Raw genomic sequence first — 144,179 nt, forward strand, 5'->3', positions numbered from 1 at the left:
CTATTTTGGACCTATCATCTTTGGTTATAAGGCAGCCCACAAAACAAGCAGCCCAAGTTTATTGAGAGATTATCAGTCATTTCAACATCCTTCCCCTGAGGAAGACAAAATCGCCTTTAAAGTCAACAACAAAATCTCGCATCCCAAATTCTTGATAAGAAAGCTAAATAGCAAGTACTTCCCCGCCACAGGGCAGCTATGTATGCAGAGCAGATCTTCATTGCAAACAGCTTGCAGCTCACCCTGATTTACTCACCAGAAGTACTGGTGATGTAGCCACAGTAACCACCATAGGTGGATCAGTGTACCACAAATGCTGCCATTTGCTTCAATTTTCCTTCCCCCTCCCACCAGGAATAGTAGGGACAAAAATCTTATTGCTGCTGAAGTCCCACACCAAGCTTACCTTCTACCAGCAGGGCAGTGCCGATGGCAAACACCTCTAATTCAGTGAAGCCTTCAGGGAGAGGCTGTGCAGTGACCATACTTGCGATAAAAATGCCAACAGATTTAACCTCTGCCCTCTGTTATAGCTGTAGGGCTGTCTTTTCTCTGGATGCCTCTTCTTCCACTAGCCCAAGGCTTCTTAAAGGAGCAGCTCACGTGCAGACACGTGCTCGTTATTATATAAAAGCTTTGGGGTTTTTACTCCCACCATTACAATCCCCACAAGAATGTTATTAATGATGGGACTAGCATCAACTCGCCCTGCCCCGTCCCCTGCAAATCGTATTTAGACACCAGCAAAATGAAAGCATTCATTGCGATTACAACAAGTTCTTTATAGAGACAAGATTAATTCTGTCCAGTTAATTCTGCAACACTGGAAAAGAATTAAAGGTTGTGGAATGAAGGAAACATGTAATATATAATTGGGGAGTGACCTGAAAAACAAAGGGGCACTCATCGAGTTGGTAATTACGGGAAAAGTATGAACTGAGAATTTCTGGAGCATATAGGTCTTCCCGCACCCTTTTTTAGAAACTAGCCAGTGTATTCTTCTGGCAATGACTATTCTGTATAGTAACATATCTTCTTCTCATAACTGAGGCTTAAATGAAGGTGCACACTGGCACAACCTGATTAAAGGCAAACACTTACAAATTACTGATTTTGGGCCCCAGGCATACAAGGATGTATGTGAGTTGCCCCATGGTGAGCGCTCCCAGGAATTACCTTACTGTTCTTTTGGAGATGTTTGAGGAGTGGGGTCTTGGTGTAGAGTGGCTCTGGAGTATGTACAATGTGCATCTTGTTCAGCCTCCAGATCCTTACCTGCCGACTGACTTCCCACCGTGAGCAAACCACATGATGGATCCGAGATGTGTATGAGCCCTTGTCATTTCCCAGCAGGGTCAACCATTTTCCTTTCATTTCTTGTACTACTGATTGATTAACTAACTCTTTGGGAATTTGAATGCCTGGATCCTGCAGAATGGAAGACAGCAGCCTTCAGAGTCCAAGTGAAACTGATGGTACTTTTTTAGCTATACAACTATTATTTATGTAATTTTCAATGCCTGTTCATTAAAAGTGAGCAACTTGGCCATACTTCTCAATTTTTAACCTGCGCTTAGAGTAGCAATAGCTATGATAACTACTAGATAAGGTTGTTTTCTTTTAACAGTGCTTTATTCCACCCTTTTTAGTGCATTTGTTTCCTTTTTCTTCACTTCTCATTCCTTACTACCTTTCCACAAATGAGAACTACTCATTGCCTTAACAGCAAAGTGCCACTAGCATGATAGTTGCTCCTTTGACACATAACTTTCTACATCCTCGTAATCCTACTGCAAAATAGGGGCAGAAAGGGAGATGAAGCACAAGGCATATTGGCTTCCCTCAGCTCAGGCCCCACACTCTGCTGACCTGGCTCTTGGTTGATTGAGATGTCAGGAAGACTGAATTTGCTCCAGATGCAGCCAGAACTTGTTCATGGTTCTCCTGACTGCACAGTGGAGGTGCATTCACAGTCAGGGGTCTTGGTTGAACAGTGGTGGATTTTTTGCAGTTTTCCTGAAATCTGTGCTTACAGTCTGTGATGCCCAGGAGAACTGATCAGAGCTTCAAGGCTGTTGTGAAACCATCTTGCTGTGTTTTGTGATCTCTGGCATTCAATTTACAGCTGTTTTTGATGTAGGTAATTGCCTTGATGGATATGCTCTTGGATTTTGAAGTAGTATTCAGGAGGGCATGATATTTGTTAGCCTATACAGGTGTTTGGTTTAAGCAGAGCAAAATTACATTGCACCACATAAATCCATCGTTATATTTGTCTTTCACTCACCTACACATCTTGATGACAAAGAGGGTGACAGACCTGCCTCCTAGAAGGGCAAATATCTGATCTAAGCCAGTGTTTTAATAGTGATCCATTGTGTGTTTTGCAAAAAAATAGTGCTAGATAGTGTGATAGTTTTGAAAATAGATGGCTCACTGTAATGCTTGTCAACATAAAGCTGCACAGCTCTTCTAGACTAGGGATAAAGGACACGGATATTGTATGAACTGCTCTCATGAGGGCTATCAGGCGCTTTTCGTTACCTGCCACTGTACTTCGCCCTCACTTCCAAGCCAACCTCCCAAATGCGTTACACTGCTGGTATTTTTTGTGGTGTGTACTAAAGTCTGTGGTGCAGACTTTGCTTATTCCAAAACTGTTTCTTCCATTAAAGTAGGCTACTACCCCAACCCCTTTGGATTTAGCAGATCTTTATTAGAATGCATATTGTGAACTGGTTGGCTGCTTTTCTTCAAGTATCTTAAAAATTTCTGTGTCTAATCCTTATTTACTTCATCAGTGCTGAGTCTAATAACACAAATCAGTCACAGGCAAGCTTTCCAGTGGTGGTTCAGCATCTGACTCAAGTGCAATTGGTATCAACAGAAACTTTATGCATCAGGCTCTCTATATCTGTTTTTGATGCCGTTTTAAGCTGACTTTCTAATAGTTCATTAGGATAATATGGGATGATATACGGTCTAATACAGCTGCTAAATTCAGTTAGTTATAAAGGGCTTTCTTCAAGCAAAGAGGAAGCATAAATAGGGAATAAATTATTGAGTTTGGTACAATCTACTAATGATAGTTATTTTTCCAGTTGATAAAATGAAGCTGCATTCATTTCCTTTTCCTCCTTTTCATGTAAGACATAACCTCAGATCATGTATTCCTGTGAAGTCAGTGAAAACATGCGAAGGATAACAGGTTTGCCAAAGACGTTTATTAACTCCTTAAATTATGAAGATTTTAGTGATCCCTTTCTACTTTATGCACTCTTTCAATAGCTACTTGCTGTTTCCAAATTCAGGGGAAAAGGTCTTTCACTCAACCTGATGTTATCTTGCAACTTCATATTTTGAATTCCCACTGATCTCCTCTCTGCATCAATAAAACATCCATTTCATTCTACTTTCTCACTTAAGAATACTTCACTGGTTACTAATCTGTTTGCAAAGAACATGCAGAAAAAAGATCTGATTAGGTTCTTGCCAGATGTCCCCATGGATTTCATAAGACTGTATGGATTTGGTGGGAGCATATTAATCTTTGTAAAATATGCATTGGTACAAGCACAACAAAAAAAGGTGCAGTATAAAGATAACAGAGCGCTCATGCACTCTGAATTTTCTCCAAGCAATCAATGCAGATTACTGACATACTTTTTTATATTCACAGCAAGAACTTTGCTAAATTGATGTATTATTATTCCTCTACCTTCCTAATCCTTTCTTCTGATTCAGGTTTAGCCAAATCATCTTTGACTTCTTATATTGAAAAACACCTTTAAATGACAAACTGCAGCATTTCAGCAGAAGTGGGCTGGGAATAGAGCCATGCAGGACTTCAGTTTGATATCACAGAAATGAGTGGTAATCTTGGTCCCCATGGGAAATGCTTCTCATCGAGGAAAGGAAACCAGAAAGCATATTGCCTGGACACCTTCTAGTTGCAGTTGTGTAAATTTGTTTTGATTTTAAGCAGTGGTTGGGAATACACCACAGACTGTAAATAGGCACCTGTCGCTGGCCACGGGAGGGGTGATGCAAGGGACAAGCTGACAAAGCAGCATGTGGACAGGCATCAGCACTTTGGACAAGTCTACGGCCACATAATAACTGTTCTCCTCAACAGTCTGGCAGCCTAATGTGCTCCTCGATCTGGTTTTCTCTGTAGCTGCCTCCAGAACTGTTTGGAGGAAGAAGAGGTGAAGGCCTGGGGATGGCCAAGGAGGCTTGGGGGAGGCAGGATCCCATGGCTATGCTTTTGGGGAGTGAGTGTGGCAGCCCTAGGTCTGGTGGGGAGGATGCAAGGGGCTCTGAAGTGGGGTTTGTGGACAGGGTGGGGGCTGGGGGTGGGAGGTGATGCCTGTGCAGAGAAAGGTAGAGGAAGGCGCTCACTTGCAAGCGCAGAGACCCAAGATCAGGGATAGCATCCAGGGAAAGATCCTCGTCCATGCTGAGCCAAAGTGAAGAAGCTGTAAATTCCATGGAAAGTAAGAAAGCAGGAGGGGCGTCTTCAGAGCCAGAACCAGAGCTGTGCTGTGTGAAAATCTCTTCAAAAAAGGATGAAGGTCCCTCCCTCATCTCCTCCCCAAATGTTACGCGTTAACCCTGTGCTTAACTACACAAGTATGCAATGCTTCCTGGGTCTAGACAGTCATTCACACCCGTGCAATGGCCTGGTCTCCACACTGTGTGGCTGCCCATGACCACCCAGGCTAGAAAAATAAAGTTACTAGAACATTAATTGCATCCTAGGCTTCTGCTGGATACACCAATTGTGATCATTATCAAATACGTATAATTGTTGCCTTAATCTGTTAACCTGTCTCTCAAAATGCATTTTAGACACTTATAAATAATATTTTTTGCTTTCAGTTAGCCTACTAATTTGAGGTTCATATACATATTCACAATATAATGAAATATGCTCTCTTTCTCAGCTGAATAGCGGCATATTTCAGGACTTTGGAGAAGTCATTCCTACAGAATATAGGATATAGCTAACACTGTTTAGTTTGCTCTGTGGGCTTGAGGCCTTCCCACAGCATGTAGAATAATAACTCTTCCAGGAATAACAGTTCAAAGACCAGTACCCCGTTCTCAAAAGAAACTCTGCTTTCAAGATAGACTTTAGTTGTACTAAGAAAGGATTTGCACGCCAGCTCTCCTGTTTACTATTGCTCTTGTAAAGAAGCAACAGGACTCTCTCTGAACCATTCCTCAATGAGTTTATGCTATTTACCGTGTATGTAAATGAACTTCTAGGCCATGTATGACAAAAGCACTTTGTTTTTCCCGTCACTGTGATATTGTGTATTTTGCTTGTCTTCGCAGTCTTCTACCAATGTCTCTCTGTAGGGATTTCCCCAAAATTCCTGCTGATACTTCCCTCACAAACTTTACTTAAGCCTGAATTCTGCATATCTTTCCTTGTCTTCAGTATAAGATCTGTGTTTACATTGAGAGGGATTCATCACATCTAAATTTTTCCATATAAAAACCAACCAGCTAATTATCTAGTCTAAGTTAGGCTTTCTCCACTGTTACCAGAGGGAATGGGCAGCTCCCAAGCATCACCTGTCTTACAGCAGGACAAATTGTGCTCTGGAGACACCTCTTCCTCTTCATTGACTGTTGAGAGAGCCCAGAGACTACTCCAGATTGATGCCTACCTTTCAGATGGCTATATTAAGGAGAAGTCCAATCATTTGTACCAGAATGTAAAAAATTTGGGGCTTTCCACTTCTTCTGAAGCTTGAGTTTAACTACAGTCATTGTCTGCTCCTCTCTTCTGATGGCTTCTTTCTTCTCCTGAAGGCTTGTATGGAAACCTGACCAAATATACATTGTTTACAATAGAAGTATCAAGGCCTCTTGTGTTATACAAGTGCATTTTAGTGCACGTTAGGGACAATCAATGGAATTATTTAAAAACCACACCTGTGAATTAACCAGGGATTTCCCCCACATTTTTGTAAAATAAATTTTACAATTTTTTAAAGATTGCTGAATTGTTTTAGCTTGTTATTCAACCCTTTAAGCTCAGTGTAATATGCAATTTCTTCAAGCTGATTTGCCTTTTATAGTAGAGTCGAGCAAGACTTGTAAAAACTACATTGTTATCTCACAAAATGAAATTAATCATGATGAAGGCAAAGCCTTCAGTTGTGCTTTTATTGTCATCTCTAATGTGAGAACGTTGCTGAATTATTGTTTGTTTTGTAGCTAGCTAATGAAGGAGGAGAGGAGTTTTCATAATGTGCCATTCCAAAATGATAGTTCCAGGTTCTCTTATTCAGCTTTCAGTTACTTTAGTCCTGGTAATTTTTTTTCTTTTTGCAGAAAAAAACCCTATCTGTTCCTGAATAGAATCTTTAGTGGGCAGAATCTCACCATAAAGTACAAGTCTTGATTAGGAAATTGCTTTTCAGACAGGCAAAATATATGAATCGTATGTTTCATAGGTATCTCACAGGTAATCTACCAAGTTGGAATAAGAGAGAATGCCCAGGAAACAAATAGTTTCAATTATGTTCCTCGAGTGAAATGAAGTAACCTGCCAAACACTTTACATGAGACATTGAAACAAATATAAATGGTAATTTTAAAATATTAATGGATGCATTTACTTAATAAGGTAGAAATGCTGGAATTATTCAGGTTAAAATACAGGCACTGAGGAGTAAACTGTCAAGAAAACAAGAGAAGTTTGGTATTTTTTCCCAATATGTTAGTAAAAAACCTTAATGTCTGTTATGACAGATTATTAAAATCTCCCCAGATGACAGGAGTGCCTGAGGATCTTGCACACCCCTTTGCTTCTGTGAGAATTCCTAAATGAAAGTCCTCACCAAAACTTCATCTCATTATACATTTCTTGCAGGCTGAGGCACAAATGCTACCTCCTGCTATTGCCTTTGGAGCATCAGGCTTCCCCATGTATCTTCTGGTCTGAGTGGGATTGTAGGACTGCTTTTGCCATAGCAAGGATCCTCTGAGGTAAGCTGAGTTTCTCTGAAGATGGGTCTGCATGGGTTTAATATTACTGTGGCTGCAGGCAGACAGGACAGGGAAGTCAGCACTTGGAGGAAGCTCCTGATCATCATAGGCTTCCCTCATCTTCCTAGGTTTCTTTCCTACTCTTACGTTGTTAAGGATAGGTCATCAAAATTAGGCCAGTTACGTGTCTTCAAGAATTGAACAAATGAAGGATGGGCCGTAAAGCAAATCAGAAGGACCAAAGTGTGGCACTTTTCCTTTTTGCCCTTTGTGAGTCAGTGGGACAGTTGTGGGGCTGAGAAACTACCTGAGGCATGCCCCGATTTTCTGCTATTACCTCCCCAAACTCCCCTTCTCTTATTTCACAAATAATCATATTTGAAAAAAATCTATATATATAATGAGGCATTTAGTCCAAGAATAATCAGAGTAAAAATAAGAATAATTACACCAGCAAAATAATTCTCCTATTATGACCCCACCACATGCATATATATATACACATACATTGCATCACTGAAGATAATAGATTGAGAGGAACTTACTGCTCTGAGAAAAATAATGTTAAGAAAATAGAATACACCAGGGCAAAAGCTTTCCTTTTCCCTTTCTTCCTACCTTTTTTCCCTTCTTCTGTTTTCTTCTTTTTTTTTCTATTTTTCTTTGTGCCTGTGTGTAAGACTTGACTTGCAGCTTCCAAGAGGTTTACTAGAACAGCCTCAAGGGCATGTACTCGGCCTGCAAAATCTTGAGGCTGTAGGCAGGTAAATCAGAATAGGAGAGCTGGTGATTATCAGACTGGAAAGAGGGCAGAGGGTTGCTGTGTAAAACATTATGCTTCATCTGCATTCAGGAGCCAGATAAACAGTGCTGGAAGTTTAATTCTTCTTGCATGCCTGAGGAAGCAAAATAAAACAGGCACTGTTTCCTAAGCAGAGGTGACTCTGCAGGGCTTAGACTAATACTATTAAGGTCCAAATCAGAAAGGGTTGTTGAAGTCAGCAATATTACTGCATGACCCCCTCTGTCATGCAGCTAAGGATGCTAAGCCCAAAGTTGGCTGATTTTGTTAAACTGTAGGAACCTTACTGGATTTTAGGGAATGAAGGTACAATAGAGAAGAGGGGCCAGGAATATAAACCTAAAAAAGTTTTACCTATTTAAAATACATATGTCAGATATGATTATGATATGTCCGGTCATCAAAATGGACTACAGTGGCCTGGTATGTATCTGTGGCATCTCAGAGAAGAATAGTATTTTTTTCTGAGAATGATGCTGCTGGACATTACATTTATGCTGTTCTAGGTGTATGTTTTCGTAACTCTATGGGTGTGTGCGTGTGTGTACAGACACATACATACTTCTTCAGTCTTATTCACTGTGTATTTGGTTTTCTGCTTTATAAGACTTGTAAAAATTCCCCTTTAGCTACTATTCTGATCAAAAATCAGTGAAGAGCTTATGGCTAGCAGAGCATATGTATTAATTTTTCTATTCATGGTAACTTAAGCTTTAAATCTAGATGTTTTTATATGTATATATTTGTACAAGTCAATGATAAACTTGATTTGTTTATGTATTTCTTTCCCTAATCTTTGTGTCATGTCTTTTGCTGTGCTCCATTAAGGATACAGGTGTTGGTCTTTGATAAAAACTTTTACAGTGCCTGTGCCTTACTAGAGCTCTTGGGCATTGTTTCAGTATAAATGTGAAATAGTAAGCACTTTGTAAACTGTAAACTACATATTCCAGCAGCAAGAATTTGCTGCAATGCTTCTCTTTTCCTCCTTTTCTTCCTCACCCTACTACCAGCTGTAATGTCAAGTGAGTTAGTATAGCAGAAAGCTGATAGATGACTGTAGCATGTATAAGTGATACTTTTGAGCTTTAAAGGTCTTTTTGTGTGTGTAAAAAAGCTGGTCAGAAACATCAGTATCCTCAAAAAGATTCACTCCATGCAACTCAGTTGTGTTTTTCCCATCTGTGTGATTTTTTTTGACATTACCTTGGTGGGTGGTTTTTTGGTAGTTAAAGCATTTACTGACATGAAATTATATATATTTTCTGTGTATTTATTGTTTGTGGGTGGAAGCATCTTCCAGCTTCCATGTAGTGGACAACACAAGTTCATTCTCTCATTAGTGCTCAAGACTAATAGCCTCAAAGACAGGTTTGCACAGGGTTTTTAAGCAAGAGATAGTTACTTCATCTGTTGTTTTCCTTCTGCAGAGGAGTTTACAGAGGGTTTTTCCCAGAGAATTTTGCTCTGGGGTCCTGTACATCTGACCCCAGTGACATTTGCCTGTCCCTGTGGGGCCTTAGGAGAAGAAGAGTAGAAGAGCCATGGCCGTGGTGGCTGGCCCACTCCACCCTTAAGGTGAGGCAAGAGTTATTTTGACCTCCTCCACCCTGGACCAAACGTGCCTTACTGGTTACTGAAGGGATCCATTCTCCTGTTGGACCTGGAGGTCCTGGGTACAATATTATCATGGACACCCAGCACTTTAAATCTGCATCAGTCATGACCAGACCTGCCTAGGTGCACAAGCCCAAAGGGAGAGGAGAGGGAGAGACCAGGTGGATTGGTGTACACCTTCATCTTCTGCTAGACTTTGCCTCACTAAACATTGCTGGTTGCAACGTGACCTTGTGAACGTGGCCTTGCGGCTTCTGCTGCCTGGACAGAAATGGGTCAAACGCTTCATTCATAAGGGAGGTATATGCATTTGTCTCCCCCTTGGGTTAGAGGTCTGTACTCCTGCTGTTCTGTACTGGCTGTAACAACCAAGGTGAATGTATGCACAAAAGAAATACCACTGATAGACTTTTAATGCTTCATGCCAAAACCCCTTTGGATTTATTTTATTTCTTCAGCATGCCTAGAGGTCTATTAATGACTCAGTCCTATAGGTCTGGAGGAGCTGCCTTCATCAGCATTAAGTGCAAGATCCAATTTAGAATGACGTAATGCATTAACATGCTCTCGACTTGCATCAGTGGGAAGGATTTTCCACTTTACAAGATGTGCCCTGCCAGAAGCTTCTTGGAGATGCATTTACCTAATGAAATTGATTTAGTGTCTGGCCTGTGTTGCCTGCTAATCAAACCTTTCAAACAAAATCATGATAATAAGGTATTGTATGGCTTTAATTTGTGATAAAATACGCTTTTTTGTTTGCTTTATGCCATATTTCTCTAAGTATATGGGGAAAAGAAGTAAAAATAAATTCTGTCCAATGGCCATATTACTAATGAGTGACTTAGTGGAGCATGCTGAGTTTGTCACTCAAGTTTTGCTTTTGAGCTTGTGAGTAGAATCTGCTGATAAAACATTTTTTGGGTTCACAAGTCTATATGGGAAAAAAATGGAAACTATAATGTCAAGTAATTAACTTAATCGTATTAAAAATAAACCAAAAAATTTTCTCTGAATTATACCTGCTTAGGAAGGATAGGAAAGATTGCCATGTGCTGAACTTTGCTGACAGCAGACTTTGACCCCATTTGCTTTGCATTTACTTACACCAAAAATATAAACAGGGGACCTGGCTATTCTCAGAGAATGCAAAACAAATTCTTACACTTCTGCTGAAGGACATGTGCTGGCTGCTTCTTTGTATGTTTTTTTTTCTCCAGCTGATATTTTTAGCTTGATGCAGAAGAATCTGTTTACTTCCTAAGTAAGCAACAAGGACCACTATTTTTATGATTTAGAGTGCAGAATTGTGCCCATGGAAGTGAAGGGCATAACTCCCACTAGTTTCATTATGGAATGGAATTGGCTGTCATGAAAAAAACTGGTTTTACTCTGCACTGGTACCTCTGGCACTTGCAAAAGGTGATACTGATTTTAAAAAGTCTGATATAAATATCACCTGCACCTACAAGGAAATTAACTAGTGAGTGTTCATTTTAAATTAAGTAGCATAATGTGCGTTCAGTAGTTGAGAGCCTTAAAAATACCGCGAAGATCTAGAAAACTGTTGTACTGCAAACAAATACTTCAGGACAAACGAGAACTGTGTGTGAAAGTGAATATGTGGTCTGTTGAACACAGTAGCCAGATTTTGCTTCCAGTTTTCTCTCTTTCATCTCACTAAATTAGGGAAGGAGCATGGATGTAACCAGAAGCAGCATCTTATTGCAGTCCACACACATGCTTGCAGTTCTTCTCATGCAGTCCCTGAAGGGCAAGTACTGGCATCTACCCTTATGTTTTTAGGCATCTACCCTTACATTTTTAGGCATCTCGTTTCATCTCCTTTGTTTTACTAATTCTCTCTCTTTTCTTCTGCATGCTCCTTTCTGTTACATCTATGAAGCCTGTGCACTAGGGGAACATATCTGTTTCCTGTGCACCAAGGCCTTCTTCCTCCTCCTTTTCCTCCTTCTCCAGCTCCTCATGTCCAAAGCCTACCTTAGCTGGTTTTCTCACCTCCTGATGAACCTCTTGTTGAGTTTCCTCATAGTGAGGCCAGTTGCACTCTCTTGGACATTCAGATCAAGCCTAGCAGGGATGTATCTATGCCTTGATGCTTAACCCATCATTTGCATCCCTTGATGGTGATGTACCAATGAAGGATTATAAAACAATATAGTCAATGGGGAGGAAAACCTCAAACATGTAAGTGCTGATAAAACAGAACTGGGTTGTTAGCTGACTGGTCCTTTTCCCTCCCTTTTCCACATGTCTCTGACACTTGCAGATACACTCCAAGGAGAGAAACATGTTATTGTTACCACTTTTATTTATCTCCTTTTATTAATCTCTCAGCCTACCACCAGGTCTTTCTCTTTCTTTTTCAGGAGTCTGTCATGTTAACTAAATAGCAGTTTTCTTGACAAAGTGCATAGCATTAGCAGCTGCTAAGGCATGCTTTATTGATTGCTGCTGTTTTTTATAAATTCAGTTTACATCTACTGCTCCTGGCATTTAGCTGTAACTTAGATGTTTCATTTGTGAGGCAAAATTGAGGTTCATAAAAGCAAATCTTACCATACAGTTACTGGCTACTTTCTACAAGTTTATTATTCCAGAGCTCGAATGGAGGGAAACTGCTTTATCAGATGCATTGAAAAAAATAGAGGCAAGAGGTTAATTATGTTGAATTGCTTTTTCAAGTAGAATTTAACTTCAGTGGGGAGAGAGATGTTTCAGTCAATGTTGTGAGTATTGAGCTAAGGCAGAGTCTGGGCAGCAAGGCAAGCTGACCAATGAGTGCACTAAAAAACCCAATAAGCTTGGTCTTAGCTTGGTGATCACAAAGGAAACTGAGAAATCATTAAATCTAGAAATGGGACCTAATGGAAGTCGATGGGAGAACAACTGTGGATATTTAATGAGCAGCACTGCATCATGTTCTCATCTCTTCAGAAATAAATAATGAGATACTTGAATTTCTCTTTGAACAACAATAAATGTAGAATGTGAAAATAGCATGGGGAAAAAGAATCCTTTGGGCCATCCCCTCAGTGTAAGTGGTTTCTACAAGCCTTAATTAATTATCGGAGTTACTTGTGAAACAGGCTTATGCGAAATTATGGCACCATAAAATGTCTGTTTAATAGTTAGCCCCAAACCAACTCTAGATTACCTTGAAATTCTAAGAGTTCATTACCCAGAATTACTGAAAAATTGCCAGAGTAATTTCATTCTGCTGAAGAACACAGGATGAATTCTTCATGAAAACAGCTATACAACAGAAATCCTGGTAAGCAACCTTTGTTAGGAACAATGCCTTATACTGTTGCTGTAACATACTAACTTGCAGGTAGTTTGTACATAGGAATCAGTATGTTATTGCTGCACTTCTGATTACATATTTGAAAGGAAAAGCAAAATCAACAAGTCTGCAACAGGGAGGAGTGTTGGAAAGGAGAGGTGGGAGGTGAACCCTGGAACTTGGAGCTACTTCAGCTAGTTTATCTCATAGGGATCCTCCTTGCATAGGTGGATCCTCAGCCTGGTGAGGAGAGCAGGGGGCAGTGGGGAAGCAGAGGAGACATTAGGGTAGTTACATCACATAGTCTTCTGCATCCGGCTTAGCTGGGGAACTGGGCTCCTTTAATTCCTTCTGTTTCCAACAGGAAAAGAGACCAGCTTCAGCTATAGGCAACTCAAGTTGCCCATATTATGCTTATTTTGGAACATCCTATCCATCTTGACAGCTACCTTGGACTAGTCTTTTGTTAGGGATCTGAGATTGCTGCACAAGCATGGAAGAGAGTTTTGAGGAGTAACATCCACAGCAGCTCTTCAAAACATGTCTGTGTCTCATAGCAATCTCGGGTGGAAGCTTTGCATGTTGAATGGTCTGTGGCAGGTTTTATTGTTTTGTTGGGTTTTTAAACCTTTTCTTCTAACCTCCAAAATGTCTTTTGGGCTATATTGTTCACATTTCTTCCTTGGCTTTACGGCAGTTCACATGATTTGATACTTCTATGCTCAATGTCCAAGTGGAGATCAGTGATGAGTGGCGTTCCTTATGGGTCAGTATTGGGACTGGTGCTGTTTAACATCTTTGCTGGCAGACAGTGGGATCGAGTGCACCCTCAGCAAGTTCACCAACGACACCAAGCTGTGTGGTGCGGTCGACACGCTGGAGGGAAGGGATGTGCCATCCAGAGGGACTGGACAGTCTGGAGAGGTGGGGCCCTGAAAACCTCATGAAGTTCAACAAGGCCAAGTGCAAGGTCCTGCACATGGGTCAGGGCAATCCCAAGCACAAATACAGGCTGGGCAATGAGTGGATTGAGAGCAGCCCTGTGGAGAAGGACTTGGGGGTAGTAGTGGATGGAAAACTAATTATGAGCCAGCAATGTGCGCTTGCAGCCCAGAGAACCAGTCACATCCTGGGCTGCATCAAGAGAAGTGTGGCCAGCAGGTACAGGGAGGGGATTCTACCCCTCTACTCTGCTCTCATGAGACCCCCCCCTGCAGTGCTGTGTCCAGCTTTGGGGCCCCCAACATGAGAAGGACACGGACCTGCTCGAGCAGGTCCAGAGGAAGCCACAAAGATGATCAGGGGGCTGGAGCACCTCCCTTATGAGGACAGGCTGAGAGAGTTGGGGTTGTTCAGCCTGGAGAAGAGAAGGCTGTAGGGAGACCTTATAGTGGCCTTCCAGTACTTAAAGGGGACCTACAGGAAAGCTGAGTGGGGACTCTTTATCAGGGGATGTAGGGATAGGACGAGCGGTAACGGTTTTGAAGTGAAAGAGGGTAGATTTAGATCAGATATAAGGAAGAGATTCTTTACTGTGAGGGTGGTGAGATGCTGGAAGAAGTTTGCCAAAGAGTTGTGGCTTCCCCCTCCCTGGCAGTGTTCAAGGCCACGTTGGATGGGACTTTGAGCAACCTGGTCTAGTGGAAGGTGTCCCTGCCCATGGTAGGGGGGCTGGGACTAGATGATCTTTAAGGTCCCTTCCAGCCCAAACCGTTCTATGATTCTATGATGATCTCTGCAGAATGGCAGCTGTGGATACAATCAGGCTTTTAAAAAGGTGCAGAGCTTTAGTTCTCTCCTAGGGAAATCCAAATTTAGATGGTTATCTACGAAAAGTGAAGAGAAAAGGTGTGTTGTCTTCAAACACTGACAGAAGAGACTGTGATGGGCACTTTTTTTGATCAATATGACTATAATTAAGATCCAAGAAAACCTAATTTTTAGAGAAATCTTTGTGGGTTGTAATTCCTTTCCCCTCTTCTCTGACCTTAGGTAAAGGAAGGGAAGCTGGGAAGTGATGAGTGCTAAAAGGCCAACAGGATGCCAGGTGCTTTCTGCCTGTCAGCCATATTTGATCCTACACTCCCATTTCTTTGGGTGAAGTGGATGGCAGAGTTCCTATTGAGTTAACAGGGTCTAGAATTTTCGCAGAATTGCTCGTGTTTTATGCTGGAGTGAGGCATCTGGGACTCTCCCCTTGAACACTACTGGGCACTGAGGCTTTCCAGAGCTACAGAGCTGGAAAAGAAATATTTTCCTAAAGCATCTCTGAAGGAGTAGTGTCTGGTTAGTGATTTATTGCTGACTGTTCAGCTCCATTCAGTTACTCCTCTTTTCTGTTAACTTTTAACTTGTGTCTGACACATGGGTCAATTTTTCTACCACAGCTATAATGCAGTAATGGCCAAGAAGTGAGGGAGTAACAATCTGATCAGGTTGAAAGTAATCATGTTAGTTTCTCCAAAGCTTTTTTACTTTTAAGAGAGTGTTGCACATTTGTGGTGTAAGTGATTTATATACTTTCACGCTCAACAGAAAACAATAGTCTTTAGAAACGTGAGGTGTCCTTGCTAATATGAATAGAATTCTGCTCCCGTCTTAAGCTTTATATCTGTGCATATTTGGGCTCTACTTTTCTCACATGGATTGTGTTCTTTGGAGTCAGATGAAGACTGCCGAAGACGAGTGGTCTCCATCAGCTTTGCAGTCATGGTTGCCTTTGCTAATAGATGGGAAAAAACTGTCTTCAAGGGAAGTGCATAATTTGACACTTGGTCATGTGCTGTCCTTAAGACAGAGCTGAGCCTTTCTTAGCATCCCTGAAGCTGTCCCACAGCCCTGCATCAGGTGGCGCTCCCAAAAACAGTCCCTCATCTGGGCTTTGCTGTACCAGCAAGTCAGAGCACAGTGCTCAGTCCTGCAGGCACGTGCTAGCCCTGATATAAACTGAAATACATGCATATTTACTGGATTAGTCATTGTTTATTAATATCAGTCATGTTGCCAACAGTTCAATAATTGCTAGATCAAACTAGGAGTTTTTAAAAGAAAATAAAGTCTTTTAATAATATCACTGTATATTTTTAGTATTCTTATATAGGAGGCTTACGTTCCATTAGCACAAGAAACTGTTTTTAAGTATTCCCAGTTCCCTGTGAGGAAATAAATTATTGCTAATTCCTAGTCAGTTATCTTGCCTGTGATACAGGTCCGCAAAAAGTATGCTTGCTTTTTTCTTGCACAAGAGCCACAGATTGCCCGAGGAGGGTATTTTGATGGGGCTCCCTGAGGGAAGAAATGCTGTCAGTATGGTTCCAGGAAGCAATAAGCACCTTCATGAAAATAACTCAAGTCCCCATCCTTAATCCCTGCCTATCCTTTTTTATCTGATGGACTCAGCGAGGGCTGGAAGATCACAGTGTGGCTGATAACAAAAGGGAGTTAACGAGATGTGACCAGTCAATGGATAAAACAATAGGCAAAACCCTCCACGTTGTCTAGTGCCCAGGTGTCCTCCCCATGCACAGGTAGCCATGTGGATCGTGGTGAGTTTGCTCTGCTGCTTAACGCTCGGAGGGCTGCCACGGGCGGGCGGCTCGTGCCCATCACAGTGCAGCTGCGCCTTCCACAGCCTCAGCGAAAGGACGAAAGCCAGGTATGCCGATCCTCTCCCTAGGGGGGTTGCCGCTCTTTCTCTGGGTGTCGGGGATTTTATTTCTTCTCCTCTGTAAGGATGCTCGGAGGAGAAAATATTGTGTCCAGATTTTATGTCCATTATTTTTCCAGTTGCTTTGCGCTCTAGCTTTATTTGCAGAGGATTAGCTTCTGAAAACACAGTAAGCTGATTTCAGAGAAAACGTTTGGGCATCTCCACTCTGAGAACAGAAGTGACATAATTACTGCCAGTGCAATGGCAAAAAGGGAATAAAATTTAAACAATGTTTTCTTTTTTTACCTTTATGCTGAAAATACTAGTTTTAAAAGACTTTATTCTGCTCTGCTGGTTTGTTTCTAAAGTGTAACTAGGTTTGGTTTGTATTGTCGTACGAAAAACTGCAATTCCATTTACTTAAAAAATCCTTCAGTTTGAGATCTTAGGCAAAGTGATAGACTCTAGATGAGAATGAACCAAAAAATAGATAATAATAATAACAACAACAACAATAATAAAAAGATAATTCTCAGACTGGAAACTTTCAGTTAAAAAAGAAGACAAGACCAGAAAGACATCCATTTTTGAATGCAATGCCATTGTACAGACATTTCTCTGGAGGACTGTAATAAGAAAGTCTTTATGAAGGATAATGACAAAGTAATGATCTGACTTAATGAAATACAGGCTACATTTTTATAAGGTATGGTTCACAGTAGAGGAGATTTTGTGACAGAGATACAGTATTTGAAAAATCCTTTGGAAGAAATTTTTTTTTGACACGACCACAGTACTGAAATGAAAGGCTGTCCCCTATCTTTTGGATCCCCATGAAATAGATCTACTTTCTTATCTCTTTTATGGTGCTATAGATTTAATACCAGAAACTTCCCCAGTAAGAAGCATGGTAGAGACACAAGTAGTCTGCAACTGTTAAAAGGGAATGCAATAGCAGGAGAGCCAATTATTGCTCCATAAATGTCACAGTTCCTAGGGGAATTTCCTCTTAGTGACTGGAAAGAGCTGTAGTATGTTTTGGTAAGATATATAATAAAGCAAATATTCATTAGTCCCTTAAGGAGAATAATGTCACTTTTTTCCCTGCATTATGATTCATATTTCTCACTAGTAGAAGGAGATTATCCCATAGATTAAATGTTTACTGTTCACTGACATAGTCTGGGGACACTATGAGAAGCATGCTGTTTTACTGCCATAGTGTCTCTGTTATCGAGCATTTTGTGTCATGCCTACACACACACACACACAAAAAAAAAAGTTTTATTGAAAGAGGATTTCTGGATTCTTCTTATTTGGGAGATTTTTCTCTTCCTCACAATCTTAACTTTCAACTGAGGGTGTCAGGATTTAATGCCGCAATAGAAGTGTTGGATGAGAGTAATGTACTATGCTTTGATTATAAATTAAGAATTTAACTGTAGGCTCAAATAAGATTTAACTCCGGGAAACTTGCATGAGCAGTTCAGTGATGTTATTTGTTTTTGTTGATAGTAGAGGAATAATTGCTTTCAGCCAAAACCAATCTGGTTTTGGCAGCTTTGTAATATTCTGCCAGGCAGTGTGATAAGAAAATGTTACTTGACTGATCACATTACATTTCTTGTGGTATCTTGTTTAGCATGTGGAGTGGGACATGCCTATCTAACTTGTTACCTTTTGCAAGGTGGCTTTGTATTTTGTTAAGAACTTGCCTTTCTCGCTGATAGACAAATTAAAGTGCAGTCTGAGAGACCTATTTTGTCTCCCTTCATTCCTCATGGCTATCTACAGTCCCACATCTTGGCAAAGTCAAAGACAATTTTTTGTATGAAGGCTGTGAAAATGCAGCATAGGGTTTTAATGATTTGACCTCTAGAGATTACAAATGGGAAGGAACAATTTAAGACACATAAATCTGCCTTGCTTTTAGTATAACATTTTCCAAAGAGTTAATTTTCTGCACTTTCACTCTTATAACTGTACATGCCTGCAGTGCAGTAACTGCTACCATTTGTACACACCTTCCAGACTATTTCATAGTAAAGTAGAGCTTGCTGTAATGTATTTCCAGTGAGTTGTTAGCTGACTTTCTTATCCTCGTTTCATAAACCAAAGATCCTGTGCTGTATTTAATCTATATTACTTCCTGCCATTCCACGTGTCAGTAAGGCTTTTTTGGTATGTCTTTTATTGTTCAATTTATGGATCCTTTTGTTTTAACATGCACTAGAATCCTCTGTTGTGCATAAATGTTGTCACTGCTGTCTATCATAAGTAATCTAAAAAAACTGGAAGGAAAAAAAAAAAAGCAGAAACACTATATGGGCCAGACTCAGACTCACACCACTCCAGGAGAGGCACGACACTGCAGTCTCTGCAGTCAAAAGGTACATATGAATTACTGTATGTTGATGTACTTATGGTGATGACGTAGAGATCAGCAGCAAGTAAGAAATGACAAGAAAGCTTGTAAAAAAAGAAAGGTGGATCAAAATCTTGCATTAGAAATGTTTCAAAACCTTTTCAAAATACAAGAAAGTCACATCCGTGTTTGTGTTTCCCCACCAGGACGGTGCTGTGTAATGATCCGGAGATGACCCTCACTCCCGTGAACATCCCTGTAGATACATCCAAACTTCGGATAGAAAAGACAGCCATCCGCAGGGTGCCAGGAGAGGCTTTCCACGCGCTCTACGACCTGGAGTACCTCTGGATGCCGTATAACTCCCTGGCCAGCCTCAGTGGGATCACTTTCAAGGGCCTTCGTCGCTTGCTGGAGCTGAGGCTGGATGGGAACCACTTAATATCATTCCCCTGGGAAACCCTGGCTGACATGCCACAGCTAAGACTTCTGGATTTACACAACAATGAACTTACCTCAATCCCTCCAGATGCTGCTCGTTATGTCAAGAATATCACATACCTGGACCTGTCTAGCAATAAACTGATGACTCTTCCTCAGGCTCTTATTGCCACCTGGGCTAACCTCCAGGCTGTTCCTTACTTCCCCAATGATAACTCCAAAATCATCCTAGGTAAGAGAAGTGCCTGTCATTTTGCAGGGGGCACAACTGTCAGGAGCTCTGCATCTTATTGCAGCATTTTCATCCACTATGGTTACCACAGCGAGTACGCTGCTGTGTACAATTTACTACCCTGTTATAAAGTGTGCAAATTCATTTACATGTTAACAAACTCATCTCAGGGTTCCCACACCCAGTTTATTACATCATAAACTTTATCACTGGCTTGAATCTTTGTAACGTGGAATTGGTGACTCTTGCTCAAGCCCCTTTTATTTATTGCCGCTGCCATTTTTGACAGAAACACAAATATGATTAGAGCTCCACATAATTCATGTGCTTTTTTCTAATAATAGTTACTATGGAATCGATCAATTTTAAGCAGCTTTAAATAAAAAGATGGATATTTATTATGCCCAAATTAAAGAGGAATAAAACCATCACTGAGCATAAAATCTGGCTCAGGATGGCCAGTCTGTCTCTTTTCAGAGCCTTGTTTATCTGTTCACACCGAATTCAACCCTAGTCTCTCCAAAGCCACCAAGATAGTGCTGCCTTCAAGGGCAGCTATAAAGTTACAAGAATCTCCTTTTTGGAGACAGTTCTGGGGTCCTCAGAAGGATGGCTTTAGGGCAATTGTCCATTTTTGTGTCGGAGGGCATATTAGAGATGACTGTTGCAGTATCCCCAGATGAGGTTTTGAGCACATTTACTAGTTCAGGGGATTACTACTCAGACTTTTAGCCATCATGCACTGGTTCAAATCCACAGCAGGTTGATGATGGTTCAGAGTCATTGCCATCTGCTGTCTTCACTTGCTATGAGCTGATCCACCTCCACTGACTGTGTTTGATCTGCGGTGTGTGTGCATCTGTGTGTACTGCTTCTACAGCCACAGATGTGAGTTCAGGCACTTGCTGATAATCTCACCAGAGACATTGCAAGTTTTCTCTCACTCTGGGAAGTACCTGCTGCTCTTTGTTCTCTGGATAAATTTAGGGGGGTAAAGTTTTTAAAACCAGATTGCAGTAGAAAGAGACACAAGACTTTAAAAATATTCAAATTGCCACCTACAAAGCTTTTAGTGTCCTTAGCAGATGTTTAAGGTTTCATTAGCATCAGGAGAGGAGCAGGTGTTTCATCATCTTGCTTTGCCAGATGCAGTATGAAGTTCTTTAAGCCAAAGTTGGCTGTTTGGGATTGCCCATTTTATTTGTGGCATGACAAGACACTTCCTAGATCATACTCTTTATTTATTTTTTAGAGTCAAGTTACATGTAAAAATGTTATTCCATTCAATATAGATTAGGAGAGTATTTTGTCGAGTACAAATCATGCCTTGATGCTTGTGGCCAACCTGAGTGTTAATGTAGCCAGCTGTGCACAGGTTGCTTGTGCCAGGATCCTAAAAAATTAATGTAGGCAAATGAATATAATGCTAAGATTAATATGGTAATGAATAGACACTCCAGCTCCTAGGTCCTATCCTGCTGACACCCAGTGGGACCAGGTATATGAAAGACATCCCTTGCAGGAGCAGAATGGGAGAACACAGCTGCACGTTTCTGTTTCACTCTGCTCATTACTGTTTCTCATGGAGGCATAAAAAAATCCATGAATAATAAAGAGTAAGCCCAGTCTCTTCCTTTGTCTACAGTGCATAATTGTGACTCCTCTTCAGAGCCTTTGCTTGTAGACTACTTCAAGAAGAAGTACTTCCAGAGGTAGCTTGCTGACTGATAGTCTGTGTCAAGGCTGCAAGCTTTTGCACATGAGGATTGCCCACGTGAGCCCACTTGACTCTGCAGGGCACCAAAGGGCTCCCTGGGGCTTTGGGGGTGCCACAGCATCAACTGGGGCTGGGGAATCTGGAATAAATTGTTATCTAGCGCATGAAGTCAGAAGTAAGCTGCTAGCAAAAACTGCCATAAAACAACAAAGCCAAGCTGAACTTCCACTCTTTATTTAGTCCCCTTAACTTTAATATATTAAATTACAAGAAGTGTCCTCCTGCTAAGGCCCACAACTTTCCAATCCCCTTCCAAGCCCAGGGAAGGCAGTATGCATTGGTCTCAGAAGAGATATATCAGCAGAATCTTTAAAACAGTTTATTTGAGGCCTCAGGGACTTTTGATCAACCCTGTGCTTCTGCTGTTTCTAGCAGATTCAAGCAGCCTCTTGATGCTCACGGAGCCTTGTGGCGCACCCTCTGCACTTTTGTCAAAACTTGGTTCTTGCCAGAAAGCCACTTCTTGCATGACTACTGCTGCAGTGCACTGGGGCCAGCAAGAGTGGGCACCGTAAGGTGGGCAGCTGTTGTTTCCTCCTGCCAGGAATCGAGGGAGTAGTAGTATTCTCTACTTTCAGGCAGTTGCCAGCCCCAAGCCATGTCCTTGGGCTGCCTGTGGAAAAGAGGAGGTGAAGCCCTCTTGGAGGTAGCAAAGCTTACTCCTGTGGCAGGCAGGAGGCCTGGGAAGCCATGCTCCTGGCTTAGGCTTCAAATGCGTGCCTGGGGTTAGATGGTATAAATATCCCTAGTGTCAAATCTGCTAGTTCAAGTCGTTAGAGACCATAAACTGTCCACAGGACAGGTGAATGTGAATATCTGTCTGTAGGACGATACAGATTTAGTTAGAATGAAGCAATTTCTGTTCGTGGAGATGCATTACTCTAGTTCCAAATTTGCTTTTTCAGTACCATCTCTAAAAGTCTATTTTTAATAATGTCTCATTTTTTCAGAATTTGAGTTAAATAGGCACACACTGGGATAGCAGAAAAAAGAAAAAGAGGAATATTCTGGGATTCTAAAACAGGAGTGTATTCTTCAATATACCCCTTTCTATGTGTATATTCTTAATATAGTTATTGTTTTTTTACTTTTATATACCATAACATGTATATTCTTCAATTTCATCCTTAAAACAGTTCTTTCATCTTATCAAGTGTAAATTAGCATTTCAGGAAAAACAACTGATTATTAAAATAATGAAAATAACTTAGAATAACAAGGCTGGAAAAGAACTCTTACAGTCAAGTAGGATCACCTACACCCACTGCAGGCCTCACAGCTGGCACGACAATCTGGCTAATATTTTAATAATCTCCAGTGAGAAGAGTTTCCTGGCCTGTCTAAGAAAGAGACTCCATAGTCTCTTCAAACCAAAAAAAATCCTCACCCCAGACCAACTGAACCCTCCCCCATGGTTACTTCTTTTTTCCATTCTGGAACCAAATACGTTTATAATAATAACTTCTTGGTTTGCTTCTTTATGTGCTTAAATAGCAATGTTTTCATGATATGAAAATTCTGCTTTGTACTTAAAGAACATGATTTCAGCTCCAGATTTTGAGATACTTTAGTAAGCCATATTTATTCCTTTCTACTAACTGGCAACTATGGGATCCATCAAGCTCAGCCAACAGCAGCGGCAGGCTTTTGGGATACCCCCCCACACACCCTGCCTATCCCTGCATATGCACAGGAAGTCCTTGTTGGGCAGATTAGGAGCCTATCACAGTTTGTCCTGCTGAAAAATAGAAACAGAAGTGGCAGAAACAGAAGGTGCTGTTGGAGTGACTTCCTGTTCTGATTTATTTTGACAGGCTTGCAAGACAATCCTTGGGTATGTGACTGCAGTCTGTATGAAATGGTCCATTTCCTAAATTTCCAGACTCCTAACATAGCATTCATTGAGCCCAGGCTGAAATGCTTCACCCCGCGGAGCCTTGCAGGAGTCTCCTTCAGCCAAGTTGAGCTAAGGAAGTGTCAAAGCCCTGTTGTACATACGTCCGTAGCCAAAGTAAAGACCATCCTGGGCAGCACTGTGCTACTGAGATGTGGGACAACAGGGGTGCCTGTTCCTGAGCTCAGCTGGAGAAGAGCTGATGGTGCTCAACTAAACGGCACAGGTGGGTTTGGCTTAAGCTTTTCTCATACGCGTGGAATGAGGAGGGACGCCTGCACTTTTATTTTCTACAGACTGTTCAGCAAATGGAAGCTTCTATGACAATAGATCCTTCCCACTGATAAAAGACCCAAAAAAAGAAAGTGGTACAAAATCAAGATTCACTCTAATTCACAATAGTAGTGTATGTAATTCACTATTGCATTGTGATTTTCTGTGGACTATAAAACTACTTACATGTTAATATAAATATCATCTGATAAATGTATACTATCATGTGTAAAAAGTTGGTTTTGTTTTGTTTCATAACAATTGTGGTGGTGAGACAAGTCAAGGGGGTTTCTGCAAATCTCTTGGAGCTGAAGCAATGGAATATGTCCAGCTGTAGCAAGAGGCTGTTTTAAATTAGTTATTTAGTTATTCAGTCACTGAAAAGGCTTCCCACTGAATTATTTTATGGGTCTTTGAGACTAATGATGAGCTACTGCTAATCAGTTAGTAAACATCTCTGCCAGAGAGATGTCTGATGTGAATTCAACTGGGATTCAAATCTGATGTGGCAAAGGAAGGAAAGGTTGCAAACATGTAACATTACTTATATATTAAAGGAGAAAAAAAGCCACTAAACTGCTGAAGAATACAATACTTCAGTGACAATGCTGCCAAGAAATGTTTCATTTCTGATAGATTGACAAAGTCTCTTGGGAAAATGCTCTATGGGCGAAACACTGACCAGGTCCCTTTTCTGTGCTCACCATTCATGTGGGGGAAGCCTTCAAACAGCCACTGTTTTTGTGACCTGATCATGTTTTGATTTCTATTCACAAGAATGGTTGGACCTAAAATTGCAATGTTGGTCCTTTAATATGGGGGGAATTTAGGGAAAAAACCTTTGCTGGACTCAAGGCAATCGTCCTTAGCTTTTTGTCCTAGAGGTTTTAGGTCAGGACCTGAACTTCATCCCTCCAACCTCCCCTGAATGCTACTGTATCCCAGGCCTGGCACTGACTTTCACAGAGGGTCTAAACTCATTAGATAAATTGCTAAGTATGGCATCTGATATTCAATGGATTACAGGGCTCCTTGGTGCACAGAAACAGGGGAGAGAGTATTTTTCTTTCACAGCAGTAGAACCACTTGTAATAAATGTCCTTTTTGAGATCTGCACAAGTCATTGCTCTGTTGTGCATGATGTGCAGGATGTTGCAGAGCTGCTTCTCATAATGATAATGTCTACCCATCATGCTGCGAACATCCCTCCTACACTTGAAAGAGAGCCACAACAAAAAATAAAACAGAGAATGTTTTCCTGAAAGCGTATGTTGGGTTTAATTTGAGCTACAACTGAGAATGATGTATTTTGTGCCCCATTAAATCAGACTCTAGCACCTTTCAATAAAAAGTTGGCTGAAAATATACATTATTTCTCAGCAATGGCAGCTTCTGGGCCAATGCTGTAATATGACTGTTTGAAATGGAGGTTTCTGAATAGAAAGGAGTGAGAAACACCCCACAGTCTGTATGTATGGGAAAGTGCTGTAGAAAGACCAGTAGCTTTATGTTTTTTAATATACCCATTCAGTAAATAATTAAACTGAAAAAGTAACTTCTGCTACCATTGTATTTTGCTGCCATTGGAATGTGTCCTGATTGCCAAGGCTGGATTCTGACCCCACAAGGGCTTGGGAGAAGTTTGCATTCTGTCTTACCTTTGCCTTTCAGACATCTCCCTGGTTTACCTTTCAGTGGGAAAGGGCAGAGATAGTACGTGCTCATCCTAAGGAGTCTGGTGAAATAATGAAGAAGGTGTTTTACCCTTTTGCATGATCCCAGCTCTTTTTTTTCTGCACAAATAGAAAAAGGCAAAAAAAGCTAGTTTTAGCCTCCTGGTAAATGAAATGAGAAAATCAACACTCAGCTGTGTACATATCGTTCAGTGGTAAGTGATCAGACTTCCCTGTGTTTGGCTCAATATAAAAACTTGCACTAATATAGCAGTAAAAGGGATATTATTTTTCAGCTATTTTTCTCCATATACTCTAGATTAGTCCATATATGGTTCTTAGAAGAAAATCTCCACTGTTTGTATTTTCTGTGACTCAGAGGACTGCATCTAATGTTCAAATAGATCGTGTTACTGCCTACTCCAAGTATGGTACCTACATAAGAGCTTTTAACCTTTTTTTCTTTTTTTAATGGAAGAACCTTTCCTGTTTTGTTTTCAAACTGTACATCAATTTGAAGGAAATAGCATCAAATGCTTCACATATATTCAGTCTGAAGCAGTGTAAATCCCAACATAACCTAATTTTAGTGTTAATGTCCTTTTCTTGGATTTACTTTGATTTTGTAATGTTCTTGGTGACAAAAAGAAATGATGATTCTACTGTATTGAGCAGACATTTGGCTGATTGAATATTAATATTTTATGAAACATTTTATTAATTCTATTGGCTATTGCGTATTTATTTTACATTTTTCCTTCCTTGCAGTTCACCAAGAGATTTCCAGTGATGGGATGAGCTGGTCTATTCTGGGCCTGCCTGTAGTCTCTTATGTCGACTCTGGAGAGTACATCTGTAAAGCAAAGAATTTTCTGGGGGCAACAGAGGCATTCATATCTCTCATCATCACAGACTCAGAAAGCACGGATGACCCCAACTCTAATGCCAAAGGTGCATGGAGGGGGAAGGTGAGCGGGATGGAAGCAGCTGCCTACAATGACAAGCTCGTGGCAAGGTACATTATCACCACCTCCACTGTGCCTACCCTGGGGGCTGGAGTGGGCACTGGAGAGGGCCTCCTCCCAGATGTGGCACAAGATAGCAGCCCCAGAAACCTGCTGGTGAGCCCACCTATGGGTCAGGAGGAGCCGGAGTGCATGGTGAGGTCTGTCAGGGTGATAGGAGACACCGACCAGAGTATCACCGTGGTCTGGAAGGCACCTCTGGCAAAGAACACAACAGTGTTCAGTGTCCTTTACGCCATCTTTGGTGAGAGGGACATGCGGCGGATCAATGTGGAGCCAGGAAAGACCAAGGTCACCGTTTATGGGCTCCTGCCAAAGACCAAATACATCGTGTGTGTCTGCGCGAAAGGGCTGATCCCCAAGAAGGAGCAATGCATCATATTTTCCACAGAGGAAGTTGCCAGTGCAGGAGGGACCCAGAGGCTCATCAATATGGTTGTCATCAGCGTGGCCTGTGTCATTGCTGTTCCTCTGACACTAGTGGTCTGCTGTGGAGCACTGAAAAGGCGTTGCAAAAAATGGTTTGTGCAGAAACCCAAAGAAATTCAGGAATCCTATGTAACCTTGGAAAGCCTGTCTCCTGGGGCCAAGGTGAAAGGTGTAGAAGGAGAATACTTGACTAGGCATACCCCCGACGAGTCGAACAGGCTGCTGTCTGCCCGATCCAGTGTGGACTCAGAAGCAATACCAAAGGTAGAAGGGCAACCTAATGAATACTTTTGCTGATACTAACTAGGCTGACTGTCAGCTCCCTAGGTGGAAATCATGTGGCTGTATATGCGACTCTCTGCTCCAGCACTGCAGGCCACCCTGTCAATGCTTCTGTCACTGACACGTTCTGGAGGTGGACGCAAGAGGGTAGATGGTGCCCAAGCTTTACAGAAACATTGCTCATCCCACTTGGGGTTTGCTGTTTTGTACCCAGTCAAAAGCTTCTGTGATAATGGCCTCGTTCTACTGGACGACTTTTATTTTCATAAAATGAAGCATGCACACTGAGTGTGAGGACATTAAGCAACATTTCCGAGTGCGTGCTGCCTGGTGTTGTTTAGTACCTGCTATGTAATATGCTAAGTATTTTATTCTCAGCTCTTTTGATGTTCTTTTGGTTGACAAACAGGGGAGCGTTTAGTAATTTTAATATAAATATCTATGAAGGTGAAAATTGAGAGTCTTACCTTTTATATCCCCCATGTTTGCGTGAAACATGCAACTTGATGCTCAATAGATCGCTAAACACAGATGTATGTACAGCGCAACCCTTTCTAGTATGTCCGTCATAATAACAGCTCTATGCTCTGAATTTGGAGAAATGTGCAAAGGAGGTAGAAATCAAGAGACAAAACCCAATCCACTGCTAAGAATACATAAGAGAGTGTTTTGTGATTGCATTTTGGCCCTAGACACCATTCTTAAGATTTTCTTGAATAACAGTACCTCACAGGTCTTTCAGTATCAGTCCTTGCTGGCATTTTGTAGCTGTATTTTAATTAGTAGAGTATGTTTTATATCAGCTGTGTTAGTTAAAAATCATACAGTAGCCTACTCTGCAAATTGTGTTTGGTGTTGTAATGCTTTGTAATCAATACTGAAAAACCTACGTTAGACATTTCTGCAAAACTATCCCAGACGAGCCCTGTCATTGCTGCTGGCTCTCCTGACAAAACTGGTGGTGAAGACCAGAGGGGTCAGCCAGGCATGCGTGTTTTGGTCATGAAAACACCTTGCTCTGTGCAGAGCAGGAATATCTGACGTGGTGGTAGACTGCTGGCCAGGCACATATCAGCCATACCTCCACCATGGCATCAGTGGTGGCAGAGGCTTGGTGCGTTTCAAACACTTCACAAGTTTGAGAACCCTGAAAAAAACTGTCTAATATTAATCTAAATGTACTTTCAGAGCCAGGGTGAGCTAATCAGTTATTTAAGTCCTGCAGCTCCACTGGAATGTGGATCTGAGTGGCTATCACAAAGCACTTCCCAGATGTATAATTTTCCACTCTAGTCTCTCATGTAGTAATTCTGTATATAAAGTTTTTCTCTTTGTAATAAATATACTCCATGAAGAAAATTATATACGTTCTGCCAAATGTTGAATGGGAGGGATCCAGCCAAGTTGAAATGATAACTGATAAAGCTTGCTGAATTGTTTTTAAATGTGTATTTGTAAATTTATTGGAAGGATCTCCACTCACATTCTGGATGTGTATGTACAGTGTGGGTTAACAAAATTCACTGGTTGGAATGGAGCCCTGTATGGATTTTGCAAGTCTTCCTTGTACAGAAGGGTTTCAGTTAGGTTACTTGGCCTGATGGAAAAAACAAGTGATTTGATCTCAACATCAATACTAGCAATAGGGAATACATTACAATAGTTTCTGATAGGACTCCCTGTATTCCTTACATTAATGATAAAGAACTTCTCTTTTATTGGGAAAATTTGTCAATCTCTATATAAAATAATGCATGCTACTTCTGGTCTGCATAGATTTTTAGGTTTCAGAATAACATTGTGCAAAATCATGTATTTTAATACAACAAATTAACTGATGAAAGAAGTAGTATGTAATAGATCTAGTACTTATTTATACAGTTGCACTTCCCAGGATGATTTTTAGAGTCTCTCTCCAAGTAGAACAAAAATATTTTTCCAGTAGCAGTTTTTGGGATGAGTTGCAAGGATTGCTGTATTGCTGAGCCTGATTCCTGCTCACATCTGCAGCAGTATCACTGGGCTGTGCAGAAATCAGCCTGACATGGCCCTGGGTGGATAAGCTAGCCCTGAAGAATCAAGGCTGTCCTGAAGTTCTCCTGTTGTGAACAGAGTGGACCTGCTGCCCAAGGACTTTCCTGTAAGTCAGGTTTGTAGGAGCTGATTGGGAATGAGAGGTATTTACCTCTTGGGTACCCAGAGGCAGGAGCTGGGTAATTTGCTGCATCCAGCCCTGGTGAGGAACAGCTCTTGCCCTTTCCATCAGCACACGCTCCGACACACAGTCTCTGAGCCGGCAAAGGAAAAGGCACCGGCTGGGCCAGCGCTGTCGCTCTTTGCTTGCAAGGAGGGGAGGATGGAGAGGTCATCCTGTGACGTTCACTGTGGATGTGTTAAGTTTTACAGACTCTACTGGATATTTTTTTGCACTTTGACTAAATAGTAGAACAAACATGATTTTTCTTTTCTATTTCCTATGGCTATTCTCACTGTCTCACAGGTGAGGCATCACAGTTTAGCATCTCAACTGCTGCTGCTCCAAAACCGGCCTCTCTCTCTACTGCGCTGGTGATTCATGCAAGATAATCAATAGATAGAAACTTGTATAAACTCTGTTGTCTGGCGTTGGTCAGAAAAGAAACCCTATGCATGCTAAACTGCAGGTGAAATTTCAAACTATTAAATATACTGGTTTTCTGCTGAATGTGACTTCATTGCTCTGGGTCAGATTTTCAGTGGTATGATGCATGTAAATATAAATACCTCACTGGATTTTTTTGTTGTTATTTTAACCGAAGGGGTGTTAGTCACCTAGTTTCAGCAGGATTAGCTCAAGCAAGCTTTCCTCTCTGGTCATAAGACGTGTGAATGGAGCTGGCTCAGAATTCAGGCAAGGAGAATATTCACCCCTGGAAACAATTAAAGTCAATCCTTGGACAGACGTGCTGTAAGAACTGAAAGGAACATCTGAATATCTTTTAGAATTACTGCATTGGTAGCACTATTTTTTTTGACACTTTGTTCTGTTTGATTTTCTTTTTCCGTGGAAAATGTTTCATCTGTTAATAATCTCTTTGTGTCAAGTTGCTTTTTGGGGTCTATTTCAAATATTTTGCCACTGTCAAGCAATATATTTAGGAATCTCTTGTAATACAATGTTCCCTACTTTTATTATTAAACCATTTTAAAATTTCTTCTCAGATGAGTGTTGGACCACTTCAGTAATACTTAGGAATAAAGTAACTGTCCACCTACATTAGGCAGGAGGTTTGCACTGGCTGCCTGGGCTGAGCGCTTTGGAGAGCATTATAACAAAGACAGACAAGCTCCTCCTCCTGCAGTATCTTTTTATACTTATTTTGGAAATCAGGTGTAAAATTAAAAAATTAAGTACAGGGTTTAAAAAAGAAGGTAATTGTGTTTTAAAATCATGTTTTAAAACGTAATCCAAATAGCTCTGAACTGTACTGAAAAATTGTTATTATTTCTTTTTCATGATCTAGAGAAAAACAGCTATCAAAATGAGGGAACTGAGCAGATTATAAATGATATAATGTGTCCAAAGTGATTAAAAAGGAGTACTTCAAGTAGTTAAGTGCAAGAAGAAATGTAAAAAAAACATGTCAAGGCTTTGAAATATATTTTTCCAAACTTCTTAAAAAGTGTCCAGATTATCCGGTGAGTAGATCCAGACAAAGGCTAGTATTGGCTCTGATTTATACAGTTTCTGCAACTATTTTTATGCCACATATGTATAAAAATTCCACAAATGTAAAATCACATTCAGGCTGACAAACATCTTATTTCCACAATGTGATTTAAGCATGCTGGAAAGCTATAATTGTGTTGTGTGGTCACTTTCACATTTATTTCTGTGTGCCCAGAAAGAATAGACTAAAAGGTATTTAAATGATTAAAAAATGTAGGACACAAGGTGTGCATGTGCATATATATAAATTTGTGAAAAAAATGAAGAACCACCTAAAAATGTCAAGAGGACAGTAAAACATTTTTCAAGGTATTTCAAAAAATGAATGGACATTGAAGAATGACTTTGATGTCAGCTTCTTCAGGAGCTTTTTAACCTTTAGATTTTATTTTACCACTGGAATATTTTCAAAGTCTCTCAATGTCAGAAGCGTTCTGGGAATGTCTGAAAAGTTTCAGGATGTATTTAATCAATAGTCAGTGCTATCATACTGTGGCTTAGTGGGAGCTTCACTAGCTTTAAAGTCCATGAACAGAAGATGCGAATGGTTGCCCAAAACAGAGCAAAAGAAAAGTTCCCCATTTTACTTCCCTATTCATCAAAATTGAAAAGAAAGAATTTAGCAATTGCCGGCAAAGGTTCAAACTGATGAATATGCCCCAGAGAGCAGGACCAGGAGCTTCTCAGAGGTGGTAGCAAGCCTTGGAGCAGTGCCCATATTTCCCAAGAGCCAGGGGCTGCTGGTGGTGACGTGGAGATGCTCCGCCTGTGGTCACACCCCACAGGAGTGTGTTGGCCCTTGGCTCCTGGTTTCTGCATGGAAGATGGACTCTGCTCCTGCCCTGAGGTGCCCTGAGTGGGAGATGAAGCCTTTCCTTGCCGTTGGAGGGTGGAAGGGGCAGGTAATGCCCCTTTGCCAGCTCTCTGTGGGACTTGCTGTGGTCGTCCCCAGCAGGGATTTCTAACACTGATAGCCCTGGCAGAGGAACTGTAATTGTAAAGCATCAGCCTGGACTTGATTTCTTACAGACCTGTGTGTGTCTGTTGTTTCAAGATGGAGTTTGACTCCCTCGCCATCGCTGGGAGCGTGCAATGGGCATCCTTTCGGCATTTGCTTTGGCAATCAGCGCAGTCTCTTAGACTCCACTTCCCACAGATTAGCAGACAATGTCTCTGTGGAGATTTATTTTGACAGCTTGGGTTTTAGTTAGCTTGTTCTGCATTTTGGCTTCGGCCAGGATGCCACTTGATGTTAAAGAGCAGCTGAACCGAGTGGACATCTGCTGTCACCAAAGTGACCATTAAATTTACAGGCAGGCATAAACTGGGCTGAACTAAAAAGGCAGCAAAATCCCACTCCAGTAGGGAACATAAACAGAATGGCTGTGGCTGACACTGTTTGGGGAAATTTTTCCTTTACATTTTTTTTTTCCTTTTTTTTTTTCTTTTCCCCCTTTCTCTATCCTAGACAGTGAGTAAATTCTCTACCCACTAATTCATCTGATTTTGATAAGTAATTCACCACTACTTTCTCAGGTTAATACTGAACCTTCTGAGTACACTTGGAGTTTGGTAATATTTAGAGAAATGGCCTCTCAAGCAGCCTGAAAACAGTTGGAGCATCTGCCCATGGTACTAACTAACAACTCTCTTTGAAAGGTCATTTTCCAGCCTTGTAGAAGATAGGTGGGACTGGGATGAGAGCTCGTGTGAGAGAAAGAAAACTGCAATGTTAGGGTTTTTTTCTGTTAATCAACTCATTTATTTAAATTAATGTAATTTCTAACAGAGAAGCCTGGATGAAATTTTACTTGCTTCATCCCAGGATATTGAGCATTATGCACCTGTACTGTGCCCAAAGATGTACATGGGGGGAACCGACCAATAGTTGTTACTCCATATATAAACCTGTTAACAAATAACACTTTTTCATGAAATTTTCTTTTGAAGATGTGACTTTTAGCTGCCACATACTTTAAGACCCTCTCTAGGGACCATGGAGGAGGGATGCGAAGGTGGCAAAGGAGGCACCTTCCCTGCAAGCAAAGGAGGTTTTTGCAAGGTTGGGCCTTAAAATCCCTCCTGCTGACCTGCCTGATGCTGGTGACAACTAAACCATCCCAACCCTGTGGCCTTGCTGGTGACATGTGTGCCACTCACAAAATGGGTAGTTTTCTCCTGCGCTTTCCTTGTGAACCCCATGCACTGATGGGCATCTCCAACTCCTTGTGAACGCCTGGCCAGCATGACCGACCAAGCCAATGATCTGGGTGGATTTCAACCATTTATCCCATCATGAGAAGGTGTCCCATCACCTCTAAATGAGGTTGAACACCATCAAGACACTGGTTTTCTTCTGCCTCTGCTGAAAACTTTTCTCTCCCAGACTCTGCAGCTCATACACGGGCGAACTCCAGGTTTGCTCCTGACTCCCAACTGTTTTCTAACTAACTACGTTGTATGTAGTTTACTACTGTTATTACTAGTTATAATAAGGTGTAAAATTATATAATTGCAATTATAAAATAATAATATCATTGTTTTACTAGGGAATATTTCCATGGCAGACTACAAGAGAGGAGAGGACCAAAGGCAGTGGTGAGTGTGGCATTTGTCTCCCCAGAGGCCCATGCTCATGCAGGGTGGGCACGGGGTCACTGAGGCCCTCTACTTCAGTGGCTGATGGACGACCGGGAAGGACACATCGTCCCATTGCAGCTGCCAGTGTCGCTCCTGCAGCACTCCCAGTTTAGCCAGCCAGCCCTGCTGGCGGGTGTCCTCTTTGCTGCCTAAGCTACACTGAAAGTGCATAAGGAGTGTCTGCTAGCTCTTGGGACTGTGCTGGTGCCATTTTCACTGCAGCAGCAACAACTTCATCAAGAAATGTCCCCAGAGGCCACCACAGTCAGGTGAGGGATTTATCACTGCTGCATCTGCTGTGCTACAGACCAGCAGCCTTTCTCCTTCACTCATGGCTTACTGGCATGTTAAAATGTAGGACAGCTGTTGAAATATTAAGTACCGTACCATGGACAAATAAGGAATATTTCATTTAAAAAAAAAATTAATTCTATATGCTTGTGATTAGATGCTGGGCATAGTAAGCAACAGCAGTCCAGCAGGCCCACCACTCACGGCCTGCTGCTTGTACATGGGAGGCCATCATGCAACAGTCCTCAGTGGTTTCCCCACCAGTTCTTTCTGGTGATTTGCCTTGAAATCAACATGCCTGTCCATTTAAAATCTGAAGAATCAATCCTATGTCTTCTGTAAGCTCACAGTGGCTATGCTATTGCACTAACCCCAACAGCCATGTATAGATCTAAGCGTTTGCACTATAAATATTTTTCTACCCTGGTCCCATAGGTTAGAGGATAAGTAGGTTGAGGCTAATCTTGATTTGTGACCCAGCTTCACAAGTACTGGCAATGAGGTTAAGCCCTTTCCTGGCTGCATGCTGCTTTCTGCAGGCTGTAATGAAGTCCATACACACTAGATGGCCCCAGGAGAACACAGTGCTGCTTGGAAATTATAACCGAAACTTCTGTTTTGGATTAAAAAAAAAAAAAAAAAAAATTGGTTACTCCAAATTCCTTCTCATAGAATTATTTAGTCTGAGCTTTTCAAGGTGACCAAAAGGCAATCATCACATGTCTTATGGGGAAGCCAGAGAATAGCACTGAAATTTTATACTTATACAATAGAGATAACTAACTTTCAAGATAATTTTTTCTCAGAGAAGACAACAGACTGGCTACAGCTATGTTGTTGTTTTCATTACCAATGTGTAAGAGTGGAGATGGTGTGTGTGGGATGAAGTTCTTTTAGAGGAAAAATAATGTCGTAGTTATGTTTCCATGACAGACCAACTAAGTTTGGGGAGTAGGTTTCATGCTCACCATGTGCACCCTGCACAGAGCTGTGGGCAGAGTTTGGGGCCTGATGGCTTGTGCAATATGGCACTAGGCACTGACAAATTACAGCTGTGAATCTGGCCCTTACTGTCGTTTTCTGCCTTGATAAATGCCATCAAAATATAGGAGATTGAGATAGACCTCTTGAAATTAAAAAGTAAATAGGCCTGGTTAACTACTTGTAAAGTCTTGAGAACAGAAGTGGTTTTGGGTCCATCCTCATATTACCAACCAAATAAACATGTCTGTCAGAATCCCTGCAGCTGATGAATAAATGCCAAGAGTGGTCCAGGGGGTAATTTTTAGCACTTCGACACAGGCTATGAACCATCCTACTTGTCTTCTTTAGGGCCGGGTCCCCAGCAGGATTTATTTCTGCGTCAAGGAAGATTACAGCTAATAGGATTTTCTTCTTGGAGACTGTTGGCATGTTTGGTGCAAACCCTGCACAGTGCTTTCTTAAAGGAGAATATGGACCCTATTTGTCATATTTTTCTTCTACTTCTGGTCTTCCACAAGATAAACCCATCTGTTTTGTCTTGTGTCACAGGATGCTCATGTTCTCAAGACAGCTTTGGAAGGTAAGAATGCTACTTACCCTAGTTATAGCCCCAGCGAAGCAGCTTGGAGAGTCCCAATATATATTTGCTGATGATGTGAGCACCAAAACCAACAGATGGCCACATGGTATGCCTTCTCTAATACTTGAATAGTACTAGCTTCAGCACAGAATGAGATTTCTCTTATTTCCCTGAGATATGTCATTGCATGCGTAGCACTTAATTGTATTCTTTGGGGGAAAATGGGTATAAAACCCAGCGAAGGATGGATGTATGGCTTATGTGTGCCCTGTATACACTACCTTATAATTATTCAAGTGCTTTTAGACCTGTATAGGGAACTGGTTTGTTAGGCATGAATATTGTGTGTGACCTGGAGAATTTTCTGGTTTCCTCCTTAGGAGTTTGCTCTGCATGTCTGCACTGCTGAGGCAGATCCCTGAAAACATCCCTCAGGACATCCGGAAAATTAGAATAGAAAATTCTCACCTAACAGAATTGCCTCGCGGGTCTTTTGAGAATGTTAGTGCCTTGGAGTGTCTCTGGCTTAATTTTAACAACATCACAGTGATGCATATCAAGAGTCTGGAATATCTGCCGGCTCTGAAGGAGCTGCGCTTACAAGGGAACAAATTAAGTTCAGTGCCATGGACAGCATTTCAAGACAGTCCAGCTCTGAAAATCCTGGATCTGAAGCACAACCGGCTGGATGTCCTTCCAGAACATGCACTCCGCTATCTGCCCAACCTGACCTATTTAGATCTATCCTCAAATCAGCTTACTGTCATATCCAGGGATGTCTTCTACAGCTGGCCTGTCTACCAGAGGAGCCAGAGGGTGGAGGGGCAGAGAGAAGCTGTTTCCACCGCCGTCCTGGCCCTTCATGACAACCCCTGGATTTGTGACTGTCGCCTGCGGGGATTTGTCCAGTTTATCAAGTCGGTCAGCCCACCCATTATTCTAATGAATCCCTATTTAACTTGCTCAAGCCCGAAATTCAGGGAAGGGAAGTTTTTTCATGAAGTGGAGCTCAACAGCTGCATGAAGCCCCTGACCTCAGCCCTTGACACCAACATGACAGTCCCTGTGGGGCTGAATGTCACCCTGACCTGCTTCGTGCAAGCCAGCCCTTCCCCGGCTGTCTGGTGGACCTATGCACTCAAACTTTTAAGGGCATTTAATGGTAAGCAAAGTTTTTTCTTCTTTTTTTTTTTTTCATTAAAAATTTATGTTCTGTTATTCTACTTATGTAGGTCTTCAGGCCATCACAGTCACCACACCAGTTCTCAGCCCCTTTAGAGCATCACAGTTATTGTGGTGGCAATAATCCAAATAATCTTAATCATCCTACGTGTTTAAGCATGTCTGAGCATGAGAAGAGCTGTTTCACGCAGGATATCAGTCAAAGATGAAAGGAGCATGGCCTCATTTTTACACAATTATTTTATGTGTTGATTTTTAGTAGTAGCTCTTTCATCATGACACATGATGTAAGAACTATTAATAATACATCAGTTGTACATATATAATAAATATGTAGTTATCTAGACATGTATATATTTACAGTATACATTATATACTACATATATATATGCACACACTCTATATATTCGTATGTCTGTGTGTGTTTGTAGGAGCACAAAAACCACAAAATCTTGCAGCCCTGTTACCTGTCTGTGTCCATTCACATTCTACAACCAAAACAGAGGTGGTTGCTCTCCATAAGCTTTGCTTATTTATGTTCTTTATTGAACATAAATAATACGAGGCCTTTCCCTCTTCCTCCCCATCCAGCTCGGCTCTTTCACACTCTCCCTCACATTTATTTTTTACTAAGAGCCTTCACTAGGACAAGTTGCTATTTTCATCGGGTGCATATGGGCACCGCATAGGTTATATGTGTTCCTAATAAGCCAGCTAGCTAAATAAGATAGCATTAGCCCTTCATCCTGGACTGATATTTGCTTTAATTGCAGCTTTACAGCAGCACTTGTGCAACTTTCCACAAGCACATGCAGAATTAATTACATACAGGCTCTTCCGAACCTCACAGTCATGCTCCCTGTTTGGGTAGACAACAGGGTGTTTCATACTATTCTTAAAGCTGCATCTTACTTCCAGCCCAAAATTCCTGGCTCCACACACCTCTTTTTGGCCCAAGCTTCTTGAGACTGACATTTTTCTGCACTCAATCCTAATGGAGAACAGAGTGTGTGTCCAGAATGCAGCTGTGCGTCCTGCACCTCAGTGGTTCTCCCTGGCTTGCCCTGACCTGAGGATGCTGATGGCAGATGGCACAGTCCCGTGCCCCTCTTCCTCTTTCCTTGGGCAGGGCAGGTCCTGCCTGGCCTCCTGGCCCCCATCCCACACCAGAGCAGTCTTGGGGCTGCCCCAGGGGCATGGTGGCTCCCTGCCCACACAGGCAGGAGAGGCCCCCGTCTACTGACGCACTCTCCTCTGCCCACAGTGTCCACCCAGCCCATCAGCGAGGAGACCGTCCGCTCAGAGCTGCTGATCCCGGCAGCACGGCCAGCGGACGCCGGCAACTACACCTGCACGGCTGCTAACTTCTTGGGCAACACCTCGGTGGCCATCACCCTCCGCGTGGGCACTCCGTGGGCATCCACCACCCCAACGGGCTGGGCTGCCATCGCCCCCGCTGAGCCGGGTGCCCACGTAGAAGTGCGCATCGCCAAGCAGACAGTCTACGGCATCACCCTGGAGTGGTTTGCAGTGGCAGCAGCAGCTGCAGAGCCAGGGGAGACCTGGTACACCCTCCTGGTGGGCCGCTACGACGCCGCCCGGAAGGATGCCATCTACATCGGCCCCGGCGTCAACACCTACTCGGTGACCGACCTGCTGCCTGCCACTAAGTACGAGGTCTGTGTGGCCGTGCGCAACCAGGCGCCCCGCAAGGGCCAGTGCGTCGTCTTCGTCACAGGCAGTGACATCAGCCAGATGGAGCAGCGCGAGAAGCTCATCCACATCGTGGTCATCGTTTGTGCCATGGTGCTGGCCGTGCCCGCCGGCATGTACGCCTGCACGACTGAGGCCCGCCCCGGCTGCCTGGTCCGCTGCCCCGGCGCCTGCCCCCGCCGCCGCCGCGGGGGCCAAGCACAGGCCACCGGCAGCAAGGAGAGCACACTGGACAGCCTGCCTGCCGGCAGCGAGGACAGGCTCTGCCACCCCAAAGGTGGCTGCGGTGCCCAGCAGCCCCCAGACCACGAGGAGCCAGACAAGACCCGGCCACCCCACAGGAACAGTGCTGACCTCTACTAGCCCAGCCCCTGCTCACCCTTAAACATGGCTGCAGCGGCACCTTTTACAGGTGCCCTTGAGCCATAGCACGTGCTGGTTTTCTTGCTAGACCATGCAAGGAAGGTTCTGTGCTGCAAGGACTCAGGGCATGGCAGGGCACATGGCTGGGGTTTGCAGCAAGCTTGGGGAGCCCTGGGAAAGGGGGTGTACGGTTGTGGGTGTGTGGCTGTGCACCTGGAGCCCCGGGATGCCTCTGCAGCACTGTTATGGAGCTACACACACAGACACACAAGAAAACAAACATTAACAAAAAAACCTCCAAACCCAATAGCAATGCATGTGGCAAAAGGGAAAAGGTCTCCCCTTGCTCACCCACACAGGCATGTCTTTATTTCTTTGTTTTTCCCAGCTGGGGGGTGAGTGGGGATGATTGTCTACAGCTCTGCCCTGTGCCCTGCTCGGGCTTCTCCTGTGCACTGCCTCATGGAAACAGAACAGGGGAGCCAGGGCAGGGCTGTGGTCAGAACCAGCAACAAAAAGTAGCGGGGAAGGATTGGGTCAACGTGATTGAGCTATTCTGTTTCTTTTGAAGAAAAACACTTTTTTTTTGATCAGTGGTGTTGGTTTTGGGGCTGGGTGTTTTTTGTTTGTTTTGCTTGGCTTTGGTGTTTTTTTTTCTTACTCCTCCTTGAAGTTTACACAGCCCTAAGAGGTTCACAACCTCAGTTGTACCACAAAGAGACCTGTGAGTGCTTACTGAACACCAGTGTAATGTAGCCACAGCACGGGGTTTTGTGTTTTTCAGCTGGTTTGGGTGGGGTTTTTTGTACTATGGAGAAGGGTAGGGCCTTTTACTTGTGTCCAAACATATCTTAGAGGACCATTTTAGTTTTATTCTAACAAACACCTCCCCCCCCCCCAACACCTATTGCTACACAAGTGTTGTGTTAATACATTCTTTTTAAAGTTAGGAACAAGAGCTGGTGAAAAATGAACAGTTTGTCTTTTGCAGGTAAACACTCAACTTCCAGCCCTTCCGCCCTCCCCACCACTTGTCTCCCTTTTCCCAGGATGGTGCTGTGGCTGCGGGGTGATGCAGGGAGTGATGGGAATGCTCAGCCTGAACCAGGCTGGTTGGACAAGCGGCCAAGGGCAGAGAGGGTGGTGGAGCCAGGGTTTGGGAGTTGAATGGTCAAGCCAGGCACCTTCCCCAAGTGCATACAGGCCACCTTCCCATCCTGATGCTTTGAAACCAAAGCTTGCCTTCTTTTTAGAGGCAAAACCCCCAAGTATGCATGTAAAAGCAACCAGCCCCCACTCACAGAGCAGCTCATGCTGTGTTTCTTGGGGGTCTGAGGACACGTGACTTACTCTTTTCTGTTTTGGCCTCGTGCTTTCCAGCACAATCAGAAGACATGCCTGATAGACCCACAGCCCTTGTCACAGGTGTTGTTATAGATCACCTCAGAAAGAAAAAAACTAGAGTAGAAACCTCAGCTGTAAGCAGAGATAAAGCCTAATGTGAGCTTTACTATGTGGCAGTTTGGCTTTCTAGTTGTATTTTGGTTTTTGCTGTGTTTGCCACACTGTCTCTGCTCAGGCCCCACGTTTCCTCTCCCAGCACCGTCTTCTGCTGTAAGTTACTGCACAGCTTTTGAACAGAGACCTGTTTGATCAATGCTGACTATTGGTGTTATACTTCAAGGGACTTCCTAGTCTTGTCAGTCTTTTAGCTTTGAAGTAATAAACATGATGGATTTTTAGAATACGCAGATGTCCTCTGCTTCATTTCTATTCTTTTACAGTTAGAAATTGCAAAGAAACCTGAATGCCAAGTAGCTCTGGGGTTTGGCAGCAGGGATGGGGGAGGTTGGGCAGTTGCAGCACGTGTGACAGGGGGTCTGGAGAGGTGAGGAAGGGGCAAAAGCCACCAGCCAAGTGGGGAAACAACCTTGTCTTGGAGAAACCCCTGGGGAGATGGTGTGTATGGGGTCAGGCATGAGTTAATGCTGGTTGAGGACCAGCATGGGGCTATGTACGAGGGGAACTGAAAACAAACCAGTGCCTGTAACGACTGGGCTTCTCCCACACCAGTCAACATAGAGGAACAATGGCAAACTGTAGGGAGAGCTGCTGAATCACAGCGAGGAAACAGCCAGGGAAAGACAAAACATTCCATCACCACGTGTAGCAAGGTCATAATAAACCGCATATGCAGTGAGCACTGACATCAGACTAAACCTGCTGCCTGATGAGGAGCCTTCCTGACCCTGAGGCCATGCTGCGGTGGACTGCAGAGCACAATGGGTGCTCAGCCAGGGGCTTATCTGTCAGTCCCGTGCTCCACAGCATCCTGCTTCTCACCTCCTCTCCTTCCAGGATGGTGTTACCCAAAAACCACACAGCCTCCCTCCTGACTTGCAGCCCACAAAAGGGGCCATTTGGTTGTCCTAGAAAGCTGTCTGGCTGCCTCTGCCTGTGCGGTCACATAACAAGCAATGACAAGGCATCGTTGCCAGCAGAAGCACACCATGCACAGAAGCACCTTTTGAATTTTTTTTAATTTATTAAAAAAAAAACCCCTGAAGTTGGAAATACAGAGTAACTGGAAAAAAGTCTCACAACATAGTAATAAAACATCTTTACTCCCTCTTAAATATAATCTCTAAGACTATAAACCTATAATTCCTGTTAAATCTCACTTAATTGAATGGTCTTTATAGGCTTTCTTCTTTGGAGAATGAACACTGAATACTGGCTTCAACACAACATCGGGAAAACAGTAGTATGGGGAATAAATCATGAACTTTTGGTACCGTGGGAAACACTGCAGAACCTGGCAGAGACACAACCAGCAGAAGGCCAGTGCTTGCGCAGGGCAGCAGGAGCAGGGCCAGGGGCTGCACGGTCCCTCCCACTGCTCGGTGGCTGGAGGACAAGGATGAAGTGCCTGCACACAATGTGACAGCCTGGGCCTCACGCCACGCAGTCCCAGGAGGAGGGATAAGCAAGACAACCGTGGAGAAAATGAGAGACGTGGCAAGAGAGGCTCTGGGAGCAGCACTGTTGCCACAGTCCCCAGATGGGACTCTGCTGCACCTCTTGACTACATCTCCTGGATCAGCCAAGAGTCATGGTGACAGGAGCCATGGTCACCTTCTGGCTTCTAGGTGGATTCAACTGAAGTTAAAAAATATGGGATTTTCCCTGTCAGTGGCTAACTTCTTATTCAACCAGTTATCTGCTAAGCTGATGAATTCTTGGTGCAAACAAAGGGAATTAGACCAGCTAACAGGGTGAGAGAAGAGCCCCTGAGGGCCAGATCTGCTGGTCCAGCTAAAATGATAGGTGGAGCCTCATGAACCCCTTGAATTAACACAGTATCCTGTCCTGTAGGGTTTACTCCCCATCTTGATGTTCATGGTGCTGATCCATCACAGCACAGCTGCCCTGTGGGGCCAGAGCTCAGACAGAGGGTGCAGGGTGCTGAGCTCCCCAGCCAACCTGGCACATGCTGCCTTCTCACCAAGGGATGGGAAACAGCCAGGCCCAGCTGAAAAATGCCTCCTCAGAAACAAATATGAGGGAGAAACTGTGGGGTAGATCCAGTGAAAAAAGTGCTCTGCTTTCAGTGCCTTTTTATTGTCACATAAGAGGAAAAAGAAGTGTCAGTTGCACACCCCCCCCCCCCCCCCCCCCACCTTAACTGTTGCATAATTCACTCAAAAATACTGATAGGACAAACTAGAATATTTTAGGAAACCTCCTTTTGCACTCACCAGTCCCTGGAGCAAGCCAGGAGAAGTGGTGAAATAATTCCCCAGCACCTTCTGCTAGCAGTGTACAAAACCAAATGATCTGTCCAGACACTTCCCTGGCCAACATATGTGACTTTCCAGCACTTGTCTATATTTTTCACTTATCATTTTTCTCCTGGTTTTACCTTGTCTTCCCTGCTGCTTTAAACATGTCCTTCTCCTGCTGGCTTCCTCCTCATTAGAGGACACAGTGTCAGAAGGAGGCAGTATTGAGAAAGCACTGCTGTTGAACTTCTGTGCTTGAATCTTGTCCCAGCTGGTATAGGGGAGGCTGAGGTGGCCCTCCCATCTCCTGATTAGCAGGCAAGTCCAAGGCAGAAGCAAAGCACAGCATCATGTCAACGTACTCTGGCAAAACCCAGCATAAGCTGCAGGAAAATGAAGAACTTCTCCAAGCCTGCCCGCTTACCTTTTGGGAATGAAGGTACTCAGGCCGTGAGCACATCACTCCACTGGCTGTTGCAACGCACGTCACTCCCTGAGGACAGCAGGTACCAGCTACGTGATACCCTCTTGCCACGTGCAGTGTCACTACTGTGGGACACCTGCACATGGACTCAGTGCTGGTGCTACAGCCAGGCCAAAGTCTTCAAAAGTGGGTCTGGATTTGAAATGACAGGTTTTTGGACATCTCAAACCTATCTGCCAGACCAGGTCAGAAGTGACATACTCCAGTGCCTTGGCTGAAGAGCGCCTTGTTTGAAAATCAGGATTCTGGGTAGGCACCTCCAAAACAGGGGGCAACCTGAATCCCCGTTCACCTGGGGAGACTGTGGCTGGCATGAGGTACCAGGACACGAGCTGATGGAATTGCAGTCACAACTGAACACGGACCACAGCGTTTGCTATGGGAGGCATAGCTCCATAGCACATAATACTTGCAGAAGGTGAGGGGTGGCTATCACAGCAAGACGCTGCTCTCGGTTCACAGGGTGCTGACAGACACAGGGAAGACCACAGCACATAAATATATCCATGCACAGCCACAATCCGCTGTCTCTGGGGGCCTTCCAGGAGCACCTAGATTTGGGGCTCACCGATAGCTGCATTCCTCTTCTCAAACTTCATTTTGAGCTCTGACACGAGGGCATTGTGGGCACTGATATGACCTCTTTTCTTCAGCTGCTTGTTTATGAACTTTGGAGTGATGGAGCCAGACACAGTTGGCACCTGCCATCCTGGGGCATCCCTCCTGGGAGCCAGGGTGGGGGGTGGTGGGGGCGAGGGGGCGGTTGGCGGCACTGGGGCAAACTGGATGTTGTTGTTGCTGTTCTCGTTGTGTAGGCTCTTGTCATCATCCTCAACAACAAACTTCGCAGCATTGCTGGGCCTCCTGAACTTCAGCCACTCCATCCTGACTGTCCGGGACTGTGGAGTCTGTCTCTTTTTTATGATCCTTCTTACTGGCGTGATTTTGTTGGACCGCTTGTTGCGCCAGAACATGGCAGTAGAGATCATGATAGTTATCATCACCATTATGCCCATGACACCAGCTAGAACTCCTAGGGCTTTCATGGGGTTATCTTTAGTTTGCATCAAAAAGGCGGCCATAGGCCCTTTGTGAAGAGTCTGTAAAAGAGTACAGAGAAAACACGTGACTTACTCTATGGGACAGACAGTGACCCAGAAATTTCATTTGTCCAAAATATGTAACAAGCAGGGCTGACTAATGGGAGTTGTCTCTAAAAAAAGAGACGGTCAAAGACCCAGTCCAGGTTTGGAGAATTTAGATGGAGCAGGAGACTGGGCAAGAATTCTGAAACGGAAGACTGTTGAACATGAAAGCTTACAGAAGTATTACCACCAAATTAGGACAGATTCCTGCATGTCACCATAGTGTTTGTTTAACTTGCAAGAACTGAGCAAGAAAATAATTGGCTCCGGGATCTGCAGCTGTATTGTTATACTACATTTCATATTTAATAATAGTGTTGAACCTAAACAGAAGTTTATTAGTAGAAAACAATCTTTCAAAAACAGTTGCAGGTGATATGGTGATGCAGTTTATAGGACTATTACTGAGCATGGCATTGAAAAGCTTATGAGAAAACTTCACTTTATAAAACTACAGTGTACAAAAGAGCAGTTAGCAGGTATGTGCTACATTCTGTTTTCAAGTACTCTTTTACAGACATAACAAAACTCTTTGAGGTAGGGGAGATAAGTAGAGTTAAAGAGCTTTGTTTTTAGAAATAAAATAAACAATAACATAAGCTACATATGGCATATTAAGGACAAATGAATGGCCAGTTGACTTTGCAGCTTATCATGCTGTGCGTTTTGGAGGTCCCCGTATAATTTTGCGGATTTTGCCCTGTGGGTGGAGCCTGGATCTTTTCACACGTTTCCAATACATGATGGTGGAGATCACCATTGTTACAGAAATGGTGGAAAGGACGCCACTCATGCAAATTCCAAATATTGTCCATGGATGCTTCTTGAGGCCTAAAATATAGGATTTTACCCTGGACTTGATCTGGAAATATCAAAAATAAGAGAAATGGTCAACCCTCACAGGGTTATATTTGAAAGAGGCCAGTATCTATAATAAACACAGATAGGAAACTAGGGTGAAATGTGTTCAGGATAGAGAGCCTATAAAATAAAGGGAGCTAAGTGTTGAACTAGGCACAGGAGAAGAGACAGTTGCAGTGACATTGAACTGAATCCAGAAACACTAAAAGAGCTTAGGAAGCATGTATAAACATCTGGTTGATCAGGGAATAAAGGGTAGCAGCACAGCACATAGGTCCTTATTCACAGCATGGTAGTCCACCCTTGGACTACGTTTCCAAGAAAAGTTAATAACGAATACAACCTCTGCAATGGTATCTGGACAGGCAGTAGTATTGTGCAAGGCCAGGAGATCCTTCAGAAATGGCACATTCACGAGCAGGTTTGTTTACCAAGAGCTACCCACTCTGCCCCACTCCTCTGGCCTCAACTCCAGGAGGGAATCATCACCCAAATTTTGCATGTCTAGTAACAGGTTATCTGCATTTTAGTTAGCAGTCTAAACTCCCAGCCTTTAGCCAATGGGGAGAAAAGGACACCTCCAGAGTAGTAGTCACCACATGCTAAAATAGGTATCAAAGACAGTGAGTATAAGGAGAGCCTTGTGACTAGCTTGGACTTGAACCTCTGACTTTTAGACATATAAAATGGATTTCCCTGTATGACTCTAAACTAGGCTGCTCATCTCTTTATCTTCCCCAGTCTGTGGAGGAAGATGACTAAGAGTAACCCCAAAGGATGCTTCAGAGTACCTTTTGTCATTTAGTACACAGGGACACTATTTATTTTTAAATCACATGCCTAAACTTAAGGAATGTAAATTCATTAATAAACACCACAATGTTTTCACTTCTGTATTTTCACAACCTATCTCAAACACATTATCCAAGCCTACTCTTCCCCTACTGTGAATGTTCCTATTGCCAAAGAGAAATGGGTGAAGAAACGCTGTTGAAACTCAACAAGTCCTTGTATTGATTACCAACAGTGCCTCAGAACTGGGTCAACAAACAGTGCTACTTTGTAATTTATGTAGCTGTTGTTTTTTTCCTAAGAGACATGCTGCATTTTGAAGAGTACTGATTTTTCTTCTACATGTAAAACAAAAGCAGATACACAATAAAATGAAAGCTGGTATGGGAAACACTGTCATATCTCTGTGGGCCAAAGCCTGGAGGAAACACTCTCTTTCTTAATAGCCATCAAAGGAGTTAAAATACCACTGCTCACAAAAGATAATGCTCTGCTGGTTTTTTTGCTTCAACTTCACAGAGAAGGGTTGGGGACAAATAGAGGGTTACAGCACCATGTCAGAAGTTTGGAAGTAGCTAAGCTGGTCATATTGGCTTCAGAAAGTAGAAGTCCAATCCTGGGACAAGAGTGCAATTAAAAGGATTAGAGCAACTGTTTGGATTAAAAGATGTCATCACCTATTTTTTATTTAATGGGCATGTATGGTCGCTTGCAGAATACCTGTGACTGTCTGTCCCCTGCAGAGAAGCTCCTCAGCCCAAGTCCTGTGGGATGCTGAAGTGTGCAGCAGTCACTGGGACTCATCAGCTTTTGAGAGGCTCTAACATTGACACATCCCTTTGAAACCAGTTTTGTAAGACCCAGCACTGTGAAGTTTAACTGTAGATAGATGATTTCAGGCTGTGTACCTGAATGGCAGGAGGTGGAAAACACCCCTCTGTAGCACGTGGGGCTTATTCTTACCATCTTTCCTCCACAGTGGCTTCCTTCTCAAAAATCTGAGTTTTCCAAAGAAGATGCCCATGTCCCTCTTTGCTACTGAAATGGTGACTCACGTCCTTTGTTTTTGTCTCTTCTGCCACAACAGTTTGCAGTGTGCATACATCCACACCTCCTGGCAGCTTCTCAAGAGCCTTTCATAATGCATGGGTTGCAGTAAGCAGGACAAGTGGGTGATGTATCCAGAAGCTGGACCCAGCAGGAGTGTGTGGTTGAGCTGTTCAACCACGAGACCAGCTAGGGCTCACCAGCTATATTTAGAAGCCCAAGTAATGGCAAAGCTGTTAAGAGCCCAAGCTATCACAGATTATAGACAACTCAGGTTGCGTCGACTTGAGCAAGTGGATCTGTACAATGAACTAGCTGGTTCTGAGGAGCCCACTTCCACATATTCAACATTTCTGGGGTTTTGTTTCAGATTCTTCTAGCTTCTTGAAGGGACAGACTGCCTGCTAGCACCAAAGCACACTAGGTGGGCTCCCCAAACACATTTTCGTCTGCAAGAAGTCCACTTTGTGTGGAGCTATCTGAGACATAAGCCATCCTACAGTATGTGGGGATGATCAGAAGATTTGCTTCAGAAGTAACTCCTGGTCTGAGGTAGAACACGACACCTCCCTCCAGTGCTTGTCCCAAAGAGCAGTGCTATCACCATCTATGAAGGCTGCATTTACTTTGCATACAAACACCAGCATGGGGCAAGAATTCTCAAATCAAACCAACCTTCTCTGAACAATTTTTTTCATGGTCCATGTAACTGTGAAAAGAACAGGCTAAGTGCTCTGCAAATGTGGCAAAGGATGTTTAGTGCTATCAGCAACCACAGTTCCCATGGTTGCAGAGTTAGTATGAGAGAGGAGGAGTATCTACTACTTAATTCAGAGAAGGTATTTGTTGAACCTTTCAATTAGGAGAATCTGAAACTGAGACTCACCAGCTATATTTAGAAGTCTAAATGGGTGGTCAAAGCTATTAAGAAACACAGATTATGCCGTCTAAATGTGGACTTGAAGTCCATGAAGAGGTGTAAATAAACACCCCCATATATTTGCAGAACCTCAGTGGAGTCATGAAGAGGCAGAGGGACCCGCCGATCAGGTCAGCCTTCAGGATCAGGAGTGGGAATCAGTTTTCTGTGAAAATCTTGGGCAGCAGGAATAGATTTTTGAGCAAGACATAAGGCTGAAAAAAGAATGGCTTTTCCAGCATATGTTTCTTATTCTGTTGAGAAAGGATAGGAGATTAACAGACGCCACTCAATACAAATTTCCATAAACCCAGACTCAGTTAAATTAAAAGGCCTCTGGAATTTTTTATCACTGTATTATTCCAAGAGCAAAAGGTCCTTTTGATGTGCAATACTGCTGAACTTAGCCACAAGGCATCTATCTCGAAGGGCACAGCCTTGTGCTAATTGCAATGGTAAATGTTAATCAGAAAATATGCCTGTTTAATTACTTAGTGTGATTAACACTGCAGGAAACCTCTAGAGGATGCATTCAAAAATATCCTCCTTATCCAAAATCAGTAGTACATAAATGCCCACCAAACAGCTAACTAAAAGAGACTTTGTACAGCTGGAGCACAGAGAGATGAAATGTACATTTGTAACAGCCTCAGAGAGAGAGAGTGTGTGAACACAATGCCCCTATACCAAGAGACTGTTTTCTTTGCAAAGTGTAGGCAGTGACTGTGCTGTCTCTGGGACATAGGGAGTGACCAAGGGTTTTGTACACTGGCACTGCATGTCACTCACATGCAAGCTGAAATTTGAGAGTGGTTTTAGCAAGGAGATGTGATGCTCTTAATAAAAAAAAAAAAAAACAACCCAAATCATTGCAAGCAATGGAAGAAGTAATGGAGAAACGTACAAAAGCTTATGGAGGATGTGACATCAGATTAGTAGTGCAGATCCTGCTGAAGAAATCTGCTCAAGTGAAGGAAGAAGATGCTGTTGCTATCTCAGGCTCTGCATTGGGACTCGACATCAAGAAGAGCATGGGAAGAAAGGAAAAACTGCATCTGAGAGGAATCTATGTCTTCACAGCCCTCTCTGCTTCCCCTTTAGACTTTATTGGGAGGGGCACTCCCCCTCTTTGTGCCAAATCTGTACCCCTGGAGAGGGAGAAAAGGAAGCAGAGAGGGGACTTTATACAAAACGCCTTCTTTCATCAGGTGCTGATGTTGCTTCCAGCACTAGAACAAAATCCAGGAAACTTTATCCCAAAGCATCAGCTGCTCTTGTTTTCCTTCCATATGTCCTTCATGAGCCGGATCAGGGACACATCTCTGCCCCTAGCAAAGGAGGTGTGGGGCACCCTCCCTCCCCTCGACACCCCTCAGCCCTGTACCTGAGCCCCGCATGCTGACAGAGAGGTCACCAACTCATCTGGAAGGGGAGGGAAAGCTGGAGGCTAGATGCTGCAGGCCAGCAGTGGGGACAGTGCCTGAGGCCACCTGGTGCCACGCATTCCTGAAATGTGCACCCTGGAAGAATCCTGGAAGCAAGGCAGGGAGGGCGGGTGCTCCCACTGTTGGCTGCAGGTAGCAATTCTTATTTGTTGTATAAAAACATGTGAAATCATATTTCCATGGGAAATCAAAGTGTTAAACAGTTTATTTCCTTTATATCAGTAAGAATGGCTAAATCTCTAGATTTATGACAGAGACCCAGCATGCGCAGTCCCCCAGTTCCACAGGGCAGAGCCTTGAGGCAGCATGCCCTGCCCACGCCAAGCCCCAGTGTCGCTGCACGCAGGTTTCACAGAGCCTGCAGCAGGGCTGGGCAGCCCCAACAGGCAGCCCCACGCCCGCACCCCCTCTGCTAGGGCAGATCTGAGCCCTCTGACAGTCCTGGTGGGGCAGGCACTGACAACAGAGCCCGGGAGTTACTCCTGGGCTGCTGGTGGCTAGGTTTACCTTACTGATGTGCACAAGTGTTCTCTGCAGACACCTTTCAGTTTCCAGCAGGCTCTGCACTGTATACAAGAAGTATCATATAAATGCACCTGATAAGGAGTATCAGTGGAATAAGAGGAGAATGGAAAAAAACAGAGAAAGATTGTAACAGATAAAGGAGCAGCGGGTGCATTTTGGCCAAACAAAGAGAAGGCCAGCTGCTGTCTGTAGGAAAAGATTCGCATCTTTGCCCAGTATGTGTGTGGTCCAGAGACTGTCAGGCTAATGATTTTCTCATCTGCTTTAAAGCCTGTTTCCTCCCTGCTGGTACCTACTTAAAGTCACGGCAAGGCAGTTAGAATAAATAAGAATCATGCAAGCATGTGCTGCTCACCATAAATTGCTGCTTGTTCTTTGGTTGATGTGAAAGTTGGACTAACAGGAAACTCTCAACCTATGTCTGCTATCGTTTAGTTTCTTGTTCTGTCTGCTAATAATACTCCAATGGTTAAATCCACATCCAAAATTCTATGTACTTTAAAGCATTTTTATAAAGTTTTCTCACTTTTCCTATGCCACTTATGTTGACTTGCAAAACTGGTCTGATATATTTCACTCTGGCCCCAGCTACTTTCCACTCACTTTTTGTAGGGAAAAAAGATTGCTTTCTTCTCCTGAATGAAAACAAAAAAGCAGAAATTTAGCAGTCAGGATTTACCTTTACTCTCAGGAATCTATAGTCCTTAATTTGCATCTATCTATAACAATCAGATGCAAGAAACTCATCTCCCAACCATATTATGCTCCTGCCTTTGTACCTTTGCAATTTCTCTGGTCAAAATGTCTTTTAGATTTGTGGCTGTAGAATCCAGCTTCACCAAAAGGCTCCAGAAACACTCTACAAGACAGAGTTAGCAAAAAAGGAGAAGCAATGGCTGGCAATTTTTTGGCTGTTGATTTCAACTCCTGAAGCATTTTTAAATTAGTCTCAGAAATGGAGCAAGCAGTGACTACTCTTTGGTGCCTCTCAAGGGTCATCTCACATAAGGATTTTTCTAAAACATTTGTTTACCTCCTCTGTGATATCAATCTTCAGAACTGCCGTGGTACTGAAGGATGGGGAGCCTCGGTCTTTGGCCTGCACCACCACTGACCAAATGCAGTCTTTGTTCTTTGTGATGTTGTGGATGATGTCCAGGGAACGGATATAGGATTTCAGCTTGATTTCCCCAGTGCTTTGATCTATATCAAACACATTGGCTGGATCTGCTTGCATGATGGAATAATCCACAATGTTGTTGGGTTCTTCTGCATCTTGATCTATAGCCTGGTAGAGGAAGTGTAAAGAACAAAGATGTTATTGTTTGTATCTTTCCCTGAAGACAAAACTAAAAGTTTCTGAACATTCACTTCCGATAATATCCATGCTGTGACATGACTGGGCTGTTTTTGTTTCATCTTGGAAACAATTTCCCCTTTTCTGGTATCAGTTATGCTACATTTTCTAGTGAAAAACCAGCAGGACTAGAGCTCTTTTTGTATAAGCAATTTCTATTTGAGATTAAATAAAATCGGAGGAAAAACTGAACCGTAACTTATCTGCAGAATGCAAATGATCCACTGCTGGGGAGTTTCTCACACAGCATAGGGGACAAATGTGAAGTGATAGAAAACAAAGTGATTAGCTCCACGCTAAACTATACCTGCCTTAATTTTTGTGCTGTGATATTTATTCTACTAACATTAGGTGTTGCATAATTAGGCTTCACTATATGTATTCAAATATGTGTAATATAGGATTGTTCTGCCTGTGAATTGTTATTGCATTTTTTTCTTACCTCTAGTTCCATAATGGATCAATAAATACAATTGTGCAAAGCAAAGGGAAAGAAGTTGTGTGGGTGAGCACAAAGGCATGGCAGGAAGGTTAAGTATTCAAAACCCTGTACTTCCATTCACTTATCTTATTTGGGCTTCTTATGGTCACTGTATAATCCAGGATCCTCACCCAGCTGATGGTTCAAGTACTGTAACAGAACGTTATCTTTTGCCTATAGAATTTATTTCTCCTTCTCAGCAGTCTGTAAATACTATCATTCCACGCTTTAATCCATTTGTTACGTACAAATGGATGTGCAAAATAAAGCCCCAGGAAAAGCCAACTTTCAGACATTCATCATGATCCCTAGGCAATAAAGAGCAGAGCTGGGGGTTTTCCAAAGCACTCTGCTTTGTGACACACTGTGTCATCTCTCACCTCTATCTTCACCGGTGACCCGATGATCATCGTCTTTTCCTGGATGTTTTCATTGAACTCTGGAGAGTGGTCATTGACATCCAACACAGTAATAAACACTTCAGCCAAGCTGTATTTCCCATCTGTGTCCTCTGCCTTCACATAGAAATTATACTTTGAGTTCACTTCAGCATCTAATATAGCCCAGGGCTGAGTATAAATTATACCTGTTGATGGGTGGATTAGGAACCTAGAAGAGAGGCATGAAAAGACTTTTGGGTGTTTTGGCCGCTTAATGTGTGTTTACAGCCTGGAGCAAGGGTGGGCTCTAAACATTGAAACGCTGTGCCCGAAGATTGGTACTCCTCACCTAACTCCTGTCTGGCTGATGTTTCCAAATCATTCACTCTACCTATTTTTGGCTAGTTCGTTTAGGCTTGAAAACCAGAGAACTGTCAGTGTCTGGTGTTTTTCTATCTATTGTGCATTAGCCATTTTACCTACATTTTCTGTTAAAGTCTTTGTCTTCAGTAAATGCTCAGTGTGATGGCCTTCTCCCAGAGTGATTTCTTTGCATTAAAACATTAAGGAACTGCTTATTTTTTTCCAGTTTATAAGTACAGTGTATTATATCATGTCCTGCATAAATTAAGATTGATTGATATCACCTCAATAGCTAAGGGAAGCGTGCTGCAATCATATTTAAGCTCTTCACTTCTCAGAATGGGTAAGAAAAATGGCTGCTCTCAAATCCCCCAAAGTGCAGGGCAAATTATCTCCTCCAAAAACAATCACTTTTCCATAGACTGGCGCTGGGATGGAGTGGGTGTTCAAATTTATCTGTAGCAAGTTCAATTCCACACATTTGTAATTACTGAGGAACTGTCAAAAGTGTCAGCCAAAAGCTTGGATTTATAGAGAAGATACCAACACAGTGTCTTTTTAAAATGGACTGCCAGTGTAGGCTCCAAGCAGTCAGGTTTTTAACAGATGAAACCTTTTATATACTCTTTAATTAACGTACAGGATAACAAAAAGTTTTCTGTATTCCACCTGTGAGCACAACTGAGAGTGATTATAAAAGGGGCACTTAATAATCCAGAATCTTCAATTGTTTTCATTACCCTGTTAAATACAAATACAAGTCTTGATGAAAGCCAAAACCTGGAGGTGGAAAGAGCTGTGCAAATTCTTGGTAGGAGACAGTGTCTGTGCTGTGTGCCTCCTTAGCACCCAACCCAGCCTAACCATGCAGAGAAGACACTCATCACCCTCATTTTAGTGGAAGAATAGAAGCACTGAGATGTGAAGAGATTACAGTGGTGTACCCCACTCCCACTGGTATCTTGGATGTAGGATTACCAGCATAGTGGTTTTATCTTTAACAGTTAACACTATTCCTCTTACTTCAGCACAACTCATCTTTCTGCCAACACAACTGCATATCTACTGATGTAACCCTTGAGACAGAAAAAGTCATCCCTCTAATTGAAACTCTCAAATCTGCATCAGACTGTGTGTTCAGCAGATCTGGAGGTCCCAGGGCTAGGAAATCCATACAGCCTTGCAGAGCTATGTCATTCTGGCACAAGGAAAAGAAAAGAAAAAAATCATAGGAAGGAAAAAAAAAGTCTTCACATCTTAATTTCCTCATTCAACAGCATAAGAACAGTGAGTATGAGCATCCCCATAACTCCGGTGAGAATAAAGTTACACTCACATTTTTTTCAAAATCCTTCATCAACAACCTTCACAAGCTTCTTTGCACCAGCTGCTACATTTTAAACCTAAGAGGTCTGCCTGCATGACATGACCTTTGCCTGCTTGCCTCTGTGCAGTTAGCAGCTAGCTTAAGGACTTAGTGAAAAGCTCAAAATAATCCATCCTGGAAATGTTCCCATATATGTATCCTTCTGGCTACAGAAGAAGTTCACCCTTAACATCTTGGATTTTGGACTTTGATTGTGCCTCCTAAATGGCTTTTACCTTAACAAGAAGAGTTCAGCTTTAACCCCAGGTGGATAATGTACAGAGAAAAATGGATTCTGGGGATGAGTGCCTGAAAATCTTATTCATTTCCAATATTCTGCCCTGCAGCTCCACCATGTCCGTGAGCTGCAGGTTTCAGCAACAATCTCTGTTACGGCCAGTGATGCTGTGAGTGGCTGTGAGTCCCAACCAATAGGCCAGGACAACTGCTGGGATGGAAGCAGTGTGAGAGAAACCAGTGTTTCAGGATGTTCCTACCCTAGCACTGTCTCCAAAGACAGGGAAAGGGACCTAGGCACCATTACAAAATCAAGTAAGCATTGGATTCCCTTCTTCCCTAATGCAGGACTATTAGGTTTAATTATATGAAATGCTTTGAGCACCCAATACAGCTGGCCTCCAAAGCTAAAGTTTATATTCTTGAAAGTCTTTTCTTTGATTTATTTTGACAAGAGTTGAAACTGAACTATTTGCACAGCTATGTGGAAAGAGAAGGATGGAAAGGGAAGGGGAAAGAGCAAGGGATTTTTTTTTTCCTCCAGAATTGACTTTTCACAACAACTAGACCAAAACCTCCTCTTTCTCTTACAAGCATTTTTCAAATGGTGATTGAACAGATCCTGTGTTTTGGTACTTCAGCTGCCTTATGTCTCTTTGGAGGCTTGTGGGTAAAATTCCATGGGTTCATGAAGCAGATGTTTAATGATCACACTAGTTTTTCTGTTGTTTTCACAGAACTCCCAAAGAACATGGCATAAATGTCCTTGGAAATGAGCAGGTCAAGAATGAGCCTGTTCTTTTTTTTTTTTTTTTTTTTTTTCTTTTTAAATTATTTTAAAACTCTGCTTAGAGGTTATTTCATATTTTTTTTTTTACTTACAGGTCTGCTCCTGTTCCGTAGATAGAGTATTTGACTTCTCCCCAAAGCCCTGAATCTGGATCTGTAGCCTAAGAAAAGAGAGTCATCCTTTACTAAATTGCAAAAAGAAACGTTTCATTTTTCATTTAACAACAGGCCATGTAAAAACCCAAATGCTTTTCCCCCTTCTTGCCATCACAATTTTAGGGGGAAATCACCTAGAAAGCCGCAAAATCTAATACGAGGAAACGTCCCTGGCTGTGCCAGGGAAGCTGCTGAGGTGCTGCCTGCCTGGCCGGGCTGGTGCCCAGAGGCTCTAGCAGGGAGAAAGCCACTAGATGGCTCCATCTATTGGCGTTTAACACATCCCTCCTCTGATAGAGATGAAGCTAATCTCAATGACACGAACAAACTGCCCACTCTCAAGCCTTCCTAATTATCGGTTAAATATTAATGTATATTCCCTAGACAAAATTATTTACTTCATACAGAGTATTTTTTTAAGCCTCTACTTGTGTAATTGATTCAATTTAAAGTAATGCGTAACAAATGTTTCAGTCTATACACAATATTTCAGCTTTGTTTATATCTTAATCACTCCTGTGCCTGTGTGACTTTTAGTAATGCAGATACTACACCAGATGATATCTTTGTTCCAGACTCTTGTTGGTTTCCTTTCTTAGCTCAGGATTAGGAAAGCTATTGATTTGGTAACAGCCATTTCCATAAACTGCTTCTTCTCTGATAGTTCTGAGGAGGTGTTAACGTTATACTGTTGTATCTGGCCATCAAAATTCATGTCAGCAGTGGTTGATTCATTCATCTTCCTGTTCAAATATTTGAAAACTGGAACAATGTCTTTGATTCCTGCATGGTTAACATAACACACCTGCAGCCCTACTGATAGGTGTTTTTTAGTTCTTTGACATGAACTTGTCAGGTTCTCTCACTCCATAATTTTAACCGCAGTCTACTTTAGGACTGCCTAACTTTTCCTAAAACATTTGCATTCCTGGGCCTTCTGCCAGGATTGCCATCCTGAGTACTTGGAGTACTCAGTTTGTCAAGTATATCTGTGAATCTGGGTCAAATGCTGAGCTGACAGCACATGACAGTAAATTTTACGTGGACTCCTCGGCTATCTTGTCCTGTGCAGCTTGGCTCAGAATGGCTAGTTTTGTTGCTTTTGCAAACTTTTTTTAAATTTTTTTTTTTTTTGCCATCCACCTCCTAAAATTTTTTATTCCTCTTGTTGCAAACATAGCAATGTTTGGGAGTCTCTTTTCTACAGCTTTCCTATTAGTTTCCTCTAATAACCTTTTCTGTATTGTTTATGGTCCACTTCTTTCATTCTTCCATCCCTAAAATTTGCCTTCAACACTTTATTATTCTGATTATTTAATCTTCTTTCTTATTTGCAGCCAGTCTGTGCTGACATGGAGCCTCTGCAAGGTGACTTGCATCACCCACGGAGCCCCAGGCAGCCAGGAGCTTTCTTGTCTTTGCAACATGAGATCTGTTTCCAGTCCTAGAAGCTTCATTAAAGACATACAGCTCACACCAACTGCTGGAAATGCTTCTCCAGCACATAGGGTTCATGTAATACCCTGACTTTCTTTCTATGAAAATGTGAGATACTGGAAAATCTATAGGCATATTTTTCCCACTGTGAGAAGATACTTACATAGGGATCTCTCCCAACTCTAAGCATTTTAAGGTTATATACTTGCCTTCATCAGCTGTCTAATTATGCATTTAGCAGCCAGATTCCTCCCAGTAGGAGGAGAATAATACCTACTAAGCAGCCATCTTGTTTTCTTTTCACTCATACTTCAGCAAGCAAATCCAGTAAATCCAATTCCACTTAGTCATAACTGAATATTCCTGTTGGACACTGATTTGACTGGGGCTTTCTTAATACTCACAGATCATGTGACTTGTCTTAAAAGCAGATGGCTTTTAATGAAAAACTGTCCTGGTTTAACCAGGATAGGGTTAAGTTTCCCCAGCAGTGGGGGGGAGCTCTAGCCGGGTTATTCAGATACCATGCAGATGTCACATCCTGGCAGGTCACATTTTTCTGGCGCGGGAGCGCGGTGCACTCGTGGTTTTGTACATCGTGCTTCTCACTGCTGTATTTGGTAGCTATTTTGCTCTGTTCATTGCTATCACTATTACTGTTATTGTTATTGTTGTGGTTTGTTGTGTTGCTATTGCACTGTTGTATTAAACCTCTCCTTATTTCAGTCTTGGGACTTTGTATTTCACTCCCTTTGTGGGGGAGGGGCAGTGGCCGTGTGGTCTCAGACCCCGGCAGGGGCTAAACCACCACAATAACGAAAATAAACTTGTTGTGCTGAAAAATGTTTGCATAAAACTTTATTTTTTCAGAAGTTTGTTTTCTTTTTTTTTTTTTTTTTTTTTCTGGAAAGGAATGGGAGTTCAAGTCTGGAAGCTGAATGGCGAGCAAGATTTGCTACTTGCCTCTGTCCACTATTTTTAAGGTACTTGAACTGTCTCCACAAACACCTAGAAAAGAGAGCATTTCTTAAGAGATGAATGAAACTTACTGTAACAGCAACTACGTTTGATCCCCCTGGAGAGTTCTCAGGGACCCTGGCAATGTAGTAGTCAGAGGAGAACTTTGGGACATTGTCATTGGTATCCAGCAAGTGTATCACCACGTCAGCTGTTGAACTGAATTTCTCTGGTGTGTTTACCTCTATTGCAAGAATCTAAGAAGAGAAAAACAGGAAATTACTACAAAGCAGCTATTATTACTTCTTAAAGGAGCTTTCTTCCACTACCCATGGCACATTGGTGCATTTTAGCCTAGCTGGATCAGACAACTCAAAACCAGAGATGATGAGCTAGGTCAGTGTGCAGCCTAGGCTTGTTTGTGTGTGCTTGCAATGGGTAATCAAGCTGTGGAAAGAGGACTTCAAACCTGTGTATACATATTAGACTTCACGTGACAGATATGATTGGTTATAACTAACCAACACAGCTCAAAAAGCTATAACAGAAGCAAGCAAACATCCATCCCTGGGCAGCTCCTAGAACTTAGGGAAACATAAGCACTGAATAATTTTGAATAATCATGTAAATTAAATCATGATCCTTTACAGAGGGAGCATAAATTCTTCATAAGGAAAGAAGTCAGGGCAATAAACTGCACCAAACATGGTAAAGAGATGAGAGAACCAGTGCTCTGAGATGCTTGGAAGCAGCACCCCACATGCAGGAGGGTCAGGGATCAGGCATGTACAGCAGAATCCTACTTCACAAAGTTTGTGAGAACTCTTACCACCATGCTTCGTGAGACTCTACCCTCACTGCCTCGTGCTGATTAGGACTTCACCAGATACCCCCTGGGACTTTTAAATTGCCTCACTGTCTCTGAGGAGGAACAGAGAGCTCTAGAATAACACATTCTCATAACTCTGCTCATCTGAAAGGGTAGGCAACCACATACAGCAAGACAGGGATGGGGAGAAGCCAGCAGCATGGATGTTCTGGCTGGCTGTCAGCAGAGCTTCACACTAGTGCATGCCTACCTCATCTGTCAGCTGAGGGGTGGCACTGCTGGGTTAGCAAGCTGATTTCTCACATTGCCCCTTAATGCACAGCTAATTGATGCAGGGAAGAGCAGCCACCACAGAGAAGGAAGAGGATAACCCAGGCCTCTGGTGCGTGGCGGTTCTCAGTAGGCAGCAGGGAGCTATCAGATCCCTGCTTTGGAACAGACCTGAGCAAGTATTTGGCGAGTCACCTCCAAAGCCTCAGACAGTCCTTTTCCACAGGACTTCAGCTACTTAGCACCAAATGTTTTCTTTCTTATTCTTAGTCTAACACAAAATAGCAGCAGTGTTTCTACCGTGTCTCTGTTTGCTCCTCAGTAGATTAAGGAAATGTCTGTAGGAAGCCTGATCTGGTAGAGCAGCAAGCCTATTGCTCAGGTGGTGTGCAACTGAGCAAGAAAAAGCAGTTTCAGCAACAGGCACTGAGAGACACCGAGCCCTTCACAGCCTCCAGCCCAGGCATCTGGTCCCTGATCTGCATCACCCAGAATCAGCACAAGGATGTGAGTCTTGGACTCTGTAGGGGCTGAACTCAAATGACTAACACAATGACCAATGGTCAACTATTTGGTTTTCATGCTTGGGCAGAGACCTTGTTAACGCAAAGCAGGAGGGCTCTAGAAACCTACTGAGGACAGCACACCACTAACAGACTAGTGAGCAGGACGTTTAACTGAGATATGAAAGGCTCAACTGAAAAATCTAGCTGCATGGGTTTTAATTCCCAGTAGACGTATGTCTCAGGAGCTCCCTCAAAGAGGGTGAATGCTTAAGCAAGCTTTGAGCTTTGGAAGGTGGAGCAGGGCTGCCACAGCATCTCCTGTTCTGTTGGTGCAGTGGGTCACTGAGATGAGGGCTGTGGGAGCTCACCCTTCCTCTGCTGCTCGCCGGGCACTCGACCTCACTCCCACCATGTCGCAGGTCCCCGTGGGGCAGGCGGCAGGTGATGCACACCAGCTGTGGCACCGCTGACCGGCTGCAGGACACACACTCTGTTCAAGTCCCTGCTCTGCTAGATTTGGAGAAGTTTGTATCACCTAGAGGTTTGGGGAGGGTGGGGAGCAGTCTAAGTAGACAGGGAAAATGCTATCTCAGTATCATCTCCTGGAACTATTCCTACTGTGCGAACATTTATAATGGTTGGAAATAAACAGTGGAAGGGTTCTTGAAGAAATTAATCTTGAAGGATTGCTTGTAATTACTATAGGACACATCTGCTCTAAAAGGGGAGTTTGGTCACTGCGTCTCTGTGATAACTTTTGTGTTTGGGAGTCTTGGATGGTGTTACAGCAAAAGACATTTTTGAAGGGACAGTCATACAGACATCAGCAAAAACCTGCTCGTGAGCAATCTCAGCTCCTAAAACAGCACAGATAAAATCTTATTGCTTATTGTGCACATGGATCTATAACTAAATTATAACATCTGCAGTGAAATAGTCTTTGCTGCTGGAATCAGCCCATCTTAGAATACCTTTTGAGAGCTTAGTATTTTTACCTTGTTTTCTACATTCATTTATTATTCCCTCTCCTTTAAGCAGCCATAGCCCAGCTATGTCAACATGCTGACAACATCTTCCTTCAGGGAGGGATTTTTGTCAGCTTACTTGCCTGCAATTTCTTATGCAGAGCTGTATTGTTTGTTTTATGCAGAGGGAGAAAAAAAATAGCAGAAAACTATTATTTCACAGGACTATGTATTAACAATTCATACAAGAGCCAGAAGAGCAAACTGAAATGTAAACTTAAAAGTGGCAGGTAAATTTTTAAAATAGAATTTGATTTTGGCAGCTGAAGGCAATTGCAGCCTCATCCAGTCCTGGTCTGCGGGAGATGTGAGCATCTACAGAATCTGAGGGGTAGGTCCAGGCTCCTGTCAAGGCAGGATGTACTCTAAGCTGAAGGAGGTGGAGGCAGGATGTTTGGCCCCCAAAGCATGTCAGAGCATGGTAAGGTGGGACAGCAGTATCTGGGCCCTGTGGCAGAGGGACTTGAGATCTAAGAGGCCAGGCTGGAAGGGTTCGAATTAACCACAGCTGCCATACCTTGGGAAACCCACTCTAGCTCTTGGACAGCTGAAAATGAAGGAGGTCCTGACTACCAACTACATTTAAGAGACAGCCCTAAATGGAACATAGATTTTCTCTAGTAGCCTGTGCTTCAGGTAGTTTTTCAGTGCACCTCCCAGCCAAATTAGCCTTAATTCTTCTCTGGCATTTTACCGTTCAATAACAAAACAGAGGAGAGGGATCATCGTTTACAGAAAAAAAACCCCTAGTATTAGTTTCTCAAAGCTGCCGTGGGATACATGTTAAATAGAAGTAAGAATATATTTCATCCAAAATTCTAAAACTGGGTGGGAAGTGATTGGAACTTTTCAGGGAAATGGAGATGGCAATGAGGTCTTTATAAAGTATTTGCTGCCATTTATTACTACCATATCATCCAGCTGCACCTTCTTCATTTGGAAAGGAGACAAAAGCTCCACATTTTTAGCAAAGCCTTATGGTCTTCCTCCAGTAGAAATAATTTTGTCCAAAAAAAAGTGAATAATTGCTTACGCTAAAAAAATATATATCCTTTTTCCTGGTAATTAATTCTTTCAGTGTTCATGACAATCACATTAACTACTTTGATTTCTATTAGTATTCATGAGGAGGCCACGTGTAACTTCTTTACGGGTCTTTTGGTAGTTTAACCTGAATAAATGTGCACTTATTCTAATTAGTTTCGGTAGCACTTTATAGCCCTCTCAGAATCTTCCATTTTAATACAGTAATGATGCCTCATATTTTTGTAGCGTCTATAACCTATGAAGCTCAAAATGACTAAGGAACATTGCAAGAGGAGACATGAAGCATACTGCAGGTAAATGACTCGCTAAGGACACAAAGCAAACCATGCAGCAAGGGTGAGGACAAAATTCAGGAAGTTGGCTTCTGGACTGTGCAAAAAATGCCACTTTTCTGTACAAAATCAAAATTAGCATATGTTAATACTCAGCTAGATAGTTCTGGCTTTTTTTTTTTTTTAAATTATTATAGGGATTGTCTACACCATTCTTTGCAGTCAGAAGTGAACCATTTATATTCATGTTCAGAGGCAGCTGACACAAAACCAGACTACTTAATTATCTTGTTGATAAGCCAATGAATCCATCAGGGAAGGTGATAATGCAAGGGTCCAGCTTTTGGATGGAAGCTGATTCTTGTATGGTTGGCTTAGAACATCGGTGAGATAGCCTCAGGTCAGTCTGCAAATGGCCATGGAGATAGATACTCTGACAAAGGCAGTGAGCAATTTTGGGAAATTAGCTCTCAGTCAGCTGGAGTCTTCAGCCTGCCAACATTCAAAAGCATGATCATGAACCAAATTGCTTAGGACTAAGCAGGTAAAGTTCTGGCTCCAGAGAAATTAGGATTTTATCCTGTGAATTTATCATTGTAAGAGCAGAAATAACACCCTTAGGGTTCAGTCTAGAATGACTCAGAGCAAACATGTGCAGATTCCACAGAGAAATAATACTCAACATTTTGCACTGACTGGACTAAATTAATCCACAGATGCATCCATTAAACCTTTAGAAGTTGATGAACCAGAGGCAGAAATGAGTTTCCCTCACATGGAATATAATATCACTGACAATGCATCAGGCAGCTTCAGGTGGATTAAGAAGCTAAATCCCATCAGATATGTAAGCTATCATACACATATCATACACACAGGCAGAGAGGACCTGGAAAGCAGAAGTACCTTGAAGGTTAACACCTTGAATTTTTCATAGTCAATAGCAGCAGAATTTTCGACAATTATTGTAACCTGAGCCTCATTCAGGACAGTCTGGGGAACCACTCGGAAGATGCCACCAGGTCCAACAAGACGGAGGTTGAATTTAGCATTGGCTCCCTGTGAATAAAAGCAGATATGGCATAGTTTTCAGTGAATTATGCATTTCTTACAGCCTAGATTGGCTCTGTTTCTTCACACTGTATAAAATTAAAATGAGTCTTACTGCTTAGAGGCCTCTGCTCTCCATCCCCTGGGCAAGAGACTGCTAAGAAGCTTAGTTATATAATCCCTTCAGCCCTGGTCACAAGACAGACACAGCTTTTCTTAAAATAGATTGACAAGCTAGGTTATTCTTTCAGTTACAATGGAAGAACCCTGAAGCAGGACTGGCTAAGAGAGGGACTCTTATGGCAAGCAGCCTTAGGCTTCGCACCACACACAGTGAGCTAGTACAGCTGACAGAGGTGACACCATGTGCATACTGGCAGGTAAGTCCTGCCTCCTCCTGGTTCCTGCCAAGCAAAGACAACTGAACTGCCTGAGTCAGGACAATGGACCCCTCAAAAACCCAGCCTGTGTCCTAAGACCTCACAGCCTTGGATGATGATGCAGAGCCATGAAGATGTGCAATTTCCAAACAGAGGTGGTAATCCACAGTTTGCGCTGACTGGGTTAAGCTAGCCCAGAGCTCCAGCCACTAAACCTTTTGGAAGTTGATGCACTTGGGGGGAGAGAGGAGTTCCACTTCTGCAGAATAAAATCTGACACACATTTGACAGCTCCAGGTGAAGTGAGAAGTCAAATCCCATCAGATAGATAAACCTTCTGGCCAGAGAGGACATGGGAAGCAGCAGTATCTAAAAGGTTACTACCACTTGTGTGCGAAATGGAAAGAATGAGCCAGAGCCAGTTTGCCAGACCAATTCTTTTAAACCAAGCTGGAGCATGCAAAAGAAAAGATGGAATGGAGATGCTCATATTTCTGCCTTACAGGGGAGGTAGGAAAATGAGCTGAGCCCACTTCACCAACTCTCTGAGTTCACCAATTTCTCAAACAATGTCATGTTTACCTGTGACAAACGAGCCAGATTCACTGCCTGGCTGGTGCCATGCTCTCCCCCTAGCATGAATCTTGAGATGAAGAATTTCTAATAATGACTTTCAAACAGGGTAACTCTACCTTCAGAAGCCTGGAGGGCTTGCTGTGAGCAGTTCTTTCTGCAACCCTAGCTCATGTCAAGAGAAAAAGTATTCAGCAGTAGTCCCCCAAGGGAAACAGAATGATCTTGGATCCAAACTCAGTGGTCTGCACAGTTTGGTCATACAAGCCCCACAGCTACAGAGATGACAACAGGCTCTCTTTTGCTGGGTAGTAAAGTCAAACACACAAAGCCAGAGCTGCTGGACTATGAAAAATAGTGCTGATAGGGAAAGTGGACCATCTGACCATACAAAGTTCTCTGCACTTGGGACTGTACATGACTGGAGGGACAGTGGCATGGGGCAGGGAGAGAACTGCCTCCCTCCAACAGCTGAGTGATTTCTGGCAGTGATGTCCACTGAACCCAGATCGGCTCGGAGCAAGTCATGCTGCTGCATGTCTGCAAGCAGACAGCCATGGGACACAGGAATGATTGAAGGACCAACAGCACTGAGCCCTAAGCTATGTCTGTCAGATGAAGAAGGCCGAGGAAGAAATTTCTGCATAATGTTCTTGCAAGTAAAGATGGCATTTCCATCAAACTGTAGGCCTAAAACAGATCTTGCCCACCACTTCCTCCTCCTCACCTGTATCATCCACTCTTCCAAAAGAAAGAATCACTAATGACTGTGACAGAAACAGACATATGTTTAATTTTCTTCTCTATATAGTCCTCTTGTGCAGAAGGAAAAACATTATGCCTTAAAAGAAAAGCAACCCACCCCTCTAGAGTGATTGATGTCTTACACTGTTACTAGGAAGCTTCTTGAGAAATCTACACAGTGTATTTAGCAATGTTTTCTGCTTATTTCATAGCCTAACTTGCAGCCTGAATATTTTGTCAGTCTACATATGATACATATATATTTTGCCTCTAAATAGAAGAGATGGGTTTTGTTTCTTTCATTCTACAGCAACATCCCCCGTGACAATAGCAGAACAGGCGTAGCACTGCTTTGAAAGCAGTCATTTATCTGCTTGCTGCAGAGCAGCAGGAGGGAGGGGAAAGAAGCTAGTGGGTTTGATAGAGTACAATACAGTCAAAACAGCACAATACTGAGCACAGTTATATGAGAGCACTCTTTCCAATAGTAATACAGTTCTCAGATGCATTAAGCTTTTCTGTTGTCACTACCTAACCTCAGGCTAACTCAGATGGATGCCATTCATACAGTATTTAGCTTAGAGATCCCTATAGCAACCATCACCATAGTATCTACGGGTATCACAGGTCAGTTAGATAGCAGGCTGAGATGGATGAAGTCTTCTTTTCCTTTATCTGGTTAGAGTTAGTTTGGCTGTGGCATAATTTTTAAGATTACCTAAAAATATCACTCCAGTGAGAATGATTTATCAAAGCGTGCACTTCAGACTCCGGCTGTAACATAAGGGCCAGAAGGATAATATATTGTAATAAAACCAATGTAAGGGTACGGACTCTATTGTTTCCAGCAGGGCTGAGAAGATACACACAGCAATTGCACTTGAAGTTACTAAAGTGACTGGAAACACTAAGTAAATCTCCAAAGGGAGTACATTCTTGGACATTACACTGACAACAAGTGAATCTAGTTAGGGGAAGTTCCTAAGGACTGTTCAACTTTAGTTGCCACGAGAACTGGGCTGCAGCTTTAGGACCACCCTTCTCATCGACATAACAGTATATGACAGACTAAGTATACTTTGTGGCCCAAACTCTCTGTGGTAATGGACCCTACAACTACTTTGTCTGCCCTAAGCTTTTGTGGAATGCAGGTGAAGTTGAGTTCCTAAAATGACATTTCCCCATCTGGCAGCTCTTTCTAGTTGTCGGGAAAACATGGCAGGAAAACTGAAAGTCCACACGGTTTCCATTTACCTGATCTGAATCATTGACTGTAATCTTCAGTCCCCTCAAGATTTCACCCTCTGGGGGATGCTCATACATGGTCAGTTCAAATCTGTTCTGGGAACCATTTTCTCCATAGAACGTTGGTGGATGGTTGTTGAGGTCGACCACCCGTATCGTCACCGTGGCAAAAGCATACACTGAGCCATCACCTTCCTGACTGACTTCTGATGCCTGCAGCAGGCAGGAGAGAGAAAAGAATGATGAGGGTATATTCTCTTTCCCCAGTTCAATGTTCAGCTATTGTTCTGCATGTACAAATCACCCTAACACACTAACTTGTATGAAGATTCACAGCCTTATATTTCTCTAGAAATCTCAGCCCATTTCACACTGGAGTTTATGATGATTAGAAGATTATGATAATAAACCAGTCCCAATAAAGCCCCAGTGAAAAAATTCTCCTCCTCATTTTGTGAGCTTAGTAACTCACCCTAGGTGAAAACAGTTCTCTAAAGACAGATAATCTAATAGAGGCAAGATAATTGCTTGCCTAAAGTGTTGACAGAATAGAAAAAGAAGACAATCTTTAAATTCGCTGTGGTACCACAGGTAGTTGATTTTAACATTGCTGCAAGGACTGCAGCCTTGAAAACTCTGTGAGAAAAACTACACTTGTGGTATTTAGGTAAATATTTGAAAAACAAAAATTACACACTTTTTTTTTTTTTTTTTTTTAGATTGTCTTTGATTTTACAATTCTGCTTTGCTGTCTAGACAAGCTTAATTTAAATGGGGTATAGTTTGGACAGACAAGCAAACTTAGTTGGCATTTTTCTGAACTGAAGGATCAAATCTGTCTGGGTTTCAACAATTCCAGTATGCAGCCTGGTTCACTGGATTGAACCTAAGATGTTTCTTCTGTCAGGACAGAAACTCTGGCTGGTGTTTTTGTAGCAAAACAGCTATCTCTAACATGCTTTTTTGCTCAAAGTGCTCAAAACCAAAGGCACTAGACTGCTAAATTTCTCTGAAGATGTTGGTCTGGTAACTGAAGCACCTGTCACTACCTATACTGGATCATACTTGTGGTTCCTCAGGCAGATTTTGTAGCCTGCATGAGCTCCAGGTTGCCACAGCTATAACTAGGAGATCAGAAAAGCTTGCAAGGGCTTAACTAATCTTGTATCTGGGAAGTGCTAGCAGACTGCAGTAAATCAGAGAGATTAGGGGAAGAAATGGTGCCTAAGTTTAAGGCATGATCTCCCAGCGCCCTTGGGGATGCTACACTGGTTCTGGCAGTGTGCAAGGCCTCAAAGCTGCCTTTAGACAATATTGTCCTTACCATGACAAATTCATGTGGTTGTAATATGCATTTGGTGAAGAAAACTGATATAGCTTTCACAGTTACACTCTACAGTTTTAAACTCTTGGTCTTTAGAAACAATAAATAATTAAAATAATTTATTATTTACTTATTTAATTTATTTATTTACTTAAAATAATGCAGCCTGTCACACTGATACTAGCTTATCAAGGTGTTAGCTCATCAAGGTGTTAACATGTATTTGTATGTGGCTGATCAATGCTTCAGGAGTGGATACTGATATGACATTGCATGATCTACCCCAGTCCTATTACTAATCATAGATTTGACAGTTACCTATCACATAGAGGTTACAAGACATTTATTCCCAGTTTAGCAATAAAATCTAAAAACACAGAGAACAGTTATCTACATACTGTAAGGGATGTTGATTCTCTAGACTCAGAGATGAAATTAGGACAAGATGATTTCATTTGAAAAAAGTAATTTGAGACACTAAATATCCTAAGGAACCAAAGCAGTTTGTTCTGTTTTATACTATCTGGTACTCCGCTCAAATATAGGAGGTAGTTTCTAAAACAGGTAAAACCAGCTATAAATTGAGCTTTTTTTAGACAATCATGCCTACTCATCACATTTAAGATGAACAGTCTTCAAATGGCCACAGAACTTACCTGAACTTTTATTTCATACACTTCTTTCTTCAGCTGATTTGGGCTTTTTATAACAGAAATGGCTCCAGTTGTGTTGCCGATTTTGAATGAACCTTCACTTCCTGCAATAAAACCAAGATGTTGTAGTTACATGCCACACTTCCTTTTTCTGAACAAGCATAAGCAATCAACCATATCCTTCATTAAGCATATCTTTGTCCATATGTGTATCCATATCTATTAGTAGATCTGAAGCTGCTTTTAAAAAATGAAGCATTTCTATGTCTGGTCACAGTGAGATGAAAACACAGATGAGGGCCAAAAAGGGTTTCCTCCCCTAGGAGCGGCTCCGTGGATCTCTGCCCCTATGGGCAGCTGCCCTCACTTTCCTCTTTTCCCCTTGGCTCAGGTTCCCTTCAAGCCTCAGCAACCAGGCATGCAAATTTGGTATTCATTTCTATTATGCTGTCTTCTTTACATGCTGGTTTAGACAAAAATAGACATTCCTCATTTTAATTAGCAAATGCATAATTAGATCTCTGAGAAACAAGAACATTTCTCTCACTAATATCAACTAAGGTGAGAAGTCTGACAATCTGTCTGAAAGAAACATAGTCACTCTTTCTGCAGAGAGCATCTCTGGAGAAACGTCTTCTGGCCTTAGACATCCGGTTGTTAAAAAACTCTCAGCCTCTTTCAAGGCTGTCCTGAACAAAAAGGGATTTTCAAGGATCTGGGGTAAAACCATTTGGTTTTTTACCCTTTGGAGTAAAAGGCCTTTTGCATTGAGGCAAAGTCTGACAGAGGCAGGTCAGGGCTGCAAGCTGACTTTGCTATGGCCAGCTTAACTTCCATTGATCTGAACAGAAGATCAGTTACAGGGCCACATTCCCTTGAGGCTTGGTGAATTTGTGCTGAAGCAAATGCCAGCCTGCAGAGAGGCAGTGGTGTTTCATCACAATGTCTGCACCCATCTCGCCATCACAGCCACAAGCAGGCTGGTGCCCAGGGAGGGGACCAGCCAGCAGCTCAAGGGGCCCTGCCCTGTTCTGCTGAGGGGCTTTGGGCACCCCTGCATGCTACGTCACATACAGTATTGGCCACAACCTATACTTTGTGGCAGAGCCTACTGTTGAAAGGAAAAGAGAGGAAAACCCTTACAATGAAATAAAGGATGATGACCTGAAAGCCTAGTCATTTTTCTTTTTCTCTAACTGAATTCCAACACTGATTTTTAAACCATCTCATAGTATCACATTTTGCTAATACCTGCAATAACTGCAACTTCATTAAAGTACGCTAGACAAAACATTGAACAGATATCGACTCATACAATGGTCAATTATTAAGATACATTGGCCTAGAAAGTACACACTGACTGAGAAGAAGCTTAAGTCAATAGTGGTTTCAAGACACCATACTTCATGTTATTGTCTAGTTATCACAGGGAAATTGGTAACTCAGAGTATGTAACATTATGTATGTTCCTTCATACAGCATGTTCAGAAGATTGGAGTATTTTCTAAAATTATCCCATACTCCCCAAATAAAAAATGCTTATAAAGATAAATAACTTCCTATTTGCTGTTAGTGTTTTCTTTCCCTTTCACAACCCAGCCTGTAGGTATTGGAATAATGGCTTGTCATGAGTAATGCCAGGGTCTGAGGTGCAATACCTGTTGTAATCTTTTGTTCTCTATTTCTTCAACTTTCTATGCACTAAAAGCATATTCCCTTCCCCTCTTTTCCATTTCATGATAACAATATCCTCTGTTAATGTGCATGAGGAAAGCCTGCTCTCCATTAAGTCATATTTTGTGCTACTTATCTGTCATCTTCTTCCATCTTCATTTTCCACTCTTTCCTAATCACTTTTTTTTTTTTTATCCCATAGCACCTTTTTGGTCCTCCTCTATTTTCTTTGGAAATCTAATATCTTTCCTCATTAATCCTATTTCTCTTTGACATTTTCTCTGGTTCATTTGCCTTTGCTTATTCTCCCTTCTCAATTTCTCCCTTGTCTAGCATATTTTCATCCCACTTATTTGTTTTTACTACTTACTCTCCACCTTCCTTTTTATCTTTTCTCATTTTCTATCTATTCTCTTCTGCAACCTTTTTTTCTCAATGTTTCTACCTTCCTTTTACTATCTTCTATCTACTCCCTTGCATTGAGGAGAAGGAACCTCAGCATGGGTCCCATCCCACATCAAAGCAAAACCTCAGTTACAATCCTCTCTGTCCTCTCTAGACCTTGCTGTTTAGATTACATAACACAATGAAGAACTTACTGCATAGCTCTGCAATTACACCTCAGATCTCTCTTACGAAATTTTGGGATCTCTCACATGTGGGAGTTGGGGTGCCCAGTTGCCACGGAAGTCTTGTTTTGGAGGAAGAGAGAACCAAACAAAACTAAAATTGTAGCTTGGAGTTTAGTTGCACTAAGTTGTTGACTTCACCAGCTAATGAATCACTAATTCAGCTAAGCCTCACATTTATGCTATGAAAAGATGTGCGATAAACACTCTCAGAATAGCTGATGAAAAGCATTAATCTTCTGATAACATGTACTTCTTCCAGTGCAGCATACAGCCAGTGTCTCCACTGGTAAATGTAATTTCTTCCAAGAAATCAGAGGTCTGACCATTTAGCCACTTTAATCACAATATCAATAAAAATATCCATCTAAATACCATGTCTGGTTCTCCCCATCCATTCTCTCACCTCCCAGATTAAATGATAGAGATGCTCAGTGGCAGTGAATGCATCTCCCTTTACGCTTTCTGAAATGACAAGCAGGCTACTGATGCCTAACAAATCAGCAACATTAACAACTCCAAGCGTCGTTCTGTGAAGCAGATACTAAAAAGCAGTGAATCATATCTTGGCTGTTCTCTGGTAGACAGGGCCCCGGAGTTGTTCGAGGTACCTGGCATTATTTCATGAGAGTTTGTCTCAGCTTTATTAAACTCTAGCACATCCCATTCTAATTTAGTGTCGGATCTAGTTTCAGCTGCCCTTCAGATTTCATACAAGACAAGTCTACTCACCGTTCACAATGCAGTAATGAATACTGTTAGGCTTTCCTCTGTCTCCATCAAGTGCAACAACAGTAAGGACCTCAGAGCCCTAGGGAGAAATGGGAAATCACAGTCTGTGTGCTGTGATCAAAGAGTAGCGAAATTGCAACTGCATATTAATAAACTCCAAGTCTTTCTGCAGTGAGATGTGGGGGGAGTGTGGATACTTTTGCTTGTGCTGTATGGGGAACATAGCAAGGGCCATTGACTCCCACCCAGAAAAAATCAGTGCCTGATTCTGCAGAGCAGGAGCTGAATGCCATTCCTTGGACTAACTCTCTGTTGTTCCTACATCAATAGTTTTAGTTGTTCCCAGTGATGTCGCAGCCCATGCACTGCAGCTCCATACAAAGCGGGGATACTCCCACTGCTGCTTACTCCCAATAGACCTGCTGTGCAACCTGCCCTCGCCAGCCTGCTGCCAGCACCATGCCGCTCCTTACATCAATGGCAGAGCAACCTGCTGCAGTTTGTGGGCCTCAGCTGCCCCAAGACTGTCCAGGCTTGCTGCAGCCTCGGGGCATGCCATGCACCTGCTAAGAGGCTGGTGCCAGTTTGCTAAGTGCCCAGCCCTTTTGTCCTTTTTTCCAACTCAGCAGTGGGTGAGCACCTGAGGACCAGCAGGAGCACTGCACTGCTCCCCACGGGCTGCTCTCTGCCCACTGCCATGGCAGTGCCATCGGCATGGGTGCAAAACACCTGCAGGAGGGTGCCTCAGGCCCAGGGGTGGTTGGCCGCAGGAGCAGTCAGGGCTGTGGCCAGGGACACCTATATTGAGCCACAGACTTGGACAGAGGATTTGGAGTAACCAGTCTGAGACCCGAGGTTTAGTTTGGGTCACTGTAGATGCCCTCTGGTAGCTGCTGTGTAGGCTCCCAGTGTTGCGGCTTGCCCCCGTGGCCACGCAGTGTGCCGAGACACAGGCAGCTGCTGAGAAGTCATCAGGTCATTTTGGTCCTAGCTAATCAAGTTCAGACAGGCAGAAAAAGCGAACAGAGATCACAAAGCAACTTGGCCTACAGAACATTTAGGGCATAAAATTGTGATGAAAATTATGGTGATTTAACTGTCCTTAATCCTTCACTGTCTTTATTTCTGCACAAGTAACATGGCCATGGGCCATACGTACAGAATTTGTGTACTGGAGACCATTTGCTCGTGTGACTACTCATATCAATTCAGAGGCATGATGACTGTCAGCATTGAAATGCTTACCCAAGTGGCAATGAGCTGTGCAATTTAGGCCTCTGAACTAAAGTGTTACTGTTTGGGGCTGTAAAAACAGGGAACACTGAAGTATTTGTCAGTTAATCACAAATAGCAATAAGGAATATTTTCATGACAACCCTTGAGTGAATTTTTCGAAGAGCAAGGTTCTGCTAGAGCAACTGGAAATACAGAACTGTACGTATTATCATTTATGCTGGAAGCTGCAATAAAATCTGCCTACTGGGTGAAATGCAGTGCAGGCCCCTTGAAGGTGACAAAGTACTTGTAAATCCTGACAACTCCACCAAGGAGAAGAGAAGTAAGTTTACAAAATTAACACCAAAAGTGTAAACAACGCTAAAAGCAGCTAGCGTGTCTCTCTCTGTGGAGTTCATTCTAATAGCAAAACCCACACTGGGAAGGACTGATTCGTGCTTCCATCATCATAATATCATAATGGTGTAAGTTATGAGCTCAAGCTGGATGTAATTAACATTTTTATTGACTCTCATTTCCATAGTAAACACTAACTCCTGTGTGCACCTGATAGTTATTTAAAGATCTATACATAACTATGCAGAATAAATCAATATACATAATATTCATTCCAAACATCTGCAAAGTACACAAGCATTACTTCTCTGCCCTGCTGAGAAAAACAGCCTTTGCACTGAACTGCGATATACAGTCATGCAAGGGCTGCAGTGTACATTGAAGTTCTAGACAGAAAGTAAAGACACGATCTTTCCTGAAACTCAAGGGAAGATCAGGTGACAGTGTGCAATCACACTGCCAAAGAGATCAATAGTCTAACATTGGGTAATTTCATAAGTAGATACCGTTTCTTGTCCTATGTATGAAGAAAATTTTAATTAAATCTTATGAATCAGGGTGAAAGCTTATCCATACACAATATCATGACACTGCTTAGATACAGAGAAAATTCGTTAGTTTGCAGCTTCAAGAATAATAATAATGTGGCTGAAAGTATTATGGTGGATGTAATAAACTAATTTGCTAAGATGTATACTCCTTTTTAAGCAAATCTGACATCAGGCATTTCTGAGGTGATGGCACATCCAGGAGCTCAGTGTACTCCTTGTATTCTCTGTTCGTGATAGATACAAAGTGGTATCCAGCAGCAGACACTTGCTGACAAATGCAGTGTCCCCGCTTGTAAGTGGGTCCTCCTAAGCATGTCCCTGCTTGCTTGATAATCTGGTGAATTTTAAGCCTGGGAGGACTTCTTGGCCCATGCTTCCTATCTAGCCATCACTGAGCAGAAAGTATCCTGCATTTTAGGGCTGTCAGGATTGCTTCTCCCCAGGTGATGTCCATGGGACAGCACAAAGAGCCTAGAGCATTTGAGCATAAATTCTTCCCGCACCTTGCACAACCAGCTGTTGGTACCAGACTGATCAGCTAGAAAATAAAAGCACCATGAGACACACAGCACACAAACACACAAAGGCTTCTAGCATGATGTGTTTAGGTGAGGTAACTAGCAACCTGTTTAAGCCTTCAGGTCTCTGCAGGTCTCAGCTATGGAAGAGGTCTTCATCACTGTCTGGGCTTAGACCAACATAAATGGGCAGAATCCTTTTTGACTTTAATGACAGCAACAGGAAGCCTTGCATGGCAAATTTGCAATGGATGCAAATAAGAACAAGTCTGAGATTTGGTCAGTTCATTTCACCTAGGAGTCAAATCAGAGTTTAGGTCTGAGTTTCCAGTAAAGCCTGTGCTAGAAACCGTAGGGCTATCTTAACTGAGATGTGAAAGATTGCACTTGTTTGCCTATTGACGAAAACCAGCACTTACTGCGAGTGTATCCTCATAGACATATCCATAGTAGGGAGTCCCGATGAACATAGGAGGGGTGTCCTGAACATCCTCCACATTAACAGTAACTGTTGTTGTGGCTGAAAACACTTTGTTGTCTCCCCTGAGCTTCCCACCACCATCCTAGAAGAGAAGTCATCATCAGATCCCTCTGCTGAAATATGTCTGCAAATCAGCTTATGGCATTGCATGCACCTCATGAGCCTCCAGAAGCACAGTCCCAGGAATCCCTTCTCTCTCAATACACATATTAATCTCTGCTGCCCTATTCCCTTCTTTTTTCCATTTCTCCTGCTTCCTCTCTGATTAGGAAGATGGCTTGCAGTGTTTCAGAAGTAATTTCTTATATTAAAAGTGGTTGTGCTAATATATGCAGTCATATATTACCTTTTATCAACAACACGGGGACAGGGAATTCAAGGGTTTTTTTTGGGAAAAAGGAATGCTAGAAACTGATGCAAAAAGTTAGTGACTGAGGTCTGCAGATTTTCATCCCACGTATAGTCTTGTCATAAACACAAGACAATGTTCAATAGCAAGGTAGTGCGTTTCTAAGGGGAAATTAAACAGTGCACACAATCAAAGTCTCCTAGGGACTCTTACATGATAAAGTCAAAGCACGGAGGAGCTGTGCAGCCGAAAACTGTTAGATAGCCACAGTGTATAAACAGTCTCTGGGGACTTGACTACAATCAACTCTGTGCTACTGATACAGCAGAGCCAATTAGAAAGATGACTCGCAATTTCAGAAGCTTTTAACACCCTCAGTCTCAGAGCACCAGCTGGAGGTCAGTAGTCATGCTGGTGTATAAGAGTGTGAATTGTTCAGCATGTCTGCTGTATCAATTCTAAAAATTCCACTTTTTGGAAAAGATATGCTAATTTTTTCCCTCCTTACTGCCCCAAAGGCAGCATTTAAACCAAATCTTGTTACTTCTCCTCAAATGAACCCTGGCTAAATAAATACATAAAAAGATCCGTACGTTTTTCATAAAACACAAGAAACTCAAAGTCCCCATAAATAACAGCAAAATCGTCTTTTTAGTCCCCATAAGTAACAGCAAAATTGTCCTCTTTCCACCCATGCGAGTCTGTCTGTGTGACAGGTCCCCACAGGATCCTGAGAGACTTTACTTCAGCATCCATAAACTTTTAATGCCTAATGAATCCTCAGCTGTGCCACAGGCACAGCACTGCTGAGAATGACAGTGGCAAGAAGGGATGTGCACCAATATTTGCAGGATTTGAAAAAGCTCCTGCCACAAGGCAGCACTTCCACAAGTATTTCCAGAAAAAAAGTCTGTCACTTGTGCTGCACTGGGTCCAGCTGTACCCTGTGTATTACTGTGGCTAATGATTGCGACCCACATCGCCTGCCTGCCAGGGCTTTGCCCTTGTTGGGGTAGGACCATGCCCTGGGCAGCACGAGGGAGCCCTAAGCACTTGCATTTGCCCAAAGGCTGATGCTTTCTTGAAGCTGAGGCTGCATACACCAACCTTTCACTTCTAGGTGACTCTCAAAACACACAGGTGACTTTCTGCAGTGGGGCTCACTATCCTGGCACTGGGGCCTGAGCAAAATGGGGGAAATCCACTCCCAAATGTCTCCAGATGTTGTTCAGCAGCAGACACTGGTCACCTTTCCTCCCTCACTTTTCCATGTTACCCCCCCCCCCACCTCCAGATGTTACAGAGGGAGTGACTCTGCTGCCTCAATGTTATGCTTCATGTTTCAGCAACCCTTTAAGTCACACTTGTATTCGAACTAATCAGTCCTACTCAAATACAACCCCCCACCTCCTCTAGTTTCAGATAAAAGCTTTATACCTTGGCTACAATAACAACAAAATGTGTTCTTGATTTCTCATAGTCCAGGGTGACCCCTGTTTTGATGCGCAGAACACCACTGTGACGGTCTATTGTAAACTTATTAGCATGGATGTTCTAGAAGAAAAGAAAAGAAGAAACAGTGAGAGATTACAGGTATGGAAATAAGATTGCCATAGGGATTCATCTTTTATTTCATCTGCTAAGGGAAAAGACTGAAATAATGATACAGTTTGGGTGAATAATGTATTTGATGAATTTCACCTCTGTGTGTTTATGAACAATTCATGAACCAACCACGAGCCTCTCATTATTCAGAATATATCAGTTACCTGCAATGTAGATTTTTTTAATCTTTCCATATTTTGTTGTGAAATCTTAAATGTTGGTTAACACAGTTCATTGCATGGAATGAGGTAACAAGGCTTAACGGAAAAAAAGATGAGGGGAAAAGGAAGATGAAAAAAGGTGTTATCCCTCAGTGTTTCAAAGTTCTACTGGCTTAAAAAAAAACCAGGAAGTTTGCATGCATAGATTATTGTCAATAGAGTGATGTTTTGGTGATTTTTGCAATATACAAATAAAATCTAAAAGACATCTGATTTCCAAAAGGGCCTAAAATATGTCTCCCTCCATTCTTCTGGACTGGAGTTATCTATAAACACACCTCCATTTGGGTATCCATACACAATGGTCACTGTCAGATAATCTTGGCCTTTACAGTAGATGTCACCACCTGCCTACATCAGACTTTTGGAGAGGCTTTTTTCTGTGCAACTTGATAATTCCCAGAGACTGCGTCAAAAGACATGGCAACAGTTTTTCAACAAATACACATATTTAGTATCATTTTGCCACACAAATATATCAGTTAGACATAGAAGTTTGAAATTGCTCTTCCTTGGCTTCATAGTCTATCAGCTTACCGGAAAAAGCCCCGTGCAAAATTGAATCCTGCACATATTATATTTTAAATGGATCATAATTGGTGAAATCAAAACTAAATTTCAACAAGGCACTCAAGGTGTTCTTTCACAGTATGCCCAAGCTCTTAACAGGATTAGCTTTAGTGCTATGTAAATATCTTCCAAGTTGTTTCCATGTTTGTACCCAAAGTAAATATTGCAACAAATTGCCTTTGGTTTTGTTGTTTGTTTTTTTTTTTTCCTGTTGCCTCTTGAATAAGGGGAACTGCAGCTAATCTGGATGAAGCTGCTTGTAGGAAGAAGGAATTTGAAGGATATAATGCAAAAAGTTGCCATTTTGGCATCATGTCTGTGATACAGAAAGTCAGTTTTAAATAAGGAGCCCTTTCTGTTCTTCACCAGTGGGCAATAACTAAAAGGCTGGTTTCAAGCAGGCACAGCTTTCTCAGTGAGAAGACATAGTACCTCATATTTCACACTGTGATCCAGGTCTCAATTATGTACCAGTCTGCTGTACTATAAGTGCACATTTGGGTTTCCACTGCATTTTGCTTTCTGAAGAAAGCTATTTCATGCTTTAGAAATCCCATATACATGCAAGATTACAAATTAGACTTGCTCGCCCCATAACTCCAAAGAAAGGCCCTGCCATGAGGAGTCCTGCTGGCAAGCATAGGAGTGACAGTGGCAACTCCAGCTCCTCCTTCTGCCTGCTGGACTGCACTTGACTGCTTGCAAATGGACAGTATCTGTTTTGTCAATGCTTGTTTTCTTGTGCATGGTATAAAACCAGTCCTATAGACACTAGTAGCAGGCTCAATCCTCAACATATTTTTCTAGCCTGATTTCTGAGATCTCAGTAAATGAGAGATTATTTTTGAAGGTACAGGTAATACCTCACCTGCAAGAAGTAAGTGATACTTCCTCCAGAACCCGTGTCTTTGTCCACTGCCTCAATCTTAAAGATACTGCTGCCGGAGGGAGTGTTCTGTGACCAGAAAGAGTTACCAGAGTCACACAGAAGTGGAAAACCAAGTGAGTTAGAAGAAATTAAAAATGAGCATGCAAGGATGCAGAGAAGAGAGTGATGACAGAACAAATATAAACATATTGAGGGAAGAGAAGAGCAGAAAGAAAAGAGGGAAGAGATTAAAAATGGAGGAAACTGGAGAAGAACAAGAAAGAAGAAACACTGTTTGGAATAAAAATGACATGAAATCTCAGCTAAAACAGAGCACATCTTATTCCCACAGAAGTCAATTCTAAAAACTCCCAATGACTCATATCTTGGAGCTTACCCACAAAATAGCACATCTTAAGTACTTATTCCCTAAATAAGCACCCAAACCCTAAAACAAAAGAATGCAAGTTAGTCTCATACATCTTGTTATTTTACCAGAAACATACTAGCTCCTCTTTACATCCCACTGAAATATACTTCCAGTATGCAAAGGGACTTCACAAACCTCTGGGACTTGGACTATGTAAGGTGTATTGATGAACTCTGGACTCTCATCATTAGCATCCATTACAAGGATCCTGACTTTTTCAGAAACCTGGAATAGAATATGAAGAATATATTATGACTCAAGCTGATTTTTGACATGTACCTGTTCATTTGCCTACTAAGGTGCAGTCAAAGGCAATGAAAAATTATGTTGTAATAGAATGTACCCAAAACTGAGCACTTAAAAGAAAATACAGAAAATCCCATAATAGAGAAGAATTTGTGTTTTGGAGAACACCCAGATGTCTCCAAACTAAATAAGGAATCTGAGAGTACATCATAAATTACAGATTGGGGCTAATATTGAAAAGTCTTCCTTCTTCTTTATGGCATTCAAGATACTATGATTATTTTATGAGAATACATAAAAGACTGTAAAAGTTGGTACCTGACAGCCAAGAGCATTCATTAATGCCTCGTCTGACATCATGATACTAGGCTAATAGCATGCATAATTTGCATGTATAAATACATGCTACTAATATGTAATAATCCATCTTGAACAAAACGTGTTTTCTCTTTCTAAAAATACAGAAGCAAACATACTTGACCAACAAAATCTCCCAGTTGTTTGCAAGTGGACATGTGGATGTGATCCCATTATTTCCTATTTACAGAAGTTGCCAGAGAAGTTGTGCCTGTAGGATGCTGGCACCTCCCAAACTTTTGTTGTAGTAATCTCAGTTAAGTTGTCTGAGATGGGGAGGAGCTCTAGCATTATCCAGTCTTTGGACAGTAAGAGGGTCACACTTTTGTGGTACCTCCAGTGATGAAGTCCAGGTCCTCTCAATGGCAGACTAATGTCCTGACTGTGATGTTTAAGGACAATTGAAAAAAAGAAAAACTCTGATATCCGTAAACTGAAAATGCAAAGAGAATTTGTAGAACTAGGATTGGATGCTTGTGCAATGCCTCAGATAAGTCTTTGCCATGGTTTAACTCCAGCTGGCAACTAAGCACCACACAGCCACTTGCTCACTCCTCCCCTCTCCTAGTGGGATGGGGAGGACAATTGAAAAAAAGTAAAACTTTTGGGTTGAGATAAGATTAGTTTAATAACTAAAATAAAGAATAAATATAAAATTAAACATAAAATATAAAAATAACAACAATAATAAAATATAATAATAATTGTAAAGAAAAGGAATGTAACAAAGAGAGAGAGAAATAAAACCCAAGAAAAGACAAGTGATGCACATTGCAATTGCTCACCACCCACTGACCAATGCCCGAGCAGCGATCAGCTCCCCAGCCAACTCCCCCCAGTTTATGTACTGATCATGATGTTCTATGGTATGGAATATCCCTTGGGCTAGTTTGGGTCAGCTGTCCTGGCCATGCTCCCTCACAGCTTCTTGTGCACCTGCTTACTGGCAGAGCATGGGAAACTGGAAAGTCCTTAATTTAGGATAAGCACCGCTTAGCAACAACTGAAACACCAGCATGTTATCAACATTATTCTCACACTAAATCCAAAACACAGCACTGCACCAGCTACTAGGAAGAAAATTAACTCTATCCCAGCTGAAACCAGGACAGTCCTTAATGATTAGGCATGATCAAAGCTTTATTCAGCAGCAGACAAGAAAACCTCCAACACCTTAGCCTAAGCAAATCTTCTTGATGTCATGCTAGAGAAACATTGCAGGGGTGGAGGGACAGTCAGCTCTTGGGTGTCCAACACTAGTTCCTATAATGTCATGCATTTCTCCAAAAAGCCTTAGATCTTCCTTAGGTATGAATCCTACTGAGCTGACAGTGAAACTTCACAGGAAACTGCTGTAATTCTGCAGGCCACTAAGTCAGTCTTTCAGCTCACACTATGTTGTAATTATCCTCAAATAGCTGAGCAAGGAGCTGGAGTGAGACTTGAGTTACTGGGAGTTCAGTGGCTCTTGAAAGAGGAGGTAAGACTCTAATGAGATTATGTTTTCTGATAAAAAGAGATAGAGCCTGTAAGGTAATTTAATAGGAGGAGGTATGTGGGGACAGACAGTTTGACAAGCTGCAGCATAATTAATACTTACTGTACTCAGGCCATCTGAAATACTGACAATAACTTCAATTTCGTCTTCCTTCTGTAAACCAAGAATATTCCTTTGTTAGAGAGATGGTGTTTGCCCTGATTGGAAAAGGGACTGCAGATTTAAATGTGTCTCAGCAGGTAGATGAAAGTAACAACTAATACCACAAAGCAATCACAGCAGAGACTAGGAAGACTGCTCAGATGGTCCAGCTGCAGGGCTCCTTGGACTTTCTGTGGCTACTGTCAAGAGATGGTTGGTCTGAGAATCCCTGTTGTCCTGCAAAGTGCTAGTGAAAATCAACTTTTTCAAGAAACACTCCCTAAAAAGACACAATTGGTTCAAAATTCTTCTGTCTCAGTATACAATATTTTGAAGGGTTTACTAAGTACTGTGTGCCCTTCCCTGCAAAGAAGACATGAAGGGTTCAATGCCTGTGTTCACAGAATAAGGCTGTGTTTAGGCCACTATTGCTGGGAACATCTTTACCCCCGTGGTTACATGGTCTAAAGGACTGTGATGTAACTAGAGAAGTGTCCTGGAACACAGCTTACACAAATCTCTACTTCCTCCTAATTACAGGAGAATCCCCTGTTTGAGGATTAGAGGACTGTAACTGCCCCTAAACTCTTGATGGGGTTCAGGGTGAGGGAAAGAGTAAACTTCTCTTTTGGCAAAATCTGGGCAGATAGCAGTCAAAAACTTTGATAGCAGTGTCAAATACGTTGGCATTGTCCCTCAAAGACACAGATCAAATTAAACTGAAGGAAATTCCACGAACACATGGAGTGATGCATTTCACTGTACCTCTCTGTCCAGCTCCTCGATCAGTGTAACATTTCCAAGGTTCTTGTCAACAGAAAAGTAGCGTCTTGATCCAGTTTCATAGGCCAGGCCATATGTCACGGGATCTCCTTCTGGATCAGTTCCATTCAGAGTGTACACATGGGTACCTGAAAATTCAACAGCATTTCCCTGTGGTTACTTCAACCAGTGAGTATTTCACTGGTCTGTTCCTTAGGAACTTAGCTGCCCTGTGTCAGACATAGCTTTTGTAAATTAAACCCACTTATTGGGAAATACAGATAAGTAGACAGGTCAAGCTCTTGACTAACTCTCAGGCCAGGTGAGTCAGAAGCGATGCTGTTGTATGACTAAGTGACAATCTCAGCAGTAGCAAAAGGCCCTCACACACCTCTGCTCTGTGGAACAATGACATTGCAAACTAGCAGGCAGAGGATGCGGCAGCTGAAGGCAGTGCTCCCACAGGACTGGACCCAGGCTCTGAAGCTGAGGAGATGTAAGGACATTTGCAGACTTTTCCACTTTCAGAACTAATAGATGCAAAAGCCTTCTTTCTTACTTCACTCCCCCTCATTAGCTCCCTCTCATTTAATTCTTGACACACCCACTCATGCTCATACCAATGAATAAATTCTCTAAACTCATCAATGTATTTCTTTCACAAGTTGGGGAAAGAGAGATTGTTATTTCTAATTTTAATCATTTGAGAAGTTGATGCCACTTTTTCCAGTAAACTGACTTTGTTTACCAGAAGTGATACTCCCTGGGGGAGTTATACAACCCATGTTTTCAAAACATGGTGAGGGTTTATTAGTATTATATTTTTAAACCTGCATTCTACTGTGCATTAATATCTTCATCCAAATAACTTCAAGCACTTTACAACTATCAGTTAACTGAGCCTGAAGTATAAAAACACTGTTGTTGTTTCCTTCCAATCTGCTGTGCCCTGGGTAAGTTAACTGAGATATTCAAGTTACAGAAGTTTGGAACACAAACTCTGCTTTACATCTAACAAAGTTCTCTGCACTTGAAATACTGTAGCCAAGTGACTCACTGATTAGTACTGAGTCTTGCTTGTGCATGGGAAACAAAGATGTGATGGGAGGATCCCTGCTAAGAAAGTTAGCATAAAGTTAAGAAAGAACACTGTTAAAGGGAACCCAGAAGACTCCAGTTTTAAACTACTCTGGCCCCAAATCTGAGAGATTTTTAATTCTGTACTCAAAAGTCATAATCTTTTTCTCATCTCCTCTCTGCAGTGGCAGTGAAGTTTTTCACTGACCATAAGCTTCTGTTTAACTTTAGAGCTTTGGTTGAGGTCCTGCCCACAGCACTGACAGATCAGCTTCTCGAATGTTTCCTCAGATTTGCAATGCAACCTTTTGCTCCTCATTTGCTTATTCCTTGGCATGCGAAATGTGAAGCAAACAGATCAGTGGGCTTAATGGACATGCAATGTCCAGGCATCAGTGGTGACATTTAGAAAACATGGCTGTCTACTTTACATAACAAGAGATTGTGCCAAGCCATGTGGGAGCTGTGCTCATTTATGATTATCATTATGATAATCAACTTATGATAATTACCAGGGCAATACTTGGCAACTTTGTTCACAGTGCAAAAACCAGTGGGCCCACAGGAGCACAAACAACAGACCCTGTTACAAGCTGGCTCAGACAGCCAACAAATAATCAAGATTTGCAAAACAGGTTCACAAAACTACAAAACACTTCCACATTTTTCTTGGACTTTTCTCACAAAACAGAGTAGAAAATAACGACATATCTGTAACTGAGATCCAAAAAAATTATTAGGAAAAGACAATGAGCAGTATGATGAGACACTTCTCTGTAACAACTGAACTGTGTAAGAACAAAGAAATGCAAGGAGAGGAATAAACTGGGGCTGATATAAAATAGTGTCCTGAAACGACACCTAATTCTTGATATAGCTGTCTATATAAGAGATAGAAATTTCAAGACTATTGAAGGTTCTGCAGCACCAGCACTGACTGCATTTATTCTTGGTTTTCAAAAGCTTTGTCTTACTATCACAGCTGGGGGCCAAATGGGGAATTTAGGTGTCAATTGTAAGCACTTCACTGACATCATTACCAATACAGTGCTTTTCTTCATCCTTTTTCAGCCATTAGAAGTTTTTACTTCTTTAATTGTTTTTCTGCCCTTCTTCTTCACTTTTCCTGTCCCTTCCACTTTATATACCACTGGCTGTCCTGCCTGTTTTTAGCTCATGCATATGTCTGCAGCAGCTACCGCAGCACTGCCTGTGCAGTGGAGAAACACGATGGACACCCCAACATACGTCTGGGGTCTCTTGGAGCCTGCGGGCAACAACCAGGCACAAGGTCTAGTGCTGTTAGTGGGGCTGCCCTAAACTACCAACACAAACCACTCCTCAGGGATCACAGGGCATGTGCTAGAGAATAATAGACTATGAAGGTTTAGGTGAATACATTTGAACCTGGGCTTATTCTTTCAGTCTCACAATTTTATCTCCTACATTTTCTAGGAATTTTCTTATAATGAAAACAGGAATTTTCTTGCTGCTAAATGTGATATTGGTACAGACTGAGATTACTGAGATTTCTGAGCAATTAATGAGGGATATAATTGATCTTCACACTGAACTGTTTGCTTCCTAGCTAATCATAGAATCACAGAATGGTTTGGGTTGGAAGGGACCTTAAAGACCATCTAGTCCCAACCCCCTGCAATGGGCAGGGACACCTTCCACTAGACCAGGTTGCTCAAAGCCCCGTCCAACCTGGCCTTGAACACTGCCAGGGAGGGGGCAGCCACAGCTTCTCTGGGCAACCTGTTCCAGCATCTCACCACTCTCACAGTGAGGAACTTCTTCCTCATATCTATTCTAAATCTACCCTCTTTCAGTTTAAAACCATTACCCCTTGTCCTATCCCTACACTCCCTGATAGGGTCCCTCCCCAGCTTTCCTGTAGCCCCCTTTACGTACTGGAAGGCAGCTATAAGGTCTCCCCAGAGCCTTCTCTTCTCCAGGCTGCACAACCCCAACTCTCTCAGCCTGTCCTCATAAAGGAGGTGGTCCAGTCCCCGATCATCTTTGTGGCCTCCTCTGGACCCACTTGAGCAGTTTCCTGCCCTCCTTATGTTGGAAGCCCCAGAACTGGACACAGCACTGCAGGTGGGGTCTCACAAGAGCAGAGTAGAGGGGGAGAATCTCCTCCGTCGACCTGCTGGCCACACTTTTCTTGATGCAGCCCAGGAGATGGTTGGCTTTCTGGGCTGTGAGTGCACATTGTCGGGTCATGTTGAGCTAAAGCTGACACTTCCTTCATTTTTCATAATACAGGACACTTGTGTGCCTTTTAAAATGGATTGTGGATCAAAATTTCTTTTCTAGCTCATTATAATTCCTAATTTTGTCTGAATTGTAATTTCACTGCACAATACTCTCCATATCGTTAACACCCTGGGAACACTTCTCAGCACAATGTTAATGCCAATTAAAAATCTCCTCTCAGTGTGCTGCTGGAAAGGAAATAAATGACAAAAACAGCTAAAATCTTATCAGTGAGTACCAAGTGAACAGCCTCTCCCTGTCAGAAAGATACTCTCTACCCAGAGATATGGCAGATTCTCTACCCAGAGATATTGCAGATGCTGTGTCAGGGCCCCAGTCGGAAGAGCTTCGATGCTCCGAGTACTTAGGGGATGGTGCAGCAGGCTGGGACAGAGAAATCCCAGGGAGCTGCACAGTGCTCTCTGCTATGGCTGCTTCCCAGGAGCCAACACCAGGCTTTCACTCCATTTGCCTTTTCCATCTTAAAAGTCATTTGCTCTTTGCTCCTGCTACTCGGGCTGAACGGTTGTCCCATGATGCCATTGCTCCATTTTACTTCATTTCTGACTTAAATTTATTCATGGCCAGCCTCTGTCCATGTGCTCTGGGGCTGGTTTTGCCCTCTCACTGAAGACACGCTCTCCCTCTCTGCTGTGTGACACTCAGCAATCAAATTCCCTCCCTGCCAAGCTAAACAAGCCAAGCACATTTTGAACTCAGCTCAGTCCCCCTGTTATCCTTTGCCAACACAGCTGACATCTGTTAACAAGATGCTGAGAGGGACATCCATGGCCATGCTCTCAGGACAGGACACCTCTCTCCCCAGTGTCACAGCAAATATCATCTCGCCTGGGGTTATGCGCCTGCTCTCCACCTGTCCCAGCCAAATGCCCGTTTTCCCCACCAGGAAAGGTGACGGACAGTTAACACACAGCCTACAGATGGCTGATTTACACTGCAAGCACAGAGGAGCTCAGGCTCCTGGAGGATGTGGACCATACACCAAGACTACCTCAGAAGTGGCTCCTTCCCATTCACCGCCAGCTACTGCGCCTTCCTGAGCAAGCCCGAACAGCTCCTGCTCCCTCCCTGCACCCCAGCACACCACGCTGGCTGGCAAAGTGGAGACATGGCCAGGGCTGGCAGCCCAAAAGCCATGGCTGCTACAGCAGCAGCTGAAACAGGCCCTGAAGCTGCAAGCCCCTCTGGTGGGGAGAGGCAGGTTTCAGTGGTAAGTGCTCAGCATGGGGCCCGAAACACCACCCCATGGACAGCAACAGCGTGTCCCCACGGCACCCACAGCAACCAACTCCAAGGAGAAGCCATCTGAGGGCAATTTTCTGATGTATCTGCAGTTTCTGTTAGAAGCATAAAACCAAAAGTGAAGGCTGTAGCACCTGCGAGCCCTCAGTGCCTCTCTGTGCAGTGCGCTGCTTTGCAGGGGGGCTCCATTCTGCACTGCATTAGCTCTGCTTCAGTGATGCAGAAGGCAGGCTGTGTTTAACAGTTTTGTTCTGGTAGCTCCTAGCTTTCCCAGGGGGAAGAGTTTAGTTTCTGCAAGAAGTTGAATATTTTTGCACCTTTAAACAATTTAGCCTTTCTGGAGTCATCTGAATGTGAGGTCTTGGTGGGTCTCTAGATTCCAAGACACAATTTGGACTAAACTGTCCATGTCTGTGTCCATTCTAGTCAGAAAGGAATTAAAATTTAAAAGAGAAGCACATTCTTTCACTCAGATATTTTTTGTGACAAGGAGGGCTGGAAATAAATTGTGGGCAGAAAAAATTCCTTGCGGGTCCAAGTACTATGTCTGTGCTGGATGAAATACAGAAATACAGAGAGATGGCAGAATGCCAGGGTGGGATCACTGAGACTGAAGGACGGACCAGGAAACACATTAGCAGGGACTCTTACCAGTTTGGGGAACAGCAGGGTGACAGAAACAGAGAAGAAACAATGGATACCAGAGAGGACAAGAGGGCTTTCCACAGACAGATGTGAATGATGGGAAGAAACAAGACCAGGAGCATGCAGGAATGACAGGGGAAGCTTGAAGGATGGAGGGACCTGAAGTGGTCAGTTAGCCAGTGGTAGGTACCTGGCAGCTGTAGCTTTGATCAAAGAAGAACTGTCACTGCAAACTGGCTTTTAATGGAGGGAGAGTGCATATCTGGGGGCATGGGGAAAAAATAGATTGGAAAAATGCGAGGATGAGAGGCATGCAAAGATCTCCAGAGCACCGATGATGCTTGGGCTTTTAGAAAGTAATGAATTTAAGCCTTCTGAGTATGCTTCAATCCCTTGCTCTGCAGCTGTTCTCAGTCCCACTTTGTCCCCACTAGGAGGGTTTACAGGGATTAGTGAGGTAAGATGAAACAAACAACCTGAAATAGCATCCCACACATGCCCTAAGACCTTGATTAGAAGTGCATATACATTGTGTATGTACACACGCAATTGCAACTCTTTGCAAAGAGCTACTCACCCACCTAAGTGGCTGACAAACAGTCACACCAAACTGCAACTGGTATTTCAGTTCATAACTTTTCCCAATCTTCTTAAATCTGGCACTGGAAGGGACTGCTGTTCTGGCCCTTCTTACCTCAAGGGGTCTCATGCTCTGCAGCAATAAATGGGATCTGGGAATCTGCAGACACTTTCAAGCTTTCACACAGAAATAGTATTTGCTGGTTTTATGATAACTTATGTCACAATGTATGTAACTTGGTAGATCACAACTATCTGTAAGTACGCACAATTGCACAAGAGAAAAGAAGGTCAAGTTAAGGATAATATGAGCACGATAATGTGGTTTTCTTGAATTTGATACGTTCATGCAGCTGCAGCACTGCAATTGCTCTTTCGAATACATTGTCTCTTTTCAGTGCTCCAAAATGTTGCATGTCCCTTGCCTACAGATGCCTGAGAATATAACTAACGCACATCACTGCCAACTCCTTGTAATCTCAGTGGGGCCAAAGACTGTAAAATTCCTGGAGGTTTATTAAACCTGCTGTTCATGGCATTGCTCAGATCAGACACTGGCTGCTGCCAAGAAAAGCATCCTGCCTACAACTTCAAATTTTATGTAAGCACAGGGAAGACCTAATGGCAACCTGCCCATTTTTGCAGCACCTAAGCCTGAGTGAAGCCATCCAGAATCAAACATATAGAAGTTTTAATTACCCTGTTTTGCCACTGATCATCCTGCTCAACTTGAAAGATGACTGCTGGAGCGTGGATGTTTGGGACTGCACATGGATATGGGAGACCAGATTCCTTCTTCTGAAGGAGGAGATTGGGGCAGAGGGATGAAGAGTAATAGCCGCCTCTGCAATGTGAGACCCCTCACTGGGGTGACAGAAAAGGGCCAGCCTGGTAACCATTTAGCATGCACAGTGTGTGAGCCCTCACTGAGCTCTGGCACGAAGCTCTGACTGTGGTCTTATGCAAACACTGGTCCTCTTGCCCTCCACAAAGCTGAATGCATACCTAGCACCGAAGTGCCAGTGTCATTTGTGCCCTCCTCTGGGAGCCTCCCTGCCAAATCATCTTGAGCAGTGGCTGTGCTGACGTGGGCAGTGGGTAGCAGCAGCAGTTTGCATTGAGCAGCCACATCCCAAGGGAACTTCCCAAAGTGCTTTCAGAGCAGAGGACCCTGCAGTACTTACAGCTTTTAGTCAAGGTGTTCTGGGAATTAGCCCAAAGAACCACTGGCAGCTGCATGGCAAAGCTATCACATTTGGACTTCTCAAAAATAAGCTTTTTACACCCTTTCTGAAGGTTTCTCTAGGCCCTCTGCAAAAGCCTAAACTCAACATCTCCTAACCTTTCACCCCAGAGAAACACTTTTGGTGGCAGCTTTGGAGCTTTAAGCCAGAAGCTGCTTCTCACTTGTCTTTTAAAGCATATTTATACAGCAAATTTAAGTACAAGCTAGCCAATGTAAACACATGTAAACACATTCTGGATGAAGCTAGCAGGCATGAGGCACAGCAGCACTGAACACAGAGAGGCTTGAGCTTTATCACTGCTGCAAACAATGCATAAACTCTCCAGGGACCTCTACATACCTAGTCTGGTTGCTAATGTTACAAAAGCACATGCAAAAGCCAGTCACATATTTCTTATTATTCTTACTCAGGCTAGTTAAAAGAATGCTAACACAGGCTCTGATCCCTCACACTGCTGTTTTGCTGTCAAGGCATGCACACTCTTCTTTGTTGCCTGCCGACCCAAATCAGATGCTTTGGGTCCCAGTGCTAGAAAATTACTGCTGTACTTTGCTGCTGCAGGGAGTGCTGTCATCTGAGAGACTGTTTGGTGCTACGGTCTTGATAGGAAAGCCATTTTTGACATTGTTGCAGCTCTGTGCCATCTTTACCTTCCCATCCCCACGCAGGTGGCTGGAGGCTCCCAGAGGTGGCAGGGAGAGGCTGATGCTCTGCAAATGTCTGCAAGTTGGCAGCACACCAGGGGATGGGAGTCTGATGGCAAGCCAGTGAGTTGTACTGACTGCAGTTTAAGTGGTGGAGTTGGCAAACACCACCCCAAACTGAGTCAGGGTCCCATTTTGTGGCTATCTGGCACTGCAAGCCTTATCTACACTATTAGACAAGTGATTCCACTGGCTAATCTTACTCCAGCAATCAGCAGAGCTGTCCAGATCATCAAGGCTGAGCAAGTGTGGTTTCCATGTGAATCCAGGCAGAAGTACAGCAAAAATCGCAGCTCCTTGGTCTGCCTCTGGCTTCTGCAAGTGCCAGTACATTACTGTTGGCCTTCAGCTGAGGTTTCCACTTAAGCTTGACTGAGCTTACAGAAAATCCCTGCTACATCATAAGCAAGCTCTTTTTAAGTTCATCAGATAGATGCGTCACTTCTACACTATGTGCCGCCTTCTCCACCTCCTCTTCTCTGGCTGACCAGGCAAAGGAGAAATCGTTGCTTCCCAATCACCCTCTTCCCACCCCCTAGCACGCCTGGTGTGGATCTTGGCTGGCATTAACACCACTGGGCCAGAAATTGAGACTTTGAGCAAACACCAGGCAGCTGCTTCCTAAAGCAGTGAGAGACCCTGGTCATGTTGAGGGAGGCAAAGGCAGCAGCATCGGTCTTCCAGAGGAGGCTGTGCCCTCTGAATCCTCTCCTCATTCTCATCTTCCCCAGCTGCCTAAGCCCTGGGAGGCGGGGGTTTTGGGTGCACCCCATCACACAGCCATCTTTCTCCTCTATGCATGAGGCAGCTAATAAATGCGTGCTCTGGTATTCAATTTGCAATAGTTAAATACTTTTTTGATTTAGCCTGTAAAAGCTACAGACAAACAGGAGCAAACCCTAAACAAAATCTCCGTGCAATGTTTGAAGAAAAGGTGGTGTTCATCGCTGTAATATATTTTACATAAAATATTTTAAATGTTAGGAAATTATTCTTCCCCCATGGAAAATACTGATTGTAAATCACATTTTTGTTCTTATTTAATTTTTCTTAATGCAACTACAGTTAAAAGAAGCATAAATAAATCTGCCTCAAAATGCCGAAAGCTGAAAAATGTATCAAATTTTGATTTTTCAGTAAAACAAAACAAAACTTTTTTTAAAAACATCAGTTATTTAAACAAAGCAATTTTCACTACATGTGGAAACATTTTCTACCATTTGTACCTTAAACATGAAAAATGTGAAAACTGCTTAAAGAAAATCATGCCTCTTACTTTTCAATGTACAGCTTCCTTTTACCAGGGCTGTTAAAATTACTAGCAATTAGGCTTTCTCTTCATAAGCATTTACAGAATTGGTAAGAAGTCCCTCACCACCATGAATTTATTTCTAACCGCAAAGGTCTGTGCTCTGATGATGTGAATAGATTGGTGGACCAAGAAAAGGGGAGCTAAAATTCATGTTTTAAATTACAGCTACAGTTCAAACATGTCATTTTAAATTGAGGCTAATTAAAAGCTTGAGAGAAAAACATCTAAGACCACAGCAGATAACAAGAACCTACAACAAAATATATGTTGCTAATCAAAAGAGCAAGCAGCTCCAGCTTCACAATTTAAACATGCAATTTTTAATACTGACCAACAGGTGTGTCCTCCGAAAGGCTGAGAAGTGCCATGTTCCCGTTTGTGCTTCTGGCTCCATTATCAAAGAAATATGGCGCATAATTTGCCTGAACTGCAATTAAAACAAAACAGAAGCCGAAGAAAAGCATTTTGTAGGTGGCAGTTATTTGGCTTTGTTACCTGACTCTCAGTAAACATGAGCTGTTTTGGGAATACTGTGAGTGCGTAACATACCCAGTTGCTGCAACGGTCTTTCAGAACTGTATCTGTACAGATATTTTTAATAAAATTACTTCTACACGCCACTGTGCCAGTATTCATACAGCAGCAAATAGAGAAAGAGAGTATATGGAAAAAAACCCCACAACATCAATGGAAACAAAACAAGTAGCAGGACCTCTCTAAAAAACCCCGATCAGTTCCAGACAGCTTCTTTGCAAAATTAACCTTTTCAGCTTGTGATCACTGTACACCTCTCCCCTACTCTACACATGCAAGTCTGAAACTTTTCCAGTGCCTCAGTACCTTAACCAGTATTCTAAGCACACTCTGTTTTAAAATTATGCCTACTGCATGAGCAATTAGCCATAATTAAATAATTACTTACTTGCTGCCAGACAACAGCAAAGTTAAAAAAAAGACAAGAAACAACAAATTAGTTGTCATTCTACTGACTGACTGTTAGAGATTCAAAATAGCCCATTTGAAACAAAACTCTAAATAGATAAACACAGAGGGTAACACTTGCACAGGGATCAGCTGCCAAGGAAAATATTTCAGGACAACATTACCACACCAGTAAGGATTACTACAGGACTTAAGGTTATGCTTATATCCTCCTGTATTTTTACTTAACAAATTGATTGTTGTACTCACCCAGGCAAACGTGCACCAAACTGAGAAATAAGGAGGGGGTGAAATGCCTTACGTGCTTCATCCCACTGAAGAAAGGGCCAATTTCTTCTCTGTCTTAAGGGCTTGGTGTGTTTTTTTTCTCTCTGAAAGGTCCAGGAATGCGTCCTTCAGACTGATGTAGCGCAGAAATGTGCAAGAGGCACTAACAGATGCTAAGATGTTAAGCGGATGACACGTCTTAATTTCTGAGGAATTTAAAGAAGCTCCTTCCTACCACCTAATTAGACCAATTACTTTGCAGGGAGCTGTGGGACTAATTTCTGAGACAAGATTTAGAGGAATCGGTGTAACTCTTATAGGTTCTGCTGTCAGTACTGTATTTGTGCTGTCCAAAGACACACGTCAGAGAGAAGGTAAAGTAGAAAGTTGCTTTCTTTCTGAACTCTATCTTTAATTCTCTAAGCCAGTCCTCTATTTTTGAGAGCTAAAAGAGGTTTCTTTTTATTTTAGCTTTGGTAATCTTGAGAAGCTACAAAGGAAGAAAATCTAACATTAGCAGCAAACAACAAACATGATTGTTACTGTTGTAAAGGAAACAATCACATTTATGATAGCAAAAAATACACAAAATTGCATACTAAAAATAAGGAAGTCAAAATGTTCTTTTAATGAGCTGGCCTGATCATTTGATTCTTAAACTGCATGAATTTCTGAAAGCATCTTTTACATTCAGCAGGCAATTTTTAACCAACATACTGAAATGTGTATTTAACCACCAACAGTGGAAAAAAATTTAACAAAGTAGCTTTTTCAATTGCTTGTTTTGATTTTCTGCAGGTAAAAGGTAATACGTATCATCCAATGAATTATAGGGTTAATAGCCACTCTGGGAAGTTGTTCACAGGCAAAGCTTTTGGCTGCTTGAAAGGAACTTTACATGTGGTAATATTTAGCTTCCAATCAAGGAGCTGTTTACATAGTGGCTTAGTTGTTTAAACTTGACCTGAGGCAAAGCACTTGCCCTTTAAGGATGTGTTGATGGAATTTTCTGTTCTTTAACTAACAGCCTTAGTGAAAGAAATGTCTAAGAAACTTATCAGTCAAAGTGTTCTTTATTGCCCTCCACTGCCAGGTGGGCGGTGCTCCTGAGCTAGCTTTCACCACACTCAGAAGGGAGGGACAGGCTGGGCAATTTCTATATATTTTTCCTCCAGAGGGAGCTGTCAGTTAGATCCTGCCGCATATTTATAGTGTACCTTACCCACCAGCTGCTGCAACTGCAGGGTGGAGCTTGGAATGATGGAGGGAGAGTGAATGATGGAGGAGGCCATCTTTGCTGGAGATGCAGTGCTGTGATGCTCCCATGCTGTGGACAGGGCATTTCTGCACCTTCACATTCCCCAGGACCTATGGTGCTGCTGGAAGGACACCTCTGCCTGCAGAACAAACCAACTGTAAGGCTCCCAGAAGGGTAGAAGTAAAACTCTTGTGCACAATATTGACAAAACTTACCATCCGTTGTGGAACTTGCCAGAGAATGGTACAGAGAGTAAAGTCTAAAAAGGCTCCAAAATGGATTAGATGAATTAATGAAGATTAGGTTCATCAGTGACTAGGCAAACGTGATGATACAGATGCAAACTCTGGCTTGGTAAGGCACTAAATTACCACCTGCCACAAGCTCAGAAGTTAAACCAGGGGAAGGCTCTTTGTCATCTTGATCTTTTCCTAACTGTTTTGTACAAGACCAGACCTTTGGAGTGACTCTGTAAGACCATTCTTGTAAGGCAGTGTTTGCAAAGGCTCCATGTCAAACCAACATGTGACTTCAGCAGTGGCCTGTAAAGCTCAGGGAAATCTGCAGCAGGCAACTAAGAAAAACAAATGTATTTTTAGTGCATTTAAATTCATGATATGGGGATCCAAAGCTGAAAATTGTGTGGGTGGGGATACACATATACAAGATGGATATAGATGTAATCCCTGTTACAGATTTAACCATGCCACCACTGTCAACAGTAATATTAAACCCTGATAAAATCAGAGAATGCACCTCCATTGTGCCCAAAAGCAAACATATATAGCACCTAAATGTCCTCACCTGCTTCCTCAATCTGGAACTAACAACACATTATTTTCCTGCAGAGTATTTTCCTAGAAAAAGTGATGGAGAGCTCTTGTCAAAGTTAATAGCTGCCTGTTCCCCTGGTTGCATCCCCTGGGGATCTAAATCTCTAGGGTCTGCATCTCCAAGGAAGCAAAATGTCTCACTCCTCCTGAATTTCAATGAGTTTGAGCTCTTAATCCCCTTAAGAGTTTGAAAACCTAGCTAATATGCGTCTATGCACACTCAGACATATACCTAACACAGCAACACTCTGAAGAGTATTTTTTTCTGTCAGAAAATATGCTTTGATCAAAGCTAATACAGTTCATGGAGCCAGGCTGATTTTGATGAATTTTCTTCTTGGGAAGAAAAGGGCCAGGAGGGGGTTTCAGAAGAGCAGTATGTTCTGTCCCAACCATTTCGGGAATGGAAGGATACCTCTCTCTATGTAGAAGAAATTTTCTATTCCATAGAATTTTAGCATATCAAGAAACATAAAAGAAGAATGAAATATACTCACCTGATCTGAACCAATTTGTTTCCCAGGGCATTCTCTTTGTTTACTGCTCAGTATGAAAATCTAGAAAGATCCAATATCTTCAGAACAAAAGTTCTGGGTTTGGGTCACTGATTAGCAATATCTACTAGGGTTTGTCAGACAACCTGAATTTTTATAAAATAAAAGTTTAAACGTTGAAGGATGCTACAATAATGCAGTGAATATTTTTGCAGACTTTACCCCTTCTGACTGCAGCTTGGGCATATGCAGCATGGTTGTAACTGATGTTTTGTGCTTTGTGAAGCCCCCCGGGACGCCCTGAGCCATGGAGGCTTCTTTTCCCCAGCACAAATCCATATGCCCAAACAGAAACCAGAATCTTCCAGGGCACAGAAGCCAGACACAAAACCAACCACATGCAAAGGCCAGCTCCTGCCCTCTTACCTCTCCTAGCCTTCAAGAATCTTGGAAAAACCTGGGCCCCAATATATTTACTTTTCTTAGCCCTAAACCCCAGTTTAAGCCTAAGACTAAGAGTCTTCCTTAACCAAGGATGGCTGACGAGAAATCGACTTCCACCAGTATTGAAAGGTGGCCTTTTTCTGTTTCCACATCCCTGAATATGGGAATCATGGGCTCCACCAAGATAGCTGTTCTTGAGCCCAATCCCAAAGCTCAACCCAAAATGTAGGTCAGACTAGAACTGGCAACAGACGCTAATGCTAAAATGGCACATAAAATGCCACAAGACCACGGCCCCTCACAGTATGCAGCAATACCAATATGAGCTCAGGGTGTCCTCTGTTGAGGGGTGGGAGAAGGCCTGCTTACAGCTAGCAATGAGCAAGTGCCCCTTCTCACTCACTGGCACCCCAGCTGGCGCTCACTGCCACCCATGCCGGCAGTCTGAGCAGAGAGGGCAAAGACTGAGCTGGCACAGAGATAAATTACGGTTTTCACATTGTGGGTGGCCCTTTCACCTCAGGGCAATCACATTAGAGCTGCCTACCTGTGGACTGCCTGCTTGGAATATAAATGTGAGGTTTTCATGAGTTGCATTTCAATCAGTTTTCGGATGCTTACACGCATTTGCAGTTTAAAAATAGAGAGAAAAATAAAATTAAAGAAATATCAGAGATTAAATTAGATTCCACTGTCCTGCTTTGCTTTATATTAACTATGTACAGTCTTCAGATTTTATGCCTACTTTCATCTGAGTTAAACACCCCTCTGTTCTAGACTCTGGACAGTATTGATAAGTAATGAAGTTCACATTTCTATAATAACAGCTTTATTCTTTTTCTTATGCTCATCCTCCAATTCTGGGTGCATATGACATTAAGCATTACCTTGGAGAGGAATAGTCAGCATTTTTTTTGTGTGTGTTTGTGTGTGTAAATAAATTCAACACAAAAAGTGTGGCACACTTTATATAAACCTTAGCATGTGCAGAAAGAGTCCAGATTATACTCTGGCCTTCCCTCTCTAAATCACATGCTAAGAGAGGCTGTGGGAGTTACCATCCATACCTGGAGGCATTCTGCATAGAGTGATTCACTCAGAAGTGTTCGATGCAATAGCCATGAAGGAGAGAAGTGGAGCCTCAGCCATTTTCAAGACTCTTCTCAAAACTATCCCTATTGTCACACCTTCGAATGTGATAGGGAAGTTATTATTTAGCTTTGAAAGCAAAGGAAAGGGAGCAGGGTGGCCTGTGGCACACACAACAGGTAAGACAGGCACCCTAACAACCCTGAGTTTGTCACAGGTGTAACCGCAGCTGGGCTGTTCCTTGCACATGGAAGGGTCAGTTCACTAGCAAGTCCCACAGCGTGGTGTAAGCCAGAATTGTCCAAGCTGTTCTCCAAACGTCTTAACAGCACCAGAATGTGCTAAGGTAAAGTAAATGTAACAAATGCACCAGTTGCTTGGATGTTTGCTCTCTGGCTGGGACCTCGGGGTGGTCATAGTGCTCGTTGTCTCAACTCTCTGCTTATAGCTCTGCTGAAACAAAGTTAAATGCACAGTTCTCACCACAAACAAAATGAAACATAACACAGCACTCTCACCTGTCCAAACCATATCATTCCCCCCCCTAAAGAACTGAGAGATGATTTACACTGGGACATGTCATCACTCTCCACCAACTTCCATTACTAGAGTGCAAATGATGGTGAAAATCCAGGAACAACTGTCGATGACCATTTCAGATTACTGTTTTCAGTGGTGAAGAATTTTACCCAAGCTATCCTTTGCATTTTCCTAGCACAGCACCATAGCTTCTGTCTGGCTGCTGAGAGAAACTGTGGGAAGTGGTGGGGGATTCACAGGAACCTGAGCCAGTCTGATGGCAGGAGAGAAGAGCCTACAGTCCCTCAGATGTCTTCACTGTCAGTCACTATCTCTATGTTTTGAATTACCAACTATAAGAGGGAAGCAGAGTCAAAATACCATTGCACGGTAGGAATAGCAAAAGGGCAACAGTCCCGCGTTTTTGATGGTTAAATCTAATCAGAGACACATTCTTGAGCCCTTGGCCATAATCACCAAACTCTGATCCTCCCTGTTGCCAGAACAAATATGCCACCTCCTATATAAGAGTTTATGCATCTCTCCACAGCCCACTCCTATACTTCAGATATGCAAATTTGTTTAAATGACTTGGATTTTTTTATAGTCCTACAAGATTCAAATGCAAGCCAATAAACACCTTTTTCTCTCTCTCACTGTGTTATTCTGTTATTAATTGAATGTGTTTAACACTTTTACATCTGAAAGGAAAATGATCTCATTGTTACTGTTCTGACTCATGGGGGTCTAAGTTCAATTTTCATCTCTACCACAGACAGCCTATAAATAATCAGCCCAAGATCATTAAATTCACATTAAAGTCATCAAAATGCGATCATTAATGATCTTGACCAAATCTATAAACATCTCTCATCTCAGTAATAGAAAACTGAAAGCAATACTGTACTGTTTGGTTTGAGGATTTTAAGGAACATGAATTGTAACTCAGCTGTCTACACACCCTTTTTTATATTGCAGCTCCACTGGGCAGCTATGCTAAACCTCAGCAGTATACAGGAGAATGGTAAAACCCTGGATAGAATCATAGAATAGTTTGGGTTGGAAGTGACCTCTAAAGGTCATCTAGTCCAACTCCCCTACAATGAGTAGGGACATCTTCAACTATATCAGGTTGCTCAGAGCCCTGTCCAACCTGACCTTGAATGTTTCCAGGGATGGGGCATCTACCAGTTGTCTGGGCAGCCTGTTTCAGTGTTTCACTACCCTCTTCATTAAAAATTTCTTCCTTATATCTAGTCTGATAAAACACATACAATGAAGAAAACAGGGAGATACTCCCCACAAAATAGAAGAAAAACGTTCCCTGTTCATGGGAAGGAAAACCAAGATTTAGAGATGTGACTACAAGCATTATGTCAGCTTGAATGTCCTTGGAGTGTCCTGAATAGGGTAATAAGAACAGAAGCACCCAACATGACTGTCTGCTTTTGAAATTCTGGGCAAACAAATAATTAAAGTTTGCATGCAAACTGCAGTTTTGTCAGGCAAGATATATCATGTTATATTCCTCTTTGACGTGGAAAATCTTGGCAAAAGTCATGTAACCAGAAGGTTTGATTTCCTTTCAAGAGCTAGGTTTTTTGGTACTTGGTTACTTCTCAGTGTTGAAAGGCAATTTTTTTTGGTTTGGCTTATTCATCATTTTTAAGAATTGCATACGCTTTTAGACTCTATGTGATCTACTTTTCTCCCTTGTGTCTATAAATAAATTGGAGAGCTTATAACTAAGACTCATACATTAAAATTAGCAACTTTTGTCTTGGGCTTTGACAAAGTAAATTATTAGGATCAGTACAAAATTTCCATTCATCATCAGTTTTTCTAATACGAAAATCAGTTTTTGACCTTAAACATTTTCATCTTCTTTCTTTGGAAAATGTTCATATTGCAGTAAACCCACATTCTGATTTGAAATATTTTCATTTTTTACATAAATATTGTGCTTAATATTATTACACAGAGAAACTAAAAATTTCAGGGGCAATGCAAACATGGATTCCCTCCAGCCCTTCCCAGGGAGAAAAACTGTTTTCCATTCTGCTGTACTGACTCTTACTGGCAGAACCCCCTGCTTCAGCCATTTGTGAGGAGTGGGTATGCTCTTTGTTGCAATGGAAGCAGAGGAGAAAAGAGAGAAGGGGGGGTAACTTCGTTGGGAATAATCAGGAAAGCCAGAGAAACCAAGATCATAAACCTTCTCCCAGCTCTGCAGTCTCCTGTTTGTATCGCACATGTTTTACTCTGTACATACCCTCCCATCTCACAGCCTGATCTCACATTTGATCCAGAGCACATCTCGTCTCAGTCATCCTTCAGGATGCACCTTTTTTCTCTTGGCAAGCACCTCCCCCATTGCCCCTCTGATGAAGTACTGCCACAACCTGGATGCACCTGGTCCAGCACAATCATGCAGAAACCTCCAGCAGTGAGGGCAGCGGTGCACGAGGAGCTGCAGAGGTGTCACACCAGCTCCCATTCCACAGGCATGCTGTCCCCAGCCCAGGCACCCGTGGCTCTCTTATCAGCACCGTACCCAGCTCTTCATAAGCCAAGAAAGCTTCATACTGTCAGACACTGATAAAGGATTACTGAATGAATTAACAGAAAGAAAATACGTCCCTGAATAATCATAACTCTTCTGTCCCCAACTGTTTTGGCGCAGCTGAACATGGGATATGTACTCACATCTCTAGACAGATGCAACATCCTCATGCTAGGTTTTAAATTTCTTTCAGGTTATTTTCTTGTATCCCATATGCACCTGACATTCACAGCAATAGATATAGCAAGAAACTTCTCATATTTTCCAATGCAAGGCTTTCTGAGAGCAGGTACACAATCATATCCATACACAGTCTCATACCTTTGAAAATGCGCTTTGTAATCATGGCCAAATCTGAGGGTAAGAGCTTTTTAAAACAATGAACCAAAACTGGCAGTCTACCTGCAGTAAAAACATTTACCTGTGTTCACTCCCACTGCCATGAGAAGCTAGAAGGAAGTCAGAAGTCTCATTCCAGTAACTGCTAGCGAAGCGTTGTCATGAGGTTACAAGACAGACCTTGAAGGAGGAAATACTCACTTTATTGTCTAAGCATGCACAGACTGAGACCAAGTTATGGAGGTGTGTATGCTCAGTATTTTGTAAGGCACAAAATAATGTCAGATATTCCTGTCCCTAACTCCTTAATTGGCCTAATATAGTTGAGTCAGACTGGAATCTTCTCTTGCTAGGGCATTTTAAATACCAAATTCCATGCATATATCTAAATAAAACCAATTTTTGTTCTCTGTGGGCCCCCGATTACTGGACTTTGGATAGCATTTCTGCTAGGCACAAACTGTGAGAAATGACTCACTGTACTGCATCGGGAACCAATAAAAGTTACACAGGTAGCAGAGCAAACACTGCAAGGTAATGGTCTAGGAACAGGAAGTACTCAGGGCTCCTTAGGACAAAGTGGTCTTAACAGCTAACACCATTCTGTATGGTCAGACAGCCCTGTTATTTTGCATACCACAATACATTTAATGCCATGCTACAGTTTTATACAACACTGTCATGAGGGAACCACAGCTGTGATGCCGTATCTCCAAAGGAATTAAGAAATGACAATGGATGGAAAACAGAGGGAGAGCAGACACCAAATATCTAACAGTTTTAGCGTTTCCACAGTGACTTTCAAACAGATGTCAAAGTGCCTCCCAACTGCAGTGGTGGTTTTTTTTTTTTTTTTTTTTTCCAGATAGGTAAAGAGACAGGTCTTTCATCCCCTCAGAAAAAATACTAGTCTGCAAAACAAAAATGTCAGAGCACTTTCCTGCATGATTTATCGTAAGTTATTATCATTCACTGTGGGTGGCACAGAGAAGGTTTAGGGAATTCCTGAGAAAAAAAGAGTAAATCTCCCAGTGCTTCATCTCAGATATGGCTCCTCCTGGTTGTAGTCTGCCAAAGAGTGTTTTATAGTGTTTGCAAAAAAGGCACTGCAGGTAACTGGGGAAAGGAGAACATTTGCCACAGCTGCTAAGTAATTAAAGTTCCTGCTAAGACATTTTACTAGCTTAGAGGCTTTTAAAGACCATTGCAAAATCCATTTACAATTCAGTAACCTTGCTTCTTTGAAAGCTACATATCACTCTTCTCATTTTGTTTTGACGGGGATAGAAAAAGAACAAATAGTCCCGAGAATATCCAGGTATATTTAGATAGCCTACATTCACTTCGGCAGCATGATCTCTGATGGATGTGGTGCCATGGAGCATGACACAGATCTGTGTGAAGGATGCCATTTAGCAGCAGACAGACAGTCCAATGTAATTTATGGAAGAACTAGTGTTGTTCATTGTTTTGCCTGTAAAAATTGTACATATAACTCAGAGTTGGGGTGTGAATAACGAATGAATCAAGATTTTATAGTTTACTTGGTGCAGCTGAGAAAAATAACAAGACTTGTCAAGGCAGAGCAAGGAAACGCTTGTGTTCTCCCCATAAATCTTAGTGCTGGCATGCATGCCATGGACATCACTGTATAGATGCCCTGCTTACAAGGCAGTAATACGACTTGTTGAACCAGGGGATGTATGAAAATTAAACATGCTCCTTTCACTGCTGTGGATAACCAAACTCAGCTATTCAGTACAGGAGTGGCATGAATGTGACTACAGGTGAACTAGAGCCCTCGCTAGAGATCAGCTCTAGACCACACCAGTGCTTCAGCCACAGGGGCTGGCGCAGTCCCTGGATTTTACTCAGGTAAATGCATGGCACGTGGTTGCAGATGGATCTTCCTATTATCTCTCTTGAGGAGAATGCAGGCGTGTGCCTTAACCATTCTTAGAAGGGAATCCCACAACTCAGCAACTCTCAACCTGAACTAAGTGCTGAGGTATTTAACTTGTTAGGATCTGGGAGATCCAACTGGCTGAGGCACACCTCAGCCTTTGCCTTCAATTGCTGTAACGAGAGGAAATCTGAGTATCCAGGCAGCCTTACATCAAAGCAGTGCTTGTCCTTAACCTAGAAAGCAAGGTATATTTCAACAAATTTTCTTTCTATAACAAAAGGCCTAAATACTTAGCTTTGAGTTAATTTGCTTTACCTCAAAAACATGTGGGACTATCACTCTCTTCCCACATACACTTTTCAGCAACTATCTAGCATTTTTCTTGAGAGATTTCTACAGTCAGCAGTCCTGTATGCATGTTGGTTCTCAAAACAAGCAGTTTAATGTGGCTAGAGCCCAGGGGTTGGCTCTTCATGCTTTCTAGCTCTACCTATGAGCACTGTGCTCTTACTGTCTCCTCCCACACCTTCAAGTACTTTATCTCAAAGTACTATGCTTATTTGAATTTTTTTACAACAATCTGTCAATAAAATAAATCAATAGAAATATATAGCAAGAATCTCAACAATGGATGTTAACTTGAGAAATGTTTAAAATATCTGGGAACAGACTTCCACATCTGGTAACTGAGATTACATGATCCAAAGTTATTGCAGTGAAGGCTGAAATACAAGTTAAATGACAGAAAAATCCCTACTCATGTTGTGAATTTAAGATGATTATATGGTGTCTTGAAACAGAGATGCTCAAATCCTGTAACTGAAACTGTCCTTGGTACAAAAATAATGTCTGGAAACAACAAATGCAGTGCAGCACCATTTTATACCATGTCTTTTTGACAATGTGCACTCCAGTCAGTCTCATGGACTGAAATTCCATGGAGTCAAATTAAAGTAGTTCAGCACAAGGAGAAAAACTTGAGGAAATTCAGAGAGCAGAATAATATCTCTGGGATAAGATCCCACATAGACAAAGAATGGGTGGGGGACCATCATGTCGAGTGACAAAAGATGACTTCTCTAGTCAGTGAGAACAACCACTGAGGAAGACTTGGCATCAAAACCTGTAAAATCATGTGTAGGACCAGAAGAAAGCATGGAAAGAAAGTTGGGGAAGGAAGCAGAGATAAAGTTTTGTTCAATAGACAGGAAAAGGTGTAAAGCACATTTCATAAATAAAATTACAAAGAAAAGGTTGACTTGACTTCTCAGACTGAAGGATCTGTTTTCAAAACTGTTCAGTCTTGACTTAAATTGGTGGAAATCTAGGGGAGTTCGTTTCAAAGATCATCAAAGGTGGAGCTTATGAGGTTAAGGTCAACCATGCACATAATGCTTTACTAGATGTAACTTCAGCTCAAATTTTTTTTTAATCTCTCTTTTCATCAACCACTCACCTGAAGATTCTTGCAGAAGAAAGCAGCAGTCTTGGTATATATTTAACTAAGTCAAATGACAATGCTGAATTGATTAACCTTGGTACATTCAAACAACCTCAAGATAAGAGCCCAGTGACAATTGCCATCATTTATTGTCTCCCAAGTAATTAAAAGTTAACAACTGGAAAGCTAATGAGTTGCAAAGAGCACTTTAAAGAGGAACTTGCAGACACTGCTGCATTATCTCATCTCATTCAGAATCTTGTTGTCAACCATCTCACTGTTTCTCTGATAGCATTTGTAAACAGATGGACTTCTTCACACTTTTCCTGTATGAAAACATCTTTCTTCCCAGGCATATTGATCTCTTGGGGAAAATTCTGGAATGCAAATAGGTTTTAGCATTGCTCAGTGAACATGACACACAGCTGGCACGGACTGTGACACAGGGCTCTTCAACAATTCAAACAGGAAGTTTTGTCTTGAGAACCCACCTAGCAGAGACAGCATTTCCCAGTGCACCAGTTTTGGGAGCCAATTTTAAGAGCATGCTACAGAGACCAGGCAAACTGTCTTGGGTACAGACTAACTGAATGGTGCCTCAGGAATATCTCTTTTTTCCCCCTGAGGTTGGGATCAGTGCTGAATCACAGAATCCAGCAGAAAACCACTCTTCTTCACTGACTTAATTTCTAAGTGCGATCTTGCCTGTCAGGTGAGGGAAACTCTGCTGCTCTTTAGCTTTTGAATGGAGTTCCTATTAGCCAGGATACATTAGTTGTTTTCCCTGCACTACACCTATCACAAATGTATGTGCACATTAATACAGTTAAGAGACTGTACAAGTGCCTAGTGGGCAGTTAATCACAATCATCCATTGAGCAGGCATTTTTGTGTGCACCGAACTTTCGAATACTTGGGCTTGAATGCTTCCTATATAAGGTTTAAATCATCACCTGTGAGCACCTGTGCTGTACTGCCAGCTGGGACTGACCAGCTCTTGAACTAACATCCTGGATGCAGTTTGAGTCTTGGCAGAAAACTAGGCTTGGTATGACAGCTTCTTGTGACTACAGTGATTTTTGTGATTGTGTCAGGCTGCAGAAGACACACAAGTCATGTTCAGTTTAGGATCTTTCAGGCACTGCAGTGACCTGATTTCTCTGATAATGCTTTCAGAGGCTGACCAGATGGCATTGTGAACATAAGGTGCTTATCCTACAGCAAATCTCTGGCCTTAGCCACTCCCTTGTGGAGCATCAGCCTGAAAATGTGGAATTAAATCCCTCTTACCTGAAGGTACTCACAGTCAGTGCATGTGAAACATGCAAACAAATGTTGGCACAAAGGCTGAATGATGACTTGGACAAATCCATATCCAGACACTCAATTTTTTTAACACACTTCCACCATTGACACATTGAAAACAGAAGTAATTTTTAGGAATTCCTTCTGTGCTGATATCCCTGCTCTAAGATCAAAGCATGATGAGACAGCTTCGTGTTCAAAAACAATGTAGGTCATTCAGTGGCTGCCATAAGTCTGATAATACTGGAGGGCTACTGGGAACCACAGACATACATGCATCGGAATCAACGCCCTTGGTCATGTCATTTAATGTAGGACTAGGCAGCTCTCTTTGCTCCCCACCAGCAATTAAAAAAAATACTTGATGAGTCCTGCAGAGAAATTAGCTTTGATGAAGACAACTGCTCACATCTAGTAAGAACTGATTGATCTGAGGCAAAAAAAGACTGATGTGTAAAGGGGTTTTCCCCTCACCTTCAACCAAGAGAAAGTCATTGCTAAGCTTTAGACAAATTCTTCTCAGAACAAACTTCAGTAAAAAGTGTGTATGAACCCCATCTGCATTCACCATCTGAAAATACTTGCTAAAGCTATTCATGAGGGAGTAGTTAGCAACACATCAGACAAAATAGAATCAGACAACAGATCTCCAGACTTGATCCAATGAACACTGAAGTCACCAGGAATTTTCCACTCAGTTTTGGCAAGAGTTATTTTGTAAGAATATATAAACCTACAACAGGAAATATTTATCCCTCTGCTTTATGTTTTACTTGAGTATATTATTTGAGATGATATTGTCCATGCAGAACTTTAGTTTTCCTTGGCAAATGTAATCACAAGAAATTGCCTCGGTAGACCATAGTTTGGATAAACATAACTTGTCCAGAGCTAAAATCCTGACTTCTTCAACTATACCCAGGCCCTTGCATCAGTTGTGGGCCACACAGTCTAGAGAGCTGAAAAGCCAACAGCAGAAGCCCCCATTACACATTTTGGGACCATATTTTGTGTGAAGAATACATAATTTTATTTCTTCTACTATCCACTTTGAAAGATGAGATCCCAAAACCTGCCCCTGCCCCAACACTCTCTGTCAGCAGGGATAATTTCTCCTGTGCTCCTGACAATTCACAGTCATAGTGCCAAATAAGACAGACTGATTTGGTGTTAGCTGGTGGTATTAAACTCTAAACAAAGTGAGGGGCCACCTGACTCCCTTAGTTGACAAGGTTGGACCAGGATCCAACATCTGTTCTGGCAGTTATAGAGATACTTCAGGAACATCTTTACTGAAACTTGAAGGCTGTGCAATTTTCATGCTTGACAGCCAAATGCATACAAAAACACAAGATACAAACAAATGCATTTGTCAGCTTGGACAAGCTAAATTTACTACTTTATATAAGCATACAGCTTGTGTACTTTGAAAAGCCACTGAGCAAATATGTTTCTCCTCAGGTAATGCCAAACAAATATACACAGAAATGAAAGGAAAACAAAAGGAAGAACAGATGCCTGTAAGTGAAGTCATCATCAGATGGTAGCTCCATTCTACCAGATGAGGAAAATGGCCTGGTACATAAAAGTCAAACTCTGTTGACGAATCACCTTCAGAGGCTGACACATGACATCCCAATACCTCTAGACAAGGCAAAAAAACATGTTTGGGCAGCAGTCACAATTCATGCTGAAATAATTTGAGGATTCCTGCTTTAGTCTGTTCAGTCCAGACCAGAACCTCACACAAGTAACATTTTTAATTTGAGTAGCCCTCAACCTTAAGTTGAGGCCAGTTTGGGAAACTAAGTGAGTAAAAATACTCCAGTGCATTGGATGATGTCCCTGCATCCCTCCAGAGACCCAGAGTGTTTCTCCAATTGTGCTAACAGTCTTTGGGGCTTATATTTTTGCTATCAGAGAGAACATTTTGCCTGAAGGAGGATTGGAGAATGTGGACCACACTAGTTGAAGGATGTGGGGCAAAGAGAAAAACCATACAGTATTTTTCAGATGCAAAAGAAATGGACTTAAACTCACATTAGAGAACAGAATCTTCATACCTGTTCGCAATACTTTATACAGAGCTGTAAACACACATGGCCATATTTTACAGAGTAAAACCGTGCTGCAAACACATTTAATACCAAAAATGCTTTTTACATTTACTTGTCATTCGCATTCTATGGATTCCTTCTGCGAGCTTCAAAAGACAAAATAAAAATAAAATGTTTGCCCAGTGATCAGCAGCAGAACAATCAAACGCAGCTCCTTCACCAACCTTCTGACTCAGATCTTGTGAGAAGGACTGGCAGCTCCTTTATTCTCAATATAAAAATGCTATGCATGGTAAGCTCTTCAAAAATAGGAAGCTGAGAGTCAGATCTATCTAATCTCAAAACCAAAAAGAAAATAAAATCATAACAGGCACACAGAAGACTCAAAAATAGGTTCAATTGCTCAGTACAATAGAAACATTGCCAATAAGAGAGCATGGCCACACCCAAGTGCCCACAAACTTGACCCTTGGAAACTGCATTTGCCTGTGTGGGTTACACAGGCCTCTGACTGTCCCCATTCAACTCCCTCAAATTCTGAAGGGCACCGAGACCATTTCTATCATACAGAGTATTATGTTAAGAGAAACAGCAGTACTATGAGTACTGAGGGAAAAATTGCTATTTGCAATCTGCAATTTGCCCAACAGCAGAAAAGATTTCTGCTCCTCCTCATATTCACTAGAAGGAAAACCAAATTTATGAACGTCCAAGTAATTCTGGTTTAAGGGCACACCCAGGTAGAGAACTAGCAGCATATGCAGGGGACAGTTAGAGAAGGACAGAAGATATGTGAGTGAAGAACCCAGTCATTGCTAATGACGTCAGCAGAGGGTGCTTCAGTTTCTCTGTTATCCAGCCCTTTGGTATTATTCTTAACTTTATTTCAAGCTCCAGTAAGTTTTATTTATTAAGGTGGTCACACAACTCTGGTGTCTTAAAAGAACAGCTGCCTTCTGGCTTCAGAAAGAAGAGATTTAATGTGATTAGCTTTAACACCTTTCCAGTATGCTGTTTAATAACCACCTGATGACATTCTGGGAAGTTAAAGAATGGTCCCCTTTGCTTTTAAAGCCAGATTTAAACCCCTAGAGGAGATATTGCAAAGTTTACCACTGTACTTGAATCTGGTCCTTTACCACTATTTTAAAAACCTGCTTATCTAGTTTCTCAGCCCCTTTCTAAATGATGAGCTCTTTCTCACTCGCTAGAAATTCACTTCCAAGTGGATTTCAAGCATTGAGAACAAAGGCTGCGTGAAAAATCATCATGTGCTTAGCTACAAACAAACTAATTTTGTCAATATAAATCATTCACAGAAAAGATTAAATATGCATATATACTCATAACTAGAAACAATAACATCAGCCCTTTCCCACCTTTGAGGCAGTCCAAAAATGCAAACCAAAGTGACTCAGCCAGCTCGTCAGCCAGCTCTCCTCTTTCTCTTATATGAGGAGCTAAATCCCTGTTTGGTGCAGAGGAATATGGAACTGCCACAAAGTCCAGTGGCAGCCAGACAGCTTTGCCTGACTCTTTAGTTGCCAGGCTAATGTTAACAAGATGAAGGAGCCTGAGTGAATGAATAAACAGTACTGACTGAAGCCTTTTCCAAACAAAAAATAAAGTAATATACAGTCATGTCCTATCTGTGAAAGGAGGGCCCTCAACCAAGTAAAGCGCTGGCAGGCAGATGCTTTTCACCCTGCTCACAGTCTGCTCATTTTAACTGTGGAAGGGGTCCAGAAGCCATCAGATGGCCTCGCTGAGTACAAGGCTTGCAGTGTTTCCTTATTTCCATCTGAGTCATTTTGAAATTTATACCTGTAAAACAAAGATATAAAGAAGAGAAAATGGAGATGTTTAAGTGGGAGTGTGAATAACGGCACAAAACTTTGATATCTGAAGCTGAGCCATGTTTGTATGGGCAAGTTTAGATTATCAATGATCTGAAAATAAAAAGGAATGTGATGCCAGGTTGTTTTTTTTTTTTTCCCTTCATTAGATTGCTAGAGATCACTCATTCCCAGCAGCTTTTTTTCCCCTGTACCAAGGGTACACAATCACCGAAAGTATGATTGCTGCTGCTGAAAGTTTCCACAGCCAGATGAAGGGCTTCACAGACACAGGGGCAGTACTCTCTCTCTCTCTAGAAGTCGAGTCCCACAATCAACACATTACACAGTATCTTCCTTTTACTATCATCACATTCACCATCTTTCCTGGAAAGAAGCCACAGGCTGACATTAGCTTGAAATATTTGCTTTCTGGGGCAGTAATTGTTTCTGATGGAAGAACAAAGTTCTAGAAAATCAGTGGTTTTGCTTCAAAAGTAGCCAGTATGGTTAAATTATCCCCCTCCTCAAGCTGCACTGAGTTAGCCTCCAAGTAGCTTTTGCAGGTTTCCCATGCCAGATGCCTAGCACAAAGAACAGTGCAGAGTAACACTGAAAAAGTCAGTGAGTGTGCTTTGCCTGCAGACCGTATAAAGCAAGTAACATTCCCCTAGAAAAGACAGCAACATGGAAGAACAAATCACACAGAAAGCTCATAACGACAATACAAAACCAAGCCAACATTGTACAACTCCAGACCAGAACTGCATCTGAAACAAAACGCTGTGTTTAGTTTTGGGCAGTTGCTGCATTAGCTCTAAGCTTTTACATCTGGAGTAGGAGTCAAAACGGATGCAGATCAAGCATTTTCATATAAGCAGATTTGTAACAGCAAGAAGCAGTCATTTGCAGCAGACAGGTGCACCCTGTACAAAAGCAAATAAACAGCAATGCCTGACCTAAAAAAGGCTTGGCTGCATGCAGCTGGGGATAGAAGATGGTTACAGTAAGCAGGCTGGAGTGCTCAGAGAACTGGGGAGGAGCCTAACAGGGGACAAGCAGCGATCATCAACTATTATTGAGTGCACCCTCAGCAAGTTTGCTGATGACACCAAGCTGTGTGGTGTGGTTGACACGCTGGAGGGAAGGGATGTGCCATCCAGAGGGACCTGGACAGGCTGGAGAGGTGGGACCGTGCAAACATCATGGAGTTCAACAAGGTCCTGCAAATGGGTTGAAGCAATAACACGCACAAATACAGGCTGGGCAAAGAGTGGATTGGGAGCAGCTCTGCAGAGAAGGACTTGAGGGCATTAGTGTACGGAAAAGTGACTATGACCCAGCAATGTGCATTCGCAGCCCAGAAAGCCAACCATCTCCTGGGCTGCATCAAGAAAAGTGTGGCCAGCAGGTACAGGGAGGGGATTCTCCCCCTCTACTCCGCTCTCATGAGACCTCACCTGCAGTGCTGTGTCCAGCTCTGGGCCCCCAACATGAGAAGGACGGGGACCTGCTTGAGTGAGTCCAGAGGAGGCCACAAAAATGATCAGGGGGCTGGAGCACCTCCCTCATGAGGACAGGCTGAGAGAGTTGGGGTTGTGCAGCCTGGAGAAGAGAAGGCTGCGGGGAGACCTTATAGCGGCCTTCCAGTACTTAAAGGGGCTACAGGAAAGCTGGGGAGGGACTCTTTATCAGGGGGTGTAGGGATAGGATGAGGGGTAATGGTTTTAAACTGAAAGAGGGTAGATTTAGAATAGATATGAGGAAGAAGTTCCTCACTGTGAGAGTGGTGAGATGCTGGAACAGGTTGCCCAGAGAAGCTGTGGCTGCCCCCTCCCTGGCAGTGTTCGAGGCCAGGTTGGATGGGGCTTTGAGCAACCTGGTCTAGTGGAAGGTGTCCCTGCCCATGGCAGGGGGGTTGGGACTAGATGATCTTGAAGGTCCCTTCCAACCTGAACCATTCTATGATTCTATGATTACTGGGTCTGCAACAGAGCAAGGTGTTTCATATTTCCTTTGTAAATCTTTGTGGTGAATTTACAGGTTTTAATGGAGTGCTTTCTCATACTTCCTTCTCCCTTTCAGCATAGTACCTTCCATTGCTCTGTGAGACCAGTATCACTGTATTTTACACATGGGAAACAGCAGCCTGCTTTCAAAGGAACATTCGTTTTGGGAGAGTTTTTTATCAGAGAGATTTCATGCCTGTTGCACGAAAAAAGCCTGAAACACCTGCTATTTTGTCAGATAGCTGAAGGTACCTCAGATTGAAAAGTAATAGCTATGCTCATTGCATGAAATCTCATTACTTTGGAAAGGTTATAGATTTAGCCAGGTACACATGATCCATCTCAGGCCAAGAGTGACAAGAACCACCTCTGTGTTCATCATTGCATTCTCTAATCCTTCTGGATGGGCTGGGAACCCACTATTGTTGCTGTGGACAGTTTATAGCTGAAGTCCTCAGTTGCTATTACATTTACTAGTTAAATCAGAAAGAAGCCTCAAACAGCTATAAGACCCTGACCCACAGGCATAAATCTGCAATGTGTTCACTGCCCCTGATACCAATGGGACTGCCTATAAAACAAAGCCCATGATTCAGCACTGGGATACCGGAAAGGAAAGAAAAGTACCAGCTAAAGGAAAACTGCAGACAAACACAAGGATTTCCACCTAGGTTACCTAAATACAAAAAGGAATAAAGCATTTAAAGTACTTTATCAGCTGGAATCAATTCACGGGGAATTTCAAATTAGTAATTTTATGATTAAAAGATTAGAAGAGGGTAAATAAGCAAATAGGAAATAGACTATTTTAGATCAAATTCTGTGCCTTTAATGAAAGTTATCAGCTAGCCATTTTAATGAATTTAGAAACGTTAAGACATAAAATGTTGTTATTCTACAGAGCATAGCTAATCTTTTTATCTTAGACTTGTTCATGGTTTAGCTCTTTTTAATGGGGTCTCACTGAAACCAGGGATACTATGGACATACAGAAAGAAGTAAATTGAGTGGTTTTGGGCTAGTGATGGTGCCGAATCACCATAGTATGGATATATGAAAGTGGGCAAGACTGCCAAAACTATCATTTATACAGTGAAAGCACTGATATGATGGCAGAAATTCCAATAACTGCTTTTAAAAACACTGATTCTTTCTGCAGGAAATCTTTCTTTTGCTATCAAAAGTAGCTCTAACTAGAACTGGAAAATTAGATTTAATTCTTCCATTGTCCATCTGAACAAGAAGCTAAGTTAACCCCCAGCAGCTGAATTACTTCCTCCTTGCCTTATCTTGTTTCAGAGCCAAGCAAATGAAGCAGTTGAAGCCTTGTGCAGGTACACAGGGTATTTTAAGTAAACAAAAAGGTACACAGGCAGGAAACACTGAGCTTGTAGCTGGAAGTATTTTCATCTGACTACCAGTTCACAGTTAGGCACCAGGCAGTCAGAAAAAGAAAGAAAAAAAGCAGTGAAGATTGGTTTTCTGAAAGGACAATTGTACCATTTTAAACTCCTATCCAGAATGCAGCTACTTCAAAAAGCAACACAATGCTTTGCCCTCACTTTGAAGGCTACGGCTTTCCTGCATTACCCCTTAGAATAAATGGTCTCAAGAGACTACAGGGTAGCTGTCCCCTTCCACTTGCTCTAGGCAGGGAACACATTTAGCTAGAAAAGGCTTCTAAATACTTCAATGCAAGTACACTTTAACTTGTGCAGCCTGTAGACACCCATATATAGAACAACTTCCATCTCAAGTAATTCTTTCCTGGTAGGGCTGTGGGTTCAAAATCTGAAGTTTCTGGAATTTACAGAATCACACTTTGGTTGATTTCTCAAAACATGGAGATAGGTGCAGCCACAGACAGATGGTGATGGAATACAGCAAGGCAAAGCTACCATAAAACTTCACTTTTGCAGCCTCTGTTCTTATGAATGAGGAACTATGCTGTGATACTATTCTTCCTGCCGTCAGAGTAGGACCTTCTACAAAGCAGGAACCAATATGAACACTTTATGCTTTGATTAGACTAGATCATATTTCTCTTGATTGTTTTACACTGTGAGCATTAAATTGATTCTCTACTACACTTACTTCTTCCCAATCCAAACACTCCATAATGTGACTGAGAAAAGAGAACAATTTCTCAGCGGTACAATGAAAATAATAGCTGCATGGAAAATTCTGTGAAGTCTGCAGATGACAAAATCTCTAAGTGCTGTGACTTACCTATAATGATTACCTAATTAATGTAATGAAACCTTAAATCTTATTACCTTTATGCACTTTTTTGTTGAGTTTGGGCAGATTTAAGCAGCACACTTTCTTAACCTTCCGACCTAAGGGTGAAAAATAATACATTACCAGTGGAGACAGATAATGCAAATAGCTGAACATATACACCAAATGGGTTAGAGCCCACAGACATTTTGATTACCGTATTTACCACTGAAATCCTTATGCAGAGAGATCTGTGAAACACAGGGTCATCATGACTGATTTTTACATCTGTGTATAGCTTTTTCTGTAGCATAGAACAGGAATTAATTTGTTCTTTTCCATCATTACTAGCAGATATTCCAGATACATTGTGAAGATTTTTACCCTTTGAAATGTCACATGTTGGCAGGCAATACAAGCGGCAAATTCCAGCAGTCAACCTAAGAAAGAGACTCTGCACTCTTTTTATAGTTATATCACTCAATGAAAATATAAAAGATTATGAACAGGAAAAAAGAGTATCTCTGGGTCCATATGCACAGGAGTGTAGGATAAATTGCTTTGGATGGGCAAAACCATTTAACTATTCCCTCCCCAATAGACCTACATAAGAGAACTGTTGATTGCACTTGACACATTATGTGCTAGACACCGAGGGAGGAGAAAGGTTGATTCTGGAGCAGAAGTAGAGCAGAAAGGACAGAGGTAGGTGATTTCTCATCAACAAAATCTCACATAAACTCAATGTTTCTGGAAATCCCTGTGGTATGGTTCTACAGCCAAGCTAGTGATGGTGGCTACTCTAGCATCCAAGGGGTTTGAGATGTCTTGTCACCATCATTTCATTCTGACATATCAGGTTTTACATAAAAAGTACATTAATCTTGCACACCCAGGTACTTCTACTTTCCCATCAGCATGTTTATGGATAAGGGACAGCATTTTTTGTATGTTTCTTCCCCACCTTCTGACCCAGAGAAGCACCAAACCCGTAGGACACACATTAACAAAAGGGAACATTATTATAGGATCCTATGTGTATTCATTTGGGTCTTATTTGGTGTTGCTGTCTCCTGTCCTTCCTGGACTAGCTTCTGCTATGCTCCTGAAGACACATCTAGATATTCTCCAACTCCCTTTGCACTATTCCTTAAGTGTCCCTCAAGTGGCTTGGGAAGCCTGAATAGAAGCAGAAAATGCAAAGGGAGCAGAAGGACTTCAGGTACATATATGACAACATTGTTGTAGCGTTCACTCCCCCTCACCACAGGTCTGACAAACAGCTCTACTACTTAGAACAGACTCTGGGCAGCTGACTTGACCAGTTTGAAAGACGGCTTCCACATGTTTCTCCACACTTATATTTACACATAAAGTGATTCTAGAAAATATGAAGCATGGCAAATCTGCTGTTCCTGACCTTTGGACATTTAGCTTACTTGTTTGTCCTTACCTCATATTCATTCTCTACATCTTGTGTAAAATAAATACCATGGATCAACCATGGTGGGTCCCTGAGATTTATAACATCAAGCATCAAATCTGGACAGGTAACTAAAAGTTACATCTTTCACTTTTAAAATCCTACTAAACTGTCTCCCTGCAAACCCAGAATGACTTCTCCATAGACAGATGGAAAAAACCTCTGTTTTTAAGATTTAAACTGCTTTGTGAATTTGTGCACTTTGGAATACTGCAAAATAGTAACTGAGTGCCACAAAGTAATACAGTAATAATTAAAGTGCATAATATCAGTGGTAAAAAAAAAAAAAAAAGTCGTCAGAAGAGCTACTTTTGCCTGTTTCACTACTGTATAAAGAACTTCTCATTTACTCCAGTTCTGGTGACCTCACTGTTTCATATTCCCTTTCTCCATAAGGGTAGAAACTTTTTCCATTAATGTTTTTCTCAGTATCCAGAAAATAAATTATTTTTATATTGGCAGATTGTTATCTACTGGAAAAATAGAACAGGAATTTTTTTCAAAGGAGCGGGTTTCAGAACACAGACTAAGGTAAAAATTAATCAAGTTGTACTACATGCAACAGGAAGTAACAGAGAGGGAATACTACTGTACAAACTAAAGCATCGATATGCAAACACATTCTGCAGTCTAAGTCCTTTCCTAAATTCATTCTTTTCTTTCTAGTTGTCAAGCTCTGTTTGTTTTCTTTAATTAAAATCAACATAGAGAATAAGCAAAGAATAGGAAAAGAAAGGAGGCAATTGTGTTAGAAGAATATACTGTACCTTCTGCAGTAAAGGCATCGACACACAAAAGACAGACAAACAAAAAGCCACATAGTGCCAGAAGCTTCATCCTTCCAACTAATCACGAGACGTCTTCAAGGAGGCTGAACCAGCATTCAGGTCTACCTCCAGTGCAACCTTACCTTTTTATAAGGTAAATCAAAAGGAATGCTCTGTTCAGAATGGGTGGAGATTTGGCCTTTGTATTGCACTTCAAGGGATGAAAAGAAACAGCCCTTCCTATTACAAGAAGCAGTTTACTCAAAATCAGGCAGCAGTTAGCTGCGTTAGAGAGTGTCCTACCAGCTAAAAAGGAGTACCTGGCTTTGAGCGTTAGAATATACAGGGATGTTCTGCTGCAGATTGTTTGTCCTGTGGTTCACAGAAGCCTCCTTAGGTGATCTTGTGTGCTCCTCTGGGTGCTTGGAATGGCAGAGAGCACAGCTGAAATGAAGCTGTGTGGACAGTGAACTGGAACTGAAAAGGCAAACCAAACCCAGAGTGTTTAAATCAAAGCAATTGCCAATGCGTTGTTAACATAATTAACAAGACAGCTAGTTAAGCATCAGATATCTGAGTTTATTATTAACTTCTCAGTATCTATTATATCTGGATAATTAAGTCTGTTACAGATTCCAGTTAACAGTCAAGATTAAGAAGTCCGTCAAATTCAACACAATATCAAGGTTCAGAGAGCGTGCATTAAAAAAAAGAAAAAAAAGGTCCTTCACGCAGGGATCAACTGCAGACCTGAGTCTCTTAAATAAGGCAAAAGTTTTGGTTTGGCAGCATTTAATTCTCACAGCTTATTCTGACAAGATTTGGGTCTCAGATACCAGAATATGCTGTGAACTGTGTAGTGGGACCTGGAAGCCGCTCAGACTTGGAATTGCAGAATTGCAGCAGGACAGAAGGCTTCACTCAGATGCATATACGTTGCCCTCTCCGCTCCCCCCTGCCCCTAAATTTCAAATGTTTCACATTTCAGGTTTTGGATTTGGCTTGTTTCTTGCACTGGATCAGCAGCCATCCAAATCAGGTCACCCCTTTATCTACCAATTTTATCCCAAAAAGCTTATTTCTACATTCCTATCTAGCAATATCTAAATATTTTAAAGACCTCTAATACCTGACAGTCTTTTTTTGCCAAGGCTGACATTAGCAAGGCTCTAGGATCATATCACTAACAACACTTGATACAGATAGTATTATCTTTAAAGTGCTTTATGAACAGCCCTGCCTTACCATTGGCACACCTCAATTGTTCAGACTATAGTAAGGTATTTAGCTCACATCACTGCTAAGCTTCCCAGAAAGTACTTTTACAGTTCAGTCAGTGATACAGAGAAAGATGAATGGGACAAGAGTGTCAATGTTTTGATGACCTCAGGCTTCTTTTGAATAGTTGAAACACGGATGTGAACCCTCAATCCTGTACTTTTAAAACTAACATTTTGCTGGTTAACAGAATCAGTCCTTTAATTTGTGGAGAAGTTCTATACTCCCCTCTAAAAAAGGAACAGTCATTACTATTACTGAAGTAGATTTTATCAGTTAAGTATTTTACAAAAAGAACTAGTTATATAAAATATATAAACTAGAACTACTTATGTAAACTATCATTATAGGAAGGACTTTTTGATATAGAAACATCTCTGTAGTCCATTTTATTAACTGAATCAAATTTACAGCTTCCATGTACCAGCAAAATATTACATTGCTTCAAATGAACTTTAAATGGAGAAGAAAGTGTGGCTCTCATAGCTTTGAGCACAGAACGAAATCTACGGTGGCACGAACAGAATCCTTTCAGACTGGCTTTCCTGAAATAATATTTTCCATTTGATCAGCAACTTCCCAGTTTAGCAGACCAAGGTCGATTTGTTACCAAAGAATTTCAGACTTGCGTTTGTGTCAATTACATGGCACAGCCCATCCTACTCCAATTCAAGAAAATCTTTGAATATATTTCTGTCCAGTCTTGCTCAGCGAAGCACTTACTTGATTTTAACAACATATCGAGTGATTTCCCTGTATAGAAAAGTCCTGATGGTTTTGTTACATCTTTTCTTTCAAATATCCAGTGAGAGATTTTGAGCAGTGACAGTCTCACTGCATATACCAAATATCTGCACAGATAGCATAAAACAAGTAGACACAATCTTTTTCAAGGAAACAAACAAACAATAAACAACCTAAACTGAGCATGTAAAACAGAGCTGGGAAATTTAATAGGCTAGTCAGCCTTCTTGCTAAGGTTTGCTGAAGATCTGAAGTGTCAATAAGGCACATGAAAGGATAGGTAGGAGAGTCATTTTTCTGCAACATTCAATCAGGCTGTCTGAATAGTGAAGCAAGGACGTACCTCACAGTGACTACAGTATTTTATCTCCATTACACTTTCTGAGAAAGTTCTAGGCAAGCTCATGTATAGATGGTGACACTGCACAATATAGAAGAATCACTGCAAAGGGAGTCTAGATATAAGCAGTTAATAGAGATTCTCAGTATGGCTTTGATAATTACAAAAGTAAAAACTGATATATACCTAATTCCACAGAACTCAACCCACTGCACTTTTAAATCTTGAATCAAATATCACTTAAATCTTTATTTGTTCTACATATTTAAGCCTGTGAAAACCTAGGAAATTAGAATATCCTAAATTTTGGTCTTGTTAAAGTCAGTGAGGCTTTTTCTACCAAGTTGACTCCAAGCCAAATTCTCGATTATATTTTCGGTGGGTTTTTTTGTTTGTATTTAGAATGCCAGGTCCTACTGAAATATCTGGGAAAGATGGGGCAACAAGGGATGCATGTGTGGAGTTTGAAAGGAAGAAAGGAAAGAACATGTTATTTTCCCCATAACGTGTTTTAAGATGTATCACTACATATGCTACTATACTATTGAATTAATTCGCCTTTTTTACAGACAAAAATTGTACACTGAACACATGATTGAAAGATTTTTTTCCAAAAGCTGTATTGCTTTGGTTTTCCTGAATGAAAAAGAAATGAAATGTCTTGCTTTACTGACAAGTCAATTTTGTGACTTAGCATAACCATATATAGGTGGCAACCATGTGAACAGAATGTTTTAGTGGTAACACAGAAAAAAAGCTTGGTTTGTAACCAAAAGACATAGTCTCTCTAATGATAAATGGTTAAAGCTCTCATACCAAAAAAATCTTGTTACTTCTTCTGACTGTTTTAAAGCTTTTTACTCCCCAAACCAGTTTTAATTTCACTGATTTTAAGGTGGTTATTTCTGAAATTTACACTCAAGGTCTTCTCATGCTTCTCTATTAACAAAGAATTACCATCTTCTCCCCCTCCCCACCACCACCCCCCTGCCGCCCCCAAGAATGACTCTGTTGATATTCGGATACCTTTGTTGATAACAGAAAAGTAAAAAAGGAAAATCACATCACTGAGCGCATCTTATCTCTGTGTCCTAAAATGGCAGCTGCCTCACCCAACTGGCTTTCTTCCTTAAACATAAAGGTGAACTAGAAATGAAAAAAACTCATAAAAGGTACATATTAACTCAAACCTACTAAGGCTTTATACCCAAAGAATTTTTCATGTCTTTCTGGCAGTGAATTGCCTCTCTTCCTGTGTGCACGATAGAAAATAAAAAATGAATACAGAACCAGGTAAGATAAGAAACGAGTTGCGTAAAAGAACTTCATCACATGATGGCTACTGTCATTTCCAGCTATGTTCATTTCATTAAACTGGAAAAGCATTGGAATGTTAAATGCACTACAGTTGCTGCCAACACCTACCTCAAAAGAAACCCATTTTTCTTCTGAAATACTCACAACAGAATATTGGCAACAGGAGTGTTTACAAAGACTTATTTTTCTGAATACAGATAACTGCATTGTAACATTACCATCCACCCCAAGGAAGAAAGCAGCATGTGCTACTTGGATGTCCCATTTGTTTTCTGCTTGGAAGAGGCAGGCTGCTACTTGGTCTCCTCTGTTACAATAATCTGAGCCTTCCAGCTACTGTGATGGGAAATGAGACATCCCTGTATCCTTACCACTGCATGCCCAAATACCTCACAGAGGGGAAATGGAGCAGGTGGTAGGAAGCTCTGCTGGCTGCCCAGGGGAGCAGTTTTAAATGGTTTATGCTTCTGCCTTTCAGCCTGCTCTTGTATTTCTCATCCTGAGCTTGGAGAAGTCAACCAACCACTTGCTTAAAAACTATTGTGCCAAAAATAGCACAAAGGACTTTGCCAGATGAGCCTGAAGTATTGCCTGCAAGACTCCAAGTCTGCTCGCTACCAAGGGAGGCTGTCACTATCTCCACAACTTTGGTTGAGCAAATAGGAAGATGTTACCTGCAAAGTGTTTTTGGCCCTCAGACCAGAGAGGATCAGTGATCGCTACTCCAGATCATGGCAACAGTTAATTTCTGTATTTTCTCTTTTCCAATGTGTATAGCATCTGCAGCCTAGATACTCTCATCCATTCTGCTGAAGACACATCACTTTCTATAAGAGAAAATATCTTTAGTCTTATGTTCTTTGATTCTTAATCTTTATTTCACATAATCTACCCATACATAACCTCTGCCATTGCTGGTTGTCTGTGTCCCCTACTCAGTATGTCTGTGCTAGTAATTACGCTCATTTAGGTCAGCTTTTTAGATATCTCCTCACCTGGTGTTTGTAGTCACCTCCAGTTTCTGTCCCTTCAGTCTATTTTCTTTTCATGCTGCTTTTTTCCTTTCTGCCACTCCCATGTGTTTCTCTCTGTCATCCAGTTCTGCTCCAGTCTTTTTCCTTTATTGTGACCTGGTAACAGTTGAACAATGTTTTGTTGCAACTGTTCAACTGATTTTTATTTTTTTTCCACGTAAGCTATTTTTTTCCAAGACATGAGTCTGATTTTTGGCAGAAATATTTGACTTTTCAATAAAATACAAGTGCAGGAAAACCTAAGTATTCTTTTTTTTTGAACCAACCTCAAGTCATATACATGCTTAGGCTCTACCATCATTCCTGATGGGAAAGTTCAAGCATAAAAGCATAAAATTTCCCACTCATCACGTGGGTTAAATTGTCCATTCAGGATAATTTTGCATTGTGGCTAGAAACCCGCTGATGCATACACCAAACTGACACAAGTTAGCTTTTGAAATCCTGTAAGAAGTCAGAGCTCTCCACTGAGAGACAGAATTGTTTGTCTTACCGTCACCAGTCTCCCCACCGAGCCAAACCCGCTCTCGTCCGCTGCCAGGAAGCCCACACCCTCCCGCCCGCAGCGGCAGCCCTGTTTCGGTTTCACAGCACACCCTTGCTAACTGGCCTATTCATCACAACATTCACCTTGCTGTAGCCGTGCTAACTCCCATCAGCTGCCTTCCCAAAACCCATATATTCCAAGACTACTTCCCTGTCGCTCCTCATGACTGCAGTTTTCCGTCTGCTTCCTTTTTTGTATAAGCAAGCTTTGTGTTCCGTATATACCAAACACATCCACATACTTCAGAGTGACATGCCTAATTGTGGTTGAAAGGCCAAAAGTGGCTCAATTTAATGTGGGTTTTGGTTTATTTGCTGGTTTTTGCTGCTATCTACTCAAGCGTTTGTTGAAATCCCCTGCTTTTCAAGGGGACTTTTAGCACGACAAATATACTGAGGAACACTACAGCTATGGCAAAGGTTGAGTCTGTAATTAAATTAGCATCTCATAGACTGGGACTAAAATGGACAGTAGTATGCCCCTGTGCACTATGGAAGACATGGATTTAAAGTGCTTCAAATAATTTTAAATTATGGTTTTAAAAAGCAGATTTTAATATCCACTCTTAATCTTGTTTCACATTTGTACACATTCATTATTTCCCTGGAAAGGTTCATCAATGTTGGTTGATATAACCATTACTGTCACATCAATTTTTAGAAAATATGGCCTTTACTACTTTTTGCATACCTGAAGGAGATACAAACACTTCTTTTCACATTCACAGAGCTCAGTACATGCTTTCAATATTCATAATTTTAACACACTAGATTCACCTACTAGAGAATTAGGTTTTAATTTGTGATTTTTGCACACTTAACTTCTGCCTCTACAGCTGACAGTCCCCCCCATCCCCATTTCCCTGGCATTCACAAATTCTTTGCTGTTGTGGTAGGATGAGTTATTCTTTGATGTCACCAACTCTACCCTTCTTTCCTCCCCCCATTTCCAAGATCCTATGCAGGTGTTAGTTATCCCTTACCTAGGCTAGGATAAATGCCTGCCTTTACCACAAGGGCTGATTTTTCTTCCTTCCAAGATTTATCCCTGCTGCTCCTTCATAGGTCACAGAATAGTGGTAGCAGGAGGGTGCTTGACTCCATCTTTGTCAGAGCTCTTCCTCTGCCTTATGCCCTTGACTATGTTGCCTTCTTTTCCCAAGGGGCACGCATTCAGATGGCTATCAAACACGCTCTACCTAGTTCTGTAATTGCTGTTCTTGAAAGCATATTCATCTCATTTCTCACGCCTGCTAATTTTCCATTTCCTTCCTTTTCAGTGCTACAGCCAGCGCTTCTGTGTTGTTAGTTATATGTACATGAAAAGGACAACTGGCACAACTAATTATGACCATAAAACTCTGTGGGATTTTTCTGCAGGTCCAGGCATGATTCAATGATATGTAAACAGAATATGGCTAAATTCCCCACCTTTTACAGGAATTCCCTATTTTGTGATGTATGCTAAAGAACATTAAAAACAAGGCATATGCTTATCCTGCAATTAAATTAAAATCCGATCCTAAATATTGACTACAACGGATGTTTCTAAGGATTTCCATTATGTTTCAAGTAATTCTACTTTAAATCATGATCTAAATAAGCAGCTGCATAATTTTTAATATTTTACTTCAACTTTTTTAACAAGCATATGAATCGGTTATTTTCCTAAGAAAGTGTTCTTCGTGGTCAGCTGGTGTAAGCAAGAAGGCCAGACCTGACTCATGTACATATTTTCAGTTTGCATGGCAGAATACAAAATGATATTTAAATCTCACCTTATGAAAGTATTTAATGTAATTAGCTTTGTAATTTTCATCCAGCTTGCCCCACCTCTAACACTGCTGGAGGCTGTGAGGTAATATACACTGCCCTTCATGAAACCTATATACTAGTACACCTATAAAACAATAAGACTTGGTATGCCTGGTGCCTTTAAACAACTTGAATTTTCTTCCAAAAGACAAAGATGATTCCTCCCTATTTCTGCTGTCATTAATGAGCAGGACAATTTTTTTTAACTCTTCATTATTTGAAAATAATTTAGTAAGGCATCTTATTTTTTCTTTGATAAATGATCTTTAGTTTATAGCAAACTTAGAATTTAAAAATGGTTGCCATAAATTCCCTTCAAATTTTGAAATGGACTTATTTTGAAAATAAAGATGCGTTTAAGTAACCCTTCTACATAGTATTTAAGAAAGAATTGGATTTTATTTCAACGTTCAACTGTCTCAGTGACCTTTAGTCATCGTAATAAAGTGGAGACAGGCTCTTGCAACACAGGAAACAGTACATCAATCTGTGGCAACCCTCAGTGGGGATGGCTGTTCAGACCTGTAATCTGGCACTGGAAGGCCAGCTGCCACAAAGGCAAGCAACCTGCTGGCACAAGGCTGAGATCAGTCACTAACCCACCACTCACCCACCCCCATCTTACCAAGCAAGAACAGCCTCTGAACACAAGTATAACGCAGAACTGACACACTCTAGAAAGACAAATGTCTCGTTCACACACCCCCAACATCTCTCAGAGTGATGACTTTTAGATCTAACCACCTCTCCTCTGCCAATGATGAATGGGAATAGGTTCAGAAAGACATGCTATCTTTGTTAATTCCTTCACTCAGTTTTGACACCATTCGGTCTGCTCTTGCAGACATTGTCATTACATTTCTGAACAAATCTTTAGCAGTACTGTAAGGCATTTCTTTTTACTAACTTGTACATAGGAGCTAAGCTTTAACTGAAAGATAGGGGGTTTGTGGGGTTTTTTTGTATGAATGAGCAATCTTGTAATATATTATACATTCCCACTTCTTGCTAGTGATCTTAACACCAAAAAGAATTACTGGAAAACTGTTTTTTAATTACCACAGTTTCATTTAGAGAAATAGCGCGACAACATCATCTTCTTGGAAAATGAGTTGGCCAAGAAGGAATTTGCCTTGGGCAGGGGAAAAAATAAAGCTGCTGACCGCTATCAAGGAAAAGAAAATAGAATTAAATATTTAACTGGAAAATGCAAGATTAAATGTAACTTCCCTGAAAAATACTAGCTAGATATTTTCATAAATTGTACAGTGGTCTAGGTGTCTACAGAACTACTGGACTTCTTCCTAGACACTAACTCACCACCACTGCAATGGTGAGATAGCAGAGGCGAGATAATCTACTTGTATCAAGGTAATGGTTTTTGAGTTATAGGTCTTCATTTACTGAGTGCAAGGCTAAAATCACTGCACCATCCCACCAAGACTGGACACAGGATAGTATACATTACCATCACTGCCAATTCACCTTATTCCTGACTGCAGTGATGGTCTGTCCAGAGATGAAGATCACTTTTTCCTCCTAAGCAGTAGAATACATCTTCATCCATCACCATCTATTCTAAGAAAAATGATGCCACAAAAAAATCAAACAACAAAAACCCACCCCAAACTGCAAAACCAAACAAGAACAATTGCATTTCTTAAAGTAATACATTCCTTTAGGATTTCTGAAGGGCTTGTAAGAGCAAGAGTAACTTATCAGATTCCTCCCCTGCCCAAGACAATGTAAGGAAACAAAATTCCAGGTATGTTTTCAAGTTATATTTGAGCCCCAAGGGAATGAGAAGAAATACAAGCTGAGCTGAAATGCAAAAACTCACTCTCCTATCATTTTTGTCTCTGTACAGAGGCAGATTCAAACAAAATTTGGACTCTCAGTAAAAGCTTCAGCAGAGTTCTCCTATCCCATCAAATTTCTAGCTAAAAATAAAACATTGTTGATGAAGTTATGTGTTTTTTCTTCCACTTCTTCCTAGTCACATAAATATAACTGAGGTGACCATAAATGCTTTGGGGGACAGACTGTGTTCATTGCATTGAAATGGTGCCCAGTGAACTGGATCATGGGATTTTAGCTCATGCAAGCTGACACAAGCAGCTGACACTAAATCAAACGATGGAACATACCCCTCAGACAGAGGAGAAACAGTCTTTTCTTCCTGCCAGCTCCTAACTCTGCATGAGCTGGCAGGAAGAAGAGAAGTTGAAACTCATACCACTACAGAAATGCAGACTGCCTTAGCCTTAGCCTCTAAACACCTTAGTTCAAGTTCTGGACCTCATATTACCAACTTATTTTTGTTGTGTTAATTGATCAGCATATCCACAATGTACAGAAGAACCAGGCAGAGGCCAAGTAACAGCATTTATACCCACTCAGAAGGACAAACTCCCTCTGCTATTCCTGAAACCACCTCCTGTCAGATCAGTACAAACAGGATTTATCTATGTTTTTAAGAAAGAAATCAATATGCAGATCAATCACAAAATCTTTCCAGAAGCCCTAGAGGCTGACAGCTGCACAGAATTTTCTGCTTTGGAGGCTTGCCAGCTGAATTAAATGCCTTATCTATTCAGGAAAAAGAAGAGCAAGGTGCCTGCCCAGACACTGGTCACTGTACCACTTCATTTCCTCATACTGTTTTCTGGAACTAAGCATTGGGCAACCAGACTAGTTATTTCGCACGAAAGATCCAATAGTGTCTTGTATTCTTCTATCATCTTTCTGAAAGAAGGAAAAAGCAAAGAAAAAGTGCTTTCTCAAGCAGCAGCTGAAAGAAGAATTAATCTTTTAGAGCCATGGTAAATGGCAAAAGGAATAACCCTCCCTGTTTAGGTGTCTGTGTTTTTCCCCACTCGGGAAAGAAGTGACACACAGCGGGAACAGATCTGCTTCCATAATGAGAAGGTTACACAGCTCCTCTCATCACCCCATCACGGAGGTGTGAGCTCTGGCAGATTAGCTGTCAAAAACAGTTTCCTAAATCACATCTTGCTTGAACTAGAGGACCAGAATACCACAAGAAGAAAACGTTTCCCTCAGGCATAGCACACTTAGTGCTGCATTCAATGTAAATGTTTTTGGACTGAAGCCTTGCCTTGTTTCAGTAAGCTTTCTGTTTAGAAGCCTAGAGCTACCACATAGACTGGCCCTCATCACACATCTATGGCCTTGAAAGACTAGAGAGTACAGAAATCATGTAAGAAACCAGGGGGAAAGGGGACACATCTGTTATTCCATCTTCACCACATTGCCTGCAGGAGGAAAGTTAAAACCAAGCAAAATAAATACAGCTACAAGCCTCACCTTAATAGAGCAAGGCTATCCAGAAGAGTGACCTGTGGAGACAGAAGAGTGAGCACACAGAGCTCAGAGACCACAAACACCACACACGAGACTCGTAGACACGTCAGCCACCAGCTCTGCAGAGGCTTTACTTGAAGGGCACAAACTGAGGAGTGACAGGACACTTGCTGAAAAAGCTCCGTGAAAGATGTTTTAAACCCTGCTCCAGGACAGTCTCCTAAGTGATTACCAACTCACCATAAACTGCTGGAAGAAAGGATAATCTCAGTCTTGGTCTTCATTCTGGTCTTTGTTAGTTACCATATCCCTGATGCTGTCATTACTGCCTCTAATACAGTGGATACAACTACAGCCTGCAGTAACCGAGGCCAGCACATACTCCCAGAGGACTACATTGGTTCACCATAACTAGTCTAGGTTGAATTAAATTAACTTTGTACCCTGGAAGTTCTTAATGCTCCCTGGTTTCTCACAGCTCAGAAGTTAGTTTCATTTATCTCTAAACATAACAAGACCTTTGTTTTATTCTCCTTATGCCACAAGCAACTGCTTCAACCCAGTTAGAAGAAATTCTCATATACAAAATGCAGATTCTTCATTTTTAGAAAATATTAATGAATTTTATAATATATTAGCATACCACCTCCAGAAATAATGACTCTATGAGGACCGCAATTTTATCTAGTTTCTTTTCGGCAAGTGCAAAAAGACACTGTGGAGCATGCCTTAATTTAATGATAAGAACTCAAACTACTTTTTTCAAGATTTTGAGAGACATTCTTTGTGGCTTTTGAGCATAAAGTATGAGATGTGAATCTAAGGATGCATCCCTTATTCCCCTGGATGATTCAGAAATACCTACGTCTGCACTCAATTTCCTTCCCAGACCCCAATTCACCTTGGCAAACAGCAACGGCTTTTCAACTGCAAAGACATAATACAACATTTACTGCTCCTTTAATACAATTAATGCCTTAAAGAAGACTATTGTACAAATGCCTCAAACTTCCAGCTGACAGACTCTAAAGTCACAGGTTAGCAGGCTATATAAGTAATGTGTTTTCATTCCATCTCCTGTCTCCAACCTCTCCCATGACACCCTTCTGTCTTACAATTTTGTATATTCTTTGACCTTATTTGTTAAAGACTTTTTCTTCTCGGAGTCTGAGGATGATCCTAGTTCATTGCTTCTAGTCTTCCATTTCCAGTTTCCTTAGGAACATTTTCTGCCTTCCCATTTCTCCTACTGTATCTTAGGTGTCATTTACAATGAACTTTAGCTAATTGCCTGAACGACAAGTGGAACCTGAGGAGGGAGCTCAGCTTTTTAATTCCTGTATCTCCTGGAAATACTACACTTTCAGCTAGCTTTTTTTTTGGTGGAGCTCTTTGTCTCCATTGTACTTACACACTCTCTGCCAAGGCAAGCACTACTCCCACCCAACACCCACATCCGCCCCAGTTAGATGCCACCAACACACACACTCCACTGTGGAAGGGGACATGGGCAAAAGATCAACCATGTTGCTCTTGAAGCAATTCTTGCTGCCTTGGACTACCTGACTAGCCAACCTGGAAACATGGCATAGATCTTTGTCCACCTTTATCAGTATGAGCTACAAATGTGATTGAATCCACTGCAGCCACCAAACTGTAGATTCTCAATTTTACTGTCTGTAAAACAAACAAAACACAGAAAACCTTTTCCAGCTCACCCCACCGCCTTCTTCCCTTATAATTCATGGATGCAACTACAGTTCAAGTGAATAAAGTGTTTATACCAGACTTGCTTCAGTTAACTGATGAAACAGACTCTCAAGTGCCACTACTGTGTAATTACAACAGACTTTAAATCTCAAGTCTGAAAAAGGCCGTAACTTGACCATCCAGCCCAACCTCTTGCATAATTTCTACCAAAACGTTACTTCCAGTAACCACTGCACTATAGCATGAAATCCAAAATTGGCTTGAGAGAACTAACCACAGACTCCATTAACCTGTGGCAATTTTTGAATTTCCCCCCTTGAACTGTGTTCCTGGGTTCTACCCTGTTTTATCATGATTCTAATACGGTCCTGTCTCTGGCTAATGAAACTTACGATTCCTTTTTTTTTTCCCTGCTATGCTTACACACAAATATATGTTTCTCCTGTATTTGTTGTCAGTTAAACATCTGCTTAAGCTTCTTCTCACTAATACTAAACTTCTAAATCTCACTCAAAACCATGGAAACTGTGTTTTCCTTAAATAAGAGTTTGTTTACTCAAAAAAGGAAAGCACGAAAATATCTGATCTTCCTTGCTTTTGTGACCAATTTCTCTTACTCCCCTTAAAAGTAGTTATTTACAAACACCCAGCAAAAGTTCTATAATGTTTCTTTACTGAAAGTCAGTAAAGGAATACAGTTATGTATAATCCTGTTCAACTGGACCCAACAATAAATCAAAAGAGGAAAAAAGAACTTCTTTATAACTAACCGTCAAAAACGTGGTGGACAAGAGACCCCTAAGGAGAAGGGACAAAATCAAGTCAGCAAATAAATTAAGTAACATTCCTTATTCAAGAAAAAAAAAAAAAAATCAGCTTTACTCCTCAGTTTTTGATTTCTGAGTTTATACCTTCCCAATAACCACCACTTTCCCTTCCAGTTTACAGAAGTGTATGAAACAGGGTATTAAGAATTAGAGGATCTAACCCAGTGTTGATCAGCTTTTACAGATCTGAAAAGGAGGATATACCCATCTACAACAGAGGCAGAAAGGAGGATCCGGGAAACTATAGACCTGTCAGTCTGACCTCGGTACCAGGGAAGGTCATGGAGCAGATCATCTTGAGTGCCATTAAAAGTCATATAATGGACAACCAGGGGATCAGGGCGAGTCAGCATGGGTTTATGAAAGGCAGGTCCTGCCTGACAAACCTGATCTCATTCTACGACAAGGTGACCCGACTATAGGATGAGGGAAAGGCTGTGGATATTGTCTACCTGGATTTTCAAAAAGCATTCGACACAGTTCCCCATAGAATTCTCATAGAACAACTGGCTGCCCATGGCCTGGATGAGCGTATGGTCTGCTGGATCAAGCACTGGCTGGATGGACAGTCCCAGAGAGTGGTGGTCAATGGAGCTAAATCCAGTTGGCGGCCAGTCACAAGTGGTGTTCCTCGGGGCTCGGTGTTGGGACCATTTCTGTTCAACATCTTTATTGATGATCTTGATAAGGACATAGAGTGTATCATCAGTAAATCCACAGATGACACCAAGTTAAGCGGTAGTGTCAATCTGCATGAGGATAGGGAGGCTCTACAGAGAGACTTGGATAGATTGGATCGGTGGGCCAACGTTAACGGGATGAGCTTCAACAAGGCCAAGTGCCAGGTCCTGCACTTGGGCCACAACAGCCCCATGCATCGCTACAGGCTTGGGGAGGTGTGGCTGGAGAGCTGTGTGGAAGAAAAGGATCTGGGGGTTCTAATTGACAAGCAGCTGAACATGTGCCCAGGTGGCCAAGAAAGCCAACGGCATCCTGGCTTGTATTAGAAATAGTGTGACCAGCAGAAGTAGGGAGGTGATAGTCCCCCTGTACTCTGCCCTGGTGAGGCCACACCTTGAGTATTGTGTCCAGTTTTGGGCACCTCAATACAAGAGAGATATTGAGGTGCTGGAGCGAGTGCAGAGGAAGGCAACGAAGCTGGTGAAGGGCCTGGAGAACAAATCCTATGAGGAGAGATTGAAGGAGCTGGGGCTATTCAGTTTGAAGAAGAGAGGGCTGAGGGGAGACCTCATCACTCTCTACACCTACCTGAAAGGACACTGTAGAGAGGTTGGTGCTGGTCTCTTCTCACAGGTAATTAGCGATACAACAAGAGGGAATGGCTTTAAACTCCATCAGGGGAGATTTAGACTGGACATTAGGAAAGAATTTTTCACAGAAAGAGTGGTCAGACAGTGGAATAGGCTGCCCAGGGAGGTGGTGGAGTCACCTGGATGTGTTTAAGGGTCGTTTAGATGAGATGTTGGGGGATATGGTGCAGGGAAGAACTTTGGAGAGTAGGGCTGATGGTTGGACTCGATGATCCAAAGGGTCTTTTCCAACCTGAATGATTCTGTGATATAAACCATCTAATTCTCCTTCTGAAAGTATTCAGTGTTCAGGAGACCAAAAAAAAAAAAGTTCTTCCTCAGCTGTATTTACTCTCAAAGCTGCTGAGCAAGACATACTTAATGGATCCTAATACCTACTTCAAATAATCTCGTTTTACAATTAGACCTCCCAACTGAGGGGATAAAAAACCCCACCAAAATAAATTGCTTACAGTAACATCACCCTAAGAAGTTCTATTGATAAATCTAAACAATCTTTTAGTTCTAGAAAGTTTTCAAGTTGTCTATTTGCATTCCAAGAGTAGCCTGACAGTAGGCCAACACAAGCCCTCAAATGCTCTCCCTGAAAAAATGGGCACCTGTTCTTGTGTCTATCAAACTATCACATTTTAGATTTTCACCTCTCCCCAACAGACAGCTCTCTTAAATAAGATAAACCTTAATTCTTCACTTAAGACTTCAAATGGAAAGGAACAACTCTATATCTTGTTTTTCCCTAGATAGCACAGAGTACTTTCCTAGTGATATATTCTCATCCACAGGAGTCAAGCCACATCTTTTCAGAAGCCTGAGCGCAAATGAGTGCTCATGCTTCCCAAGGCACTATTTGACCTGATTTTTGTTAGGTTATTAGACCTTCCTGCTGGTCCCAATTTCCATGCAAACACCTCCCTTCAGTAGTGTGTTCTACACCTTACTGCCTCAAACAATCCACAATCCCTCTCTTGGTTTACAACCACTAAACCTTTGTCATCAGAATCTAGACAAAAGGAGTTTGGCCCAAGTTTTCTTTTATTGCAGGCACAAGTATTAGAATTATGTTGTAAGACAGCTCCCCATAGATTTCAGAATTTGAGCACACTGCTGTGTTCAGCTACAGGAACAGTATGTAGACACTGATTAAGCATATGGAATTGCTTAAAAAGATAAAACGCTCTAAACAGGCTATTTACACTTGACATGATCCAGAGATTTCTTCCATCTAAGTACTACAGTTTCTTTTCCTTGAGCTGTAATAGCACCAGGAACTAGATTATGCCATATCATCTCTGGGCACAAAAGAGGCTGCAACAAGGTCCTTTGCAATCCAGTTTCTTCCCTATGATTGAAGAGACTAAAAATACTACAGTATGACGGATGTAAAAGCAGCACTGGCTGCAATCAGTAGCCAACAGGTTACACTAACAGAACCACTTGAAGTAAGTGTAGATCAACAACTTCCATCTGGGATACATCCCCAAAAAGATGCTAGCCAGTGAAACTAGAAAGCACCTTTGTGGATTTTTTTAGAGAGAAATATGCACGCTATTAGAAAGGAAATTGTAGCCAAAATAAAAATTTATAGTACTCTTCACCAAGTTATTGGTGCAGGGGGTACTAAAATATTTCTGTTAACACAGGGAAAATGAGAGTAGGCAACCTGTGAGGCTAGAATTTTATTGTTCCATAAGTCAATACATAAACATAGCATATTTACCAGAAATCGAAAGTCCGAGTTGTTGACGTTAGCTCAAAACTTTCTTGTGCCCAAGAATTCACCTGTTATTCCAACATATAGCAACAGAGTTTGGTAAGTACAAATTTCTTAATGTTAAATCAATTTCACTGGTAGGGAAATCTCTTTTAGACCAAGCTAAATGTACCAATTTGGGGAAGAGGTATAAACAGACTAAAGCATACAACATTATGGTAAATTTGTGATACTTGGGCTTACAGCAGGCCATTCTCAATTCCCTCTTTCTGTGCCAACTGTACAAGCTTGTAAGAGATGAGCACTAGGAGCTCTTCTGAAGGACAAGGCTTCACCTGCAATACTGAAATTTTAGTCACTGGAAGAAAGACGCACCTCTATTGCTATTCAACAGCTTGATATATCTAGTATTGAAAGAATCCAGCTATTATATCCAGTCAACATTAAAGCAAGGAGTTCTCACGTGTACTCCAAAAAGAGACTGAAATTCATAGAGGACAGATGCCACAGTTTCCTCATCTCGTCTCCTTTACACTCTTTGGTCACCTCACCTGTCAAATCCAATGCATTTCTGACAATTGCTTAAACCTTTCTGAAATTTCTGCCCAGGTAGAAGTCATTACTGTATTTAGTGCCATATCCAATTTGTTCAGTTCATCTTAATGTGTCACTAAAATATCATTTAAACAATCTTAACTGAAAACTGTTGCATCTCAACAGCATTTAATGAAGTAGCTTGTGTCTCTATCTGCATATGGGATACCAGTTTAGAAATTACTTCCTTTACTATGCAGTAACAGTAAAAAAAAGAAAGAGTTGAACTGCTGTCAAACCCACTAAAAAGCGGATAAGACTATTTTACTCATATATTAAAAATAATTTACTTTCCCAAAATAATGTACAATTAGAAGCAGTTCACACTATTTTAAACACAGAGCTGGAAAGTATTTGAAGAAAAACTATTAAGTCTGAATCACATTGCACTGAAACAATATGCTGAAATGCTTTAAATTTCTGACTTGCAGTAAAACTGCTTGTAACCATGAATTTTTATTTAGTATGTGCACTAGGTAGGCTGTCAGACAGCTGCAGAGGAGCCTCGGTTTACTTTCTCCTGCCACCTCCACCACCGGCAAGCATGGTGGCCACCCGAATGAAGATGTTCAGTGTGTCTGTGTAGATACCCATGCACCTAGGACATAGGAAATAGAAGTTAATATTGTTGAACAGAAATAGCATTATTTGGTGTTTCGTACCATTATACTTCATTTTTAAAAGCCTTCATGAAACATCTGTAACAAAACTCAATTATGACTGTCCTCGGTGCTTGGTTCTATCATCTTTGCCAGTAGGAACTATTTACAGAAGTCTATTAACAGACAGTATACAGCTGTCATACAGTAGCCCTCTGCTTTTATGCTATATTTTTATATGTTTATCTCCAAGAATTTTGAAGAAAGTATTATTCTATTTTAAGTATAAGAAATGAGAATCAAGGAGGTGAACAATTCACCTAAGATCAGACAGACAACATTTACAAGCAAGTTACTTGTTAGTCAGACTTGGTCTTTACTGAGAATCAATTAATCCTTCTTTCCCTATCTATCGCATTGTTGAAGCTTTTTTATTTAGTGACAAAGACTAGTGAATATTAAGTGACTATGAAAGAGTTAGCATTTCTTCTCAGCTGATATTAAGAGATACTTTCAGAAGTATCTCTTCAGATACTCTCCCAGCAATACTTCAGAAAACAAAAATACTTTTCAGAAAGTATTGCTGGAAGCATGAGACAACACACATTCAACTCCATTTCTCTCATTTCAAGCAGATGGTTTCAGTTTTAGCTCCACTAGCTATTTTCACATTGTATTTTTAAACTCCGTGATTCTACACATTTAACAGTAAAACACTTTTGAACAGTAAACAAAAGGTCTGGATGCTTTTAAAGCATACTTTGATATAGCTTGAAGCAAATTCTTACACGGGCATTGAGGTCAGCTGTGTTAACGCAGAATACTTACGCATTGATTGGATCATATTTTGTTACTCCATAATATGGAATAGTTTCTGCACGCTTGATAACATGCTGCGTATCATAGAGCAGGAACATGCCAAAGAGTACCAGTCCACCATAAACAGCTACAGAATACAAGCCAGCACCAAAGGCAGAAGTAGGAGGCAAGAACATGGATCCTGGAGAGGAATGTACAATAGTGTTAAACAACGCTACTATGTGCACCTGCTACTCCGAGTTGCGTCAAACTTCAGTTACTGCAGTACATGTTTTTCAATGAGTATTCAATTCTCAATTCGTGGTGCATTGATACCAAGAGTATCAAAACACATATACAACCTGATCCAGTAATTCTGAACAGTACTTCTGTCCCTAGGACTACAACAATGCCTAGAAACACATAAGGGAGAATAACAAGTGGATCAAGAACTAAGATCATGTCTAGTGCCTTCTCTAGTCACTGGCAGTAACTAAAAATAAAAGCCACCACTACTGGCCATTTGTCAGATTAAACTTGCTAGAACTGTAACTTCAGGTCTGTTTTCAAGAACAGATTTAACAGAGTATTTTCTGCTGTGTTAGAGTTGCAAAGGCTATTTAAGGCAAACCTTAACTGGACAGACCAATCTGCAATTGAACATGAGATGCACCTTAGCAGCTTAAGTTTATAACCTACTTTATCTGACAGTATTAAACAGTATTTTACCAATTGAAGAGGCAAGAACAAAGCCTAAGCCTATTCCAAGTGGTCCTCCCATGTTCAGAAATTTTTCGCTTGGAGCACACATAGCCACAGTTGAGAGCCCTCCGACGATGCCAGCAGTATACCAGGCAGCTCTGATCAGCAAAGGACCACCCAGGAAGGCTAGAGGAGCCACCACTGCACCCATGACACCTAGCCAAAGGAAAACAAAACAACACCCATTAAGATTTGGAACAGTTCCGGTAAAAACAACACCTGCCAAAACAATTTTTTTTTTTTTTTCCAGTCAGACAACATGGTCCAAACTAGTCTACTTACATGACAAAATACCAATGCACTCGATTGTGCACCTATCTAGAAGGGAACACAATAAATTAGCAACCTTAATTTCCATGACCTACTTCTAACTAGTTCTGCAGAGTACTTCAGGGAGCTGGTCTTTGGAAGAAAGACTAACAAAAGTCAACATACTATCTGTTCAAAAAAGAGCTGGTAAGAGATACTTGGTATGGACAAATCAACCACACAATAGCCACAGGAGCACTCAACACTGAAAAGCAGGACAGACTTCTACTAAAATAATTACTTAGGCAAGTAAGTCAGACTTTTTGTTAGTCATGTATGAAACCTCTACCTTGTCCATTAATATCATATTAGGTTGTTTAACTTAGTAACAATCACTAAAATAAAAACAATTTCTTCTTGGTAGAAATGTTAGCTCTTAGGAGGCAAATATGATTCCAGTGCCTAACATCCACATGTCTTTCCTGAACCACAAGTTACTTCTGGCAAAACAGTTTTGAAAAATTACAGCCATTGTTATTTGAAGTAGGTATCATTAGTAAGAAACTGATCTGTACTCACAGCTTACATACCTGATGGGAACATGTACCTAAGTTTAATACTAAAATCTGATTTTTCTCATCAGAAAGTCAAATACTTTCTTATCCTGTACAGCTGAAGAATGGTAAGTGTAGGCAACAGTGCTTACAGGAGCTACACTGCCAGAAAGCAGTCACGAAACCCAAGCAGCTATGAAACCAATTAGTTCCATCCAGCGTGGCATATATGTATCTCAAGTTTAATTTGAGCATGACTTTTATAAGGTTATGAAAAATCAGAGTTGTGTTAAGGACACTTGAAAAATCTTCCTGACATTAAAGAGTTCTCATTGGTCTCTGAAAAAATTCAACTCTCTTACAGCAGTATATAAAAATTTACCTTAAAGTCAAAGTTTTAAGAATCCAGTCACACTGAAGCACAGACATCCTGACAATGAACTCTACAATCACATACCTGAATGCATCATCCAAGCCAAATGTTTAGCTGCTGGACTATCTTCATAGGATATGGACCTGACCAACATTCCAGCACCAATCATAGCTGCAAAAGTTGCACCTATTGCCTGTAAAAGCAGCATTGCAGGGCTCAAGTTAGCATTAGGACTTACGGTCTCCACTTTAACCTCCTAGTCTAAAAGTCAATAGCATAATTCTGAAAAGAGCAACCTAATCCATAACTAGAGCATTTATCAGGTTTTTTTCTGTAAGGTTACAGTCAAATCTTTGCAGATTCTTGCTTGCAGTAAATCCAATTTTACTTTTACTCAGTCTTCTAGGAATCCAAGTTTAGGAGTAAGATGGCAACAATCTCTTAAGTTGTGTAAGGTAAGAGAAGGAAAACATATGGTTCCACCCCTTACTCTAATCCTCATTAAGGTACCTAAAATGCCAGCCTGCCTTTCTTCTTGTACATTTCTCCACCCAAAGCCAATACTCAGTTCACATGCTTTTATTATCAATGATTTTTAAACCTCACGGCCTCCCCTTACTGATGATTCAGAGCTGAATCATCCAGCAGCTAGCAAACTGGTCAGAAATTTACAACTTTTATTTATCACCAAGGACACATTATTAAATTAACCTCTGTAAAATTATGTTAGGTGTTGGCATTTATCTATTATCATTCCACTCCACTTAACACACTGAATACGTACTAAGCAGGCACATTTTGTTAGCAGTTTGCCTGGGTTATTTGCCTACCAGTATCATTTCAGCCTGAGCAAACAGGAGACAGCTTTCAAAGAGCTATGCAGAAGAGCACTGGGAGAAGCAAGAACGTATAGGGACCTCAGTTTCCATTTTCAGAAAGCAACACAAATAGCAGAAATAGTGTCATTAGCCTCAGATGGCATATAGCTGGTAAGGAAAGCATAGCATTTTTTTTGCTCACGCAGTTTGTCTTTGACAAACTATCAAAAAAGTGTAGAAGGTGCATGTCAGCATATAATTAGAATCACCAAATTCTTAATCACACTAGTGTTAAGTGAAGTTTTGCCTTACTTTTCAACAAGTAGTTTACATTTCACATTTTCATGTATCAACATATATCACATTCACATATATCACCCATCACATCTGGGGTCTTTTCTCAGTAAATGTTTCTGTATTTAGGACGTAAGCTTACCAGCCAGGAGCCTCTTGTCATAAGGCTCATGAGTGCCGGAGATCTGCTTACTGCTACAGCAGAGAGTGCTGTCAAGCCAATGCTTCCCGCAAAATACATGTAAGTAGAGTGAATCCTGTCTTTGACATACTGCGGCCAAATACTGAAAAATAACCAGTCATATGTAGCTGTGCAATTACCAACATCAAAATAAAGACCAACTAAAAACACAACCGAGCTGTTAAATATATTCATAGCTATGGATATAAGGGAGGTTTCATAACAATGGTATGGTCTAGCAACTTCTGCCATGAGTTTACCTTACAACAGGGGGCTGAACCTTTAAATCTCACTCATCTAATGTAACATAACTCTCTAGAAACACTGCAAATAACAAACTGATAATTACAGTTCAATTCTAAGGAGGAAGCATACATGGAAAACAATAACAAATGCTTTTTAACTATGGAAAAACAGAGCATATGTATATGTAACAAATCGGTTTAAGGAAAAATGTCTACAGAACATATCCTGGGCACTAAGCAGCCTGCCGAGCAGCTCGCAAATTGCTGAGTCACAGTGCACATGATAATCTGACATCACAAGACACGAATGTCATTTTGAGAGCTGTAACAATAGCAACAGACCTAGATGTGAATGAGAGTTTCTGCAGTATGATCTGGTCATGCTACGGACAGGAAGCTTTCCCTGCTAACACCAAACATAGTGCATGCATTCACTCCCATGTTACTCTTTTGACCCATTACTTCAAGGCTGGTGGAGAAAAAAAATATCTAGCTGTATCAATGAAAAGCTTCTCATAAATACAACTAGCAAGCATTCAGCATGAATGCGGATGGTCACTTCTAAGTGCAAAGGCAAAGTAAAGCAAAATGTCTTCAGCACTCATTTCTCCCAAGCCCATGCTTATCACTAACCACCTTTGAAGTTTAAGTAACTGTATGGTTTTGCCATCAGAATCAGGTTGGTGTATTGCTTTTTGGCCAACAAAAAAGTTTTAAGCAAAGCATTTATTAGAGCAGGGCTTATGCCAAGATAAGTAGTGTGTTCCAAGGAGACTCTTTCCAACTGCTGTATTAAAGTTGAATGAACAGTCTCACAGGAATACCAGGCAAAGTGGCCTTAACAATATATTTTACAGAAGACTACCCTTCATAAATTATCTGTGGCACACCTCATAAGACATATTTATATATTCTTCAGAAATAAATTTCAAATTTAGCAAAACAAAGGAACTCACTTAAGTCAATAACCAATTAAGCTTGGGTAATTTAAATTTTGCTTTCAGTTATATGCTTTAAAATCCTGTACAGAGGCAGGGGTTTTCTGTTCAGAGCTTAAAAAAAGTGTAAGCTATGTGTACACTGGGTGATACCAGCTAAAGAGATGGACATAAAGGGAGATTCACTTAACGCACTCTTTACTTAAAACAGTAAGCCATCTTACTTACACAGCTCTTTCAATAGCTCCAATCTCACTGGACATGCCCATTCCATAGTAACAGAGGGCCCCCAGGCCAACAGCAGCCCCTCCAGCAACAATAAATTTCCCCAGGCGATCAACTGTATAAAGAAAAAAAAAAAATCCACGCTCTTATGAATGCTTTTTCTTGGATAGTTAATAACATCCTCACACACATTTTGTTGTATCTGCAATAGCTGATCCATGTTAGGCTTCTTTCTTAAAGCTCCACGTAACTTCAAGTCACTGCATTACCAGCTCTCAAAGAGTTACATGTGAAAAGCTCTACATTCAGCCTACCAACACAATGTAACTTTGTAAAACAGAGTTAAGAAATTAGAGACCAGCTAGTAACACACCAGGTTTACTGACCTTCATTACAGTAACAGGAATTCTAACACAAAACTAGTTAACAGGTTCTCCAACAGAAGAGTTCCCCTGTCAGCTGATTTAGTATACTACTTCACTACTCAACTCGCTATAAAACAGGAGAAAAACTAGACATTGTGTTCTTTCCTCTCATTCATCTGCCCTTAATGCTTGCTCCTTCAAGAGCTCTTTGGTAGCAATTAGGTCCAGATCAATTTAAAAAAGGGATTTCCAAAGCTCACGGGCAACAACACGATTTACTATTGGCTTCTACTGTCTGATTTTTAGACATAGTGTCTGTGCCACATATCAGATTACTGCTACAAATATAAATATCAATCATAAAACAGTTGTTACTGAAGTAAGAGCAGCTGAGGCCAAATACCTTCGGTTGTATAAGACCACACATTTTCCTAATGTGTTGTAACCAAGACACTATCTGGCCAATCTATGTATATTCCATTTGCCAATTCAATGCTACAGGACATATACAAGTGTTCTCCTGAACACTGCCATCTAAAAAATCCTTTTGTAATCCCCTGAAATTAGTATCTACACTAGACGTACTAGCAAGGACACTAAGCCAATGCCTTGCATAACCATAGCATCACAAATTTTGCTTTGGAAACTGTACATGCTGTAGAAAAATCCTTCCTTTAAACACTATACAAAGTAGATGTAGCAAAGCAAGCGTTAGCATACTTTTAAATATTTGCAACCAAGTCTCCATTAAGTGACAACCATTTCTGACTTAGTTCTCAACAGCAGCTTAGAGACAACAAAAAATTTCTCTCTACTATGACATATTTGCAGCTATAAACTTTACAAGGAAAGACAAGCAGAAAAACTGTCTCCAATCATTTGAGGGAGATCACTAAGCAAACTTACATATGAAACAATATTTTTAGTCTCTTTAATGGTTTGAAGCAAACTAATTCCTTTGAGGAAGTTTTAAGGTACGCTTCAAAGAGTCTCAGTATTTAAAGCAGAGCTACTCTACCTTTAAGTGCTGTTTCTGCAGATGGTTCAAATGCTGCTTCTTTAATTTCCTGGCCAATTTTTCCACGCCTTACACCGGTTCTTACTCTGGTGGCATAACACTGTTAGATTCAGAAATAACATAAGAAAGATTCAATGAATAAAATAGGAAGACATTTCTTACCAATTTACTTGCTACACTTAAAATTGCTACAGTCTTATTCATCCATGCTTACCTCCCAAAGACATGAAGCAACTGAGCTCAAGGAAAACAACTGAACATTAAAGTTTAGGAAGCTTTATGAATAACATTCACATATTCTAGAATTACAGAACCAGTGCAATGAATTTCAGAAGCTGAAGTTCTCAGTTTGTATTTCTTCTACTTTAGTCCCACTATACTAAACAAGGCCATAAGGCCTTTTTTTATGTAAAAACATCACTAAAGTCTCTGAAAAGAAAGTTTTTACTTTTTTAGTTTAATATTATGTTTAAGAATCTAACTCAGAAACAGGGAGCTAGGAGGAGGTCAGACAAGAATTTATGCTCTTCTCACCTTACGTAGTAAGGCTTGCCCATTGCTAACTACCTCCTTTAAGTTCTTTTTTCCAGTAATTTCAATGGGAAAAGAGTCATTGCAATAGAAAATATTTTAATTGCTCTTAAAAACCCTGTTTTTTAATTGAATAACACTCTTCCTTCAGTAAATTAGAGCAGGTACCTCAAACAAGCAGAAGGCTCATGATCATTCAAAACAGGTACTCCATGTGAAGCAATTCTTCTGACAAAACACTCAACCTTTTAAAATATCAGCAGTCAGAATCATTAGAAAGAGAATTACCTTACCTGGTTAGGTTGCCACAGCCTGTATGCCTTTATATTGGAGTTCCTCAAAGCTGGGGAAGCCTGAGTAATGGTGGGGCGGATAGTCTGGCAGGATAATGCCCTCAGGCATACTAGCCTTGCAGCCAGCATGGTTGCTTAGATAATTTAACACACTGTTCCTACAAGTACATGAAAAAAAAAAAACTTTACTATTTTGTTATGTGGTTTTCAAACAACTTACTACTTATTCTCAACTATACTACAGCCTATAATAGAAATGGCATTATCACTAGAGTACTGTAATAAGATCCGGGACTTTCTTAAATATGCATTTTAACTCTGTTCTATCTATATTTGTCTTCTATTTCCAGAGTCTTATCTCTCACAACTTACCTGAAAACAGGATGACATACCCCTTTTCATACACATAAATTACATCAGGACTCTTTAGGTATTTATGTTTGAGTTACTTTGGCAACTAACTTTCATTTTGAGATGTAACACTTGCATGAGTACTCTGCCCTCCAAACAGATGTTCAAAAAGATGCTCCAAATCTGCATAAATTTCTATTAAGTATAAACCTGAATGAGTAAATAGCATAACACAAGTGGTGGAAAAAGTTTGAGAGGTTTTAAGCTATCCTTTGAAGAATTAGTTAGCTTTATGGACATAGCATTCAGTCAAGGTCACAGCCCATAATAACAAGTTCAGGTCATCTTACACAGTTTTGACCAGAGAATAACAATGCCACTCATGGGCAAATTGACAGCACAAGCAGACACCTGCCTGTGTATTCAATAGGTAGCATTAAAACTGCTAGCTTACTTCCACAAATAGTGCACATGTTACACACAGAACCCCTCAAATCCTTGTAGTTACATACACTTTAACTATATAAAACCTCTGATATCACAAGACACCCCAACTACCAATACACTTCTTCAAGCTGTTCATAGTTTATGTGTACAAAGTCCAATATAGTTTAAGAGCGTTCTAAATAAAGGTAAATTTAAAGATGCCTGAACAACAAGCACCCACAGCATCGGGCAGCTAGCATTAACCACAAAGAAGTGAAAGTGAGAAAATGATCCTGCTGCTAGAAAAAGTGACTTTGCTTTGAAACTCGGTTATGAAATCCTGCTTTTATAAGTGGAAGTACTTTCAGACACACCGTTTCTGCCACTAAACCCCACTCTTCCACTGGGATGACACCATTTGCAGTAACTTACAATGACAACTGATTTTGATTTTTTTTTTTTGAAACTGATATTTGAACCAAGACAACTTTAAGCATTAGATTAAGATCAAAGCTGAACGACAACACTATTAAAAATAAAACGAAACACTATCAACGTTCCAGCGTATTAACTGGAAAACGCAGCAGTAAGGAAACACTGTGAAGCCACTGCTGCACCGAAGCATAAAGAAACCCATTCCAGGCTGGGCAGGGCGGCGGGGACCCCTGAGGGGGCAGGGAGGCGGCTTGCGCCCACCTCGGGCCTGGCCCGGGCCGCGGGCCCTCACTCACTTTCGGCCCGGGCCTAGAGCCCGCTCCCGCCCCCCGCCGGGCCCGCCGCCGCACCCCAGCGTGGCGCCCGCAGCCCCGTCCCGCTGCCGCCCCCCACCCGTCCCCGCGCACCTGCGTCGCCGCTCCCGGCCTGCTCAGCCCGCCCGGCCCCTCGCCGGCACCGCGCACCTCAACCCGGAACGGCGCCTCCGCAGCGCAGTGACGTCAGGCTGCGCCGCGCGCTCCCGGTGACTGGCTCGCTCACCCCACGTGACTCAGAGCCTGCAAGGGCCATTGGCTCGAGAAGGCCGGGTGAAGCGACGCTTCGCAGACTACGGGACGGCCGCGGCAGCCATTTTTAATAAGGGCGGGGAAGCTTCTGGAAGCTCCGTGAAGCCGCGCTCTGCCTGACGCAGCTCTGCATGTCGCAGACCGTAAATCAGGCGCTGCCCGCGGTGCAGCTGCCGCTCCCACCGGGAGGTGGAGGCGAACAGCGCTGACCAGCAGCCATTTCACCCCCGGCGGCGCCATTTCGAGCGGGGGCGCCGCCGGGCGCTTGGGCCGCACACCCTGTGCTGCCCGCGCATCTCCGGCAGGAGAGGGGAGGCCGCCCCCCGCGGGGCGAGCTGCAGCCGGCAGCGGGCCGGCCTGGCTGCTGCAGATAACGGTCTCGAAGCCCCAGCTCCTCTGCAGATTGTAACCGCGGCGCCCTCGGTGCACACACGTAGACACAGTGATGCCCGGCTCGTGGGCCGGCCCCACCGCTCAGGGCGGACTGCCTGCCCTGCCCGGGGGCGGCGGGGCTGACCTGGGCCTGCCTGCCTGCCGGGCAGCTGCGCCGGCCTGCCAGCAGGTGGCATGAGCTGTGTGAAAATGCCCGAGCCAGGCCTCCAAAGTTAACTTTACCTCCAAGGAGTGTAACAATCCATCTTGTTCTCTGCGCTTTCCCCCCTCCATTTTGTCAGCCGCTCCGATTGCTGACGCAGAGTTTAAAATGGCAAGGAGGAGAGGTTTGGCAGGCAGCGCACCTCAGCGGGTTCTGGTGGCCACGGCAGCTCGACCGCGGTGGACCACCAGCTGTGGCTGAAGGCGTGCCAGACTGCTGGCGGTGTCTGTGGCCTGTGTCTCAGTGCCTTGGCCCTGCTCATGGCCTTTTTGTCACCTTTGCCACTTGCACCATGTGAATTTAAGCCTTGCCCTTCTCAGGGTGTCAGGAAGTTCACGACGTTTACAATTTTCTTCCCTTTTGGCAGAGCAGACTAGTTTGAACTGGGAGGTAAACCTCTCCCTTTATTAACTTACCCTTGGATTTATACCTCTCTTCCATGTGGATATATTACACCTGCTTTAAGGCAGGTGCCTGCATGCCAGATAAACAACAAAATACGGTATTGTGTACATAAATTGCAGAAATGCAATCCTACCCTTGCCCTGGGCACTCCAGCCCTTTCAGGGGCTAAACATCTCCTTTTTGGCTAAACTAATTCTCTAGTGGCAGCTTCTTTCCAGCCATGCTTCAAGTGGAGCTCTGAGCTTTTTTTTCAAGCTTAACCCTAACCTTGAACTGAGCCCTAGGAAAGACACTGCAGCACTTCCCTGGACTATGAGTTCCTCGGGGGGATATTCTTTTTGCAGCCCTTCATTTTCTTTGGCAGCTCAACTCCAACTGGAGCTTTGGGCTTTTCCTTTCCACCAGCCCTAACCCTAAGCCTAGGCTGAGCCGAAGGCTTATGACATGACTCTGTCCAGAACCTTAATATTACTGGAAGAATTCTTTTGGCAGTCCCATTTCTCCTTTGCCAGCCCCATCCCAGCTGCATATCAGGCTTTCTTGTTCTCTCAGTGCTAGTGCTAATCCTAACCCTAGTTTGAGCTGTGAGGCAGGCACTATTGAGAAACACAGTATTCTTCAGAGGAGAACTCTTTTGGCAGCCCTATATTTGCTTTGGCAGACTCTTTCCAGCCCCACTCTAGCTACAGCTCTGTAGTTTCTTTCAGCCTTGATGCTACATGTGGGCATGGTTCTTCACAGCCAAGTAAAACAGACTGTGAGAGCCTTGAGCAGGATCAAAGACAAATAAAAAAAAAAAAGGTGTTGAATGTAGAATTAAATACAGAAATAGAATGGGAGTATGGATACACTTTTAAGGACTGTGACATGAGCCCTTCTGTATCTTGGAGCCTCCTTGCTTAAACTATAAGAAAGGAAATACAGTGAACTGCTAGTTCACAAAATAAAAGTCAGTTAAGAGAAATCAGATGTGGGAGAGGACTAAAAATGCACCAGTACATAGGATCTTTAAGAAGAATTTGAATGAGAAGAATGAAGCAGAAGAATGCACGATAGAAGGGTGGAAATTCCATCAGAAGGGACCAAATCTAATGGGATTCAAGGTCTGATTCTTACTTACTTTGGTGCTTGTTTGAATGAAAATCCAGAGCTTTGAAGTCTTATTTCCCTGAGGTCTCCTACTACGGAAGAAAAAATGCCAGTTTCAGGCCTCAAATATGTTGTTTATTTAGAGCCTTCTAGTGTTTATTTCAGAGTTTGTAACACTCTATAATTGTTAGGTACTAAAGGATTCATTATAATAATTAATATTTAAATTTATAATTCAGTTATTAATAGTCATAATTTATGCAAGGAATCAAACTTATCTCTTTTACTGCAGCATGTAATCATGTAAAAAAATCTCCTGGGACTTTCAAATAAGATCCTCAATCCAGCTCTGTCCCAAATTGTTTCTTAAATAGACAATTTTGCCAGAAGCAACCCAAATCCACACAGGTCCCACATTGCAGCAAATTCAGCTGTTGAAGCTTTTTCAGAGAAACTTGCCTGCTAGCAGATCCTCTTTTTCTACTAGATAGTCAACATATATGTGAATGCTCTAGCCAGTGAAATCGGTGCACGAGTGGGAAAATAGTGGCCTCTTATGTAAGCAAGTCCCAAAGCATCTAAGAGTTTTTCAGTTAAAGTCAGCAGGTTAGATCCTGTCTGTTGGAACCACTGCAACATGACCATTTCTCTCCAACAGGAAGGCAATAGCGTCAGTCACTGTGCCACCTGGTATTACTGCAGAGCTTCAAAGCAGCTGGCTGTACTTTTGCAGTAGTTCAAGCTCATGCTGACAAAAGCATGGATAACAGCATGACTGAGGCTTGTCAGTGAGGTGGCAGCCAAATGCACAGACAGAAATTTGCTTTTTAACTCTGATGCACTGTTCCTTCATGGGATTGTGTTCAAATGCAGTGTGCGTCCAACACCTGGCTCTGGGTCCGGTGCTGTTTAGCATCTTCTTTAATGACCTGGATCATGGGACAGAGCGTATCCTCAGGTTTGCAGATAATACAAACCGGGGAGGGGTGGGTGATACACCAGATGGTTGTGGTGCCATCCAGAGGGATGTTGATTGGATGGAGAACCGGGCAAACAGCAATGTCATGCAGTTCAACAAAACTGAGTGCAAAGCCCTGCACCTGGGGAGAAACAACCCCGTCCACCAGCACAGGCTGGGGCCACCCCACTGGAAGGTAGATTGGCAGAAAAAGCCCATGTGGTGCTGGTGGACACAAGTTGAACGTGAACCTCCAGTGTGCCCTTGCGGCAAAGGCAGCCAGCAGTATCATGGGCTGTGTTTGGCAGAGTGTTGCTACTCAGTCAAGGGAGGCGATCCTTTCCCTCTGCTCAGCGTTGGTGAGGCTACACCTGGAGTGCTGTGTTCAGTGTTGGGCTCCCTAGTACAAGAAAGGTATGGGCATATTGGAGAGAGTCCAGCAAAGGGCCACAGAGGTGATTCAGGGGCTTTCACATGAGGACAGGCTGAGAGAGGTGGGACCATTCAATCTGGAGAAGAGAGGGCTTAGGGGATCTTACCAACGTGTATAAATACCTGATGGCAGATGGCAGGGAGTAAATGAGAAGGAGCCAGGCTCTTCTCAGTGATTTCCAGTGACAGGACAAGAGGCAATGGACATAAACTGAAATACAAGATACTATGTTTAAACATAAGAATTTTTATTTTATTTTTTTTTTTAGTAGAAGGGTGATTGAACAGTGGAACAGGTTTCTCAGAGCATTGTGGAGTCTCCATCTGTGGCGATTTTCAAATGCTGACTGGACAGAGTTTTGAGCAACCTGCTTGTGCAGGGGAGTTGCCCTAGATGATCTCCAGAGGTCCCTGCCTACCTCAGCTATTCTATGAGTCTATAAGTACTAACATAATGATGATTCCTGAAGGATCTGAAGCACTTTTGGTTTTTCAGAACTGATATGCACCAATAAGAGGTGTTTGGAAAAGCGTAAACATTTTCTCCAGGCGGTACTTAAAAAAAGATATTTCCAAAGAAACAAAAACACCAAAAAAGAAAAAGCACAAAGATAATGTTTTTTGAAAACAGGTGAACAGTTCCTTAAAAATGAAAAGAATAAACAGGAAAACTTGTACTGACATAAAAATTTCCTACAATTTTAATTTTAGTAGGCCATGTTTTCACCTACAACATGTTTTGCATTTGCTGGAAATGTTACAGTTCTTTAGGCAGGATCAAGTACATTTTGATATTAAAGGGTTAATATCCAATTAGAAATTTTGCAAGATCAGAAAACACTACTGTGAAGGGACTTGAGTGTCCCAAAGGGATATGTGAAGTTGGCATGGCAGATGGTGGGGCAGGCTCCAAGCCCTGCCTTTCTGCCGGGCAGGAGCCAGGCGAGGGAGCAGCCCTTTGCCTGCTTCCTGGCCTTGCTAGTTCCCAGGAGTGAAATTTCCCATAAACGGCTGCTACCAGGGCATAAGGGATGGTGGTCTCCTGCTGCCATGCCCAAGGGGGAAAGCTGATCTGCCAGCCTGACTCCCAAAAACTAGTCCAAGTTCCCCTCGTCTCTTGTATGAGAAACATCATACATTTTTCAAACAGTAAAATCAGTCTGTTCTTGCAGATAAATGGTTTCTTAATTGATTTTGTTGTCTTACCATGAAAGCAAGGATTGTGAGCAATGCAGTCATCTTCCGGGAGAGACCATGTGACACATTTTCAGCCATGTGCTCTGCCTTGCCAGCCACCTAAAATGGGACAGTAAAAAAATCTTACGGTCAGCCTAGTGCAATCCTGGAAAGGCACATGAGCCACAAGA

The 144,179-nt window shown here is 42.0% G+C and overlaps 5 protein-coding genes and 1 long non-coding RNA gene across 8 annotated transcripts in view; 2 read left to right on the forward strand and 4 right to left on the reverse strand.

Moving 5' to 3' along the window:
- RGR (retinal G protein coupled receptor) overlaps nucleotides 1-516 on the reverse strand; it is an 18,259-nt gene extending 17,743 nt beyond the window's left edge. The window contains exon 1 of the mRNA XM_074830024.1: nucleotides 407-516. Within this exon, the coding sequence (XP_074686125.1) occupies nucleotides 407-485 (79 nt within the window). The 5' untranslated portion in view covers nucleotides 486-516. The remainder of the gene's footprint in view (nucleotides 1-406) is intronic.
- Nucleotides 517-9,294: 8,778 nt separating this feature from the next.
- On the forward strand, nucleotides 9,295-29,971 carry LRIT1 (leucine rich repeat, Ig-like and transmembrane domains 1). 2 transcript variants are annotated; one of them, XM_074830483.1, is made up of 4 exons: nucleotides 9,295-9,385; nucleotides 18,952-19,418; nucleotides 23,010-23,315; nucleotides 25,804-29,971. In XM_074830483.1, exons 2-4 carry the CDS (start codon nucleotides 18,977-18,979, stop codon nucleotides 26,784-26,786), a joined length of 1,731 nt encoding a protein of 576 aa, XP_074686584.1. In that variant the 5' UTR covers nucleotides 9,295-9,385; nucleotides 18,952-18,976; the 3' UTR covers nucleotides 26,787-29,971. The 2 variants fall into 2 exon arrangements, with proteins under 2 accessions (XP_074686584.1, XP_074686583.1); XM_074830482.1 differs by lacking the exon at nucleotides 9,295-9,385 and adding an exon at nucleotides 16,241-16,386.
- A 4,843-nt stretch (nucleotides 29,972-34,814) lies between these two features.
- Nucleotides 34,815-39,980, forward strand: LRIT2 (leucine rich repeat, Ig-like and transmembrane domains 2). The gene is made up of 3 exons (XM_074830484.1): nucleotides 34,815-34,975; nucleotides 35,356-36,137; nucleotides 37,422-39,980. Exons 1-3 carry the CDS (start codon nucleotides 34,866-34,868, stop codon nucleotides 38,231-38,233), a joined length of 1,704 nt encoding a protein of 567 aa, XP_074686585.1. The 5' UTR covers nucleotides 34,815-34,865; the 3' UTR covers nucleotides 38,234-39,980.
- A 1,949-nt stretch (nucleotides 39,981-41,929) lies between these two features.
- CDHR1 (cadherin related family member 1) lies at nucleotides 41,930-91,562 on the reverse strand. Of its 2 annotated transcripts, XM_074830485.1 has the most exons (18): nucleotides 91,406-91,562; nucleotides 90,214-90,283; nucleotides 89,302-89,397; nucleotides 79,882-80,027; nucleotides 79,078-79,128; nucleotides 77,010-77,099; nucleotides 76,445-76,531; nucleotides 74,618-74,734; nucleotides 72,770-72,913; nucleotides 69,710-69,788; nucleotides 66,678-66,778; nucleotides 64,707-64,910; nucleotides 61,612-61,764; nucleotides 56,849-57,013; nucleotides 54,300-54,367; nucleotides 51,452-51,680; nucleotides 50,267-50,521; nucleotides 41,930-43,599 (listed from the first exon to the last, which is right to left on the reverse strand). In XM_074830485.1, exons 1-18 carry the CDS (start codon nucleotides 91,469-91,471, stop codon nucleotides 43,051-43,053), a joined length of 2,670 nt encoding a protein of 889 aa, XP_074686586.1. In that variant the 5' UTR covers nucleotides 91,472-91,562; the 3' UTR covers nucleotides 41,930-43,050. The 2 variants fall into 2 exon arrangements, with proteins under 2 accessions (XP_074686586.1, XP_074686587.1); XM_074830486.1 differs by lacking the exon at nucleotides 91,406-91,562 and having other exon boundaries at nucleotides 90,162-90,312.
- Nucleotides 91,563-103,736: 12,174 nt separating this feature from the next.
- LOC141925819 (uncharacterized) lies at nucleotides 103,737-110,695 on the reverse strand. Its single transcript, XR_012623938.1, has 2 exons — nucleotides 110,548-110,695; nucleotides 103,737-106,251 (listed from the first exon to the last, which is right to left on the reverse strand). It is a non-coding gene; the product is annotated as an uncharacterized LOC141925819 (long non-coding RNA).
- A 17,973-nt stretch (nucleotides 110,696-128,668) lies between these two features.
- GHITM (growth hormone inducible transmembrane protein) lies at nucleotides 128,669-139,322 on the reverse strand. The gene is made up of 9 exons (XM_074830487.1): nucleotides 139,175-139,322; nucleotides 137,556-137,713; nucleotides 136,732-136,831; nucleotides 135,352-135,463; nucleotides 133,902-134,043; nucleotides 132,732-132,840; nucleotides 131,439-131,627; nucleotides 130,740-130,911; nucleotides 128,669-129,910 (listed from the first exon to the last, which is right to left on the reverse strand). Exons 2-9 carry the CDS (start codon nucleotides 137,682-137,684, stop codon nucleotides 129,823-129,825), a joined length of 1,041 nt encoding a protein of 346 aa, XP_074686588.1. The 5' UTR covers nucleotides 137,685-137,713; nucleotides 139,175-139,322; the 3' UTR covers nucleotides 128,669-129,822.
- Between the last annotated feature and the right edge of the window lie 4,857 nt (nucleotides 139,323-144,179).

Source organism: Strix aluco, chromosome 7 (genome assembly GCF_031877795.1).
Source record: "Strix aluco isolate bStrAlu1 chromosome 7, bStrAlu1.hap1, whole genome shotgun sequence".
Taxonomy (NCBI): domain Eukaryota; kingdom Metazoa; phylum Chordata; class Aves; order Strigiformes; family Strigidae; genus Strix; species Strix aluco.

Coding starts and splice junctions, on each gene's coding strand:
- LRIT1 (XM_074830482.1), top strand. CDS start 16,265: ATGTGGATCGTGGTGAGTTTGCTCTGCTGCTTAACGCTCGGAGGGCTG. Junction 16,387..18,951: donor AGCGAAAGGACGAAAGCCAG/GTATGCCGATCC, acceptor TTTCCCCACCAG/GACGGTGCTGTGTAATGATC. Junction 23,316..25,803: donor TGCTCAACTAAACGGCACAG/GTGGGTTTGGCT, acceptor CCTTCCTTGCAG/TTCACCAAGAGATTTCCAGT.
- LRIT2 (XM_074830484.1), top strand. CDS start 34,866: ATGGACCCTATTTGTCATATTTTTCTTCTACTTCTGGTCTTCCACAAG. Junction 34,976..35,355: donor TCTCAAGACAGCTTTGGAAG/GTAAGAATGCTA, acceptor TTTCCTCCTTAG/GAGTTTGCTCTGCATGTCTG. Junction 36,138..37,421: donor ACTTTTAAGGGCATTTAATG/GTAAGCAAAGTT, acceptor CTCTGCCCACAG/TGTCCACCCAGCCCATCAGC.
- CDHR1 (XM_074830485.1), bottom strand. CDS start 91,471: ATGGCCTCCTCCATCATTCACTCTCCCTCCATCATTCCAAGCTCCACC. Junction 66,779..69,709: donor TCATTACTGCATTGTGAACG/GTGAGTAGACTT, acceptor GTTTTATTGCAG/GAAGTGAAGGTTCATTCAAA. Junction 57,014..61,611: donor TCAAGGTGTTAACCTTCAAG/GTACTTCTGCTT, acceptor TTCTCTTCTTAG/ATTCTTGCAATAGAGGTAAA.
- GHITM (XM_074830487.1), bottom strand. CDS start 137,684: ATGCTGGCTGCAAGGCTAGTATGCCTGAGGGCATTATCCTGCCAGACT. Junction 136,832..137,555: donor GGCTGTGGCAACCTAACCAG/GTAAGGTAATTC, acceptor TGAATCTAACAG/TGTTATGCCACCAGAGTAAG. Junction 132,841..133,901: donor TGACAAGAGGCTCCTGGCTG/GTAAGCTTACGT, acceptor CTGCTTTTACAG/GCAATAGGTGCAACTTTTGC.